This window comes from Epinephelus moara, chromosome 13, assembly GCF_006386435.1.
Source record: "Epinephelus moara isolate mb chromosome 13, YSFRI_EMoa_1.0, whole genome shotgun sequence".
Classification (NCBI taxonomy): domain Eukaryota; kingdom Metazoa; phylum Chordata; class Actinopteri; order Perciformes; family Serranidae; genus Epinephelus; species Epinephelus moara.
The window spans coordinates 7,183,566-7,308,883 of NC_065518.1; the positions used below are offsets into that span (position 1 = coordinate 7,183,566).

A 125,318-nucleotide genomic window follows, 5' to 3' on the forward strand; every position below is an offset into this window, starting at 1 on the left:
GCTCTCAGTCCACTTTCTCCAATAACAGTTTCGGCCTGAGGGACAAGACAGGGAAAGAAAACGTCTACACCACCATAGGTCTCTACCAGGTACCATCTTATTCGGTTTAAAGCCAGCCAATGTAACCTGCTATATACCCTTATACAAGGGAGTGTTCTTTACTTATCAGAGGAACAGGGTGGCTGGGGTGTGACTTCTTTTTTGTTAGCTACAAAAAGTTTTTCCTTGAGCCTCCCTGAGTGACTGGGGAGAAAATGCAATGACCCATCGTCCTCCATAAATTAGCTTTAACAATGTATTTTTAAATATTCACATCAAAGGATCAAATGAAGGATATGGAGCCAATGCAACGAGCAAATTATCAAAACAAACAGCTTATTTCTTTAGCAAAATGCTTATCCACCTTAGAAATCACATCCCCATCACACACCTGTGTATTCACCTCAGCAAAATATGGTTGTATGACAGCAACCCCTCCAGTGCTGCAAAGTTTAGTTGATTCAAAACACTCATTAAACAAACATTAAACATGGCTTAATAGAGACAAATTCAAACACAAGTACACAAATCAGCTTCACTATAACTTGCAGCATTCACAGACAAACACTTGTCTTTATCTGGACACATTTTCCCCACAAATACAACATGCTAACATTATTAGCACAAGCCTATAGCATTTTACATTGTATAAATTCGCCTAGCGGCTAGCAGACTTTTCCTCTACTCATATGAAGCCAGGGACAACAGCAACATTTAACAAAGGTAACGTTACAAAGTTCAGCTCCATTACAACTCACAAGGTTCACTGACAAAACAACTGTCTTATACTAAACATGTTTTCCAAACAAATACACCATGCTAACGTTATTAGCACAAGCCTATGGCATTTTTCATTGTATAAATTAGCCTAGTGACTAGCAGAGATTTCCTCTGCTCATATGAGGCCAGGATAAATCACACACAAGACTTAAAATGCTATTTTTTGTGGAGGCTTTACTGTCTTCACAATTTATTGTTTCTTATATGTGCAATTAAAGTAAATAAAAGCTTTGTTTCCTCTGAGGGAAATGGTTTCAGCTTACAAAATTAGACAGGAGGTCTGCAACGCCAAAACTTGTCGTTACATTTCTGGGGAGGTGCACGTCAGGCTACAGCGTATACAGGAATAAATGCATTTTCCTAATGTTTTGGGGTTTTTTTGTTCCATACAGGGAAATCAAGTGGCCATCAAGTACATCAAGAGCCCTGTTTGCACTAACTTCCATAAACCTTCAATTATTGCAGAGTTCAATATGGTAAAGTTCCTCATGTTGTTCTTGATCAAACATACATTTTGATTTTTTTGTTCTTCTGTTTTTTTGTATTTGTTTAAATAAATGTAAAGGTCTAGATACAGGAAATGTAACTAAAAAGAGGTATATGTAACGTTCATAATGAAGAAGAAACATCTTCAACTTAAAATAAGGCTGCTTTTTTCCCCACAACTATTCAAATCCTAAAGATATTATTCTTTAAGATATAGTAGTGAACATTTTCAGCACTCATGAAATATATACAGTTATTGTGTGCCTGACCATCTCAAACTTTTTAAGACAGATGAAAGAAATGAAACACGAGAACTTGGTGCAATTCTTTGGTGTTTGCATTGAGGCACCAAATGTCTGTGTGGTCACCCAGTACTGCAGGAAAGGCAGTCTGAAGGTCAGTGTCTCAGCCTCTACTGCATATACACACACTTTTACTTCTTACTGTGAAGTATCACTGCAGAACTGACACTTTTACGCTTTGTATTGTAACTCAATACCGTCTCAATACTATATTGACCAGTAATTTTAAGTGTGTAATTACATATTTAACTTGAAGATGCTGCTGTTATTTTTTTCTGCAGGATGTCCTGAAGTCTACAGATGTTGAGCTGGACGCGATGTTCAAGCTCTCCTTTGCTTATGACATTGTCAATGTGAGTCAGTTCATTTAAGCAGCATGTTATAGTTGTTACCGATTTAGTGTTGGGAAAGACAATTTAATCATCATATGCAATCAGTGTTTCACAAATGTACTCAGAGTACGGGCTGAGTTGTTTTTTTTTACATGGTAACGGCCAGCTAGTCTTTAATGTGTTGTGTGTTATGTGTGTTTATTTGTGTTCTAGGGAATGGATTTCATCCACAAAAGTAACTTGAAATTTCACGGGAACCTAAAGCCCAGCACGTGTCTGGTGGACAGTCGACTCCAGATAAAACTCTCTGGCTTTGGACTGTGGGAGTTTAAATACGGCAGCAAAAACAAGATCGTCCCACTGGATAGCCTCAATCATGAAGGTCAGTGGCTGCACTCGAATGTTCACCAAGTGTCGTTTTAATTGTTTATGAATTTATCATAGCAGGAAACAGAACATGTGTGGTGATTTGATTTGTTGTAGTGATGTACTGGACAGCCCCCGAGCTTCTGAGACAAGTTGGACTCCAGGTCAATGGGACGCCCAAAGCAGACGTCTACAGCTTTGCCATCATCATGTGGGAGCTCATGTACAATGCTAAGTCTGGCCCCTATTATGACATCAATCTGGAGCCCAAAGGTAAACATCAAGCAAAGCCTTTTGTTCAGGGCAGGTCATGCCCTGCCATAGCCTTTCTGCATAATAATCAGTGATGTGCTTGTATTTGGGACAGTGCCATTGAAGAAAAGGCGTTCTGAGCAAGGTGTATTTGTTTTTGGGATACTGTGCTGTTGTTGGGGCTCTGAAATTATGAGCTGTTGGAATAATGGCATGGCATCGTCCAATTTACCTGACTGAGATCATTTAAGTCTTCCAAAAACTAGAAATGGCACACAAGAGGCTGGAAATGAAACAAAGTTAAAATTAATTCAACTAAAAATGACAAATAACAAGACAAAGACTGGTCACGCTAACAGTTCTGTGTTAGGCTGCAATAAGCCCAGTTCAGACCAAAGATTTGACCAAAGACAAGCTGAAACAGGTACTTGCAATGCGCCGTTCTGCAACGTTCTAAAAACCTGCCAGTTCAGACCAATAATCATCTCTGTGCAACAACTCTCATGCATCAGTTCTGATTTCCACCTTTTCAGGCTTATTTTGTGGCTGAATATAAATATAAAATATAAATGAGGATGTTAACATGCTCAAAATGACAATGCTTTACCATGTTCACCATCTAAGTTTAGCGTGTTAGCATGCTAGCATTAGCTAATTGGCACTTAACACAGTACAGCTGAGGCTGATGTGAATGTTTTGGATACTGGATTATTCTATGGCAAGAAGTCTTCTTGGGCCTAATGGCATCATGTGATGGATGTAATTCGACTGTTTGGCCAATTTTGTCTGGTTGTGGACAGTCTACCAGTGCCACACTGCTAGCATGGCCAAAAAAAGTCTCAAACTAAATTCCCCCGTTTTCCAACACCATGATGATTCTTGCTTCTTGCTTCAATGTTTTCTCCAGAGATTATCATGCAGTTGCGGACGCCTTACCAAGGGGAATTCCTCCGACCACCTCTGTCTGAGGAACTGTGTGATGAGAACATCAACTTACTGCTGAAGGCCTGCTGGAATGAAAACCCAGACCACCGACCACCGTTTGCTTCTATACGGAGACAGCTGAGGGACACCAGCCCAGACAGGTCAGGCTTCAGACATTTTTCTTGTTCCTTACCCATAACATGCTTTAAAATGCTGTGAGGAAATAAATTGTTCTCCCTGTCTCTAATTTAGGCCTGCAGGTGCAGTATGTAATATGGTTACATGCTTTAATTTTATTTACTTGCTTGTTGTCATAAACTAGACAGCATTCATTGAGCGCATACCTTTGCCGGGGCTCGCTTACATTTGTTATCGGCTTCAGATCGGATACATGTGCATGTTTTCAGTTAAAGGGATAGTGCACCCAAAAATGAAAATTCAGCCATTATCTGTTCACCCTCGTGCCGAGGGAGGCTCTGGTGAAGTTTTAGAGTCCTCACATCACTTGCGGAGATCCAAGGGGGGAGTGGGTAGCAACACAACTGCACACCTAATGGCTGACGGCAACCCAGATTAAACGTCCAAGAACACATAATTGAAACCACAAAATATCTCCATACTGCTCGTCCGTAGTGATCCAAGTGTCCTGAAGCCCCGACATAAAAAGTTGTTTGGGAAAAACGTCATTTAAACTCTGTTTTTAGCCTCATTGTAGCCTGTAGCTCTAAATGCCTCTCTGTACACTGAGCTGACGTGTGTGCGCTTGAGCGAGACCGCAACACATGGGCACCGCCTTCATGTGTGTTCACGTGCTTTCGCTGGTCTTGCGCGCAAGCGCGCACACGTGAGCACAGTCAACAGAGAGACAGTTAGAGCTACAGGCTACAATGAGGCTAAAAACAGAGTTCAAATGACGTTTTTCCAAACAACTTTTTATGTCGGGGCTTCAGGACACTTGGATCGCTACGGACGAGCAGTATGGAGATATTTTGTGGTTTCAATTATGTGTTCTTGGACGTTTTAATCTGGGTCGCCGTCAGCCATTAGGTGTGCAGTTGCGCTGCTACCCACTCCCCCCTCGGATCTCCGCAAGTGATGTGAGGACTCTAAAACTTCACCAGAGCCTCCCTTGGCATGAGAGTGAACAGATAATGGCTGAATTTTCATTTTTGGGTACACTATCCCTTTAAGTTAGTGCAGTAGTTAAGGAGTCAATAGCAAAAATGTTAAAAGGTTCTGTATGTAACTTAGCTTTAATCGTTGTTTTATTGCCCATGGGTGAACGGGTGGTAACGTAATCTAAAAACGGAAACTTTCCCCAACCTTCTCAGTTGCCTCCAGCTATCTGTGGACTGTTTTCTATGTAAAGGACTTGAGCTGGATTTTTCCCAAAAAATCCAAAGGATATGACATGATGCGCATCCTTGAGCTTCTTTTCTCTCTTCAGATCTGCTACAGCTTTAGCAGAGTGCAACAGTAGCTAATGTTAGCTAAGAGTTGGATTCCACTAGCGTGAACGAACAACTGTCACCCACCACAACACACTGCGAGTCCACACATGCTGGACATGCCATTTCCGTTATTTTACAGGTAACATCTCGAATTCAACCAGAACAAGAGCAAGTGCTGGAGGTCTGATCCTGGGCCACCCACCAGATTAGCACACTTTGTTGCTGTTGTTGGCCACTAGCCCGATGTGAACCACAGGGTTGGTCTTTGCACTGGCTAAATTCGAGTTGCTGATGTGTCTAAAGTCCGAGCGACTGTCTGCTTTTGTATTGGGGAAGTAGTGTCCTTGCAGTGGGGAGTCAGGTGGAGGGTCCACAGGCTGCCCTAGCTAGCTAATTCTTATCTAATTTGTGCTCTGATAAACAGTTAATCCATTAAATTCAATTCCCCATGGTGAGGACACAAATTCTAATGTTAGAGGGGCGTCGGTGGCTTAGTGGTAGAGCAGGCGCCCCATGTACAAGGCTGTTGCCGCAGCGGCCTGGTTTCAACTCCAGCCTGTGGCCCTTTAATGCATGTCACTCCCTTTCTCTCTCTCTCTCTCTCTCTCCCTCCCTTTCACACTTGTCTGTCCTATCAAATAAAGTCTAAAAATGCCCCAAAAAATAGCTTTAAAAAAAAATTATAATAATAATTCTAACGTTAGAGAAAAGGCTGACATGTGAAATATATTGTGATATTGTGGTTTTGGCTGGCTAACGTTAACTAACGTTAGCTTGCTTGCTGACATGGACAAATCGCTAGCTAGGTAATATAGCAACATGCTGCTTAAATGATTACTCTCTTTTAATTCATCCAGAATCCAGGGCTGGTAAATTAGCTACCTTGCCGTTTGCACATAACTTTTTCAGCTAATGTTACGAAGCAACCAATGCCAGATAAATGCAGCGTAGCTTAGCTAAGCCTACAGCTAGCTGGCTACCTTAGCGTGCCTGCTCGCTCATGTTATCACTAGCAAAATACAATGTGAGTGGATTTATTGGATGGCTATCTTGCCAAACAACTTCCTAGCTAAAGTGATACAGTACATGATACTAACTTATGTATCACACATTGGTGTTGATGTAACATTACAAAGCACTTCTACAAGCCAAGAACGATGTAGCAGTGAAAGAGCTAACCATAACCTGAGCTATTGTTAGCAAGCTAGCTGTAACTTAGCTATTCTACATGGTTGCTCTCAACAGCAGCGAATGTAATTTGCAAGCGGTTAACTACGTAGTATCATGGAGCCAGTGGTCCAAATTAAATATAGGAAGATTGTAGATGGTAACGTTATGCTAAATATGATTGAAATGTAGTTTTCATCCTTTTACAAACAAGATGGCAGTCAATCACAATCAGTTTCATGTCACTTTTTTAGCCGATGCCCGCTCATGGCTACCGAGTAAAAGCAACAAAACGCTGACTGCAGTTCACTTAATGGCCTCAGAGAGAGGTGTTGCTAATAACAGCGATTTTGTAAAAGTTACATACATAATCTTTAAGGATTTTCAATATTAAAATGAAAATCTGAGAAGTCCTACTGGCTAACAAACGAGCAAACTCAACCGGAAAACTCCTTAAAGGAGGTGATCATGATTTTCTGTACTGTAGTCATGCAAATATACTGGATAATATGGTGGAAAAGTTGGAGAAATATGCAAATCACTTGGAGGAGGTGGTGGAGGAGAGGACCAATCAGCTCACAGCAGAGAAGAGCCGTGCAGACAAGCTTCTCTCCAGCATGTTACCAAGGTACTAAAATTCAAATAGCAATGTATGGTAACCCATTCAAATCACGTGACCACGGTGGCACCGGCTGAATGGGCATCCATGACTACATCCCTCACCTTGTCAGTGCTTCATTGGTTCACAGACCGATTGCAGATCAGCTGATGGCAGGGAAGTCCGTGGAGCCGCAAAGCTACGACATGGTGACCATCTTCTTCTCTGACATCGTGGGCTTCACGTCCATGTGCTCTGTCAGCTCTGCGATGGAGGTGGTGACGTTCCTCAATGACCTCTACAGCCTCTTTGACGACATTATCAAGATGTACGATGTCTATAAAGTAAGTCACACGCAACGATTTTAGTCTGTTTTAATCTTTATGAATTGAGGGTAGTATAATCTGTAATATGTAGGTTAGAAGATTTTGTACACAACATAGGACTGTAGTTTCATACACACCTCACAGACATGACAGTAGTAGCAATCCTGTCACAAACTCTCCAAAATGTGAGACTCTTTTAAATGTCGAGACTTTTTTCAATATAACTGCACTTTGCTTATTGCAGGAAAAAACAGCTTCCCACTGTTACTTTAAAAAACTGGTAGTAAAATTTTGTCATCTTTGTGTCTTAGGTGGAAACAATTGGCGATGCGTACATGGTAGCCAGCGGTCTACCTATCAGCAACGGCTTTCAGCACGCTATAGAGATATCCACGATGGCTCTACATTTCTTGAGTGCAATCAAGATCTTCAGAATCCACCACATGCCTACTGAGAATCTTGCAATCCGCATCGGGATACACTCTGGTTAGAGACAGATTTATTTTATTGTTAATTCTGAAGTATTTGTTTTTTTCAGGTGGCATATTTAGAAGGAACCAGAAACTTAATGAGAGTGGTTATAAACGACCAATAGTTTGCAAGATTTCTGGTTCATTCAAAGTCGTCCTACTCACTTGTCATTGAGAACTTTGCTGAAGTTTGTACATGAAAGATTTGAGACATTTGAGTGGATACACACAGTTTGTCTTTTTGCTTGTGGGTTTCGTAGGTCCAGTGGTTGCTGGAGTGGTCGGCACCACGATGCCTCGCTACTGTCTCTTTGGTGACACGGTGAACATGGCCTCTCGCATGGAAAGTAACAGCTTACGTGAGTCACACCTTTACAGAGGCTGTTTATTCAGACCATCAGTACTTCACTTTCATTAATCAAACCTTCTGGAGAGTGGTTTAAGCAGTTTTAAAATTATACCTTCAAAATGTTTGTCCCTGTCTTCTGTATAACAGCCCTGAAGATTCACATATCTCAGTGCACCGCTGACATTCTGGTCCAGGCTGGATCGTTTGTGCTGGAGGAAAGAGGGGAAATTGAAATGAAGGTGACTTAAGAGTCTGCATGTCTTTTTTTCCCTCCAAATAAGATGTACAGCCAATATTTTTTAACATTTTTAATACCTTCATGTGTTTGTGTCTACGACAGGGTAAAGGGTCTCATAAGACCTACTGGCTGCTGAGCAAAAAAGGATTTAACCCTCCTGTTATTGCTCACAGCTCTCCACCATCTGACAGTCACAGACTACAGGCAGAGGTACAGTTAACACACCACAGTCTCTTCATTTTGATAAAGACCGTATATATCTATGGCAGTAAATGTAGTATTTTATATAAAGCAGTGTTGTATATTGACCTGTGTTTGTGACATCTCTGCTCAAGAAACTAGGAATGGTCCGAGTCACTGAGAAAAGGGCCCAGAAAACGCTGACCAAAGCCATGATGACAACAGTGCACATTTAAAGAACAACTGGATATTCTGACCAGATTAAGCACAATTCGGTGGGTGTCACAGAAACGACTTGTGAAGAGGAGACAAAATGTGGAGACTGGAGTGATGATATAAAACACCGTAGAGCTGAGAGGATCACAACATTTGTGTTTTCAGACTCTTGCTAAAGAAAGCTAAAGATACTTTCTAATCTTAAAGGGACAGTTCACTCAGAAATCAAAAATACATATGTTTCCTCTTATTGCAGAGTGTTGGAGGTATCGGCCGTAGAGATATCTGCCTTCTCTCCAATATAATGGAACTAGATGGCACTCAGCTTGTGGTGCTCAAAGGGCTAAAGAAATACATTTAAAAAAACTCAACAGCAATGTCTCTTTCCAGAAATCCTGACCAGGTTACTTCAAGATACATTTTTCAGGCGCTGTGAGCAAACAAAACTACAGTTAAAGGAGAAGTCCGGTATTTTGCACTCATTTTCAGAGAATTTGGCTTTCCCCCTGCCTGGCTTAACACTGCTGCCAGTAGCCATGTGTGAGCCTGTCCTAAAACCACCCCCTAAACGTAGCAATCATCACTATTTTGGTCTTAACCACTCCATTTCATCATAAACAACCCAGAAATGGTGCTCAAAGTGCAAAATACCGGACTTCTCCTTTAAGAGAAAACGTATGTATTTTTGATTTCAGGTTAACTGTCCCTTAAATTCTGAGTGACACATCCATTCCTTCATTGAGAAGAAGTGGAGTCAATGCTAATATAAAAATACTGATTGTTTAATTCAGACTGTTCTTTGTAGCTCATATTTTAAAGCAAAAGGAAATGGGGATTTTGATGTAAAAATACAAAAATGTATATATTTAGGCATATGTCATATGAGAAGAAATTAATACATTAATATTATAATATATTATATAATTATATTATATAATTAACAGTGATACAGGTTAAGTTTCTTAAGTTTCTTACTGTTTCTTTAAAAAAAAAACAGTTCTTTGTTGCATTTTGTGAGGAAGTCAGACAGCCAACTTTATATATTTTAAAACAAAAATTGTTTCCTTTTAACATACAGAGAAGTCAGACTCAATGATGCTGCATGTAATCAAAATGGTTTGAAAATGTTTTGTTCCAGAGGATTAAATTTGAATGAAATAAATATTAAAGTATGTTTAACCATCTGATTTATGTTTATTATCTGATTTCAATTTCTGGATTAAAGGAAATAGTTTATTTATTCATCAACATTGTGAGGATGCCCAGGATATTTTTTCATGAGAGAATGGGGGCATGATTAAAAACAAAAAGGGACAAAGATCATTTCTTTAAAAATGTCAGTAAATCTTTATTGGAAGAAGCAGTGAAGGAGTGTGTGTGACATTTCAAAAGATTATCCAAAGCATCAATAAACGTGCTAATTACAAATAATGTCTGTGAGATAATGAGAGTGTGGGGGTGACACGAATACAAGTTTTTACTACATTCTTGATCCGGTTGCTAAATCACAGCACATGTTTATGAGGACCAGCAGCAGGATGAATAGTGACGTGCCTGTGAGGGAAACAGGAAAAGAGAATACAAATCGGATCAAATGCAGATGAGAGACAAACAACTTATGTGGATTAGCTGAGACATAGCATGTTTCTCAGAAATGTTTTAAGGTTTAATGACTTTAAGGCCAACAAATAAATGAAGTATTTTCCCACCAGGATTTGATTTCTGGTTATCTACAGAAAACTTTGCAACAGCAACATGTTTGGGAAGAAAATATATGTGACACAGATACAGATTCAGATACATTTTTATCAACAGTAGTCATCACATTTGTTTACCTTTCATGTGTCCATTATTGGAGGAATTAATACCTGTTGATAGATAAAGACATCATAATACAACATAAAAGCAATTACAGTAAAGACAAAAGACAAAAACAGTCAGCTAATGGATCATTTTATTTTGATTGAGGCAAAATTACAATGCTACAAATTGATATTTGTATATTTAAAGTCCCCCAAAACTCAAAACAGTTTTTAACTTACTGTTGCTTCACTTGGATGTTTGACCGGAATGATATATGTCAGAGTGGGATCTAATTTAATCATTTTTACCTCAGTAATTTAACTTTTTTTGTGAAAAAAAAACATCAGACACAAACAAATATTCCAAGCTAAGAATTTTAAATGTCTTCAAACATGTCTGAAGGGGATGTTAAACACTGTGAAAAGTGTAAAACACCTCAGCATGTGAAGACTATATGACGTACTGTACCTTTAATGTGAAACTCAGCTGTAAGGATCCCCCCACTTGGATCCGCCTCTGATGACAGACTTCTAAAAGAGCAGGGACCCTTGAGGGAAGAGAGGAGGAAACATGAGTTCAGTAAGAAGCACATTTTGTCAATTAAACTTAGACCAGACTTGCTTTGACCAGGGGACACTTCTGCAAAATGAGGCCAGGGTTCAGTTAGGGACGTTTCTAGGATTTGAGGACAGTCGAGGCTCAGACCTCTGTAGGGGGGTCCTGGGAACCTTCCTGAGCATTTTTTCATAAAACAAGCTCTATTTTATTTTTTTATGCACTCTTGAATCTTATTTACATTTAAAGTACGAAGAAGTCCCACCCAGTGTGAATCAAACGTCACGTAATAAACATACTTATTATAACCCAAAATATGATTTTTTAAACTTAACAAGCACGACCATTTAATAGAATTAACCACACTAAAGCAGTGGTTCCCAACTGGTGGGCTGCAGTCCAAAAGCGGGTCGAAGGTCATTCTGAATGGACACAAGTGACTCGCAAACATGTTAAGTTTGTAAAAAACACATTTTATCTTTAAGTACAGGGATTTTCTGGCGCAGAGCTTTTATTCTGAAGTGCCATTTCCTGCTGTAGAGTGAGTGACTGACAGATAGCTACTTAACAGAGACAACAAACTAGCTTAACATGGCCAAACACAAGTATGCACTGAATGTATTAAACTGTGTGGACCTTGAACTAATGACTAAGGAGAAATCTGGATCCCGTGGGTGGACCAGTTGGGAACCATTGCGCTAAAGGGTGCCCTGTGCGTCGCTATCAGACGCCGAGGGGGCTGATAAAGTGTTGGTATTTGAAAACCTGGGAATGAGAAGGGGATGGGTCCCTCCAAAGGATCATCAGATAAATCTGAGGGGACATGAGATGAACAAACCCACAAAACTACACAAACTTAAATCCATTCTGTGGACTTTTGACAGGAAATCACTTGATAACGACTTAAACGCCAAAGGGTTGGGAACCACTGGTTTAATCGTTACCAATTAATTGGATTTTATAAGCTTATCATGTATATTCTGAAAAGTAACTCATAACCTCATTTGTACGTTGCTTTGGACAAAGGCATCCAAAAATAAATGTAGTGAAGTATAAAGCAGCAGAGAGTGGAAATACTCAAGTAAAGTACCTCAAAATTGTTCAGTACTTGGCTAAATGTACTTGGCTACTCTGGAAACTGGTGCCTCATAATGACTTAAACTGCATGTGATATTTCAAGGGCAAAAAGAGTTGGAAATGTAACAACAGGGACTGACATTGATAAACAGATGAACTGAAGATATGTTGATATCATGTCTAAGTGTTGCACTCACTGGTTGACAATTGAGCCTCTCTCCATCACAGACTTGGACCTCACAGTGAAGCCAGACAGTGGAAACCTTCTCCAGACGTTGGAAGCGGAAAGAGTTGAACTTGAACATGGAGCGGCTGTCTTTGGCGTTCTCAAAAATCGTCACAGTGTTGTCAGAGGAGCAGCTGGTGGAAGACAGAAACGGGTTTAATCGGAAAATTCATTTAAGTATCAAGTGGCATCCAGAGGTGTTCTTTCACATTCAACTACACTGTAAAACTTATTTGAGGTATCAGGAGCAGATTCTGAACAAATGACTGAAGTACATTTTCAAGATTTTTCACTGTCCCAGACAAACTTCCAATGTCACCCAGCTGGTGCATGCTCCAGTGAGTCTTAAAGGATAACTTCGGTATTTTTCAACCTGGGCCCTATTTCCCCATGTGTATGTGTGCGTATGATTCATAGGTGCAACTTGTTCTAAAATTGGTTCAGTATTGAGGGAGGCGGATGCAGCCGGGAGCCACGAAACGAGTTAAAACGGTAACGGGGGCAAATGCGTCCCGTATAAGTTTGCGCATTAAAAGTGCTTTTTTTCGCCACTGACCGGTTCAGATCGCCAGTGTTATCTCTGTAAATAGCATACTAAACGTTTCCCTGACCCTTCACCTCCTCCCGGCTGTGACGTCATCTCGCGAGAGCTTTGCTTGTTGCCGGAAGAAAACAGAGGAGCCATGCTGAGCGCCGCTCAGAGTGGCGCTGGTTGTCCCGGAGTACAGTTGAGAGTTTTACTGCATCGATTGAAAACAATGGTTCGTGTTTGTGCTTATCCGAATTGCAAGAACAGGATGTCGCGCAACACCCCGTACAGCTTTCATAGGCTGCCTTTGTCGGACGGCGAGATGCTGAAGTTGTGGCTAGTTGTGCTACAAATGGATGCTAACACTCCTGTCCAGACACTGCGCCTTGCAGACCATCGGGTCTGCAGTGCTCACTTCTCCCAAGATGACTACTGCCAGCCGAAGAAGAGAAGACATCCAATCCCGAAACACCTCTTCCTCAAGAAAACGGCTGTCCCACGAGTAGAGAGAGCTACAGACACAGTGGAGCAAAGCTCTCGCGAGATGACATCACACACAGCCCAGAGGTAAGGGAAACGTTTAGTATGCTATTTACAGAGATAGCACTGGCGATCTGAACTGTTCAGTGGCGAAAAAAGCACTTTTACTTTTACAAACTTATACGGGACGCATTTGCCCCCGTTACCGCTCTAGCTCGTTTCGCGGCTGCCGGCTGCATCCGCCTCCCTCGATACTGAACCAATTTTAGAACGAGTTGTACCTATGAATCATACACACACATACACATGGGGAAATAGGGCCCAGGTTGAAAAATACCGAAGTTATCCTTTAAGTCTGTATTTCTCTCATATTGACGTTCCAATAAAATACAGTATGTTTGATGTTATTGTAATTTTTTAGTCTTGGCTCATGCAAATAATGAAGTTCAATGTCATGAACATTGTCAATAACCAACAACTGCACTTTCTCCACTGTCAAACAGGAAACAGCAAAACAGGGTAGACAGTAAACATGTACCCCTTTTCGACAGTCCAGAGCAGGCTTGGCTTGGCTTGGCTTGGCTTGGTTTGGTTTGGGTCATCAGCCCAGTGCAGCAGGGATTTGCATCTCCATTACAACAGGGCCACACACTTGAAGGTGTGTCTTTCACTGATGACTGCTCATCTTGAGTGATGACGTTTAAAAGCAGAGAGCTGATCCACAACTAAAGTCCCCTGTTATTACTGCTGCATGTGTCTTTCCACAGCAGGGCAGGGAAAATAAGTTGACCTGTTGGAGGTGAGCTGTTTGCAGAGGTGCAGTAAGAGCCTGTTGTCTGCAGCTCTTCATCAACATCTCACTGCGGCGGTTTCTGCTGTTATTCTTCCTCCCTGCCGTATTATTAGACTTGTCTTTATTGAAGAAAAGCCACCAACCAAGTTCCACTAATTCAGTGATATACACATTTCATTTTCTATAGATTCTTCGCAATAAAAGTCCACCGTTATTTTGTTATGTAAGAACTTTTATTGTGAAGCAGCAAAATAAGGAAATGTTGATTTTTTTGGGCCGAAACTTCACTTAACTTCTTATACGGCTGATAGCGAACATGAAACCAAGCGAACTCCAAACCACAGAGATTCAGTTAGAAGCTACAGACATACTGAGAGCTGAACACACAGAGACTTTTAAGAACACTTTTCTCTCTGGTCTCCTGCAGGCAAGATGAGATAAGTAGTCTTGCACCACACAAAACTTGTTTGGGGGGTCGTCGGGCGTTGGCTGTGGTCAGAGAGACGTCACCGCTACCTGCTTGTGGGCTGGCAGCCTAGCTTTTGGACCTACTTTAGAGAAGGTCCATCTCTGGCGTAGCTCAGTGTGGCACGGCGCGTCTAAACGGATCATGGAAATGCAAATCGGTGCAGCATGGCATGGCTTGACTCGGCATGGCCAAGTGACAGTGGAAAAGGCCCAATGGGGAGGACTCCAGGAGGGCTACAGGACATAAAAAAGTCTTGGTTCTCTTATAAAGTGGAAAAGGAGGAGACACTGGTGGAGTTCTGGAGTGAACAGAGTCTGTGTTTAATTCAGTGTGTATCTGATCCACCAACTGGCACTTATTTCAATGAGAAATCTTAACTTTTGTAACAGTTCGCCTCTCATTCCCACTGTCTTCTTTGACTTAAATAGCGCAGCAAACCAACAGAGTCTTGTCGCAAGTTGAGGCGACAAAAATGTAAAGTTTGTACACAAATACAGTTTATCTTTATGGATTATACTGACGACGAATTGACAAGAGTGTTGTTGACATATGACGCCTCTTATTTTGTGTTTCTAGAGTTACGTGATTTTTGCACACTTGAGGAATTGTTAATATGTCAAATTTCTAAAAGGGAGTTTCCACCAGGAGCAGGATGGAAAATGATCTCAAAGGGAATCTAGTTGCAGATTTGCAAATAGTGACCCCTGCAAGATACTCAGTCTTTGCAAAATCTTATCGTGTGACTTTAGTCTTCTCAAAATCTTTTTAAAGTCTTCTGGTGTATGGTGGGCACTAGCTGAACCAGTTGAAATGTTTGACTTTGTACCTGTTGATGATGAGACTCCACCGCTTCTTGTCTGTTGAGTATGGAGTAGGAGTGGCCCAGCAGTTGTTTATCACAACTTTGAATCTGAGAGGTGATAATTGAAAGATGTGTTAGACTTTGAGTGGTTGTGGTACTTGTATGAATATAAACATAATCTTTAAACACCTGGAATATTTCAATATATGCTGACATACCTGTTACTTAGTCCTTTGGCCTCGATGCCGATGAAGACTTCAGAGCCGATCTCAGAGGTGTCGATCACATACGGGGCGTCCTTGGCGTACAGGAACTTTGAATTCTACAAAATACATACATATATTTTTATTTGCATCTGAATGTAACAAGTCACACTCGTACATTGAATAACTTCTTATTGGTACTTCTGTTCTGCAGAGGATTTATTAAACACATATAAAAATAGCATGACTGCATGAAACATGTTGCCTCCACTGGAGAAACTGAATCTGCGAGCGTCTACTCACCGTGAACACGTTCATAGACAACTGTGACCTAAAAGTGCCTAAACTCCCGTTGTTGACATAAACTGTAGCCACTCTGGAAAAAGCAGAGGGTTTAGTAAAAACGCTGCAAGTCATTGGGTTAGAATGCACTTATGTTCCACACGGTGACTGTGGTCGCCTCGTGTCTCGTGTCAATGCTTACCTTTGGCTGAACACTGCGTTATTTACCAGGTAGGCTGCTCGGTACATGCAGCTGAAGGTGTAGTTGACCGGCTGGTTTCTGACTGTGAGCGACGTGTCGTTGGACACGATGGAGTTGTAGAAGATGTACTTGGGATCTTTGCCGGGCATGTACTGTCAGAGGGGATGTGAAGACAAGAATATGAATAATATCTTTTTGTACTTTTTGGTTGTTTTCTTCTGTTGCTGAGGCTCTAAAATAAAAATGGCGATGCCTTCACCTGAGAAACAGAGACATTGTTTCTGGTTTTTAATCAATGTAAAATGCTTTAGCACTACAAACTAAACCCCGTTGTCCTACTTTGAACTGGGGTGGTGTCAAAACTATCACAAAGCAGACATGTCAGAAACTGGGCGAATAATCAAAGTCTCCATGGCTGGATACAGTAATTGTGACCCTCACCTCAGACTGCGTGCCGCAATACGAGTGGTTTTTGGGCGTCAGGTCTGGGATGATGAAGCGGTAGTAGCCTGGACTGTGTATTCCAGAGTAGCAAACTCCACCCAGGGACAGCTGGTCGATCTCCCAGCCGTACGGACACTCAGGGACGTTGGCAATGATAGCGTTGGGGAAACATGACACCATAACATAGTCTGGAATAAGATGCAAACTCTCAATAAACCTGGCAAATAATTGCTTGAAATATGTGGGATTTAAAAGACATCCAGCATGAGAACAACCTGATCTCTGTACTGTGTGATGTTACCTGCTTTTTGGGGAGAGCATGTCCATGCAACAGGTAGAAGCATTAACAAAGCACCAACAGAAGCCATGCTGTGATGCTGCGAAGAGATTTTAGTTACCAATGAGAGAATATTCAAGGATAACATAGAATGATGTAAGTATGTCATTAAATAAAAGATTTACCTGTTGGGGAAAAAATCTCTTTATATATTCTGATGTCAGAGGATCCTCATGGCTCTTCAACAAGCCACCAGCACCGGCAACTCTACAACTAACATCTTGACAGCTTGGGGAGGTATTTTATACCATCACAGGTGAGGGAAATCAACTTCTCCCCCATTCTCTCCTCGTCTCCCCTCTGGCAGGTTTAAGAGCTCTATTGTGTCACTGCTCACAAAAGCTCTCTGTGCTGCTCGGACATTCACTTTCAAATGACCAGCGTCTCACGGGACGAGCACTCAGGGTGCTTAAAGTCACCTTATCTGGAGACGGGCTCACAGGGAAATCTGTCAATTTCATACAGTGAATAGAGACAGTTAGGACTTGTTATAACATAGGAGGGCGAATAATTTATTTCACACTTAGCTAGCAGCATCGCTGCGGCAGCGGAGGAGTGATTATTGAAGATTTTCCACCTGTTTTCACCTTGTTACAGTTCATTAAATGTCTCCTGCCTTTCTAAATTTTATTTGTGTCATTCATATATGCTTATGTAAAGCAGAAGTTTGACATTTTGGGAAATAACCTTATTTAGTTTCTGGTGGAGAGTTAAACAAGGAGATTGATACCACACTCATACATGTAGTCAGCAAACTGTTAGCTTAGCTTAGCTTAGCATAACGACTGGAAACGGGGGTAAACAGCTAGCCTAGGTCCAGTCCCCATAGTCACAAAATCTGCCGACACGCTCATCTCTAAAGTTCAGAAATTATCATATTATATCCTGGTTGTTTAAAAGATGAAAAAAATAAAAACAATACAACCAAAGCAAGGATGTCAACGGTTAACCCCCAGTCAGTTAGCAGCTGACAGTATTTTTGACTGGTCATGCATTATAGATCAGTTTTGCTACTCTTCAGTTCACTGCACTGCACAGCACCTAGATCTGGTGTTAGCTAACATTAGCTAACAGCGCTGCTAATTCTGTGATTATCGCTGGTAACGCCGTCCCACCCAAACAATGTTGCTATGGAAAAATTGTGGTATCAGCCCTCTCATGTAACTTTCCACCAGAAAGCAAATAGGCAAACTTCCCCCGCTTTTAACCAATAAATCAATCAAGTGCACCAGCACACATTCACGTTTCGGGAACAGAACTTGAGGTAGACAGAGAAACAGACTGCCCTGTTCCTTCTCTTTGTCCTCTTGGCCAAAAAGGACAAAGTGTTCAGGAACACAAAACCATTTAAGAAGCTAAATAGTGCAAACAGACATGTATAGATACCTTCAAAAAGTGATGGCAGCTCAGATAAGAGCAGGCTCACACTACTAACTAGTGTTCTTAAGTGGAGATGATAGGGCTGTGTTTTGCAGCATTCAGTAATATAAGGTTTCTCAGTTTTGTGCGATCAGATATCACCTTTGTCTTGTCAGCCCTACATGTGTGTGAAACGTGTGTTTCATTGGCCTGTTTACATCATTTTAATTGGTTTATATCGAGTTGCCTGAAGCCTCAGTCGCTTTAGTTTGATATCTATTCAGCTGACAGTTCATCATGTTTAATTATCTGTTCTAATTTTATGTTTTTTAAGAAGTTAAAATGGCTGGAAAACTGAAGATACTCAGGGGAAAGGAAAGGAAAAGGTAGATTTGCCTCCAAGGCATCAATAAAGTTAGAACTCTTTGTTTCTAACGTTCGCTTCCGTTCACACAATCAAAAACCTCCTTGCAAAGACTTAATGATGAGAGCTGTAAAACGATAGCAAAGAGGTTAGACGCTAATGTCCTTCACAGAACAATTCAAGTCACCCAGCAATTGAGGGGGCAAACTGCAGACGATTAGCATCTGAATGGAGCGACGGAGGAGTCTGTGAAGAAGATATCGATCTAAGAACGGGTCAGGAGACAGCTAGCGTTACAGCATCTGGTGACGCTAACAATCAGGAGCCGCAAGACTCCGCCATGTTATGTAACTGCAGCCTGTCATCCAAGAAACGTGCTCACTGTGTCCACTTTGAGCTTTAAAGTGATACTCCACCCCAAAATCTATCTTTTGAGTCTTAAGTATTCATTATTTACTTTAAATTTACTGATATCTAAATTAGAAAAGTGTTTGTAAAATGTTTGTTGTTATTCCTAGGTGAAAAACATGAGGCCACAGTCAGCTTTTCACAGTAGGAAAAGTATCAGAAACCTCTCAAACCACTCATGCAGCACAATTCATTTCTCTATTGTCCATCTGTATGGTTAATTCCAAACATATTGTGTGTGTCCAAATATTTTTGGCAACAGGCTCGCCAGTCAAGCAAAAGTAAATACCACCCCAGATTTACTCTCACTTGGCATTTCATGTTTCTATATTTGAGTTTTGGGGGCTGTGTCTCTTGGACGCTTGCTGTTTCTGGTACGTTTATATAGCCCCGACCTCACCTGAGCGCTGTGGGGGTACACAAAATCTGTTTTTTGACTAAAATGCCTCGAAATCTCTGTCAAAAAACTTAGCTTTTTCTTCTTCTTTTTTAATGTGTAATTATGTATTTAAAGGGGGACTACGCCCATTTTCAAAATTCATACATGTTATGTCTGTGGTCTAAAATATTAGTCAACATGAACAACACTCTCCACAATCCAACAACTAGAGTGCTAAAAATCGAATCTGTGATGTCATCAGGTATCAAGTCTGGAGTTTCTCCATTGGCAATGAATGGTGAAAGATGTTCTAGACCAGTGGTTCCCAACTGGTCCAATCGCGGGGTCAAAATTTCTCCTTAGTCATTGGTTCAAGGTCCACACAGTTTAAAGGGATAGTGCACCCAAAAATGAAAATTCAGCCATTATCTACTCACCCATATGCCGAGGGAGGCTCAGGTGAAGTTTTAGAGTCCTCACAACACTTGCAGAGATCCAAGGGGAGAGGAGGTAGCAACACAACTCCACCTAATGCAGGCTGATGGCGACCCAGATTCAAACGTCTAAAACACATAATTGAAACCACAAAATATCTCCATACTGCTCGTCCGTAGTGATCCAAGTGTCCTGAAGCCCCAACATAAAAAATTGTTTGGAAAAACGTCATTTGGGTTTTTAGCCTCATTGTAGCCTGTAGCTCTGACTGCCTGTCTGTACACCGCGCTCACGTGTGTGTGCTTGCGGGCGAGACCAGGGAAAGCATGTGAACACACATGAAGGAGGTGCCCACATCTCACGGTCTCTCCATTAGGTGGAGTTGTGTTGCTACCCCGTCTCCCCTTGGATCTCCGCAAGTCTAGATAGGTGAGTAGATAATGGGTGAATTTTCATTTTTGGGTGCACTATCCCTTTAATACATTCAACATCATGTGTTTGACCATGCAGTCCAGCCAGTTTGCTGTCTGCCAAGTAGCTATCCGTTAGTCACTCACTCTACAGCAGGAAACAGCACTTCAGAGTAAAGAAATTGTGCCAGAAATGTACTGTACTTCAAAATACAGTCCGTTTTTTACAAACTTGACATGATTGCGAGTCACTTGTAGTTCATTCAGAATGGACCCACAACCCACTTTTGGAGCATGACCACCAGTTGCGAACCACTTCTTGACAACACAGAGCACCCAGGGGAATGCTCTGAGTATACAGGTATATTTTCTGTTTCTGAGGCTAATTTGGGCTTAAAAAGAAAACAGTGTGTAGATCTAAAAAGTAAAATAAAATTAGCCTCCTGTTCATTGTCTATGGAGTAGCTCCAGACTTTATACTTGATGACATCACACATTTGAGACCTACTTCTCTGGTTTCTGGCTTTGAGAGAGAATCGTTCATGTTCACAAATTCCCAGGCCATCAAAACAACATACTGGAATTCTGAATTCCCCTTTAATGGAGGAAATGCATGACACAAAGTTTCATCATCAGAGTAACACTGGAATAAATTCACTGGACAAACAAAATGCTTTACATTTGGGTTTACTGTGTCTACAATGATGATAAACATGGACTACCCAGCTGCACATTAACCACAAGAGGGCAGCAAAACCTTTTCTTCAATACACTCTTGCTGATGTGTATGTATTATTCATTTTGAATGATTTTTGGCAGGTTTAAAATAAAATCATAGCGGTGAATCATTACAGATTCTTTGCTTTTGGAAAACAATCTTTTTATTCTTTAAACTGAAGGGGAATATACATTTATAGATATAATCAGTGATCACTAAATCTACACTAGATTACATACAGTAGTGCTTTTGTCAAAATTTACAAAATGAAATAATAAAAACAACCGTACTGTACAAGTCTAATAAAACATGCAGCTACACAACACATTTGGAAATACCTATGTTTTTTTATATACAAACATATACAACACATTTACACAATAAATAGCTTTAACATTGAGGCTGGCATCAAGATTTGGGGACTTGGCAGGTCCAACTGGTTTGTTCAGGCTGGTAAATAAAATCTCTCCTGAAAGACAAACAAACTGAGGTTAGACAATGAAAACATGCCATTTATTAAACATATTAAAGCATATTTTAAAAACAACTTGGGGTGTGACTGGATTAACACGTTAGGGAGTCTTGCGGCAAAACTTTGTCGTTAGGTTCCCATTGACACCCCTCCACTACCTCACACTCCTTAGGCCTTGCGTACATATCTCCAAGTTACCATCACATACACAGAGAACTAGTGTCAGTTTGATTAAACAGGACCATGACCACTGGACACAGGTCCTCTGATTCCCCTTCACTCCTATCACATTTATTAGCACAAGCTTGTCTTTGTCTTCAAAATAATCAGCTGTTTTAAACAAACAGGAAAGATGCAATACATGTCGTGCCAACACCTGTCAAATAAAACTGTGACGTTGGAACGTCACTGCCAACTTAACTTCACAAATGTCACGAAAATGCTTCTCCAAAGGATTTAATTGGTGTTTTTGGCTTTCTGAGCTGTTCCTGAAGCCGTTTTACCGACACCCATAATTTGTTTTAATTTCTTCCAGCTGTGAGTAGCTCCTCCGTTTCCTTTGTGCAATGCACTAAGGACAATAGTGTGCATCAAGAGCACACACGCACACACACGTATAAAGTTTCTTTAGTGTGCATGGTAACTGTTTTGTGGTGCCATATGAGTTCACTACACACTCAAAACCTGTTTAGATTTAGAGGAAAGATGCACCGAATGATCGACAATGACCAGTGACCTGTCAGTCAGTCTCAGATCCTGTGTCAATCGAATTTACATGCATGTCACGTCACAAACAGCAGCACAGACGGGAGCTCAATAATGTCAGAGTCGCTGCAACCTAATCTCAAAATATGATCTTCATTCCCATGCATGCTGCACATGGTTTCAAAGCTCCTGTGTTACGCTAACTAGCAGACTGGACTACACCACCCAAATCTGTTTTAATCGTGGAGTTGATAAGGAGCTCACAAGTGTAGCATAGCAAAGCTAATGCTAACCATTTCAAGTGGGTGGAAGATGCTAAAACACTGAGACACTCTAAGACCAGGAAGTATAACTCAATAAAAACACAAATTTGGGTGTTCTACCTCAGTCTGGTTGTACCCAGTTTGGGGTACAAAATGTTTACATAGAAAAGCTAATGCTAACCTTTTAGTGTAAGTGAATGGAAAATGCTAAAATGATTAGCGCCATATTCCACGTAATATAGTTAAATAAAAACATGGAGTTGGGTGGTCTAACCGAGTTTGCTTGTTAGTTTAGTGAGCCGTCGAAGTATGGTATGGTCCATTAGACAGATTTGGTAGTTCATTCTGTGGCAATAAAATGTTTTTACTCTAGTAATTGAAAGGAAATAAAATGGTGACGTTACTTGAGCTGAAAGGGAGCTGAGAAATGGTTTGAGCAGCCAAAGGAGCTGTTTTTGAACGATGTTTTCTAAACGTCGTAAATTTATTTTCACTCAGATTTCTGTGCATGCTTAAAGAGACACTCATCTTTAATGTCATGTATGCATTTTTAATATTTAAAGTCAAGTTTTAAAAATATGCTTGTCTATGTTGTTGATTACAGTTCTTAGGAAGAAAGAAAATTTGCAGTTGGCAAGTCAGACTTTTCAAAAATCAGAAACTGGAATTGGCTAAAAGAATGAAATCGATGCATCTCTAATTAAGTGTGCGGAGTCGACTTGGAACACAGTTTGAGTCTTCAAGTAACATTTTAACAAAGGGCTCTAATAAAGCAGGACCTTCCTGACATGACATTATAAGTAACGTAAAAATTCCCTCACAAATCTGCAATTAATCAAATGCTGTACAACAGTTTGACAAACAGTGGCCCTGAGGCTTTTGAGGCTATTGGTAAATCAGCTCTGAGTTGTGGTACTTTAAGTGGATAAAAACACTCTCTTTGCTGTACTCACTCTCTCTGGTGTAATGCAACGTTTTCTCGACACAGCAGCCCCTCATCACAGGGACAAATCTGGTTTATGCTGAACGCCAGACCGCCGTCGGGAACATAGCAGCTCTCGTCGCGGATCAGACGTCTTTTGCACACCTGCTCACCGTGGTGTCGAGCGCAGCACATGGATGCCCCGCAATCCCTGTCGACTTTACATCTGGCACCTGGATGAAGGAAACCCAGGTTGCATCAGGTCCAGTTGTTGTTAATCTCTAAACTTACACTCTTTTAAATTTTAAATAAATGAAAATTAATTGTTTGCTGTTGCACTCTTACCCTCTTGTCCGTTGGGGATGCTGCGGTGGCACTTCCCAAACATGCAGCTGAGACCGCGGACACACTGGACATCCCTCCGACAGTAGTGGCCCTCCCCTCGCAGGGGAACACAAAGACCAAAGTGCCGATCACAGTAGAAACCTCGCCCACAGGCCCTGTCATGGTCGCACACGGCCTGGAAATAAAATGGCGAAATGTTAAACTTGGCCCAAATTTAAGTCCTGTATGTCATAAAAATCCTGAACATGGAGCTATGTGAAGTCTAAAGTATCCTAACAATATTTTCATATAAGTAGGTAGAAGATCCGAGGTGTAACTATTTTCTGAGCTTAAGAGGAAATATTTGACTACACTAGCTGTGATGATTTCTGACAAGATTAAATAAAGGTTGTGCTTAATTCAAATTCATGCGTAGTATCCATATATATCTTACCATGGTTGCTTTCACTACAGGAGCGCTTTCTCTAAGTGCCTTTGCTCCTTCCTTTGGAGGGCTGTGGGGCATGTTGAGCATCCAGGCCCATATCCGAGCTTCGGCCCAGGAGAAGCAGAGACACAGGCAGAGCATCCACAGATTCCCCAACATTTCCACTAACAAACTGATTAAAAATAAATAAATAAGAGCAAACTGAGAGAGGCTGAGAGCGATTAAATCAAGACAGGGTGACTCAAGGAGCAAGAAAAGATGAGTCACTTTTCTCTGAGTCCACACCAAATAAAAATCCAAAGCTTAGAAGTCCCAGTAAAAGTGTAGAAAAGTGTCAGGACAGCAGGGATCCCAGCAGCAACGGTGGCTGTCTGCTCTTCCAGCGGGACATTTATAGGTCACCTGGGCTGGACCCCCCCCCCCCCCCCCACCAGGCTGTTTGTCCAAACATCAGGGTAGGAGGAGACAATTAGTTGTTAATGGATTAACTAAATTGCCTGAGTCACCCCCCTGCAGTCAGAAAATAGTGGCAAAATGACCAGTCGTGGAGAAAGGGAAAGAGGGGAGATGTGGGGGTGGTGGACGTGATGGACTGACAACAAGCCTCACACAATAGAGCCAAGACAAGCACCACCTCCGTGTGGTTATCTCTGCCAGACAAACAAATGAGGACAATAGCAGACAAATGCACAACATGTTTCACTGCTCACTGAGTGACAGGTAAAGTCACCGAGGGGCCCGGCGTCCAAACACTCCTGGCCCCGACCTCGGCTGCCCCGTCGCCCCCTACCCTATCCCACTCCAGACCCCACGCTGAGAGCAATTTGCAGAAGTGCACCCTGCAGACGACCCCATGATCTCATTAAATGTAATTACCATCAGCCATTAGTACTCGGGGGGAGAAGGGGAGGGGAGACAAGTTGCTCGGGGGAAACAAGCAGATTCATTTTTGCACATTTTCTGCAGCAACTTCAGTTTCTTTTTACTTGCCAAAACGGGATCAGACCAAACATTACATAACCTTAAATCCACTGAAATAACAAAAAGTAATCACTTGATAAAGAAACATCAAAGAATCAGGTACCAAAAGTGAAACTTGCAAGACTGACAGTATGTTTCTCTCATGCATGAAGTGTTTTCATACGGTGTATAACCTTCTTCCTGTCTGAATTTCATCTGCGATACAGCTTTTTCTCACAGCAAAGATGACAGCTGTGCTTGTACCTGAAAAGAGTAAAGAAAAGAAAATTGGCCGTAAGTGTGAATGTGGGTGTGAATGGTTGGCTGCCAGATTTCCGGCGAATGTTGGGCCGTTTTGCCGGCAAGCTGCGAGCGTTTAGACACACAGAGCCGGATTGGCGAGTTGATCTGAGGTGCCCAATTTTCCGCCTCGTAGGGTAGACATATTAGCAGAAGCTTTTTGGTTTAAAAAGAACGAGGCTGCCTTCTGCCACGGGAGGAGCTGTTGATGACGCCACACGTCTGACCCACTGGCGGTGGATAAACAGGAAACAGCTGATAGCAGGAATGAGCAGCTAGTAGCAAGAGGGAAACGCAAACCTGGAAGACTGTAGCTATGTTTCCATCCAAAAGTGATTCAAATCATTGGGAAATGCGTATTAAAATAAATATGAATCCTGTGTGTTTCCATTAAATATACGGACTTTGGTGAAAACTACGAACTCGTGCGAGATTTCCGCAGAACCGGAAACAAAACAAGTCTCGCATTCTTCTTCTTCTACGATTTCTGGCTGTTGGCAACCAGCTTGTAAATGCATTACCGCCTTCCCGACCCGGAGTGTGGATATCACCATGGAGAGAGGTGCGCTACGTCAGACTTAATTCGAACATAACTGTTTCCATCCCCCGTTTTGTGAATCAGCATTTTTTCGAATCAACCAAAACCCGGCTAAAGCGAGCGTATTTTAGTTTGTGTGAATCAGGGGATTTGAATTTGAATTTTGGCGTTTCCATCATAATTTTCCGATGCGATACTTCTGGATGCGCATCTAAACAGGCTGATGGAAACATGGCCACTGTAAAGATGAGCAACTGGGGAGACAAGGAATTGTGCGCCCTCCTTGTCCTCACAAACGAAGAGGCCATTAACCATCAGATCACGGAGACGGTGAAGAACGGGCCGACTTATGAGAGAATCGCCAAAGGACTGACTAGTCGCGGCTTCCCTCCCATGTCACTGTTTACATCATACGCTGAGCTACACATTTTGTTACTTGCTCACGCCCCCCATTGCCCCGGAAATTCTGTATGAACAAAAGTAGGTAGGCGGCATTTTGCTGCACTCCCTGATTTTGTTTTTATACTGCCAATGCTGAAAAAAGACTGATTGGGCTTTCCTGCAAATTTGCACAATTCCTATCTAAAAAGGGTTTATATGTCAGCCCTGTGATAGTCAGCTGGGATAGTCTGCAGCCCTCCAGTGACCCCTATCAGAATAATGGCAAATGAATGAATAAATGATTGTTTTTAGGTGGCTAAAATATGTTTTGCTGCTGCCCCCCTCTTGCTTATTCTTATGCTGGTACTCCTGCTGGCTTCTCCAAACTGGGGGCTTGTCGACTGCTATCTACTGTTTGTTATACAGTGACTATGGATAAGTACCTCACATAACCCCACTTCAAAACATCCAGACTATCCCCTTAGGCTATGAGGACACCATTACTCACTTTCGTCAGCCACAAAAATATTCAGCTTTTGTTAAAATGACATCGTCTAATAAGCTCATTGTCATCAATCATTTCCAAAACCTCTCACAGAACACAACAATGTCTTCTGGCAACTCGTAGTCTCTGGAGCTCCGTTACATATCAGCAGATAGAAGCTTGAAAATGCTTTTACTCTAAGGACAAAGAGAAGGACCAAATATGTGTCACTGCAAGAATTACTGGCCAGTTAGGAGTAATTTCCATCTCTGAGACACTTGATAAAACATGCATGAGTCTATGAGCCTGTTTTAGTTATTTAGCACTAAAGTGAGAACTTGCAAATCCTCTTCCTGGCTCTACAGACGGACTCACAGCAGCGTTTATGTTTCAGCTTTTCCCAACACTACAATGAAGACTGTGAGTGTTTTTTATTAGTAGTAGTATTGATTCCTGTTAGTGTAGTATCGAGTGCTAATATTATACATACCCCATGTTTAATGAATTACAGGCCTTTCTGAATTTGTTGTGCCTATGTTATTTCATCTCCTTTGACCACTGCAAGGCTTCACGCTAAACTTTGTCTCATTCAGGTGGGATCACAAGCCTCCAGGCCACCATTAGACCCAGTACCTCACTCACTGGTCTTTATCAAGTATTGGTGATCACACTGAGGATGTTTATTTGCTTTGGAAGGAGTCCAATATGACGACTCTCCCTCCAAATAAGACTGTATGGTGTTGAGGAACTGTATCGTCAGTAATCATAACTTCTGTGTTTGAGCTTTACTTAGCATTAGCATTCATTGTTTCATTAGCATTCAGTATTTTGGCTCAGACTTACGGTACATGCCTGGATAATTGTTTGTCATTTACATGTTCTTAGTGGCAGACAGCACAGATTGGTTACGTAGATACCGCAGGGTCTGCGCTTATCTCAGCTCCAGGTACTTAAGTCCTTATCAAAACAGGCTAACACAGACTAATGATGTAATGGGCGGTCAATTAGTAAACACAATAGCAGCGACTGGATCAATTAGCAATATGTAAACAAGTATTGAATCATGACTATGCAGCCATCGGAGCAGTTTAATGACATGGATTCATGTGTATTGAGCACTTAATGGCTCTGTAAAGGATGTGTCCATGGAAGAATAACAAAACATTGGGGTGAAAATGCGTTTATGTCAAATTTATTTTGTCTGAGTCATGAAGATTTATGAGTTCCAATGTTTGCAGATTAATCATCAGACTAAAACTACTTGGCAACTTAGTCTATGTTTTGTAATTTATGAGCTGAAAATTTGGAGCTGTTCGCTTACAAATAAATTCTCCTCCCTTCCTACTGAGGTGTTTTGGATTTTTTTCCCAAACACTGTTTTGCAGCACAAGAACTACAACTTAAACTACAACTCCCTTTTCTTATGACGCTCCTCCAAACACGTATTCTTGTTCTACATCCGTACTTACAGCAAGATATCCCCCCCTTTTATTTACCCAATGCCAACAGCAGATAACTGTCTCCAAACACTCCTTAACATGCTCCAACAGTGTTAATGACTCTGCTAATGACAGTCGTAATGAATGCCACAATCAACATTGCTGTGGGTCTTGCAATTAGGGGCTAACAAAAACAACGGGCAGGGTGGTTTTTGTCCATTGTAATGGACCTTGACCCCCCACAGGAGCTCTGAATGGTGGAGGCCACGAGGAGTCTGCCTTCCCATCACCACAAAAACATGCTCGGTGCTGGAGTGGATGGACGATTGGCCATCAGTGAATGTGTATTCACAGTACTGGAGAACAATGAGGTACAAGTACTGTTTCTTCGGGATTCAATAAGGAGTTTAAGTATATAGGCAAGTTTACACAAATTGCCAACAACTGCTTCATTCTAACACGGAGTGAAAACAGCCGTCATAGAGACAAAGGAGAGGTGATACTGTTTAAACATGAGGCACATTGTTGGACGACATTCATGGCATTCATTTGTGCACACGAAAAGTGACAGAAATAGTTAATAGGGCCAGAAATGAACAGAGAGCTGGAGAGAGAAGTTCAAACCCTGGCTATTCTCTCAGCATGAAGTAGGTGTGAATGTTGGATTGTCGGTTTCGGAAAGTTACATCCGACGTCAGCAAGGTGTGGGGGGCTGAGCACTTCTGACGTATACTGGCCCCTTAATTCAAGATACTTCATTTGTCCCTTGGGAAATTTGTCTTGGGCATAAAGGCTGCCACATGAAGTACACACAATTACAATGCAGCAACAGACAAGTTCAAACATAATGTGGATTCAAATGCATGCAAAACAGCCCCTCATTTCTTGAGTTTAGGAGATTCAGTAATGGAAGTACTATTCTGGCACCTTCTCCTGTATTTAACTGGGGCTCCTTGATAATCTTCCTAGCCTGTTTAACTACAGTCTTCTTAAAGAGCATCACGACCAGTAAGTTTATGTGTGATTTTAACTTCACTGATATATCACCAAACCAAGCTAAGATTCTGTAACTAAATATCAGAGGTTCCCACATTTTCATGGACAAAAGTTCTTAACTTTCCATGACTTTTTAAGTACCCATAATACTTTTTTGTCTTGTCACACTTACCTGGCGTTTTTCTAATTTACCAAACTTTATTCAAATATAATTTCAGCTAGCAGGCACACAGGAAGGGAGAGACGGAATGCAGGGAGAAAATGGAGAGACACAGGCTACGTGATAGTCAATAAAATGTTGTCATACATCGATATCAGCTCCAGAAAATAAATTTGCCTTTATGTTAAATTACATGGAAGATTACTGTAACAATTTCATTACACAACATAATTCCATGACTTTTCAGTGATTTTTATGAAGTCCATGACTCTTCCAGACGTGGAAAATGTGATGGTGAAATTCCATGACTTTTCCAGGTTTTCCATAACCATGGAAACACTGTAATATACACCTAATAACAGCATGATAAAATAACATCATTACCCTCTGTCCAACCCCAAACACTGTAAGTCTCCACCAAAAGTATGGCGGGGTATTGGTACTTGATACCTTTAAGGTATCGATCTAAATAACCCCATATTAGTAGTATCGAAACGTCTTCGTCTTCAGTCAAAATATACCTGCATTCAGTCCTTTGTGTGTCAGGGATATACAGAGCCTATGGCGTATCCTACGTTGTAGCCTGACGTGCACCTCCCCAGAAATGTAAGTATACATCAGGGAGACGCAGACCTCCTGTCTATTTTTCTAAGTTGAAACCATTTCCCTCAGTGGAAACGAAGCTTTTGTTTACTTTAATTTCACAGATAGGAAACAAATTGTGAAGACAATAAAGCCTCCACAAAAATAGCATTTTAAGTCTTGCGTGTGATTTATCCTGACTTCATATGAGCAGAGGAAATCTCCGCTCATCGCTAGGCTAATTTATACAGAGGAAATCTCCGCTCATCGCTAGGCTAATTTATACAATGTTAAATGCCATGGGCTTGTGCTAATAACGTTAGCATGTTGTATTTGTTTGGAAAACGTGTTTAGTATAAGACAGTTGTTTTGTCAGTGAACCTTGTGAGTTGGAATGGAGCCGGATTTTGTAACGTTACCTTTGTTAATGTTGCTGTTGTCCCTGGTTTCATATGAGTATAGGAAATCTCCACGAGCTGCTAAGCTAAATTATACAATGTAAAATGCCATAGGCTTGTGCTAATAACGTTAGCATGTTGTATTTGTGGGGAAAATGTGTCCAGATAAAGACAAGTGTTTGTCTGTGAATGCTGCGAGTTATAGTGAAGCTGATTTGTGTACTTGTGTTTGAATTTGTCTCTATTAAGCCATGTTTAATGTGTGTTTAATGTGTGTTTTGAATCAACTAAACTTTACAGCACTTCACAGAAACCCCACAGCTGACTAGTGTTTTGAAGGTGTAATGGCAGAGTGACACAGACACATCACTGCACAAGTATAAATGCTCACAATGGCGTAGGCCACATGGATAGCCTGTGCAAAGAGCTAACACACACGTATAAATACACCTTTAGCACAAGCTAATGCAGCAGTGGCTAACATTCAACACCAAGCACAGTAAAGAAAATCTCTTAAACTTGTGTCAACTACAGACCTTATTTCAGACACGTAACAGAAAACCCTTTGCAAAGAAACAAAAGAAAATACTGACCGCAAGACGAGGATACCAGGAGTGCTAAAATGCTAACTCATTTCTGGGTCTTAGGACTCATTCATGCAGCACTCTTTGTGACTGCACACAGTGTTCTCACATTTTAAGTCACATTTTAAATGAGGTGCAAGAAATGCCTCAGAGCTTTTACTGGGCAGACATTCCACAGCGTCCACACACAGGGCAGATTTCAAAGATCATTCTTCATGAAGTGAAGTGAGGGGTGAATGAAGCCAGTAAATGTTAACAGCACATAAACAAAGCATTTCCATTACAAGCTGAATATTATACTCTACAAATCTGACTGTGCCGACAATTTATTTTAAGGAATGTAAAGCTTGTTTGTGATCAATGGAGTGTAGATATACTCATGAAAGAAAAATACTCAGTACCCCTCTGTAGTGTAGAATTATGTTAGTTTTCAGGACAATAATAATAATGATCATTTCTAATAACTTCTCCATTTTGAATAACATCTGCAAAAACTGTTTCACTCACTGTTTTTGTAGTTGAACAATACTGTCAAAACAAAACTGGTCTCAAAGTGACATAAAGGGAGTTATATGTGTTTGTTTTGCTGTAATACCTGATTTATTTCTAACAACCAAGCATTAAAACTTAATGTTGGCCCCATTTAGCATGCTGTTGTTACCCTGACGCACCTGTACAAGAGTCCAGACCAACCGTCACATTCAACACACAAGATTAGCCGCCTGTTCTCCTACAGTGTAAATTTCTAATCAATATAAACTGGTGCAAAGGTGATTCATCTTCCGAAAGCCTTCCTCACTGCCCTCTCACAAGCACCCCTAGTGGGTTGAATATAAAAACACTTGACAAGAACACTTCAGCCAACGACAGCTCCCTTCTAAAATGTAGAAAAACAGAGACAAAACTGAAATCCTGCTTGTCTGCCCTAAAACAAAAAAAAGAATTGCTGCTTAATAATCTTGGGAATTTAACTCCCTGGATTAAATCTGAGGTGACAATCTTGGTGTGATCCTAGATTTAGATCTAAGGTTCAAGTCCCACTTTGACAAGGTGATGAAAACAGAATTTTTCCACCTCAGAAACATCGCCAAGGTACGACCATTTCTAAATGGTCTACTCCACACTACTGAGGAGGCCACCGCGGTCCATGTTGTTGCCGTGGATAACAGTATGACATCAATATGTCATCAACAAGTCAAAATATCGCAAATATCACAATATGAATTTTTCTTATGATATTAAAAATGACAACGGTATTATCGTGAACAAGACGATATGGCACACCCCTAAGTGTACGATCAAACCAACAGCGACCAGAGCTTTCAAAACAGCGGAAGTCATTCATTTTCAATGAGAGCCCGGCACCTTGGGCGACCAAAGTGACCGCAGCGGTCCGGAGGGGAGTTAAAACTCATTTAACTTTATGGTAATGAGCTCTGACGCGGTTCGACGACAACCAATCGGAATGCTGACGTGCTTCGATGAAGCGGGTCCCAGAGAACAAGCCATGTAACTTTGGTTCCTACAACACATTTGTTCTGACAATGGATATCGAGAAGTTTATTACTTGCGTTCGTGCCCACTCAGTCCTTTATAATGTGTCGCTGTTCGGTTACAGAGACCAAAATAAAAAGGCTTGGGAGCGTGTCGCGGAGGTAGTTGGTTGGTCTGGTGAGTTTTAAAGTGTGTAATGTTAATAATAGAAGAGAGAATTGTAGGCTAATGTTGCGACTTGGCATGCAAGTCTTCCTTGCTTGGTTTGAATGGGATGACATACGTTTTCTGTTTTCATTGACCAAACATAACTTTCTGTAGGACAACTATGAGCTTTTTGACTGGACAACAGCAAACAGCAACTACTCTGCTAATACTTTCAAGCCAGTTGTCCGCATTGCGGCTCCTTTAAATTGACAAGCACGATCGAATGTTCAATGATTCACGTGATGAGTGACTAGAGCGACCAAAGCTGCCACAAATATTTTCGTGCTCCTCGGGCGTCCGCGAGAGACTTTGCCTCTTTGGAAGCTTCTGGTTTGAACGTACAGTAATAGGAGCCCTCTACTAACTGTTCATATGCTGCCTAGAAATGCTTAATAGAGTAACCATACAATCCATGATATCTAACCAGGTTTTACATACTGATGGGACAAAATCAGAAAGATAATAATGATAATCATGATTGACTAAAACTATGAAATACAGATCATTATGCCAACTTTAAAACCTTTTCAACCCCCCCGCAGGGTTCTGTCCATGGTTCTTTAGTCTAGTCTACAGATGAAAATAATTATAATATAAGGGATATTCTGATTATTATCTGTGATAATACTGGCAGTAATTGTAAAAGTAGAAAGAAAATAGAGAGTCAATGCAAGTGTGTACTGAGGTGACCTCCCATACTCTATCTGTCTGGAATGATACAGTGACGTCTACTCTAGTCATTAACTGTGTACTGTCTTAAAAGTGAGGTATCTTTATTGTTGGTGAGACAGATGTTAATTAATGACACCTGTGTTCATTGTCAGGTCCTTTATAAGTTAGTCATTGCTGCTTTTGGAAAGATTTGCATATTTCTTTTAAAAACAATACAGTAAAACTGATTTTGTGCAGCATTTTAAAGCAGGAAACAGTAAAAAAAAAGTAAACGACAGAGGTCTTGAATTTGAGTCATTTTGGACAGGATGAGTATACAGTGTGCCCGGCCCAAACGTTCACTGGGAAACCACTACACATAACAGCCCGTCAGTTTATTATAATGGTAATAAGGCGATCTCACTGACTCATAACCAACTCCACATCTGTAATTTATCATTATTCAGACACAGTGGCAATAATCCTCCACAGACACGTTTTGACAAGGGAGAAGAATTAATGATGATAAAATGTGCTCATTGTTTTTGGGGTCCTTGGACAACATAAATTCACTTACCTCATCATTATATATAACCTCATATAAGCCTGTCCTCAGATGACTGAACTGCATTTCTGGTAAAGTTTAAATAATGTTCGCTATAAGCTGTTTCCAATTGGAACAAGGCAGATGAGTGTGACTCCCTCTGTAATGGGAAACAGCCCGGTGTCTTATTTGTGCCAGGTTTAAAAAAAATTGGAAGAACAGGAGAATCTGGAGCAAGGGTCACTATTGGCTAATAATCACAAATCAGGCCGTTATTAGGATTTTAAATAATTAAAACAAAGAAAACAGCGTGTCAGGTAAACAAGATCAAATCAAGTGCATATGGAGGGGTAGTGCACCTGGAATTTGAGGGTGCTTTCACACCTGCCTTGTTTGGTTTGGTTCAACCAACCTCAAGTTCATTTGCCCCCTAAGTGCGGTTTGTTTGGGCAGGTGTGAACACAGCAATTGCATTCGGGTGTGCACCAAAACAGCCGCCTTGAAGAGGTGGTCTTGGTCTGGTTACAAATGAACTAATGTGCGGTTTGTCTGTAGTGAGAACGTGTTCCGACCTCGATCTGAACCAACTGCAGTCATGGCCGATTGGCAAATAAGATGACATTCACCGATGGCGGTAGTCAATGTTTTTCTGTTATGTCACATATATTTTGCACAGGCTAAAAAGCAGGGCTTGAAATGGCCACAAACTTAAATTAACGAGCAGGTACAAGAAGAATACAATGCCTGTTTGGTGACTGGGCTCTGTGATGATCCCACTGTTGTGTAACGAGATGGCTAGAAGCATCCAGCATCTCGTCATCCTGGGGACGATAGAGAGTGTGTTTGTGATGAACAGAGATCCTCCCCTCCAGGACAAAAGACGCAGTAAACTTACTATCATTGTGTCAGAGGAAGCATCTGATAATGCGACATTGTAAATAACCAATCTGTAGCTATGTTTCCATCCAAAAGTGATTCGGATCATTGGGAAATGCGCATTAAAAGAAATACGAATCCTGTGTGTTTCCATTAAATGTACGGACTTTGGCGAAAACTACAAACTCGCGTGAGTTTTCTGCAGAACCAGAAACAAAACAAGTCTCGCATTCTTCTTCTTATACATTTTCTGGCGGTTGGCAACCAGCTTGTAAATGCATTACCGCCTTCCCGACCCGGAGTGTGGCTATCACCATGGAGAGAGGTGCGCTACGTCAGCCTTAATTCGAACATAACTGTTTTTTCATTTTTTCGAATCAACCAAAACCCGGCTAAAGCGAGCGTATTTTAGTTTGTGCAAATCAGGGGATTTTAATTCGAATTTTGGCGTTTCCATCATAATTTTCCGATGCAATACTTCTAGATGTGCATCTAAACAGGCTGATGGAAACATGGCTTGTGTTAAAATCGGCAGGAGGAGAGCTAGTTAACGTTAGCTGTTAGCAGCCGGTGACCACAACTCACAGGTCACAGAGGTTGCATTGAGACGTTATGGTGCGTTCAAGCTCTATTCAGTAAAAATAAGCATTGGGTGAAGGTAAATTATAACATTCTCATGATGCATTCAATGTAATCTTGTGTTTTGTGTGAGAAACTTGAATAAATCCAGATGTTTGAACAGCTGTAATGTTTCGGCACAAAAAGACAACACTGACAGTGCACGGACAGACACGGCAGAACAGTAGCACCATGTAAAACCTGGTCCAGCCACCACTTAGATTTTGATGCACATCTATTCGTGCTGTTACGGTACTGGTACATGGAGCAGCCAAAAAGGAGGAAGAAAGATTTGCCTTACGATATTAATCTACTTCACCTTGTATATAAATGTCTTGTTGAACACTTGACGTCACTCTTAATGTTGCCACACAGTTAACAGCTGAGTTTCCAAACCACATTACTCAGGAGGAAACTGAGATTTGGCACAGCTGTTGGATGTTGTAACAAAATCACTGAATGTACTTTTAATGAACTTCTCACATCAATCACCAAACTAAATAAAGGAAGCGGGAAAAGTCCAGTCATTTGGAACAACTTTACCGGACTCATAAAAACAGTTTCTCTCATTGTGTTTGTGTGTTAAGACGTAGGTAAATAAACATTACACAAGTTTATGAGGAGTCACAGAACAGATCCCAGTCTGCCCACTGGATGGCCTGTGTGTGCTGGATCATGACTTTTAAGAGGGTTTTTCCCCAGCTGATCACAAATGCACTTATTTATCGTATTAGTCAAGACTGCAACTTTGTTTTTTGACCATCAAGCTAAAGACATTTGACCTTACAATAACCTGAGTATCGGTAGCTGTAATGATATTGTAGCTTTTACTTTTGATTTATAAATTTAAGCTAACTTTAATATTTGTTTTTGCAGTTTTCTTCCCTCAGAGTCACTAAACAGAATCTCACATCCAAGATGCTTTAACTAGAGGGCTTTTGAGCCATTTCAAATTGTGCCTTCCAAGTGAACGGTTTGGATTAGTGTTTTCATCAACTCTGATTTATATTCAGTATTTCACATTAAGGGCACTTTCACACCTATATCCTTTTTCCATCGCAGTGACCTGGTTTGGTGTGTCTTTAACTGATGATGGCGTGTCCTGAGTGATGACGTTTAAAAGCAGCAGGCTAATCCAAGGCTAACGTCCCCCATTATTTTGCTGCAAGTGTTTTTCCATCACACAGCAGGGAGGTGAGCCTGTTGTCTGCATCTCTTCATCAACATCTCACTGTGGCTGTTTCTACTTTCACTGTCCTCCCTGTGGCGTTGGTAGACTTGTTTTTATCAAAGAGAGCCACTAACAAAGTTCCACTAATATAGTGATAAACTTATTTAATTTTCTATAGATTCTCCACAGTAAAAGTCCCCCATTATTTTGTTATTTAAAAGCTTTTATTGTGAAGCAGCAAAATAAGGAAATGTTTTGCAGGAACAACACCTTCACAAAACTTCTTATATGGCTGATCTTGAACATGAAACAGTGAAATAAAGCAGATATATAAAGTTCAAAGTTCAAAGCTACAAAAGTACTGAAAGCTGAACACACGGAGACTTATAAAAATGCCCTGCAGACAGAGGTGAGGACAGTCTTGCAACACACACAGCTTGTTTCAGAGGATGGGTTGTCAGGGGTTGGCTGCTGTCGGCCAGACGTCACTGATTCTCAGCTTTTGGACCTACCCCAGAGAAGGTCCATCTGTGGCGCACCTCAGCATAGCGAGTTGCGGCTAAACTGATAATGGAAAAACGAATCGGCCCAGCATGGCACCGCCAAAAGTGGTAATGGAAAGATGGTACTATAGTTGGTTGATTGAGTGTAATTAGGGGGTGAAGTTGCAACATTGCATTTGATTTGGTTAGCGTTCACACGGCACTTTGTCAAGAGCATCTAACATTGTAAACAAACTCGACATCACTTTCTGGTGTCAGAAATAAAGGAGCAACACCATTTTTTTCTGTTTTTTATTTGTGGTAAATGTTTTGAAAGAAGACCGACAGTATGAGCAGCTGATAAGACAGTGAGTTGTCGAGCATTTTATTCTTCAAATGAGACGAGTGAGACAATGCAAACTGAAGAAGACAGCAGGCTCTGATGAGAGATTGATGGGTTCTCATTGTTACAGAGACAACGAGTAACCTATGGTCATAATGTGGGATTTATACTTCTGTGTTGAATCAGTGGCATACCCACAGCATATGCTGTGTTGACAAAGAGCCTACACTGTACGCTATGCCATCGCCTGACAAGCAACTTCCCAGAAATGTAACTATACGTCGTGGAGATGCAGACCTCCTGTCTGTTTCTGAAACCATTTCCCTCAGTGGAAACGAAGCTTTTATTTGCTTTAATTTCACAGATAAGACACAATAAATTGTGAAGACAATAAAGCCTCCACAAAAATAACATTTTAAGTCTTGTGTGTGATTTATCCTGGCTTCATATGAGCAGAGGAAATGTCCACTAGCCACTAGGCTAATTTATACAATGTAAAATGCCATAGGCTTGTGCTAATAACGTTAGCATGTTGTATTTGTGGGGAAAATTTGTTCAGATAAAGACAAGTGTTTGTCTGTGAATGCTGCGAGTTATAGTGAAGCTGATTTGTGCACTAGTGTCTGAAACGGTCACTGTTCAGCCATGTTTAATGTGTGTTTAATGTGTGTTTTGAATGAACTAAACTTTACAGCACTTCACAGAAACCCCACTGCCGACTACTGTTTTGGAGGTGCAACTGCAGAGTGACACATACACACCATGCACAAATATAAATGCTCACAAAGGCATAGGCCATGTGCGTAGGCTCTGCATAGAGCTGATACACAAGTATAAATCCTGCCTCAGTTATGGATAAGCAGTTTTTTGTGTTTGCTTTCTATATTTGTGTCTGATCGCATTCTAACTTAAAGTGAACCAAACTCTACTCTTGGAAGTGAACCAAGGTCCACGTTTTTAGGAGGACCAGAGTTAAATTGTTTGGTCTGCACCAAAGTTTGAATGAACTTACGAACAAACACCCCAAACGAACCGGTCTGGTTAAAAATGACCAAGCAGCTCAGGTGTGCAAGCATCCTAATATGGCTTTCACTGTATCTGGATCTTTCTGACATCAGCCACATGAACAAATCTTTTCAAATGGGAGACAGAACTATTCCAGGAAAATTCATGCATGAGTATGAATTGCAAAAGTCATGCATACTCAAAGTAATGTAATTTGTGTGAACAGGAACAACACTTACAGTAAGCACAGATCTGAAAGAAATAAAACTTAAAATGAGCTTAGTTGTAAGAGAAAATCAAATATTTCCTTAAACAAACCACAGGGGAAACTTTTCAAATGTCAACCATTCAACAATATCACATTTGTTTTGGTTCAACATGCTTCCACATGGGGGAGACATGCTCCTCCCATCTCCAACCCCCTTTTTTGGTGTGGAAGGAAAGAAAAAATGTAGAAATACATAAATATTTCCTCTTTGTGGAAGACTTGCAAAAATCCAGAGCACTGTTAGAGAGAAACACAAGGAAAGATACAAGAGACAGACAGAGAGGAGGGAGTGAAGAATCATTTCAAGGAGCAGAAAATAATGAGACTGGAGCAAAGGAAGGGCAAAGAGAAAACACCTTACTCTGCAACACTTCAACTGTTTGTCAACTCTTTCCCTGACATGGACCTGCCATCCCAGAAGTTACTCTAAAGGGCCAAACAAGGACGCAAAGCAGAGAAGAGTGACGGACAGAGGAGGGAGAAAAGCAGTAAACCTTGGCTGAGGTGAGGAAAAAGCAGTGGTGTGGGAGAGCAGAGAGCAACGAAAGTCAGGGGAGTGGAGGAGTGAGGCGCCCCGTTCCTTCCAGCGAAGTGAGAGGGGGGAAGAAATAAAGAAGTAGAAGAAGAAGAAGAGAGGATCGATAAAGAGTCGGGGAAGGAGGGAGAAGAGTCGGCTGGACATGGGGCTTTGTGCTGTTCTCCTCATCTGTCTCTCCCAGGCTGAGCTGGGGAGAGTCTGGGCTCAGGAGCATGAAGGTAAGCCCCCGTTCTTGGATGCCAATATGCAGGTATTTACAGCTAATATTAACACTTTTTTAAACTGCATTTCTTCAGAACAGACTGTCAAGACAGCTTCCAAAAATTCAGGTTAAAAAAATATTATATGACCTGAATTCTTGCTGCTAACGCTGGCAACAGGCGAGCTTGAAATATTTTATAGGGCACTTTCTTGGGGGAGTGGATTTGCATATGTGTGCACATATGAATGTGTGAAGTTAACAGGTCCCTTGATATTTCTCTGCGTCAGTCACAGGAAGCACATGAAAGACTGAGTGTGTGTGTGTGTGTGTGTGTGTGTGTGTGTGTGTGTGTGTAGGTCTGGATTTTCTGAGGATGCCATTCCAAAACCTCTGTATTTCCGATCTGAAAACACAAATCATATGACTGGAAATCCTACAATTTGGCAGATAAATGTTTGAGGTTAACCAGTAATTTCAATTTGGCTGGTGTTTTCATTCCAGCAGGCGTTTTAGAAAAGTACAAAAAAAGTCAATGAGAGCAGCAGCTGAGCCTAGAGTACTTAAAAATGGAAAGTTTCTTCTCTATGTTGCTTTATCTTAGCTCAAGTTGTGTTTAATGGCCCAAAATACTGTGCTTAATTGTTTCTGTGCATCACCTGTATATATATATGCTGCCTTCCTGTGTGTGTGTGTGTGTGTGTATGAGTGTACGCGCATGTATGTATTTTTGTTCTCCTTGGAGATATATTATTTTTAGCCAGCCCCCGTTCTTCCGCTGCCGCTCCTCCTCCGACAATCAGTGGTGCTCCAGTTTCTCTGGCCTATCCTGTGGTCCCAGTTCCTCTGATCAGGGGCCTAGCTCTGCAGAGGACAACCCGACACACTGTGCAGAGACCAGAGAGACTAATCCCCCCCTAACATAAGACAACTTCAAGTCCGGCAAAATGTCCATGCTCATCTTCACCACTGAAATAACCCAAAGCCCAGGATTCAGTTTAAGTTGTCTGCCTCACCCCTGTACAGCAGGTGTCCCTATTTTAAGCCCTTTTCCCACAGCCTGAAAGCTTCATCTTGCTCACACCAGAAAGTGGAGCAGCTCTTTGCTAAAAAGGCGGTGCTGTAGTGACTACCTGCACTCTCACGTATCTGTACCATCCACTCCTGTCTCATGACTGATTGCAGACCACACCCCGTCTCTTTTGCAGAGCGGTCAGCTCGGTCAGCTTCAGCTGAGAGTGACACAAAATTGATTGCATAGCTGTCCCTGTTTTCTCAGAAGGTCAGCACCGTCAAGACTGTCCGCAACAGAGCAACAGCACAAATTCCAGTGTCAAATTTCACCAAACTCTGTTTAAAAGTTCCATGTGGATTTACTTCACCTGATTGGCTGCAACAGTTTTATTGAAATGAACCAAAATCTTGCCATTACAGAAGCTGGTTACATGTGTCTGCTGCATGTAGGTTGTGTCTTTGATAATATGTATTTATTATGCCATTCATTTGCAAATACAGGTTGGGTTGGAAGGAACTAAAAACAACAGGACTACAGGCACTGACACAACAAGGCAACAGTTGTCTGCTGGTCAGTGTCGGGCAATCTGTGAGCATCTGTCATCCTAGCTTTTGCAATGTGTCCCGCAATGTCGGCACCAGTAATCTTTTGTTGTCCTTTGTTATCCCTTGTCCGCTTTTTTGGCCAATTCGGCACGTTGAATTGGTGCTGGAGACGGCAGAGCACATCAGTGAATAAAATCATTCTGATTGGCAGTTCAGCTCAGCACACAAGAAGAGAAATGGAAGTGAGGAATGTAAACAAACAGCTAAAGTTGAGAGAACATGACATCCAAACAAACTTGTTATATTAGGTGAAATCATGATTTTTAGCCATTGCTCTCTTTGCTCAGAACTGTTAGTGTTATTGTTCGCTAGCACACAGTAAATATCCTTTGTTCTTTAAACATCAGGTTGTGTTGTCAGTATGCTAACTGGCTAACTAGCATCTTGAATTCGTCCTGTCAGCCTCCTGGTTTCCCTTTTTGAATGATGAACACAGACGCCTGCAGCTATGGAGAGATATTTCTTCTCAAACTATTGCAGGACGTACATGCTAGTTAGCCATTGGGTGTAGTCTTTTCGGTGTGTTCAGGTGCAAGGCAAAGACACAGGCAACATGAGGCAACACAGCAGTCGGTCTTCTTTGTCACTAGTTCTTTGATGTCACTTTGGTGCAAGAGTCTACAGCCATGCTAGCAGCTCTGTGAGGCTGCACCAAGGAGCAGTGGTGCCTTGAGCTGAATGCTAACGTCAACATGCTAACAGTTTAGCAGGTGTAACTTTTACCATGTTTACTATTTTAGTTTAGCATATTGGGATGTTAACATTTGCCAATTAGCACGAAACACAAGTAAGGCTGATGGGAATGTTATTAGTTTGCAGGTATTTGGTCATAAACTTAAGTACTGATCAAATTAAAACTTTGATCTGATGATGACACTACATGAATGTGAGGGGATAAAAGCTTTCACAGTTCATTCTGAGGGGGGCATGAATATCTGAACCATATTTCATGCCAGCCCATCCAACAGCTGATGAGACATTTCACTCAAAACCAGAGAAGTAACCTGCTGGTGGCACTATGGAGGAACAGTCGAGGGATGACAAGTCATTCAGATACACTGTCTGGGGACCATGAATGCCTTTACAAAATAAAATGGCAAGCCGTCAAGTGGTTATTGAGATATTTCACTCTGTCTAAAGTGGTGGAGTAAGTTATCTTTCCCACTCAGGTTTTGTCCCTCTTCTCAGTTACGCAGGGGGATAGCTGGAAAATCTGTCACATCTCCCAGTACAGGTTGCATGACCCGCTGTGTGACCTCGACAGTTCAGCAGGTCTCCATAATTCCTATTCACTATATGCAGCTTAGTCAGCATGTCTGGTGATGCCAGAGTTAATGGTCAGATGTGTCCCTATCTTACATAGATTCATAATATTATGCAGTCTGACAATAAAATGAAAGAGAAGATGAGATTCATGTCTTTGAATTGTTTCATCAGGCAGAATAAAACGCATCTGTTCTTTATAAATTACACATCATGTTTCATTTAAGCAGTTTTCAAGTGACAGACAGCAAAGATTAACCATCTGTGTGCAGCTCTTCAATCCGAGTTAATTACATTTACCTGCTGTCCACACAGATTTAAAAACCAGATGCTAACCAGATTATTGCCTGAAAAGTGCACATGAAGACAGCTTGACTCACACTGATGGATTTGATGTGACAGACTGCTCTGATCAGTGGTCACAGTCGGCCTGAGGCTGCAGACAAATGACCTGAATGAGCTAAAAATGCCATAAAACCAATATCTTCTCACACTTTTTCTAGGTTGCCACCAAGAGAATATCTCCAGGATCTTGTTGTTGTAGCCAAAGACAATATAAACTATACTCCAAATTGTACTTCTTTCAGTGCAACATAGAACAAAGATGACAATAGCCCAGTAATCTCAAAGCTGAACCCCAGTTATCAAACCTCACATCTGTTAATCTGACAGATGATACTTAAGTATAATATGCTCACTTTTGAATTGAATAAAAACAGATTTTCCTGATATTCACAAACATATCTGACTGTGAAAAAATGTCCTATTGTAAAAACTATAAATACTGCAACACCGTAGAAACAGACAGTGACCCACAACTGGAACAAAAAACATCTGCGAACTGGAACTACATGTCAGCTGCACTAAAAATGGAAAATCAGTTCCAAATGTAAACAAGAAACAACTCCATGACAGTGAATTAAACATTTTATAAACTCTAAGGCTGTTCCATTTGTCCGTATTTATCTAAACGCCACATTTTTCCTTTTCTCTTCGGGTCCTTATCAGTCCAGCTGCCAGTGTTTGTGATTGTGTGTTATGGTTACTGCTGTTCCACGGAGTAAAAGGTGCCAAATGGCTTACTCCCACGCCATAAGCTCCAGGCTGGTTTTAACACAAATCACCCTTTCAGAATCTTACCACAATAAAACCACTGTGCTAAATTGCAATGACACACGCTGACATACATAGCAGGGACTCTGCGTTGTGATTACTGTTCCACTAATGGTTTGTTTGCCAGAGGACTGCAGGTGCTTTGCTATTCCTTGTCCTGAGACTACAGCACACAACATGGTACAGATACAGGGTCGAGACTTTGTTTGTAGCTAGAGATTTAATCATGTCTCCTCTGTTGTGTTTGGACGGTACATAATGGTTCGCTCTCTTCAGCGTATCTGTCTCTGGAGCAAAGATGTTGGCCTTTTGTTCTCTTTTGTTGGGTCTGTAGATAATTCGCTTTTCCTTTCCAGGACTAAGTACATGCCTTTGTGCCCTCAGCATATCCTCGAGTGTACGTCAACTTGAAAGTGTTGCACATTTATCCAGAAAGAGATTGTTTTCAGAGGAAATTTATTTTTCATCCCTGGACTTCATCCAGCTGAACAGACTGAAAGACCATTTAGCTTTTGTCTCAGTTGAGGAAACGTGGCTTTCTAGTCTAGTCTGTTTGTCCCGTTGCTGTCTAGCCTTCAAAACTCTGCTCAAATACTAAAAATGTGACCTTTTGTTACGTTGGTGTCTGTCAAACAACCATTGATATAGTTTAAATTCTGCTAAAGACATAAAAACAAGTGATGAAAGAAAACCACAGAGCTACTGTACATTACTGAAGAAGACAAAGAGAGCAGGCGATCAGGGGGAATGGGAAACAGGCATGTGGGAGACAATAAAGGGATGAATGAATGCAATGTGTATATCAATAGCACACTGTACATGGTTCAAGATGCTGTGTCCTAGTTTTATGTGACTTCCAACACCCACTAGATTTATAAGGCGGATGCTGCAATGCAGGCACATCTGAGGAGGCAGATATAGTGGATATCACTGCCATCCAGTATTAATTTTGGCAGTTATTTTTGATTTAGTCTTAGGCTCAATCCCAATACAGTCCTTGCCCCTAGCAATTACCCCTCCATTCTGTGCGTTCATGTCTAGGGGTAGAGTGTCCCGATTCTTCTTGGGATAGAGGGGAAGAGTCAAGTGTTAAGGCCCAGACACACCAAACCAACGTTAGAGAACTAGCAGCAACAGGAGTCCCCTGCTGCGTCTCCTCTTGTTGCCATGTCCCACCAAAAAGTTGCACATGGACACACCAAACCAACAACCGTATGTTCTGCTCCTGTGTGAGGGGACTTATCCCTCCATACCAACAGACAGCGGTTGTCTGAGATTGCAGTTCAAAAAAGGGAAACCTGAAGGCCGTCTTGATGCTAGTCAGCCAGTTAGCATATCATCAACACAATCAAATGTTGAAAGACAGAACACTGCTGTGCTCCAGTGAATAACACAAACTATCAGAAACCGTTCTTCAACCTCATATAACATATAAAAAGTTTGTTTCATCCCTCTTGACTTTCGCTTTTTGTTTACATTCCTCACTTCCGTTTCTCTTCCTGTGCGCTGAGCTGAACTACCAATCAGAGTGATTTCATCCACCAACATTCTCCACTGTACCGACACTGATTCAACATGCCGAACCAGTGGAACAAAAGGCCAACTAATGCCAACAAGGGCCAACAGTGCAGGACACACTGCACCGATGAGGGCCACAGACACTCAACAATGGCCCAACTTTGATTGCTGGACGTCGACTTGGTGTGTCAGGGCCTTTAGCACTACATGGCCCTCTAATGGGGCGGGCAATGTGGTCCTGAAATAACATCAGGATATTTCTGGGTATTTTTGCGATAACGATATTCTTGACGATATGACAAAATACTGAAAAATGTTACTATTAATTTCAAGACCACACAAACGCAACAAAATAAGTGTTATAGCTTTATATGTCAGCATAAACGTAACATTTCAAGTTCAAATATTCTGTAAAATCTAAACAAAATGTATCTCTCCATTCTTTAGTTGGTAAACAACAACAGTAACTCAGAGTGAGGTTCTTATCCTGTATAAAATATAAATAGTACAGCAAAATAAGTCTCCGACTTCTGATCTGAATCATGGTTTTTCAGGGGGCAGCCCTACTGTACTTGCATCTCTCTAGCAGTTTGTTTTTTTTTACAGATTCAAAGGATGATTCACAAGCACACACTTACTGATCATCATTTGAAAATTGTGACAACTAGAAAACTAGGATTTGTACAAAGTTTCAGTGTAAACTTTGACCTATCAATCCCAATGTTAAGCAGAAAAATAACTTTATTTCAGCCTGAATTCTTTATAAATCTGTGGCACTGGAGGTTGAAAATGTCTTTTCACAGAGTTGGGTGATTAAAACTTGACTTTGGCTGGTGGCTGCTCGCTCTGCTCTGGTACAGCCACCGCTGCAACTAACAAACTCCACAAATCCATTCAGCAGCTCCACTGTGGATTGTGGAGCACAGCTGCTTATTTACTGCTGAATTATAGCGTACAACTTGCACCAACAGCTGATGCTGCTAAGTGCTTTGCAGGCTTTCTAAACATCCTGGCACTGACTATTTACTGGCATTTACTGACCTGTCAGCATTCCAATCTCATATTGCTCATACAGCATTACATAATAATATTGAAAGCATGTCAGTTCTCGGCATCTTATATAAAACATTCTTTTAACAAGTTTCGTAACATTTACTAGCCCACTGCTAAGTCCCGTCTCGTCTCATCTATGAAAACTACATGTTCATTTGTGATAGTTTTTATAATCAGAACAACTGATGTATATTTGTAAATCATTCAAATTAATTCTGCCTGATTAGATGTTTCAGTCTCACTCAGGGAATCAACACCCCTGGCACTGCACCATATGTTGGATTAAACAGCAGAAAATCGTCTAAATTGACATCATCCTGGCAGTTACCAGGAATATTCTAAATCTAGAGGGCTGTCAGAATCATTTCCATGCATTTCATTCTAATAGAGAGGGCATCATGATATATATTGACTGTTAAGCCACCAGCGATTCACCAGCAAATCTGTCACATCTGTCATGTTGGATTTTTGGGCCCTGTTTCAAATTCGCCATGATGTTTATTCTGCTCCAGTTTGCACATTCCCAGTGCAGGTTCCACATACACATGTGTGTGCCAGACCTGGTGGACGGAGGTCAGCTTAATTCAAGTCCTTATGTAAAGACCTGCCGTCTCTTGAACTTTTTTTAGCCCCCTATTTTGTTAGAAGTCCATCCAGGCACACGTGCAGATAATTAGAGAAGGTTAGAGATGTTCCAGGAAAGAAGATCAACACTTAGGATGTTTGTAAAGCAAAATCTGACAGTGACCTATTAAGTGCAAAGGCTGCAAAAAATGTTTCTACAATGATATACTAATGCAAAGTCCCTAATGTGCCACTTCCAGTGTTCCTCCCCCTCAAAGCTCCTCCTCGTCCCCTGCTGTTTGACGCCTCCTCAGCTGTTTAGTGATGATGAGTGCTGCCAATCTGACCCAATTAGGAGCCTCTTGTTCTGAAGCTGTAGAAACAGCTTCCTCTGCACCATAATCAAACAAAATTCCTCATTAGAGCTGTCTCCCCTGTGTGTGTGATGACCTCTCTATGTTTCTTTCTCTTGTCCTATTTTGTTTAAGTCCTTTTTTTGTCTCTTTGTCTATTTTATGTATCTAACAATAGAAGATTAACTTCATTCAGTCCTTATAAAACAAGAGCAGCCCAGTAGGTATAGCCTTGAATAACTACATTTTGATTCTGATGATAAAATCTTCCAAAACCAAACTTGTTTCTTTTATCAGTGCAAAAATTGGAGTGTAACATGACAAGATATAATGTTTAATCAATAAGATTCATAGGTGTTGCTAGGCAGATTTTGTTACCTTTGGACAGAGCTAAGCCAACCTAACCAGCTGCAGCTTCTTATCAATCATAAAACATGAGCATGGTATCATACTTCACATCTAATTCTCTGCAAAAAAGCAAATCAGTATATTTCCCAAGATGTTGCACTAGTCCTTTAATGGTCAACAACTAAATCGTCTGTATCTAACAAAAAGCAAATGAAGAGAGTCCAGGTGCCAAATACCCAAAACATTTACATTTAGATGTCATATTCCCAATTTTTGTTTCAGCAAAGAAGACTTTTGACCACATAGGTTGAAAGTATGTTTACAACCAAACACCATACCCAGATGTGATAGCTAGCCAAAACCATGGGCGTTATTCTACTGTCATAACAGCCTCAACTGGTCAAGGGAGGCTTTCCTCTAGACTTTGGGACCTGGCTGCAGCGATTAACTCCCATTCAGATAAAAGCAGGGCTTTCATAGTAACTGATAACTGGCAAACAACTGCCACAATTGCTATGTTCATATTTTTTCTTTTTTAATGGAGGCGCCGCGCATTTACACTATGCTACAAATACTTCTACATTTAACAATGAACAAGTATTTAATTCGTTTTAAAAAAAATTTCTTTGTTATTTGAAAAGCAACACTATACCTAACAATACAACAATACAGCCTAACATTAAAGCTTACATACATTTATAAAAAGCTGTATTCCACATATTGCACTTTTGAGCCACCATTATGCAGGATTTACACTTCTGCATCAAATCTACCCCGTACCTAAGCCATAAGCTCTACATCGATGCGGAGCCTACACCGCACCCTACACTGTAGTCTGATCTGCACCTCCCCAGATATGTACTAACTACACGTTGCGGTGACGCAGACCTCCTGTCTGTTTTTGTTAGCTGAAACCATTTCCCTCAGTGGAAACAAAGCTTTTATTTACTTTATTTCACAGATAAGAAACAATCGACGCTAGTATCTAGGCTAATTTATACAATGTAAAATGCCATAGGCTTATGCTAATAATGTTTGCATGTTGTATTTGTTTGGAAAACGTGTTTAGTATAAGACAGTTGTTTTGTCAGTGAACCTTGTGAGCTGTAATGGAGCCAAATTTTGTGATTTTTGTTTGTTAAATGTTGCTGTTGTCTCTGGTTTATATGAGTAGAGGAAACGTCTGCTAGCCACTAGGCTAATTTATACAATGTAAAATGCCATAGGCTTGTGCTAATAACATTAGCATGTTGTATTAGTGGGGAAAATGTGTCCAGATAAAGACAAGTGTTTGTCTGTGAATGCTGCGAGTTATAGTGAAGCTGATTTGTGTACTTGTGTTTGAAACTGTCTCTGTTAAACCATGTTTAATGTGTGTTTAATGTGTGTTTTGAATCAACTGAGCTTTACAGCACTTCACAGAATCCCGCCACCAACTAGTGTTTTGGAGGTGTGGCTGCAGAGTGACACAGACACACCACCGCACAAGTATAAATGCTCACAATGGTTAGGCCATGTGCATAGGCTACGGTGTAGGGTCTGCCGCACAAGTATAAATCCCCCTTTAATCGCCGCATGGGGATTTTCCTTCACCGCGACATCCCAAGGCACAAGAGCATCAGTGGGGTTGAACATTGATGTTGGGTGATCTGGTCTGGACTCTGTGCAGGCCAGTCAAGTTCTTCCATAACAAACTGAGAACAACGTTTCTTTATAGACCTGGCTTTGCACACAGGAGTCATAGTCATGTTGAAACAGGAAGGGCCTACCCCCAAACTGCTACTACAATTTATCATTGATTGCCGGAGCATTCAGATTTTAATTAGAGAAAACAGACAAAGCCAAACCAAGAAAAACAGCTCCAGACCAAAACTAAAAAAAATACAAAAGGACCGGATGCAGGCTGTGCACATACTTCTGGTCATATGCTGTAAACACAAAATAGAAAGACAGAGGCTGAGAGGGAGGTCTGAAGTACCTCAGGCTGGCTCTTGTCTTTTCTTCTCTCAAGATGTTCATAAACACGCTGTTACTTAATAGCTCAGATCAGTAAACTAACAGCTCACATAAATGTAGACAGCAAACTGGATTTATTCCCTCAACTTGTTCTCCAGTAGGAAAACAGCAGGGACCTTCATCCAGCTGAACGATCAGCAAGTTCTGCTGATCTCACAACTCTGTCTGAAAATGTGCACAGGACACTGAGTCATGGATCAGTTTACTGACAAAAAAAAAAACGAAAGGAAAGTTCCAAATGGGAAAAAATACAAACATCCATCTCTGATCTGTTGAGCAGATGACAAGAAGCCCACACAGATGTAGGTGTTCGGCAGAGACCTGTGTGAATAGAGAACACTGGCACCAAATGAAGGTTGTATTATGCTTCACTATTAGTTAATAACCTGCTATGGTCCTGCCAAAACACACACGCCACATTATTAATTTAAAATGCAGAAATTAAAAAGCCATCACGGCACTATTTCTGCATGACAGATGTAAAGAAAACTGACTCGTGATTCTGTTTTTCTGGGTTTTGTGATTTGTTATTTTTCTGTCTTTGTGTGACTTATTGCTCAAAACATGGATTACATTTGCTGTCTGTGTGTTAATGATCCAAATTATGGTAACCAATAATGACCAGCTGTGACCGCAGGGTTTAAAACTGCTCCACTTCCTTTTAAAGACAATATTTTTGCCAAATAATTTCCAAGCTTTCTCACAGATTTCAATGATCATGTTCTTCTCAAAAGGCTGAAATCTAGCAATGCTGCTTTAAATGTTGAGGACCTGACAGTTTGTGTCCATTGGATAGTCAATAACAGGTGAAGGATTAATACAGCATTATGAAAACATGGCAGGAAAAAAAAACATCCTGGCTCTGCAGAGTTTAAGAGACATCTGTGCTGTTCATGGATTCAATCCTCCTGGATGTCTCTGCATGCAGGGCCCACATGTGTGTTCACTGTTCACTCATAATGCCTGTCTTTTTCTAGATGCACTGAGCGGGACTCCTCTGCAGAGAGATGGGGATCTGTCCGGTTTTCACAGAGACAGTAGGAACCAGCAGACCCCACACAAACACAGAGAAGCCCGCAACACTGACGGAGGAGGAGGACTTGATATCAGTACCCTGCCTGACAACGTGACCCGCGTAGTGGTGAGATCCAAATAAGTGCTAAAAGTCTGTTGATAAAGTTTTCCATTTTAGTATGCAATTTGTTAAACACTGCATCCTTGATATCGGACCAAGGTAGACGAGAGCAGCCTATCATTTCTCGCTCGTGATCATAGAGTCTGCTAGGTGAGCGACATCTATAGCTGGCAGATTTAATCAGCTGTAGCTAGCTAATACCCCTTTCAAACTGAGGGCTCAATCAGGGTTGAACCAGCATTGATGTTGTGTTTGAAAGGGTTAACCCACATTGACTGACATGGCTTCGCAACCCAGGTTGAGAGGTGGGTCAGACAGGGGTTGGACAAGGGTTCAATGTGAGTGACACACCACCAGAGTCACTAACACCCAGGGCAGGACAAATTTATCACTGGTTGCAAATGGCAGGAATATTTTCAGCTACAGCTACAACTTCAACATCATGGCGATGTGGCAAGACTTCAAGGTGTGGGAGCACTGACTGTCCATGGTGAGAAGGAAATCGAGCGGCAAATAGCAGGGATGGTGGGGGACAACATAGTGTATGGGAACGTAACGATGCTGCTGAATGAGACAGGCATACATCATTCACAGCAATGGGTCACAGACAAACTGAAATCACTGAAAAAGCAGTACACCTTCAGTAATTACAATATTACAGGCCAAACCAGATACCAGTTAACTACAAAACACTAGCTCCGAATATGACATTTAAAGCCCCAAACGATTTCCAGCATGCAAGGTATGCATTGCTCCCGGGTTGTGACTCAGGCCGTACCTGAATTAACTGTGCTGGCTGGCTTGGTCTGAACTGACAAAATAAGGGTGGAACACAGGTGAGATGACCCTGGTCATTGGTGTGAAAGAGGCATTGGGGCAGTGCACAGCCACTTCTCTGAGCGTTTCTATGGAACCATCTGGCAGTGAACGAAACATGGCTATCCTGAACTCTGAAACAGTGCTGTCCAAACGAATGGGGAGGCCATCGTCCTGGCTGGCCAGCTACCTACCTAGCTGCATCCATGGAAAATAGTGACAGAAATATTGCCACCAAAATGGTGACCAGCTTAGATGAGACTGACACAGCTCTCCAAGTTGTTGTAAGTTAACTTATGCCCAGTTCAGACCAAAGATTCAAATCAAGACGACTTGAAACAGGCAAGTACTTCCAAAGGTCACACCAATGCTACTAGATGAGACGGTGTATCATCTCTAAGCAACAAAGCTTTTTACTTCCATTCTGATTTGCAGCCTTTCAGACTTATTTTAGGGCTGAATATAATTTGTAGCTTCTTGAAATATGAATGAGGATAGTGATAGTGAGATACTGGCTACAGCTGCATTTGTAGTAGTGATGAAACAGCTAAAAACAGAAACAAAACCAGCATTAGATGGACTGTATTCATAATAAATACCCCACAATAAAACACCAGTTAGTTAGTCTATAGCCCTTTTTAGAGTTGTGCAAATTTGCAGGAAAGCCCAATCAGTCTTTTTTCAGCATTGGCAGTATAAAAACAAAATCGGGGAGTGCAGCAAAATGTCACCTACCTACTTTTGTTTACACAGAATGCGCCTTTTTCGGGGCAATGGGGGGCGTGAGCAAGTAACAAAACGTGTAGCTCAGTGTGTGACGTAAACAGTGACGTGGGAGGGAAGCCACGGCTGGTTAGTCCTTCGGCGATTCTCTCGTAAGTCGGCCCGTTCTTCACCGTCCCCGTCATCTGACGGTTAATGGCCTCTTTGTTTGCGAGGGCAAGGAGGGCGCGCAATTCCTTGTCTCCCCAGTTGCTCATCTTTACAGTGTCTGTCAGGGTTGTCTTTCCCTCTTGCTGCTAGCTGCTCACTAACTCCTGCTATCAGCTGTTTCCTGTTTATCCAACGCCAGTGGGTCGCACATGTGGCGTCATCAACAGCTCCTCCCACAAGTCATCAACAGCCCCTCCCGTTGTGGAACGCCGCCTTGGTCTGTTTAAACTAAAAGGGTTCCGCCAATATGACTACCCTACGAGGTGGAAAATTGGGCACCTCGGATCAACTCGCCAATCCGGCTCTGTGTGTCTAAATGCTCGCAGCTTGCCGGCAAAACCGCCCAACATTCGCCGAAAATCTGGCAGTATAAAAGGGGCTAATAAGAATGTGTGTGAGTGTGAGGGGGCAATCTGTTTGAATGAATTCAAATGCACCTCCCCTCCACAAGAATAATGTTGACAATGGTTCATTAACTTCACAATACCAGCTATTTCATTAGCTTAACATAACATTTACTTTATGTTACCAGTTATTTCTCGAGTATGGCGATCAGATACTTCAGAGCATTGTCCGTGGCAACATCTAGAACCACTTAACAGGAGATGTCAAACCCATCATGTCTTTGTTAATGTCAATTTCTTAATCCATCTATGATGTTGATCCCAAAATCCCTCCACACACTACTTCTCAGATGCTTTGGCGTCATTATCATTCACTTACGATGACTTTACTTGTCAGTGTCCTCCATTTTCAAAGTAAACAACATTACTAGCTAAGCTTGTACCAAAGTAGAAGAGTGCACTTTGCTGGATCAGAAGGCAAACTACTTCAAACGGTCTGCTGCACTTATAGACTGTAAACTTCTAATTGGAATAGGCCATTACAGATTGAGAATTGACTACATTCTAACAGTTAAATTTGAAATAAAAAGTGACAGCCCTGAGGTCGGGACGTTATAAAAACTTAGTGACCAAGTACCAGACTGTAAGCAGAACATATCCAAGAGGTAGCTACGAAAAAACATGGACACATGACCAAAAAGCCCCACAAATATAGCAATTTGGCTGGCAATATTGTTGCTGTAGCTTTGGTTTTACCTAAAATCATGGAGGCATGATGGGTAAGTCACTGACTCACGATGCCAGGTTGAATTGATGAGGGGAAGCTAATAGGTTATTATAGGGTTTAAGATAAAAAGCAGGGATTTATTTCCGTGCATTGCAGAAGCTTTAACCTGACTATGGATGTGTTATTGTGATAAAACTGTGCTGAAAGGTCAGTCGGGGTCACAAAGTTTACACTCTGCCAAGCTGGAGAAGCTTTGAGCGGAGGTTATTGTTATTCTGTCAGGTGGACTCGTGCTGTGCCATTTTCCACTCATTACCTTTTACAAATATGTGTGTGTGTCTGTGTGTGTGTGTGTGTGTGTGTGTGTTTGAGTGTGTATGATGAGGTTTTATTTGTGTCTTCTTCTCTCATTGAATCAGCCTCAGTAAAATTCAACCCAAATAAATTGTGTTGTACATTTTTTTTTCTTCCACTCCCTCCAATTCAAATTGAAAACAGACGATAGCCTCGTCCTGCCAACTTACAGTGTTTGTTTAAGCGTGAGCATGTGCGCGTGTGCATGTGCGCGTGTGCGCTCACGAATGACTCACTTGGACAAGATCACATGTAACCCTGCTGTTGCCTTTTTTGGGGGAGGTCTGATCCCAATTTCCCAAACCCCTCCACCTCTCGTCCAATGGGAATCTCTTTAATAAATCAGTCAGCTGTGAGGGAAAAGTGTATGATTGTTCCCTTCTCCTCACCTAGAGCTCCCACACCCCCCTCTAGACAACATTGGCTGGTGTCAGGCAGTGGAGATGGGAGAAAAAAGTGGGTCACTTGCTGTATATGGAGCAGCCGGAGAGGCAGTGAGAGCGCTGCATTTAACTGCTCCACTTTCTGAGCCCACACTAAACCCCAGAACCATTGCTCTCTGTCACCTTGAACTGTGCCATACATTAATAATGCCATCAAGAACACAGATCTGTACGAAGTCAAAGCACCATGTGCAATGTGTAAACAGCTCCCCCAAGTGGAACTGTTTGGACAAAAATAGATAAATCCCAGATGTGTGGTGCGGTGCTTCCCCACCAACCTCTTAACACAAAACATCTCCTCTTATAACCCCGTTCTAACTGGTTGTATGTCTTTAATTTGTAAGCAGATCGATCAGAGGATCAAGCAAAAAGTAGAGCAAAGTCTCCAAAATAATAAATTACTTTATGTAGCACATTTTGTTTCCCTACCTCATGACTCCTTAGAGTGATCCTACGACTCCTCTTAGGGTGCCATTCCCAAGGTTAGGAACCACTTTCCTACTGTGGCATCAACTCTGATCCTCTCTGATTCACCACATCAAGGCTTGATCATGTCATGGAAAAATGGCTGGAAAAAAGCACACAAAATAAAATAAATACATGTTTTAGTGAAGTTATTATTCATGTAAGTCAATGTTTTTTCATCCTGATGATGATATTATCATGAATGACTCTTGACACAAACAGAAATATGCAGGTTTGTGGAGGAAAGAGAGCGACCCATTAGAGGGAAAGGGGTAAATAAGGGTGGACATACTTTCCTCACCAACATTTATTATATCTTTTTTTTATGAAATGTGCATGAAATAAAATGCAGGGCTACGACTTTAACTTCGTTATGGACTGATCTCCTTATCTGCCGACCTCCACTAGCTAGCTGAGAAGAGGTTTTCAAATGTAAACATCAGCAAACATCGAAGGAAGATAGAGAATATGGTCATCAGCTGAACTAGCATCCTGCTAGGCATTGTACGGGCACTGGATAATTGGACGACCTCTGTGCCCACATCAGTTTTTAACAGGTTATCAGAAACTATAATATTCTTTTTTTTTTCACCAAAACTTGGCTATTTCCTGGACGCCGCCATTCAACCAGGAGGCTCTTTTTCTATATGACAATCTGACAGAGCAGAGGACTCTGGTGAGAGAACGAGAGGACACCTGTGATTTAGGGTGAGTGGTGTGAGAGTAGGATTGTAAGGTGCTGTCCCGTTCCTGTTGTTGCGCCACAAAGGGAATGAACACTCTTTATTACTGCTATATGCCGTTTAGAGGTGCCTGCAGAGCGGCGCTGGCTGTGTTCAGAAGAGCGACCATTCAGCCATCTTGTTGAGGTCGAGGTATATGTGAACAAACTACAACGCAAGCCTCCAGTGATTTGAGACATGGAGCCAGTCGGATTCTGGAACTCAGAGTCTTTGGTGGATTTAATTTGTAAAACAACAGAAGCAACTGCACCCAAAACTATAGGTAAATTATTCCACAACCTGAAACCATGGATTACCAGAACCATCCAGGATGCCATGAACACAGACACTGCAGCTTAAAAATTAAGAATGCAGTCTAGGAAGATGCAAATAAGGACTAAATTACAATGTACAAGGAGCTGACAGGATGACATTTAATGGAGTTGTACCTTGGTTGATTCCATGTTGCAAATCATTGATTGATTTTTTGTTTCCCACAAAAAAAAAAAAGCCAGGAAAAAAAAAAAGAAAATGCTCATTAAAATTTCCCACATCCCAAGAACGTACTCAAATTAAATTTCATTTGACCAATGGTCCAAAATCTTGTTAGAAATTCATTTCTTCAATATGCAAATTAAAAACTCAAGTGTGTTGCACTAAAGATCCAATACTCATTTTTGTTTTTCCAAATGGGCAACAAATGGTCTTCTTGTTACAAAATGTGTACAGTGAATTCTAGGGCAGAACAATTGGCCGCGTTCAATCACAATTTTAACGTTTTCACATCACAAGACACTCAATTTTAATAACATTATAAATTTCTTACCAAGCTGTAAAAACAAGTGAGTGCAGTCAATGACTTTCCCAACTGTCAAGATGACTGCTTCCACCAAATTTACTCAGCTGTAGCTGATTACATTTAATACTGTGAGCTGACCAAACTCCAAGAGTCTTGGCTGTCGTCTTGTTAATATCCTCTCTCCATGCCGATGTCTGTACTATATACACATAATATTATGTAGGCCACCAATACAATACAATACAGGCCTGCGGGGTTTAATTTCTAGAAATAATTGCTATTTGAATCACAGTAACAAAACTGGTCAGAGGATTTGTAATTAGATATTTTCCTCACATCATTCAGCCCCAAATAGTCCCACACTGGTTTAAGAACGATATGGCAACATGACATGAGTTTTGAAAAAGTGATATCATAAATAATGCAGGTCAATGGCTGCTGAACCCCCAACTCTGAACTACCTCACCATGAATAATGTTTCACGAAAACCTTCCTAATGAGTGGCATGTTTCTCTAAGGAGGACTCCCAGAGGTACTACACATGGCAGAGTTTTGGTCCAACAGACAGACGGACTGAGGACTTGTGGGTAAATCTGAACACCCTGCACAGGAGCCAAGTCCAGATCCATGGCATACTGTCCAACGCACACCGACAGGCGGCGGTGAGATGAGCACACACACACACACACACACACACAACCATCTGATTTAACACGCAGGCATGTCTGATATGTTTTCTTATCCACAGAGGGTGGCACTGTCCTTTGAGTTCCCTTTTTATGGACACCACCTGAGACAAATCATCGTAGCGACTGGTGGTGAGTTTCTCTTTATGTTACTTGATACCACAGCGGGACTCATCTACTTCCAGTTAGGAGATGGAATGTCTCCCAGTGTGCTGAAGGAGACTCTGTCCTACCCTGGGGGAAATATTCAGGCATACCAGGCTATAATGAATCTGGTTAATTGTAAATGCCTTCATTTTTTAATTATTTTAATCGCTTAAAGACTTGTCCTAAATTTTTAACCCAAAGAAAACAATCATACGAGAGAGAGAGAGAGAGAGACATATTTGTTGATCCAACATTATGCTGTGCTATGCTTATGAATGTGCAGGAGATGGGAATAAAAAAACCAAATTGTACAATATAGCACATTGCCAATGTTTGAATTTCTTTATTGAATGTCTGCCTGGAGCATTTGGTCATCATGTTACACGACATCTCTTATCTCTGTCGTCATACGAACACTATAAGACACTGTTTACATGTAGAGGTTCATGACTGTTAAAACCAGATGATCCCACGGTCACTGATTTGTAGCTTTTATCTTTATTACTATACACCCTGTATACTTTTAATCACTGCTAAGAAATCTTTTAATGCAATCTGCACAGTTATATTTCTTAAGTATTTTTCACTGCTAATGCCAATGTAACACCTGCGTTTCAGTTCTGGTACCAAAATACATTTTCAGGGTTTTCACCACATTAACATTTATTTGTGGCGGTCCGCAACGGTATCATCATTTGCCGCCACATATTGACTTTGTATTTTTAGAGCTAGGCCGTTCATTCAGAGCACTGTTTCAATACATATTTTGTTTGGTTATTCAGAGCACCACACTCTCTGAGCACAGTGTTATTTGAGCACAGATGGAGCAGAACAACGAGGTAAAGGCCAGACTTATCTCTTCATTAATTTGTATAGAAACAGAATGCTCTTTTTCACATAATAACAGTGCTCTCATTTAAGTGTTGTCCATCGTTTTCTCAACCTGCTTTAGATGAAAGCAGCTACGTTCCTATGACAACTACACACCCAGCACCGGGTCTAAAAGTTTGCTTTCATTTGCCTCCGCAGCAGCTGCTTGTCTAATCCATTGATCTGCTCAGATCGATCCAACCACAAACTGATCGACTGATCAATTCTCCGCCCCACGACTCAAACTGCTGCTGAGGATAAGAAAAAACTTATGAAGAGTTTCGTCTGCACTGCCTTCACGGACCAACAAGCACTTCCAAATTCATGTGATACCGAGGCCGTAAGCACCCTTTATGAGGCGCGCCCTTTAGCACCTGTATGAGACGCTCAGCTGTGTCCTGGGTACAACATGTTCTAACACGTGGTTAACATTGTCAAACTGTTGGGGTGAGGTTTAGGCAACAAATCTACTTGCTTAATTTAAGAAAAAACATAATTTTTTGAGTTAAAATAAGTACGTGAAGTGGCGTAAAAACGTCATGTGACGGCACAGAATGATCGCAAAGGGACACAAGCGCCCAACAAAAGAACCCAAAGTTCTCAAATGTTAAATACTGCTCAGATCTGACCAAATATTCTATGCCAGCTTTCAGTTCTTGACAGATTTTGATACTCTCCTCCAAACACATATCTGACAATACATAAATGCATAGGGGTTTTGAATACACTTTAAAATATGAAACTACAGCATGCATTCCAGGGAAACATCCTTTCTATGGTTAAAAACATGCCTCAAGATTTTAACATCTGTTCTTCCCCTCAGGGTTCATCTTCATGGGGGACATCACTCATCGAATGCTGACTGCCACACAGTACATCGCTCCCCTCATGGCCAACTTTGACCCCAGCTTCTCCAAAAACTCCACAGTGAGATACTCGGACAACGGTAAGTGAGGAGCTCCTCTGTGAAGTTGGTAATTTCTGGGAGCTCCAGGTTTTCTTTGACCAGCCTCTGTATCCTGCTCTGCTCAGGGAATCTATTTGTGGTGCAGTGGGACAAAGTGCAGCTGAAGGACCGAGAGGCTGAGGGAGCTTTTACTTTCCAGACAATCCTCCACAGAAATGGAACCATTGTTTTCAACTACAGAAACGTAAGTTCAGCTTAACTGTTTTCTATATCACCTCCACAGTTATACAGTGGGGAAGCGATCCTAAAATTGCACGCCATGTTAAAAAAAAATGCTGCTGTTATTTTTCAGATCCCCATACCAGTGAGTGAAATGAATTCTACTGAGCATCCAGTGAAGGTGGGACTGTCTGATGCTTTCATGGCACTCCTCCCCTCCTCACAGCTCTCAGGTCAGCTCTCAAAACATTTCTCCAAACACACTTTTTAACACAAAAAAATGTAAGGAAATGTATTGCTGCCTCTAACAAAAAAGTGTTTCTGTTTCTTGTTGTTCTTGATGTTTGTATTTTTCTTGTTATTATGAAATGCACCGATCAGCAACAACATTAAAGAGAAACTGATAATTTTTTGCGTCTAAGTGACTAATGGAGACAGCAATTTTTGATTGGTCCTGTTTTAATTGGGACTGCTGCAGCCAGCCAATTTATGACAACTAAAAATGCTTGTTTTTGCCTCTGACAGGCTCAGATCCCTACAGAGATAGACCCTTTTGTTAAAGAGTAAGATAAAAAAAAACAGCCCATAAATGCCATCACCAAACCCACCAGACTCTATTCAAATAAATCGTAATTTAAGCACGCACAGAGTCAGCATATTTTCACATCTAACTGGGTGAATTAACGGTTTATTAGAGTTGGTGATTGTTGGAACAGTGGAAAGACGAACCAAAATGGTTTTTATGGGTTTTGTTTTGTTTCCATTGACTTTAAATTATATGATAGGAAGTTGACTTTAATTGATATGATAAAATTACTGTTATTTAATGACGTCTGGTGGGTTTGGCTATAGAAATTTCAGGGCTGTTTCTGGTTTAACAAAACGAAACACTACTTACTTCTAGAATGAACGAATTTTGTTGAGAGGTGCTCACTAGTCCATAAATGACAGCCTTATTTGTATAAATTGGTTGTTTCGCAAATAAGGAAATTGCAAATCTCCATTTAGGCTTTGACTGTAACTTTACGACATATGAAAGCTCCTAACTTTTCTAGTTATAAAGATAAAGTTTCTTGTTATAAGTGGATGTGTTGGTGTAATTAGATTCTTTTGTTTACTTACATAAATCTTGCAAACATACTAACGTTTTATATTTGTCTTGAAGAAGTGAATCGCCGCACTATCTATGAGTATCATCGTGTTGAGATTAACATCACAAAGATTGTTAGCAAATCTGCTTTTGAGTTCACACCTCTGCCCAGTAAGTATCCTCACACACCAGTATTTATACGAGAGCCGAGCCTCATTACTCACTTCTCTAACTTCAGCACACTGTGTATCCGATTCCTCCAGCTTGTCTTCAGCACACATCCTGCGAACTCTGCCTATCATCCAACTTGACAACTGGCTGCGGCTGGTGCAACACACTTCAACGGTAGGATGAATCTCTGAAAGATTTACCTTGTAATGAAGCTGCGGAGAGCCAGGCTCTTCTCATTTTGTTCTCACTGAGTTTCAGATGTTCCGACGGAATCGACCGGCACAGACAAGAGTGGTTAGATTATAACTGCCCTGAAGAGGTGAGGTACACTTCCCTTTTATACAACAGAGAAATGAGCAGCTGTTAAATGTCTTCTAGAGTCATTCCTTTGGGTATTTTCACAGGCAAAAGGCACATGTGAGGACTACATCCCAATACTACCTGAGGGGTCTATGAGCTCCTTCAACCAGTCTTCTCCAGGTCCAACACCTTCTTCAGCAGAGATCGAAGACCAGCCTGTCACTAAAGGTAAACTTCTCTAAAGCAGAATCTAGGGGGGCACATAGTGAGGTATGTCAGCGAAGGTTCATCTCAATCATCCAGATGTACTGATCCGATACTGATATCGAATATTGGGCTGATACTGACTCAAACAGCTGGACTGGATATTGGTGATAATGGGACCAATCATTTAAATAAATTCTGAATTTACCTCTGATTACACACGTGTGTACTAAGGTTAGGAGAGAGATGTTAAAGTTAAGCCTGATCTTTCCAACACTCTCTTCCCAACACTGATATCGGAATGGTACTCAGTTTTGGCCGATACCCAAAGCCCAGGTATCGATGTCAGGACTGAAAAAGTCAGATTGGAGCATCCATACAACACTGTCTGGACAAAGAATAATCCAGCACCAGACAGGACTTATGTTTAGCTTTTTAGTTGAACCTACCGGGTCCTGCAATATCTCAACTGACATGTCCTCCCTACCCACTGACTATGGATCTCTATCAACACAAGAAAAGAGATAAAAACACAAAGCAAAGTTAGACTTTTTTTTAGTAATTTCTGAGTTATAGTCATGGTTGTAGATTTGGAGATAAAGGTCTTCACATTACAATCTATGATTCTGAGTAACTGTCTCTTCACTTTTGTTTGACAACTGATGCGTGGATTTGATTCAGCTTTCCCTAGAAATAATGAAGACTTCAAGGTTTGCTTTGACAATATCATAATATATGATATATTTATAAAAGTACAATATGAGACTTTTGTCAGGGACAGAACGCTACATGTCCTGGACTTCTTCCATTGTTGTACCTGGTGTTTACACAATCCAAAAACCTTTGTCAAGACAGAGACAGGCATTCAATATCTGACATTAAAGATATATCAGAGAATAAGAATTTAAAATGTAATTGTCTGACCACTAGATATATTTTTTTAGAAAGCAGAGAGGATCTGACAAAACTTAAGAAGCCAAAAAAAGTAACCACATCTTTAAAGACAACAGTTGTGTGACAGAGTTCAAGGTCCAAGATAAATGCCCCTCTGCATAACCAATGCGTAACATTTGATGCACGAAAGAAAGTAAAGAATAATTTCTGTTTTCTTACAACTCGGATCTTATTTTCTTAGTTTTGGCCATTGTTCCAGTGATAATAACTTTGTACTAATCAAGTTAATTGAGATCTGAGAACGTGGCACATCACTTAAGTTAGCTGGGCCAAGAAACACAAATAGTCAATCAGACAGGTTTTAAACAAATTTCCAGGTTAGCCAAAGTTATTTGAGGAGAATGCTATGTTATAAGCAAAATATTACAATTATTACACCCATCAACGTTTATAGACCTGCTTCCTGGTTCAACTTTTATCTATTATACTTACTTTAGTCAGGCACACACAGGTTTCCTGTGCAAAACGAGACTATTTCAGGGAGTTTTACCTCCAAATGCAGCGGTTTAGATGACTTGGTTACACTGCTAGATGGTTTCCAACCTGTTTGACTTTGTGACCACGTTGAACCATTTTTTTTTTTTTTTGCCACGTTGGACATTGATCACAATGTTTCCAGATCTCAGCAACTGTTTGGGTACACTTTTATTATCATCAATAGGAAATGGCTAAAGCTATTAAATTAGTTCCATGTTGTAATAAACCAGAATTATCCCTTTAACCTTCTGAGTAATTGTTTTTATAAGCTGGCTGAGGCCTGTTCCAGGCTTTATTTGTCAATTTATTGGTTGACGGACTGTGCTGCTGTTAAAGTGTCACAAGTTTTCTTTGCACACACATAATGCAACACAGATAAGTTTGTCTTTTGTCCTGGTTTGCTCTTGAATGGGCTATGATGTAATGCTGTGAATGAAGTTGAGCTGAGTGGATGTTTTCAGCAATATATTGTATCTTAAAACAAAATCACATTAGCTGTCAAGTACAACAGATCTCTTGTGGTCAGTTGCTTTGTAAGGATGCCCATAGTGTCCCAGCAAGTCAGACCTACATATTAGCAATGTCTGTAAGGTTACAGCCAACTCTTTAGTCGGCCACTTCTACATAATTCAACAACAATATCTGTTTTCTTTCCTTTTAGATATACAGACGAGTCCTCCAAATAATAAGGGGATAACAGAGAACACGGCCATCATAGCAGGCGTAGTGGCTGCACTGGTTCTGCTTGTAGCTCTGACCTTACTGGCTGTCTACTACATCAACACACACCCCACAGTTGCTCCACCGTTCTACCTCATGCAGGTGAGAAACACAAATTCATACAATCCTATAGAGTGGACAGTTTCTGTTTAAAGATATCCTACATGCATACTCATGTTTGCAGAGGTGGAAAGTACATTTACTTAACTACAAATCTGAGCCACTTGTATTTGAGTCTTTTTCTGTTGATACTAACTTTTATATGTAACATTTTTGCAGGACTTTTGCATGTTAAAGAGTATTTTTTACAGTGTGCTATCAGTACTTTCTCCTAAGTAAAGGATCTGAATACTTCCTCCATCACTGCATGTTTGTCTGCTGCCTGGCCTTTAGCAACTACTGTCTGTTGTTCGTAGCGACGCACCAATAACTACTGGCCCTCCATGAAGTTCCGCAACCAGGGCTGCCACTCCAGTTACGCCGAGGTCGAGCTTGGGGGTCATGAAAAGGAAGGTTTCATTGAAGCTGAGCAGTGCTGCTAAGAGTCCTGGACTGACAGGACTCAGCCAGAAGAAGAAAGGGCACCATCTTGAGGACTGCAAAGGTATTACTAGGGGATGAATATGGACGATCAGGCCGAACATCGACACAGGGTGTCCCGACTCCAACCTTGGCGGCTGGACAGTGTTTACTGTAACTGCTCTTGTAGCTCTTGCCAGCTTTCTCTGTGTCTTTTGCTCTTTGCCATTACACAGGGGATTTGCCATATGATTCAAGGGTTGGAGGGTCTGAGAGGAAGACGACTGTACAGAGATGATGACATGCAAGCGTGTAACTGTACAAAAACCCATCAATGCAAGGGGATGTCAGGGAATGAATCGAACTAGCCTTCATACTGCAAACCAACATACAGCTCAACTTAATGTGTTTCTGTTTTTATTCAGTTTATTTTTGTTTCATGAAACTTCCACGCGACCAATGACTGGTTCATAAAATGTTATATCTCTGTGGACTTCACTATAACAGATATTTAGCTATATAACTGATAGTGACTATAATGGTCATCTTGAGCTTCTCTGGAGAAATTCTGTATGGATGAATTTTAGTGACATCACGTTATGAAAGTTTTCTTTTAACCTTTCTGTTTAAATGTCTTCTAATAAAAGCTGGTGGTGAGTGTTGATATAAATGTCATGCTTGGTGAGGAGTTGAGAACAAATGGTGCAGACCACTTTGCAGACATTTAGACCAGGTAAAGAAGATGCTGGTCAATGTCAGGTGAGTGCTATCGGGAAACATACAGTTTAATTTACATGCCAATATTTAATTCTGATAATTGAATGAATGAGCTCTAAATGCACTCATTCATTTAAACTGATGTAAAGGTACTATTAAATTAGTTCTTATAGTTGTTGCTTACATGCACATTAATACTTGGGACATGGACTGGCATGTAATTTAATATGCCACTAAACCTTTGAACATTTACATCTACTGTCTAGGCTAGGGTTGCAACGTTATGAGATTTTCATGGTACGTTAACCATCCCAGAAAATATTGCAGTGTCACGGAATTACGGTACTGATATTATTGTATTGTGGGGACTCAATTCCAACCCAACCCCTAAATGGTATGCATTGTAATATTATAATTTTGTGATACACATTTTTGATTTCCTTATTTCTACCTAAACAAAGGAATACAAGTATACAATGCATATTTATTTTAAGGGTAATATTTGGCTCTCCTGAAGCTTAACTGTGCCATAACAGGCAAAGATAGACAGATACTAATTATTATCATTTACATCAATTCAGCCCACCACAAAAGTGATTAGTGTAACAATCGACATTTTACATAGAAATAGAGGAATAAAGAAGCAAAATTGAAACTGCTTACTGACTATCTTCAAATACCCCCAAAAGTTTACATTAGATAGGTACGTTCTTGAGAGTAAATGCTTAAGTCCTTATTGTTAACTTGCATTCTCTAAAAACATATCCAAATCTTGAAAGTAAATTGAAAAATGAACTTATAGGGGTATGTTTACATCAAGAATGAGCTTCAATACACAAATAGGAAACTTGATAATAAATGCAACAAGGCCTCCACAATGTCACAGAGTAGGAATTACATCAAAACATACCAGACAATAGTCAAATTACACTCCACCGTACCAAGGCTGTGTCCTATAAACTAAGTGGGTTCTTATCAAAAAATCTTATCAAAAAAATTTAAAAATATAAATGAAGGTCATTAAGGCCTGAAAAAAATTCAATCATTACACAAATAAAGTAATGTCTTGTATGTAGTTTCTACATGAAAACAACATACAAACAGACCCAGCCACCATTAGGGATTGAGGACAATTACAATACACTGCCACAAGATGGAGCCAGAGACAGCCAACAACATATATATTGATTGTATATTGATTGATATATTAATGTTAGTTAGGTCCCACAGACCAACAAAACAGACTCTTTGTAACGTGACGAAGAGTTAGAAGAGCTGAATTAACATACTGATATGTTGACTGCTCTTAGTTAACAAATTAACGTTTCAGAATAGGATTTCCAGTGGCAAATCAACGGCTGAGAGAGGTAATGAACACAACCTCCACACAGGTAAGAAGCTAGCTAACATTGCTGCTAGCTGCTCTAAGTTAATTAGCATGACCAGAGCTAGCTGCTGAAGAGTCCAATTATCTTAACAAATAACGAACAAACAAGTATTAATTATATCAAAATATGACTTACAGTTCGATGTACAGACATTGAAGCGAGGATAGTAACACTTGTGAGATTAATTAACAAGTTTAAAAACTTTAAAAACGTCTCTCCATCCTCAAAGCTGAAGTAGTGCAGGTGGAACGTACCATTCTAAATAGGGGGTGGAAGAGTCCAATTGGTGCTAGCATTAATGCTAACATAAAATGATTTAAAGCATATTGAAACGATAATTGAATTGCTTAAAAAAAGTGAGTAAAACATATTGTTACGTTTGTTATATTTTAGTTGAGGTCTCATGATGCAACGAAATTGGCTTCCAAGGCGGGTAAGGCTTGTACAATAGTCGTTAACCGGCAAATTACGGTGACAGTTGGTCGTAGATTCACCTTCACCGTGTATTTAAACGATAACTCAACAAACACAAGACGTAATGGCGGTTGGAAAAAAAGAGGGGGCACCCGGATTTGAACCGGGGACCTCTTGATCTGCAGTCAAATGCTCTACCACTGAGCTATACCCCCGATGCATTATGAAGGGAAAACACATAGTATTTAACTGTATATGTTACTGTGTTTCTGGGTGTTTTTTGTTGTATGTATCAGACTACGACGTGTGTTAGCACTGATAACCTGTACGGTGTAAACCGTAACGTAACATTTAGCTTTGGCTTTACGTTCACAGTGTAAAGAAAATGGCCGCTACAATGTCCGCTATTCCCCGGCAGAGTGCGCCAAAATAAACTAACTGTTACTCAGGGGTCTTGCTGTGTTATATCTCACCCACAGTTTGTCTGAATTTGTCGTCAATGGTTTAAAGTGTTTTAGTTTCACGGACATTAATATGTTAATTACATCATTATAGTGTTAAAATAGAGCACTGTGGTTACGGTTACGTTGGTATAACAGTCGGTAAGTTGCGGCTCCTTTTAAGGTTATTACAGATGCATTTGAAGCTGCCTTCATGTGCACTCGTAATTCACAGCTTTCCCGTGGGATGATGACAGTTGTTGCTGTGATTTTCCACGCTTTACTTAAAGTTGTGATAAACGTCAGATAAAATCTTATTTGGATCAACATAGAGCTTTTAACATAATGTGTTCAGTGGGTTACTTTGAAGCTTTACATTAGCACAATCTGGTTTCTTATCACCTACACACAACAAGTGAAACTTCCTATATCCGATGGTTATGAAGGCACCGTGATGGCTCCGTGCTTCACGCTTGACTCCTCCTCGCCTTGAGCTCCAGTCCGTATATTAATTGACATGCCTGCAGGCGAAGAAGAGGAGGACGGTTCGTGTCCCAGCTGCTCATCACAGCCTGTACTTTAACTTTTGGATACTTTTCTTTTTTATCAGTAGGTTAATTGTTGTTTTTGTTATTTTGTGGTGTGAGGAATCCCTGCGCCATCATGAATCCGCCCTGTGGAAGATGCAATAAACCAGTTTACCCCACAGAAAAAATAAATTGCCTTGATAAGGTAAGGTGATACAAGCCTGACCTCATTCACTGACAAAATAGAGATTTCACAGGTATTTGTTGAGCTATAGTCTTTAATAATAACCTGTCTGATAGTATGTTTTATATATTTGTAGCAGTCACTCTTACAGGTGGAGGGAATATCAGATCTTGACCTTAAGAAGTGGCAGTGCTATATTAGAAATACTTTGTTACATGTAAAAGTCATGCATTCACATTTCTGCTAAAGAAAAAGTATAAAAGTAGGCTATTGGCATATATAAAAGTACTACTCATTTCATTTCAGAATAATGTATATTAAATGTGTAAATATGTTCATCATTTTTAAGTAGCAGATGGTAAAGGGGCTCATTTAACTACTTTATATACTGTATGAAAGAGATATAAGACTATATATCGTCTTACATTTTGGATATTGTTGTATAGTGATATGGTATAAATGTTTTTTTGCCCTTGTTTTAATGTTTAAATTACAATTAAGTGATGTAAATTTATTAACTTAACACACTTTTTATTTGTTTAAACGCTTGCCTTAACCCAGTTAGTCATTACATCCACATTATTAATGATTATTGAAGACAAAAATAGCCATCCCCACAACTTCTTTGCATCAGAGAGGGTATTTCGTCACAGATATTATGTTTGATTTTGTCTACAAGTCGTAGCATTAATGAAGTGCTTTGAGGACATTTAAATATATCTAGATATATATTGTGTATCGAGATATAGCCTAAAAATATCGTGACATATCACCCAGCCCTACATGGTACCTTGCGAAGGAATCATTAAAGTTCTATCTTAATCTATAATATTATACAATAATTTATTTTTTTGTATTTATTTTTTTTAGACATGTAGAGTGGCAAGAAATGGAGATATTTAGTAAGTTACAAGTACCTCAACACTGCTCTTAAGTACAGTATTTGAGTAAATGTACTTAGTTACTTTCCCCCACTGCCTATAGACCACTATGTATTTTCTTTTCCCTGACTATCACTGTAGCTTTTTGATTTCTTCAGGAAAAATCTGTAGTTGATTTAGCAAAATGAAATTACAGTAAAAGTTGTCACTTGCTTTTAAAAAGTACTTCAATGGTCAGTGCTAGAGGCAGATGTCTCTCTTGATGTTTATTTACTGTCACCAACTGTCTCATTAGATAAGCAGCTATTGTTATCACAGCATATATCTTATTTTAACCCACAATGTTGTACATAAAGCCACCGTATCTGATCTGCAATGCTTTACCACTATATAAAATGGACAGTGTTGTGTAAATTACATTAAAACTGCAAACTGCAAGTTAATTCACAATGAAAACTAGTTAAACTACATCTTAATTACTCTAAAAAAATAGCAGGTCAAAGTAAAACTTGCTTCAGAAAGTAGTTCAACTACACTTTGGGAAATGATCACAATCTGAGTCTGGAGTGTCATATTGTGACGCGGAGGTACAACTGAACTAAGTAAAGTGTAGATGTGTTTGAATAAGGGACTGGGGCCAGCCAGTCGTCACCCAGGCAGCAAGGATGTGTTTTAAGGAAAGGATAAGGAGCAGTTGTTGAGGTGGAATCAGGAAAATGCCACACTTAGCAGACCTGTTGACTGAAAAATGAGCTGATTTTAAACAATGGCAGGTGATGGTCATTAAACAATAATCATGGCCAATAAGCTCTGGCAGTGTGCCACATGTTATGGCAAAAAAATAACATAACATACAATACATAAACACTTATACTGTATGTACACCAAAAAAACACACACTATAAGGGAGTGATGAGGAGGAAAACCACATCCGGTAGATAAACATGAGCCAGAAATCTCTACATGTTGGAAAAAGGACATAGACTCAGTGTGTGTGTGTGTGTGTGTGTGCCTGTGTTTGTCAGTCATCATATCAGCTTGTTTACACATACTCTGATAAAGTGACTGCAGCCAGATAAAGACAAAACTCAGATTACTGCAACAGTCCAGTTTGATTAAGTGAATTTAAGGAGACAATAAAAGCAAAATTGTCTAATTAACTCACTGATTTTTGATTATTTCGTCTGAGTTGGTGCATAAACCCAAAATTCACGGAGTAAACCTTAGGGGAAAGTGTTATTTTTATGCACCTTTTATATAAGGAACTCGCATTAAAGCACTCTTTAAATTTCTCATCACAAAACACCAACAAAGTTTTTCCATTCTGTGGCACTACGATGTGTCAGATAAGTCATGTGAGCAAGTGAATTGAGGAGTTGGAGCACTGTAATCCACACTTTAATCTGGCAACTGACAATACACAGGTTTTTAATATGCACCTAAACCAGTGGCTCTCAAGCAGGGGTCCTTGAGGGAGTTCTAGGGAGTCCCCAGAAAAATGGCGAATATTTTATTTTCACTTTTGAACTCACTGTAGAAGGGAGCCCAGTGTGAGTAAGAGTCATTAGAGTGACTATTCTGTTCATAGGTTTCACTTTCTCGATGGTTATCTCCTCAACTGTAACTGATAATTCTGGTCTCAATGATATCTAACAACCAAAATCTTGTCAAATGGGGGTCCATGACGTAATGTGTATCAATTAAGGGGTCCTTGACACAAAAAAGGTTGAGAACCACTTATCTAAATGATTTATAATCGCTCTCATGTGGTATTTTTTGTAATCATCTCTTATTATTGGCACTTGCTCGGTGCAGAGGAGAAACAGCTGTGCTCCCATGAAGAGCAGTAAAGACATTCTCTCACTCTGTCACTGCAAGTTATATTAAAGTCCTCTTTTTTTTAGCTTAGAACAAATACATAAATCCAAACTGTCACTGAGACTGGATAAGAATTTTAAGTATTTGAAACTTATCTCTGACTTGTTTCTCTCTCCAGTATTGGCACAAGGGTTGTTTCAGCTGCGAGGTGTGCAAGATGGCCCTGAGCATGACCACCTATAAAGGTTTTGAGAAGAAACCTTACTGCAGTATGTGAGTGTTGACACCACACTGATCATCCTCATGGTTAAAGGGACAGTTCACCACAAAATGAAAAATACATATCTTTCCTCGTACCTGTAGTTTATTTATCAGTCTAGATTGTTTTGGTGTGAGTTGCAGAGTGTTGGAGATATCAGCCGTAGAGATGTCTGCCTTCTCCCCAGTATAATGGAACTAGATGGCACTCAGCTTGTGGTGCTCAAAGTGCCAAAAAATACATTTAAAAAACTCCACAGCAATGTCTTTTTCCAGAACTCATGACCTGGATACTCAAGATAATCCACAGACCGCACAGAAGGAAGTGTACATCTCCTGCTAGCTCACCTAGCACCACTGAGCTAGTTAATGTTACAGTTCACCCGAGGAGGACACCATTAATGTTTACATCTTGCACTGTATGGAGCACGAGCCTCTCATCCATGAGGAAGTGCACGCTTCCCTCTATCCCTTGAGAGGAGTTCAGATAGTCCCTTAGGGCCCTGAGACACCAAGCCAACAGACAGCTGTTGGTCGATGTTAGGCCATTGGTGAGAAAAAGAATAGAAATGGAAGTGAGGAAAGTAAACAAAGGGCAAAAGTCAAGAGGCTGTGAGATCAGAAGAAACATGTTATATTAGATTTTTTTTAGTTATTGAGCTCTGTATCAGAAACAATTTGTAATTGTTTGTGTTATTGTTGGCTAGCAGTCTTTAAATATAATTTATTCTTTCAACATCGGGTTGTGTTGTTAACGTGCTAACTGGCATCTTTAATCCATCCTGTCGGTCTTGCGGTTTCCCTTTTTGAATGACAACTACAGACTACCACCTGCTGATATGGAGTTATTTACTCTCACATGGGCGCAGAATATATGTGCTAGTTGGCTGTAGTCTTTGCGGTATGTTCATAGTTACAATATGCAATATTGTAAATCTACATTTCATCTTTTACTTGTTTACAGTGAAAGTCTTTACAGCCAAAGCAGCAGAATTGTCATTTTTGGGAGCTTTTGGTCATGAGACGAGTAGATTTTTAAATTCAAAAACATGTTTGAACATTTGTTATTCTCCTCCTCTTCTTTCAGGCATTACCCCAAAACCTCCTTCACTATAGTGGCCGACACCCCCGAGAATCTGCGTCTCAAACAACAGAGCATGCTCAACAGCCAGGTGAGAGCCACCCACAGATCAGTCCTCTGTCTCAGCTATCACTCCTGCTCCTGCTTTCTGTCACTGGCAGTGATACTCATCCTAATCTTGCTGTCGTCATCATGACTCGCTGTATCTTCCCCTTCTCTATCTGTCTGCTCCACTCAGCTGTCCGTCTGACTCAAAAGAGAAGACGAGGACACATCTCTCAGGACAATTGGATTCCTTTAATTGAATCAATTGAGCCCTTTGACCGTATACTGCAATGAGAGCACGCAAGCCTGACTTTAATGTGAAGCTCTGAGAGTGGACTCTAATAACCTTACCAAAAACTGGAGCTTTATAAGTTGAAATGTTTCTCCTAAGTGATCGTAAACTAGACAGTGGTTTTAAAATACTTAATCTCTTCTTCCGTGTGGCACCGGCTCAACTCAGCCTCCGTGCCTGCCTGTACTGTTCTTAATCTCTAATCTAGTCACACTGTTAAAGCCAGCAAATTAACCCGATCAAAGGATTAAGTCCTCCAAGTCACGCAAAATTAAAGAGAGAGTTCTTTACAGTTTGAATTTCACTTAAGGGATTGTCTTGTCACTCAACGTGTGGAGGCGAAGCTTTCCTTCCCCTGCACTATGTCCACTAGAGTTGCAGCAATATACCAGTTTCAAGTTATATTGTGATATAAAAGTTGACGGTTATCATAAGGTGTATATCATACCCTTCTGTTTTCATTCCTTTAAGGGTCATTTTACTGATAATAATATAAACTGTATAATATTGTGATACTGTGAAACTAGGATATTTTCTGAGACGGTTATGGTACTGTAAAAATTTCATACTGCTACAAACCTAATGTAAGTAAGATTCTTTCTGTTTAGCTAGAAACAGCTCCAAAATAGCCATAGCCAAACCAACCAGACTTCATATTAATAAATAGTAATTTTATCATTGTAAATACACTTCATGTAGAGTTGACAGAATCGAGAAAACCCTCATAAAAACTGTTTTGGTTAATCTTTCCACTGATCCAACAGTCATCAACTCTGGTTTTGTTGGGGGAAAAAACTCAGTCTACCCAGTTAGATGTGAAAATATCCTGGCTCAATACATGCTAAAACTACTATTTTTTTAAATGGAGTCTGGTGTGTTCGTCAATAGCGATTTTGGGTTTGTTTCTAGTTTAACAAAAAAAAATCTTAGTCTTGAACAAAAAGGTCTATCTCTGTAGGAATCCTTTCCATAATGTTGCCAGACACATAATAATAATCTGAACCTGTCAGCGGCAAAAACAGACACCCTTAATGGATGTAAACTGATAGTGCAAAATGCTCCAAGGGGGTTCCGTTGCAGGCTGTGGCAGCGGTCTCACTCAATATTGGACCAGTTTCATAACTCCATTAGTCACTTAGACACAAAAACATGGGAAAATAGGTTCCAGGTTGAAAAATACTAAAGTTAACCTTCACCGTGCAGCTGATGCTTCTTTGTTATGTAATCTTCTTTTGCTTCTAAATTTCTCTTTAAAATCCATCAACATCACCCTATTTTTCAACCGGATGATGTGTCAGCATGCACTAAGATAACAAACCACCTGTTAAATATTAGCATGACTGTTTGGTGGGAACCACAGACTCTTCTTCACAGTGAAAACGAACCAATCTCTTATCTAATGTCACTGAAACTTTTTGAAACAAATTAAACAAAAGGCAAAAAATATATAAATAATTGCATGTGAGGGTGTGGTACACGCTTATATGTAAACCAAACCCAGAACACAAAGAAGTGGTAAATAGGTCAATACATTTTAAACACTAGAATTCAGAAAAAAATCACCATATAGGTATACAGTTAAAGTTTGAATATATAGCAATTGTTATACCAACAGCATGAACAACAGTTCCAATAATCCAATCCAATAAATTAACATTTTCATTCCATAAAACAACTCCATGATATCTGATAGAAAACTGACCACAGGATGTTTTATAGAAAGGAAGATAAAGATTCTGGGCCTCTCTAGTTGTGTATTTATGGGGTTAGTATCAAAATAATATCTAAAACTACACGGTAAATCTGTACTCTCATATTTCACTTTGAAGAAAAATGTACAGATTTGAGGAATATTGATGGAAAAAATAGTCAACAATTGCAATTTAAAAAACAGGGGTGCAAAAGGTCGCTAATCTAACAAACTGTCTCTGCTACAGAAGTAGTTTATACAGATAAGTTTGAAAAGAACTCGTTCATACAATATTGCAATATATTAAATATGCATAGACATCAATAAACAAGTACTGTGTTCAAAAGAATCCCAAGAGATTTAGTGACCTTATTGCAGACAAGACCAACCTCTTCTCTCCATGAGTTTATCATCAATCATAATACCTAAAAAACATGTCGATGAAACTTTATGTCTTCATTATGAATGTTAAGTTTAACATGCTCATTGTCATGCTTCATATTTCCTGCAAACAACATGGAACTAGACTTTTTGACATTGAGTGACAACTTGATTTAGTTGTCTCATGAGACTTGTTAAATCTCTTTTAGAGAGAAAAAGGCTGGTGTCATCTGCAAACAGAACATAGCATTAGATACAGCAGCATCATTAATATGAATAAAGAATAATAAGGGTCCTAATATGGCTCCTTGTGGTACACCATGTTGCATTATATTACTTGTTGACTCATTACCATTAGTAAAAACATATTTAAGAAACCAAATGATTTTCCTTGAAACACAGTGACGGGAACAAGTATGATGTAACCACACACACGAAGTAAGAGTGGGTCAATTTTTGGTTAAAACCCTTTAAAGTATCATGTGACATAATGTTATTTATGCTACATGATTGTTACGATAACAGGGTGATCAAATTTACACTAAAAGCTGTTTCCTCAAATCTTTTTTTCCCTCCTCTCCTCTCCTCTCCTCTCCTCTCTCCTCCTTCCCTCTCCTCAGTTCATTGTTTATAACCATAAAAGTCTCGGTGGTCAAGCACTCTTACTGAGGGAGCATATTCCTCATAGCAAGAACATGACTCACTGTGTGTGTGTGTGTGTGTGTGTGTGTGTGTGTGTGTGTGTGTGTGTGTGTCAGGATCTCAGATTTACTTTCAAGTAAACATTTTGGCTTTGTTTAAGGTTGCAAGTGTTTCCCCCCGCAGGCCTAAATTTACAAAGGAAATCTGACAGATCAAAGCACAGCACGTGTGTGTGTGTGTGTATGTATATTTGTGAATCACATTCCGTAAAAGTGTGCATGCAACGTCAAAATATCTAATCTAGCTTTTGTCATCTTGAGGAATACCACTCTGTTTGGGCTGAGAAGTTAACCTCAGGGGTTTTACACTGAAAGTTTCTTGAATCCTGATGAATAACAAATTTCCAGGCGCTCTATAAGGAGGAGTTTGAAAAGAGCAAGGGAAAAGGTTTCAGCGTGGTGGCCGACACTCCGGAGATGCAGAGAGTGAAGAAGACACAAGACCAGATCAGTCACGTATGTCCGGTTCGCCTCAAAAACCGCAGAGCATCGAACAATCTAATAACAATAAATCTTTATACGTCTCTTTAGTCATAACAGTTAGTCGAAGTTTTAGTTGTGATGTCTTTCCAACCTCTGTGTCTGTGTATAGTATGTATGTGTCTGCATGTCTGCACGCACTTCTATAAAAATCTTTCCTTTTACATGTAAACTTGCTTGTTAAATTATTTCTAAGTGTTCCTTTTTAACCAATGCTGCATTCAGGTTATGATGAATTTATCGTTGTTGACTGACTCAAGACAAAAAAATTACAGCAGCCTTCAAATGCAGTTGTTCACAACCACCCACAAATAATAACATTGTCCTTATTTCAGATTGAATCTCTATTTTTTTTATGTTCTTGTGAAAGTTTTACCTCTTCAGGCCTCTAAAAATTACCAAGAGGAATAATTGTTGTTTAATTGAGCTGCACACAGTTCATATAAATGTACCCTTTAACAAGCGTGTTGAAAATAGACATAACTTCAGATTGAAGGTTCACAAACAAAAAAGTTGGTGGGAATTACAGACAAGAGGATGTGGTACTTTTTTCCCATCATTTGGTGACAGGAAGATGTCATTCAACGAATACCAGTTCACCATGAATGCAGCTCATAACTCCACGTGAAGGACAAAAATGTGCATGAATTCAAAATATAACAAATCTAATGAAACTGTTTCACTCCATTTGTGTCATTAACATGTTTGCCAATAGTAGAATTGTCTGACATTATTTGCTTTCTTATTGAGAGTGAGATGAGAAGATTGATACCACACTCACGTCTGTACATTGACTATGCCAGCAACTGGTTAGCTTAGCATAGCTTGGTATAGGATAAGGCTGTAGCCTAAACCTAGCCTGGCTTTGTCCAAAGGTAACATCTGCCTACCAGCACTCCTAATGCTGTGTTCACAGTATGAGCAACAAAGCAACAGGCCACAAGTCAATTTCAATGAAGGCCGTTGACATGACGCTAAAAACTGACGCCCGACACCATGCTACGTAACGGGCGTGATGTGCTACAAATCAAAGTTGAGCTGGAGTCAACTTTTTTTAGCGTTCCGATGACACACCAAAGCATACATTAAATTAAATGTTTTTGTTTTTAGCTGTGGTCAAACACTTAAGCTAAAAACATGCTGCCACGACAGCGCATCCAGGGCTACAAGTCATTTGCAATGGAAGCCTTCGACATGAAGCTAAAAACTGACACATGACATGTTGCTACGTAACGGGTGTAATGTGCTACAAATCAAAGTTGAGCTGGACTTAACTTTTTCACAGTTCTGAAATGATACGCTAAAACATCAACCTAATTATATGTTTATGTTTCTAGCTGTGGTCAAACACGTAAGCTGAAAACACAGGAGCGCTGTTTTTGTTCCCAACCCATGTAACTACAGCTTCCGGGTTTGTTGCATGATGCCATCAAAAATACTTTTTCCCATAGAGTCAGGCTATGTTGTAAAAGAAACATCAGTAAATCAGTGGATACAGATTTTGAGCACCATAAAATGACTCTGTCACTATCAGGATTTAATCCATTTGATATGTTGAAAGATTAGAAGAGCCACACGATTAAATAACTTTATCCCTGTTCAAGTTAGCGGAGGGCTAACCCAGGAGTTGGCTGCTTGGTTAGCAAAGTCTCTAGTGTGTTTGGCCTCACGATGCAGAAGATCCGAACAATTTTATACCTGGAAGATCTAATTTTTTGTCTTAAAGTGGCACTGAGCAACTTTGATTGGACTTATCGGGGCCCCGCCTCAAACGCTAACTTAGCTAAAGTAGCTGACACAATGCTAGCTCTCTGTGTATTGCGGTGCACACAGGGATGCAATGGGGCTGCGAAATGTGACGTAACAAAGGGGCCCAGATATTGATGAAGAGCACAGATATATTTTGGCCAGATGCTGACTTTAGATGACATTAAATGGAGGTGCTTTTTTGCAAACACAGACACAAAAACCCATGGTAAACGAGCGCTTTAGCAACACTTCAACCTTGACTCTGTAATAATGTAGCTGGTCACGCTGTTGCTTTGTCAGCAGTAGTGTGAACAGAGCATAAAAAGCACAAGCCATATCTAATTTATTTACTTTACAGAAAACATAACAAGTTGCAGTGTTACAGAGGCTAGCTGTTCCCCCGTTTCCAGTCTTTATGCTAGGCTACACTAACCAGCTGCTGGTTGTAGCTTCATATTTAGCGCCCAAACATGAGACAAGTGTTCATCTCCTTATCTACGTTTCTGTAAGGAAGCAAATAAGTGCAGTTCCCAAAATATGAATCTATTCCTCTAACATAACATTGATTAAATTAACTGTAAATTTCAGGCTCTTTACAAGGAGGACTTTGAGAAGAGCAAGGGGAAAGGTTTCAGCGTGGTCGTCGACACTCCGGAGATGCAGAGACTGAAGAAGACGCAGGATCAGATCAGTAATGTAAGAAACACTTGGTTCACACAAAATACTAAACATATTCTCACCAAGACAGTTTTAGACACACTGCAACACAACAAATGTCCGTTTATGTTTTTGTAACGTGGGTAAACCAGTCTTTAAAAACTAGCTATCATAACGAGAAAAAACTCCTCCCTAATTTAACTTCACAGTAAAAACAACTGAGTGTTTTTTCTGTCCGTAAGGGACAAAAAAAAACATGGGCAGATGCAAAGCAGCAAGTCGAGTGATTTCCCCTAAGACCCAACAGGAACACATGACGGTCCAATAACAGGACGGTACATTTCCACACTGGCACAGAGAGACGGAGCAGAACAAACTGCTGCAGTGAAGGATGTCAGAGAGTACAGATCCTGCAAAGGCACATTTCTGACATTTCTCCTCGTCCACTGAGGAGCAGCTGCCCTATATGGTCAAAGTCTCTCAGCTGTGGACACAAAGTGAACGTCCGCTCTCTCCGCACACACAGGCACACAGGCACACATACCACACTGAAACACACTTTCTCTTTTTTGTCTCATGGGAGATCTGGTTGCAGAAAGGAATGACGGGTGATAAGCTGCATGTGAAAAAGGCAAAATCTACTAACTGCTTTTTCCACTGGGCGCTTCCTTCCTTCCTTCTGTCCTTCCTTACTTCCTTCCTTCCTTCCTCCCCTCTGTCCTTCCTCTCTCTTTCTTCCTTTCTTTTTCTTTGTTTCTCTTTTCTATTCTCTTTCTTCCTTCTGTCCTCCCCTCCTCCCTTTCTTCCTTCATTCCTTTCTCAATCCTTTCTTCCTTCTGTCCTTCCATACCTTTTTCCTTGCTCATATCTTTCTTTCTTTTTTCAGTCTTTTTCTTTCATTCCCTTGTTACTTTCTCCCTTCCTCCCTCCCTCCACCACTTCCTTCCTTCCTCATTCCTCTTTCGTTTGCCCTTCCCTCCTTTCTTACACCCTCTCTTCTTTCTTTCTTCCTTTGCTCATCTTTTTTCTTATTGTCTTTCTTTCTTCCACCCTTCCTTCCTTCTACCCTTCCTCACTCCTTCCCTCTGTTCTCCCTTTCTTCATTTCTTTCTTCCTTCTGTCCTCCCCTCCTCTCTTCCTTCCTTCCTTCCTTTCTCACTCCTTTCTTCCATCTGTCCTTTGCTCCTTTCTTTATTTCTTTCCTTTTCTTTCTCTTTATTACCTTTTCTTTCATTCTCTTTCTCATTTCCTCCCTCCCTCCACCTCTTCCCTCCTTTGTCACTCCTTTCTTTCTTTTGCCCTTCCCTCCTTTCTTACACCCTGTCTTACCTTCTTCCTTTGCTCATATTCTTTCTTTCTGTCCTTTCTTTCTCCCTCCTGTCCTCCACCCCTACTTCCTTCCTTCCTTTCTTTCCTTTTCTATATTTTTTTAAGGCCTCACTCTCCTCCAGTCTTTTCCCCATCACATTGTGTCTCTGTTTGCTCCTCCTGAGGTCTGGTGAGGACACATGGAGGCTGCTCCTTCTCTTCTCTTCTTTTCCTTATTAAACATCCAGTTAGGTTTCCTCCCTCAGCGCCTAAAGGCCTGAACTGCAAGTGATTAATGTGACAGAGGTTGTGTCGTCCCCTCTGTGTCTCTCTGTCCCCTGGTGGACTCACTGTGCGCCGCCACGAACATCTCAACACTAGAGTTTATCCTCTGTAAAATGTGGAGCAGTATGATGAAGAAGAAGGACGGTCACAGTCAGTTAGTTTAAGATGCGAAAACAAAGTGCACCATATCTGAAAACTTAAAAGAGAAACTCCTCAGCTGTTTGATGGTAGGAGGTTTCTTCTGCACAGAAATAACTCCCCTCATCATCTCTCAGCACCTCCTAAAATGGTGAGCTGCTCGAGGCTCAACGGTCAGATTTGATGTGGTTTTAACATGCGTGTCTTGCTGCCTGTGTGTGCAGATAAAGTACCACGAAGAATTTGAGAAGAGCAGGATTCGAAGTGACGCGCCTCCTCCTGAGAACAGACAAAGTAAGAGATAGACTCCTCTAAATAACTGCATTAACTGTGTGTATATATATATTTATATGTATTGACTGTGTGTGTGTGTGTGTGTGTGTGTGTGTGTGCGTGTGTGCAGACTATGAGGAACAACCATCCAACCCTGAGAGACACAGTCAGCCGGTGGGACAAATGATGCGCCCTGCTGCTGTGGCACCACCTGGTGGACTGGTAAGACTACTACATAAACATACACTTTGTGGCCAAAAGTATGTGGACACTCACCATCATATATGATTGTTGAACATCTCATTCAAAACAACGGGAATTAATCTGATTTGCTCCCGTTCAGCCAAAACAGCATTCATGAGGTCCAACACTGATGTTGGGTGCTCCAGTCTGGCTCACAGCTGATCTTCCAGTTCATCCTGAAGGTGTTGGATGGGGTTGAGGTCAGGTCTTTGTGCAGGGCACTCAAATTCTTTTACACCAAACTAGGAGAATCATTTCTTTATGGAGCTGTCCCTGGGAAAAGAAAAGGAACAGGACACAGGAAAAGAACTTCCTCCAACTGTTGACACAAAGTTGGAAGCTCAGTATCTAAAATATCACTGTGTGATGCAGCATTAAGATTTCCTGTAATTGGAACTATGAGTCTTAACTCAAGCTATAAAAAACTACTACACAAGTACACAGAAATACAAAAGTATAAGGCGAGGGTGTCCACATATTTTTGGCCATACAGGGTAGCATGTGCAGTATGTGTACGACACAAGGTTATTATTATTGTAATATGGATTTTCAGTTTTGTTCTGTCCTTTATTTACATTCATTTATTTAGCTGCAATGACTTGTAGGGACGGGATTGATTGTAATCAAGCAAGTTTTCATGCACTGTTTGTACATATGCACCACAATTAGTATATAACCCACATTATCGGGAAGGCTATGATCAAGTGATCAGTGTGCTGACGGGAGTAAAGAAGGAAGTATTTTAAAGACAAAGAGTCTGCGCAAGGAGGCAGGTTGGGGTGGTGGTTGGGTCAGACTTTCTCCCAGACGACCTGTGATCAAATCAATGTGAAACGAAGTGAACTTTGAGTTTAACGTACGTCATCATGTTTCCTTTCCTAACCCTAAGCAACCTACATAACTTTACTTGCCTAACCCTAACCAAGGTAACTTTACCTGCCTAGACCTAACCTACATAAATTTGCAATAAGTTCGTAACGTTATGACACCCAACCATGTTTTTTTTTCCGAAACCTAACTTAACTTTATGTTAAGTACATAACGTTATGACACCCAACCATGATGCTTCTCCTGAACCTAACCTACATAACTTTATTTTCCTAAACCTAATCTAAGTAACTTTACTCACCTAAACCTAACCTACATAATTTTACGTTAAGCACGTAACATAACAGGAAGTACAAGACACAATGATGCCATTCATGGGCTGCTAATTCGTCAGATATCATGCTAACTGTTGTACAAGGATACGTTTCCTAATGATTTGTGCTTGATAAAAGTATAGCTAGTTTAAGTTCATACAGAAATTGTGTTCTTTCACAATGTGTGTTGCTGTGCGTGTGTGTTCCATGAGTGTATTTATGTGATCTGAGTGTGTACCAGCTGCCAGTGTAGCTGTGTTTGTACGGTCTGTTATATGAGTGCGTGTGCATGCGTCACTCAGTATGGAAATCCGATGCAAATCATTTTTGACTCTGTATGTTATACGTCAGTGCATCTGTGTGTGAGTGTCTCTGTTTATTCATTCCCTGTGTGTGTGTGTGTGTGTGTGTTTGATTTATCTCCTCAGAGACGTTACCAGGCCATGTACAGCTACACAGCAGCAGAAGCAGATGAAGTTTCCCTGCAAGAAGGCGACCTGCTCTTAGACGTGGAGCCCATAGATGAGGGATGGATGTTCGGGTGCAACCAGCGCACGGGGCAGCGGGGCATGCTGCCTGCTAACTACGTCCGACCCGTGTGAACCAAACAGACAGGAAAGGATCCACCTGCAGCACGAGCTGCTCTGTGAATCTGCCCTCACCTCCAACAACCAGGCTTCTTTTTTAAAATCAACTTCTGCAAATGAAAAAAAATCCCCAAGTAATTCTGCTTTGCCTTTTTTTGTTGACGTATGATTTTCAAATACAAGAGAAGGTGTCATTGAGAGTTCTTGAAAAATGAGACTCAGAGTGTAGTTTCACTTTAGGGAAGAACGATGGTACTAAAAGTTTCGGTGTTTGTAACAGAAACTCATAAAAGAGGAAGTAAGAGAGGAGAGGAGGAGGAATTAATTCACAAAACAGAAGAAATAATGTTAAATATACCCACAGTTTTTACTAAAATACTTCACACATGTAAACTACTCCTGTCTCAGGTAACATTTCCCTTTTTATGTACGTCAGCAGTAAAGTGCAGCCCGGACACAAACAGATGCATTCAAGTGTCATATGATGAACCAAAGATTTGATGACTTCTTGTTTGGTATTATTAAAGACAATCATGATTTAAGCTGAACTGATTAAAAGTGGAATATTTGAATTTGTGAGTGAGGTTTCTTTTTTTAAGTCAAACATGATTATTTTTGCCTAATTCTTTTATCCTAAAGCACACAACTTCTATTACATTGTTAATTGAGGAAATGATAAACACCAGTGATACAATATATCAGTACCTTTATTCAAAAAACAGATTGCACATCATTAAATCACTTTATGGATTAAAATGTAACCAAATCCAAACGTGTTGTTTAAAATAAGGCAAACTTAAGTTAAAACAATGAAACTGTAGCACCTTTTTCTTTTTTTTAAATCATTAAACACAGAAAAATAACACACATTCCCAACACACAGAAACATGAAAACAGTTTTGTAATAATTAATATTTGTAACGGCTCAGATTCTTGTCGCTCTTAAAAACTGAGTGCTTTTCAAGCTGTAAGAACGGGCTCCGTCGGGGAGAAGAAGGCAACTCGCTTGGCCACTTTGTCATATAGTTTTGACGGCAGCCAGTTCAGATGCTTCCTGAACAGCTCTGGGTTGCTTCCTATGAAGTCTTCACACAATCTGGAGAGGACAGAAGAACACACAGCTTGTTCAGGTGCTTTAAAATGACTTCTGTCACATTAAATAATGAATAGCTGTAGCCCTGCTCTGACAGGAAGTGGTACATGTTACATATCTGACAAGCCCTTCTGCACACTGGTGTTTTGTACTGTTCATTTGCATGTTAATGGTCCACCTGTTGGTCTCCTCACTTTCAGGTGTGTTTTTGCCCTCCGGACTGCTTTAAAAAAGACTAGGTCAAACTCTCTTGTTTGCTTGGTGTCCTAATTTCTGGAAGCCCTCGAGACAATTTGCAACATGTTTTGAAGCCTGTCAGTTTTCCCAAAACACCCATAATCTACCTTTGCACTAGTTTCCAACATCTCCTGGACTGATGTTTTGTGAAATTAGGGTTCATCTTCTGTAAAACATGAACGTGTGCACCAAATTTAATGGCAAGTCATGCAATAGTTGTAGAGATATTTCACTCTGGAGAGTCAGACCAACAAATTGGGGCCAACAGTGGGCTAACTGACCAAAATGGCCGCCACAGCACATAAAGAAAACTGCTAATTTTCAAGTGTTTTAAGGTGCATTTAGAGATCGTGATGGACAGTGCACCAATTTGTTCCAGATTAAAATGTCTCAATATCTACTGGATCGATTGTGATTAAAGTTCAGACATTCATGCTCCCCAGAGGATGAATCCAAACGACCTTTGATCCTCTATCGTTTCCTGTAGAGCCATGATGTGGTTTCCATGGTTGGTTTGTAGATAAGTGTCCCTCCAACTGCTGAATGGATCGCCATGAAATGTGGCACACACATTCATCTTCGCCTCAGGATTAATTTGAATACTTTTCATCTCAAAATTTTTCCTCTAGTGCCATCATCAGATTAAACTTCTGCTTGATCCAATTCTATTACCAAGTACAGCCTCAGTTTTACTTTTTTTTACCGCTAATTAGCAAATGTTAGCATGCTAACACGCTAAGCTAAAGTCCTTTTGTCAATGCACAAAAACCCGCTAACACCTGGTAACATCTGGCTTTTGTATTTAATGGAAAAGTTACCATTAGCATTCAGTTGTGGAACAAATAACTCAGCAGCAGTCGTGGGTACTCTTTATCGACTCCAGCTCCAATCAGCAGTGATGACAAAATGATAACCAGGTGGACACCCTAACTTTATCCATTCCTCCGGTGCAATACAGTGATACGCACGCAACCACTAAATACCATTCATCTCCATTCAAGCAACACCCTGACACTGTAAAATAGTCGGCACCGAGTTTGAAAGAGAGACTGAGTAAGTAACAGACATAAAAGTAACCACCATGACATTTTCACTGGCCTCTAAGCTGCTTTCTGCTGTTTACTAACCTGTTTTTCAGCTTGTCTGACATTGAACACAACACAACAGAATAAAAAAAACAAAGAAAAGTCGTACTTGTTTTCTGCAAAACCATGTAACTTTACACACACTCCTTTCCTAGCGGACTTTCATGTTCACAAAAAAAAAACAAAAAAAAACTTTCATGTATGCTCTAATTTTGGTGGGAAAAGTGTACAAGTTGGTGGACATGGTAAACATCACACCAGCTTAGCATCAGCATGTTAGCATTTAGCTCAAAGCACAATCTAGATATACAGAAATGTAGTTCAGTTCATTTGATCAGGTCTGGTTCGGTTCCTGTTCTACCGACTGACAGGTGACTCATTGATTGGACAGTTTGTGTTTACCCGCCTGCATCATCAGGACCCACGTGAGGGAATCAAATCCTGGTGACTGACAGACGATTATGCAGCAGCACGTCAACGCTTCTATAGTGTTTTTATTTATGTTGTTTGGTTTCACAAACGGCTCAAAGAGAAATAACTGATTGTAAGCATTATTAGTGGGCTATTATTAGACTGCAAATTAATTGCATGTCATGAACAATGACTAACAGAGACGGGATGAAAATCGTTCATGGTCACACTTTTTTTAACGGACTTGAGCAGAAAAACTGCAGTTGGATGCAAAGATGGCAGTTTTAACAGCTTTTCAATCAGGGAAAATACCCTCACTAAATTGCATGTGTGTCACCATGGTTACATGTATGCATTAGCCTTTATCAGGATCAATTATGAAATCATGGACAGATTTCATGATCAGCAGATGGATTTATCATTGGTTTAGCAGTTGCTATAAATCACATATCTGCCGTCATGAAATCCTGTGCTTGGTTTGTTTTCTTTAACACCACAAACGAACCGCAACAGAGTCAGTTTGAGACAGCTTGAAAAGGTTGGCCTCAGTCTGCTTTCAGTTTGGTTGTTTGGTCCGCACCAGGGTTTGATTGACAGCTTTCACCCCAGCCCAAAACGAACCGTACCAACCACGCAAATGGACCTGAGTTCATTTTAACCAACCCTTAAACTGTGCATCTGTCCAAAAAATAAACTTAAGAGAAAATTAACTTTCTGAGGGTCAAATGAGCAGGGTACAACTTCAACATTTTAATCTCCAGTGACTCATTTTAATCTACTTCACATTAACATACCAAAGTCTATTGCCTAACTGCACATAATAATGTAAAGCTCATTAGCGTGACACCATGTTTTCCTGCACACAGGTCCAACAGAGAGAGAGTATAAATAGCTCAGAGCATTTAAAGGGTCTCTGTGGACTTTGTTAAAACTGCTTAATCATGTGTGAACGCAGACAACACAAACACGCTCTCACATGCTGCTAATGTATACAACGTGCAGTCGAAACAGGACACGCATGTGACCGGCCACAAACACAACACAAAGTAAGCTATGTTACACAACACCCATGACGAAATATGTATTCAGAGCTGATAACTATTCAGGACAACAGATGTAAGGTTCAACGTACCTGTAGAGGGAGTACGGCTGGGTCTGAAACACGAACACGTCTTTGCAGTGAGTTTGTGTTGGAGACCTCAGAACAGCCACCTGATGAGAGGTTTGACAGTAATCACATGAGGATGGATGACAGATGAAATACTGGTTTTATTTTTTTGACTTAAGAAGTTTTCCGCCTCTTAAAATGGTGAACAAATTTTTTTTGTGTGGAGTGAAAGCAGCAAAATGTGGGCTACAATGTCTCTGTGGACGGAAACGTTGATGGGTCCAAACTGGGTCCACAACTGCTGTACGTATTGGTGCCAGATTTTCTACAAACGGTCATGGTCATCAGAGGATAAAGTCACATGATGGTGACTTTTCCTCTACCGTCACTATCAGGTCCAATTTTTACTTTGTCCAAAACTTTGGTTCATGATTAAATACCGGAAAACTCAGCTGTTTCTTTGTGTGCTGAATGCTAACTAGCAAGTGTTAGCTTCGCCTGGAAGCGTGCTAAGATTGAGAACATTATTAACAGTATACCTGCTTAACATCAGCATGTTTTTCATGCAGCTAGTGGGGCCGGAAACTCTTTCCTACACACTTCCCGAGCAGATTATTCTACGGTTTCCACAAGGTGGCGACACGTTTGCACTATTTGCACATTTTTGTAAATGGAAGAGAGACAAACATTAATGGTGTCCTTCTTGGCTGAGCTGTAACGTTAGCTAGCTCAGTGGTGCTAGGTGAGCTAGCAGTAGATGCACTCTTCCTTCTGCAGTGACACAGTTGGCAGGTGTAGTTTGGTAGAGAGAAAATAGCTCCTACATGAAACTGCTCACAACAAGGTCTGTGGATTATCTTGAGTAACCAGGTCATGATTTCTTGAAAGAGACATTGCTGTTGAGTTTTTGAAATGTATTTTTCGGCGCTTTGAGCACCTCAAGCTGAGTGCCATCTAGTTCCATTATATTTGAGAGAAGGCAGACATCTTTAAGGCTGATATCTCCAACACTCTGCAACTCACACCAAAACAATCTAGACTGATAAACAGCACTACAGGTAAGAGGAAAAATATGCACTTTTTATTTTAGGGGGTGAACTGTCCCTTTAAAGACAAATAGAATACATCACATTTTTCTTATCAGTTCTGTTTTTGTCGGCAACATGTGTGAAATCATTACGACATAATGTAGGTGCACTTCATACTTTGAGTCCTTAAACCACTTAAGCTTTCTTTACGCAACTCCTGTTGAGCTATATTTGGTTCACTCGACAAATTACATCAGTTAAAACAGTACTCCAGAAGGAACGAGGGGTTAAAAGACAAAATGCTGCACATTTTACTCAGTAAGACCTCGCTGTGGAACTAAATATAAAGCTTTCATGGCGGCCTCTAGCGCAGCGAGTAGTGTCCGAGTCCTTTACAGCATCCAAAGTTTGACTCCAACCTGCGGCCCTTTTCTGTGCATCATTCCCATTCTGTCTCCCCTTAACATGTCACTCTCTAGCTGCACTGTACTAACGGCAATAAAAGCCCAAAAATTCATCTTAAAAAATAAATAAAGCTTTTGAATAACTATTAAGAGTTCAGTTTAACTAACTGTATCCTTCACATAATTTGCCCATGAAAGCAGAAATGGCTCCAAAAAAACAAACGAGCAATTAACAAGTTGTCATCACATACCGTGTCCATGAGGATGCACATGTTGCTGCTTCCCCCGAACACGACGATGTCATTGTCATTTCCCAGGCACGCTGTGTGACACACTCTGAGGGAGACCGACATTTGAGTGACCAAACAAGCAAACACACACTGGCTTTCAAAACACTGAGCTTTTCTCTAACAGAACAAAACGTTAATGAACTTAAACTGACAAAACAGTTTACCTGGGCTTGTCCTTGTGTGGGTTCCTCATCTTGGTCCAGTCTCTCTTCTGCGTGTTAAACTGCCAGGTGTCGTCTAACAGAGAGACAAAGAGAGACAAAATGACGACAAAGAGATGCAATTATCATAAAGACACACAAAAGTGTCTGCAGCCGAGACTTACTGAGTGTTTTCCCCTCTACGCTGAGACCTCCGTATACGAAAAGCGTGTGGTCTGATGTGGGCGTCATGGTGAACATAGAGCGCCCCTGAGGTCCAGAGGATGAGGAGATGTCACTGGTGGAGAACAGCAGAATGCAATAGACGTCAGTGCGTCACTGGAAAGAAAAGCTGTCGATAATAATGGTTATAATTAATGTGTGGAGGACGTTTTACAATTGAGTCCAGGTCCAGGTCTTCAGGTCCAAGCAGAACATGTCCAACACTGCTGTTTCCTGAAAACATAAACTTGATTTTACATAAAGAAGTAAAGTTTACTCATCATTAGAACACTATGAATGTGCACAGCTAAAAGGCTGCTACACATTTACATGAGCAGGGTGCACACAACATGGCCACAACACCTGAACTTTTAGAAAACAGTAGGCATTCATCCACTTTTCTGGTTTCAGGCTTTCCACAGATTTTGAGGCCTGGCTGCAGATATTCAGAGTCAGTGAGGTCGAATAGTGACTACGATTACATGCACACAATATTCCAACTGTACAGCAGGTTTCTCTCTCATGTCTTACCTATAAACTTACTAGTTACTGTATTAACTATCGAAGGGCTGTGGGTGTAGTAAGAGCACGGGGACAGCTTCTCTGGGTCACTTGATCCACTTTAATGCCCGAAAAAGAACGTAGGACAACTGAACATCCGACAACAATAGTGGCATCTCACATCACTCAGCCAAACTTAATCATAAGTCTCATTAGCTGCACTTAAGGTGTGTGATATTAAATAGTTCCCTTTTGCCATTTTGCCTCTTTGCATCAAGTGTTTTTTCCCTACTGGTACGAACACAGCCTCCATCTTTCATTCCTTTGACCACCTTCTTGAAAAGGTCTTTCATGATGTTTAAAAGTAGATGTGTTTCTTCTTCTGACCTAAAATGTGGGCTCTCTTTTGGCATGCATCTCTACCCCACAGCCTTGCAAGCTGTTGGCTGGTTGGTTTGTGTATATTGCAAAAAGCCGACAGTAAACAGTGTCTCAAACTGTGGTTAAAAATCCCAATTTAGACATACCAAAAACACTGTACATGTCCAAAGAATGCTCCTATACCCGAATAATATTGGCATATCTTCCATGTATTAGTCGGAAAATGCTACTTCATTATTGTCAATATTCAGAATAGTAGTTGAATATTAGGCCCAATCCCAATACCCCCCCTTGCCCACTACCCCACAGCCCTTGGCCCTCGAAATGAAGCAACGAGGGGTAGGGGTTGAAATCTTTCCCTAGGAATTGGGACACCACTCACTACGTCACCGCGTCGGTTACGTTCACGCATACGTAACTATTTTAACAGGAAGCCGTGAGCCATCTACATTTCCAACCGGCATCTACAATGGAGTCTCCAGTTGAGTTCATCCTACCTATCGCGTTTGCTGTATTCATCATGCTTCGTTTGATGAACGACAAGACGACGAAATGATATGTACAACAGGGGACTTCTGCTAGCTAACATTACGAGGCAGAACAGGACAGATGACAGACGCCAGATAGTGCGAGCTAGCTAGCTAGCTAACAAGCAACCTGACGATGGTAACGTTAGCTAGCTGGCTAGCTTTCTGTCAACTCCAATCTAGACATCGTGAATAGCAAAAAAATTATTATACTGTTTTCTACGCAATATGCCGTTATTCGAAAACATTTTACAAAACTTCCATGTTTATTTGTGAAATTATACGTACATGTATGAACTTTTTTCCCCATCTCTTGCTCGGTGGTAGCCATGACGACGTCTACCCCTTGCTGGCAAGTCAGCATCTGAAATCCCTCGCTCCGAAGGGCTAGTTTCATACACCCACTACCCCTCGTTATGCCCCCTACCCCTACACGCAAAAAGGAATTGGGACACCACTACCCTTTGTGGGAACGTGCAAATCTATGGGTAGGGCTAAGGGGTAGGGCTAAGGGGGGTATTGGGACAGGCCCTTAGTGTGCATGTAAACATAGTCACAGATGTTGGGTCGTAAGTTCTGTCTCAGAGTCAAGGTGAGGTGTTGGATGGGGCTGAGGTCAGGACTCTGTGCAGGACAGTCACGTACCTCCACCCAAAACGCAATGAAATGCAGTTTTTAAAATAGATCTGGCTTTGTACACAGAGGCGATGTCAAGTCACAGTAGTGTCCACATATTTTTGACGATATGTGGTTTATGTCCAGTGAATTAAACTCACCACGCCACCAGAGATGTAACCTTTGTTGCCCAGAAGGGCACTGGCATGGCAGCCTCTGGGCCCAGGAGCAGGACCCTGGACGATACAACAACGTCAAACTATATTCACACCACACACACACAAACAGTAGACTTATATAGTTAAATCAATGTCTAAAAGTAAAACACAACATTCTCAGTTAAAGTCTTACACATGAAATCATGTCTCACTCACCTGAGTCTCCGGCATGCTCCATGTAGCCGTGTGTATGTCAAAAACACAGACTTCATTGTTCCAGCCCCAGCACCTGAACAATGTGTTTCCAATCGTTGACTGAAAGACAAGATCGAAATATGATCATGAGTACCAAATAAGCACTATGCTAAGGTTTGCATAAAGAATCACTGCATACTTTGTTCAGTGCTGGTCGTTGTTTCTTACCCAGGACATCTCCTCCACGACAAAGCTTGATGTGTTTCGTACCTCCCCTATGGTCTTACATCCATATCCACCAAAGTAGATTAATCTGCAGCAAGAAAAGGACAAAACACTCAGTTAATAAAAGTGAAATGACAAAAAAATTAAAGTATTTTTGTAAAAAATCTCAAGAAATCTGATAAAATCCACCTTTTCTCCAACATTTTGTTCATACCAGCTCTTGAGATATCCCTAAACCAGTGGTTCCCAACTGTTGGGTCGCAGGTCCAGTCTGAATGGACGGCAAGTCTAACAGACAGCTACTTGACAGAGACAGCAAACTAGCTTGACGACACGGCCAAACACAAGTATGATGCTGAATATAATAAACTGTGTGGACCTTGAACTGATGACCACGGAAAAATCTGGACCCACTGCACTAAACTAAACTTCACAAACCTTTTGGAGGTGTTAAAGCTGCGTTTCCACCTGTGGAGCAGCCATTTGAAAAATGCAAACTGACCAGTTCTGAGTTAAAAACCTCCCATGTCGAGGATGTGAACAGCTGCTGGAACTCATTTTCAGTCGTATGTATATGTTGGCTAAATTATTCCTCATTGGGCAGTTGGTGTGGTGTGATTTCCTACAGAGGCATCACTGACCTGTCTCGATGTACCCAGCAGGAGTGTTTGTTTCGTGGCGAAGGTGTCGCTCCCTTGGTGTCGGTCAGTTTCTTCCACGAGCAGCTCGGCTCCGTGAGGTCAATGCTGTACATCTGCAAATTAAATTAATCAGATCAATTAAGAGGTCGTCAGATTTATGGAGTGAGACGTATGAAATGACAAATGCGTCATGGCTGCTGAGGCTCTCTAACACTAAAAGAAGCAGTGTGTAGGATTTAGCGGCATCTGGTGGTGAAGACTGGAGTTTGTGACCAGCTGAAATTTCTATGTGCAAAGTCAGAACTCCCAGTTAGAATTTTTCCAGGGTTTATTGTTCAGGAGGTTTTTACTGGGAGCCGAATTGTCTGCTTTGATAACTTAAGATCCAGAGGCCGGCTGCACAAAGCACCTTAACTTTGCTCCTTAGGTATGACACCTAAGGTTTAGCTTTTACTTTACTGAAGGGTGTTGAGAAGAATCTTAAAAAGGTTTCCTTAGTCGAGGAAAGACATTAAGGTATTTACTGCACTGAAGGATTTTACAGTTGTAAAATCTACTGTTTCCATGTTTGCTTGAACGTGTGCTTGTGATGGCCGAGGCTACCTGTTGTCACACCTCGTCTCACAACGTTGGCCTGATAGTAAAAAAAGATGGCCGAAAATAAGAAGACACGAAAACCAAATTGGTCGGAGTAAGAAAAAAACCCTTCTAGAGGAAGTCAATAAAAAAAAGAACTGTAAAGCACATTTGATCCAAAAATAACAGCAAACATGAAGCGACGAATGTGGGAGGAAACTGCAACGTCTGGACGGGAGCTTCAGCAGACAGGTGAGTGTGTTTGAAGTCCAGTGAATGATGCGGCACACCATTGACTTGTGTACATGAAATACCTCGCTAATAACTGATTGGAAAGATCCCGCTGCATAAAATTAAGCAAACTAGTGCACATGTGCCGACCGTGCATGCAGCCCGTTGCAGTTCCTCCTCATACTAGTGTTAAACACATTTTATTTTAATGCACATTTCATTTCTCTTCATTTCATTTAGTGCTCTATATTCATACTGAATCATAAACTGACCTCCTGTCTCATCATTAAGAGTACCATCAGATTCTCCTCAGGATACCTTTATTCTCCTCACTGATCACCATAAACTCAGCCATGCTGCTGTTAAGATGCAGTCAGAGGTGCCTCATCTCTTTCAATATTTTGGTAGCTAAGGTCCTCTGTGCAACGGTTTAATGAAGTGTAAGACCAAGATAAGGAGAAACACTTCAGGAAACCCAAAGGAGAAGACTTAGGAAGTTTTGTGCAGCTGATTTTATTTAAAAGGAAACCTTAACTCGGGTTTAAAAGGAAAATCTCACTTAAGGTGCTTTGCTCTTTTCCAAAACAAACAGCAGCAGAGATTTAAACCAGCAAAACACTGAATAAAGCAGCTCTACAGAAAGAAAACAAGGAATCAGTGTTTTCTGACGCTGCTAAGACCATGGTGGTGAAACATGGTGGATGAGTATAAACAGCTCATTCTAAAAGGTAACAAAACCACAATGATAATACACTTAAGAAAACACACTTGTTATACTCCATTCTGCCAATATATCACCTTAAATCCCACACTGGACCTTAACAAAAGGCCTATAAGACTCAAGCTGTCCTCTTAAACCAAACTGAAAGCTCCAGTAGAAAAAGGATGTAAGGTTTGACCCTGTTTGATCTCCATTTTATATTTATTGTCCTCTTTAAAGCCATTGTTGCAAACTTCCTGTTGACCTCTGGAAAATGCTCTGACCTGTGTCAGACAGCCGTCAGACCTGATGATCGAGCTGAAGTCTGGTATGACCCTGACAATTTCTCTAGCTCCCGCCCTGGGCTTGGCAAAATCTACCAGACAAACTTGATAGCTTACATTCAAGACATGTTTTAAGACTAATTATTTTAAAGTTCTCTCCAGGCATTGATTAAAGCCTTAAAAACCCATCCCTGTTCATCAACACCTTGTGCCTTAAACTCTACTGTGAACTGTTGACATAACTCCCAGTCACCTGAGGTCTGTACTATGAAGCAGGATTTGGAGTTAGCGAGGTAACTTCAGGGTTAACTCTGGGTTTTCAGTACTACGAAGCTGGTTCTCTTTTTAAATCATCATGGCAACTTAGGCTGAAGAGCTAACCTGCTCCGGAAAAGGTTGACTTCAGGGTATCGGATCACAGCCTGTCAACACCCCGATGGATCACTGTAGTATCCATGGACGAAGGTCCGGAGTCTCAGGTAAAAAAGAGGAGGCGATATGTTGTTGATTTGAAGTAGCCTTCATTCATAGTTCTGATGACGTCGCTCGTAATTAACACCCTGCCTCTTTCACATGAACGCGCTCGTGGCTGGATAGGAAAACCCAGAGTTGACCGAACTAGTTGATAACCACATTTGTAGTACCGGTTATCCAGACGGCTGATGTTAGGATTAGTCAAACCAGATAATGAAAAGATATCCTGGTTCGTAGTGCAGGCCTCAGCTCTGACAAGTCGGAGTTAAAATTAGCTTACAAAATACAGTTTCTCCTCTAATGGTGCGTTCGTTTTGTACTCGGAAGTCGGAAATTCCCAAGTCCCAGTCGGAAGTTTAAACTCGTACGCACCCTGAGATCGGATTTCCAACTCGGAAACTCGGAGCAACCCCATCAACCCTGACTTACGAACGACTTCCGACCTCCAAGTACAAAATGAACGCAGCATAATGCCCTACATTCTGCTGAAGCATTGTGGGATTGGTTCCTTATAATGAACATTTGTCAGCAGATTTGTTTCAAATCTTGTGCGTCATTGGCTTTTTACACGTTCTCACCACAAACGAACCGCACCAGAGTTCGTTTGTAACCAGACCGAGACCACCTCTCCGAGAAGGTCTTAGTCCGGTTGTGCAAATCCGAGTGCGACTGCTGTGTTCACACCTGCCCAAATGAACCGCACTTAGGGGGCAAACAAACCTGAGTTCAACTGAACTGAACTGAACCAAACAGAACAGGGCAGGTGTGAAAGCACCCTTAGTTTTGTTACAGAACAAAACCCTGGAAGTCAGGATCCGTGCTTCGAGGCTGTCAGTAGGTGGGTTTCCATTCAAATGTGGTGCAAATTTTAACCAAATTTTTAGAGAACTGCAAAGAAAATAGGGATTTATGTGCTTTTCCATTCACTGCTGTTATACAAATATTGGGGGTCGAGATAAGCAGATGGTGGCGCTTATTCTCAGGTCGGGTGCCAGATGATGGGATTGAAAGAGGCCCAGTCAAATCTTTAAGTATTACAGTATTCTTGCAACTGCTCTGTGTACATAAACGTGTTAAAAGCCATCCAGAGACGACGAAGAAAGCTCGCAGTGGCCTCTGCAGTGATGCTGTATCATGACTGTACTTCAATATTCATCACTGAATCTGTTTCCATTGCACTTCGTCACATTTACCCTAAATTTCATGGCAATCCATCCGATAGTTGTGCAGAAAAACACAACATTTAACAGTTGGTTTGTCGCACAAATTGTGCACCACACGTTTTTCCAGCCACTATCTTTGCTTTGTTTACGAACTTGAGTCTCAAACTTAAGAAACTTAGGAAACAGGGTAAAAATCCTCAGAAGAGAAGAACAAAAGAATGCTGGGTGCTTATCTCTCAGAAAAACAGATGCTCAGGTCTGTGACTCCAGTGTAATGATGATAATGCACGAGGGCCACAAACTGTAAAAGCAGCTCAGAGACAAACAACAAGGTCCGACTTGTTTAGTCCGCAGCAACTCACCTGGTTTGTGTATCCGACGGGGTCGCATCCTGCAAAGATGTAGAGTGTGCCGTTTACATAAGAGCCACAGAAGCCTGATAAGTCTGAGGGTTTGTCTCCAGTGATCTCCCTCCGCTCCCTGTCACGTAAAAACACACACAAATTAAAAAGGGCCAACCTGAACACTTTAAACTCCACTTAGTGGGAGCTTTGGTTTCAACAAACAGCTCCCTTTGACTTTAGCCTTTCACACAGTCGCTGTATCTTGTTTGCACTATTTTTAAAAGAACTAACAAACATGCTGCAGCCCGACATCCGTAGCTTAAATGTCAAGGTGACACAGTGTGCACATCAGCTGATAAACAGGCCTCTTCCTATCTTACCACGTCCCGCTGTCTAAATCACAGAGCCATATCTCATCACTGGGCAGTATGACGTCTTCTCCAGCGACTACCTGTGAGGAAGAGATAAAGTCCTGGATTTAAAAAAACACACTGTGCCATTATCTGCTGCACAAGCCGATAAACACACAGCTTTGGATGTTTAAGTGTGATGTGTGCAAACATCAAATCAGACTGTAAGGCTCGTGTTCATTTGTGTGGTGTAAGTGTAGATAGATATTGTTCTCATGGCAACAACATGATACGGTCCGGGAAATGTTTTTGTCACAACATGTTCACGCAGGTAAAGTTTCATATAATGGAACGTTGAACATGTTCTCTGATCCGTTCCTGCACGTTTGCCAGCTCGACATATTGTCTATATGCAGATATACGCTTAGCTGCCAGTTTATTAGGGACACCTGACTCACACTAACGCAGCCCTGCGATAACTCCTTAATGATTAGTTTAAATTTAACAGAAACACAAACGACAGCCTCAACAAAAACTGAACATTATAACTTCTTGTGTGTGTGTGTGTGTGTGTTAGGGTGAGTTCAGGTAAAGTGGGACAGATAAGCACTGTAATGATTTGACATGTACAAAATCAACAGCCAATCCCAAAAGCTGATGTTGAATTAGTGGTTCCACTACATTTCAGTGTGCCTATACTGCTCAACACGTAACGGCGAGGGCCGGGAAAGCTGAGTGTAATCTGTCAGCTGACAAAACATCAACGTCTGCCTCCAGGAAAAAAGCCACAGTAGCTTTCCTAGTTGGTAAATAATTGCCTGCACTGACAGTAAGATTTTATGTAAGCCTGAATGACATCATCTGGTGTCTCATTTTTAAACAGTACGCACAAAACGAGGCCTGTAAGAGGCGTACGCCACTTCTCACGCACAAGTTGTGATGTATAGAAACAGACTTTGACCCACGCTTATGAATATTTTGGAGACAGGAAATTGGCGATGCAGATGCTGAGGTGGAAGCCTGACTGTCAAATATTTTTGGCACACACCATTTTAGGCTTTTGTCCGTCTTATAAGTCTCCCTTGACTTATTTGTATGGGCCATGTGGTTGTGGCAAAGTCTACGCTGATCTCACTGCACAAGTTCAGCAGTGGATTCGGTTCATCTGCCGGCCACAATACTCGTCAAATTGTGTGCAGACTCCACCTACTCTGCGCACTGCAGACATACGCCAGCTTGGTCATGGTGCGGACCCACTGCTACAACATTTCTTGCCACTAAACAATGGTTAGGATAGGTCTAATGTCATCCGGGTGGGCAAAATATTGAAATGACTGAAATAAAGGTGATAAAATGGAGCATAATTTTGGACGAGAGTGACTGAGACCTTCTTGAAGAGGTGGTCTCAGTCCAGTTACAAATTAACTCTGGTGCGGTTCGTTTGTGTTGAGAACACGTTCCTACGTGGATGTGAAGCAACTGCAGTCACATGACACATTGTTTGGGTTAAACATGAGCATGTTACAGTCCTGGAGGATTATTAATGTGCACCTCCTCCTGTACTGCCTTAATATGCACATTCAGCACATCCAATGCATCAAAACATTGTTTTCTAGTTGGAGCCGCGCCTCGTTTTCAAACTGTATGGTTTGACTAAAATGAACAATGACAGCAATATAGTCCACGATGAGCAGCGCTAAAATCAACCTGCGTAGTTGTCCCTCCATTGTGACATTAGAAAGTGTCACATTTATCTTGCAAGTGTACTCTTCTTCAACGTTTGCTTTACTTCCTGGATTTTTCCCACATGGAAATTCTGACCAATCAAGAGCAGAACATGAACCAACTCTAGGTAATTATGCAGCTTTGTGACAAAATTAGTCCCTGACTCAGACAAAAGGAGATGACTCTAGGTCTGAAAGCAGCCTGAGTTGCAAAGAAACCTGTTTTTGATCTACTGTCCTACATCACCTGAACATCCTGCCTGAGTTACAGAGGGGTCATTGTGTGTTTGAAGGTGTGGATCTTCTAAAAAAAACGTGTATTCCAATTTTACTCCAACATGATAATGTTAAAAGGGCCTTAAATGATTTATAGAAACATTTTTTGTTGGTCTACCAAAGCATACACCAAAGGAAGTGTCTCACATCACCTGTATCCACCTAAGAAATGTGCAGCTGAGTGTCACAGCTGCATCAAAGTGTTAAAAATTTAAGTGGTACGTTCTTAATATCAGCATGCTGTTATACAGAAATGAGCATTAAATTAATATTGGACACACACATTAAGTTCCCACAGGAGCAACAGGTAATGGCGGCTTTAACATGCAGATGTACCTGCACAGGTACAGGCACACATTGATGTTTCCTACCTGGTAACCTCCCCACACATACAGCGTGTTGTTCTCTATGAACGCCGTGTGGCTGCTCCTCTCCAGTCGGCTCACCGGGGCGTCTCTCTCAGCAGCATCCATCCCCAACACCCGGGCTCTGCTCCTCCACACTCACCGCTCAGATAAAAACAAGTAAAATGTTTCCCGGGAGTTGGGAATGCTCTCAGGAATGTTGTGGCGGCTCAGAGAGCAGAGACCCGACCTGCTGCAGGGAGGAGAGCAGACTGGAGTGGAGGCTTTGCGGAACGAGTTTTTCAGGCTTGCTGTCCTGAGTTACTCCTCCCATCAGCACGAGCCTGGTGTTTATGCCACTTTATCTCTGTCGTGTGTTTGAGGAGGAAACCACTTGAACTCATTTAACCACTTTAGGGCTGCACACATCTTTAGATGATCAGATTAAATGTACTGAACAGTTTCATTTGATATCTGGGTGGGACACATGCTTGTTTGTTTGCTTTATAATAAACTTCATGCTTGTTTTTTCTACAGTTTTTTTTAAATAGTTTTTATTGTCTTACAGTTTGCTCATAATTTCTGCAGCTTAATAAAGTGAAATAAATCAGCTCAAAATTAACGGACAGAAATAAACATTTTGCCTCTCAATCACAGGTGTAACTGATTAAATCAATGATGGCTGCGAAACATGTATGTGAGGCACTTTCAAGTCTCTGGTGTTGTGCATGTTGGGTAAAAAAGAAGCAATCATTATGTGATGAGTTGCACCTGTGCTTTGAGACTAGTCCAGCCCAGGGGCGGAGCAGGGGGGTGGGGGTGGCCTCTGGGGCTGCAGCCCCAAATATGTTCTTAAGAGCCCAAAATCTTTTAGGTTATTAACCCTTCAGAATCCAATTATGTTCCAAATAAATAAATATTATAATGGTCGATTTTTATTCTAAATACACTCATAAATCATTAGCAAAAAAAAAAGATAAATAAATAAATATTGTAATGGTGGATTTTTACTCTAAATACACTCATAAATCTTTTGCAAAAAAAGATAAATAAATAAATATTGTAATGGTGGATTTTTTACTCTAAATGCACTCATAAATCATTAGCAAAATAAATAAAAATAAATAAATAATATGGTATTGGTGGATTTTAACTCTAAATGCTCTCATAAATAATTAGCAACAAAAAACATAAATAATTAAATATTGTGATGGTGGATTTTTATTCTAAATGCACTAATAAATCATTAGCAAAATAAATAAATAATATTGTAATGGTGGATTGTTACTCTAAATGCACCCATAAATCATCAGCAAAAAAAATCTATCCTAATCTTTTGATTAGGATACTTTAGTATGTGTTGGGGTTTTTTCTGTCTATTCTAATGAACAAAGAATCTTTATGAAGAAAACACTTTATAGTAAAAATGACGATGAGTCGTCTTAACAGACAGTATTTTCACAAAAAACATCTGAGATTATTTATTTTTCATGAATATTTAACTCAAATCAATGAATAAAGTTGTTTTAAATCACATTAAAGCCAAAATACGCATGTGGTGAACAGTGCGCATCAAAAAATATGCCCCTATCTATTAACGTATAACCCCACACAGGTGGCAGCTAGACGTATCAAATTAAACAATTAAATGCATTTCTCCTGAACTCGTTCTCTGCTTGTACATACCAGCTCCTGTAGCAGCTCTTTTCTTCTGCTCCTGTGGCAGCTCGACTCTTCTCCTCACCATGGATGCATAAAGAGAACTGTGTAGCTGTTGCTGTGTGTCGTGTATGGTGCCTGTATGGTGTGTCCTCCAGCTCTGACCATGGTCGCCTAAAGAAGGACGAAGCATGGGAGGAAATAACTGCAGAGATGCAGCTGCCAGGTGAGCAACCAAGCAGAGTATCTGTGAATGGCTAAATGAGATAAGTTGATGTTGGATTCATCTTAATTTGTGTTTTCAGACATATTTTAATTTAAAAAAACAAAATTATCAGACAATAATGTGGCATACCCCCGCAGTAAGAGTTATTGTTGAAGACCAAGGCTCTACAAGATCATTTTCCCCCTTGGCAACTGTCATGTTGAACAGTCGTGAATCTAGCTGCTGTAAACAAGGGGGGAAGGGGAATCTCCCTGTACAGTCGGCAGACTAGGACTTAAGTTCACCCTGGGACTTTGAGATGGGTGCAGACATTATTTTGGCAGTCATCCATCAGAATGTGATGATGTTGACGACCTTAAAGACCCTACAGGGTGTGTTGTTGACACCTGTCCTCTGTTTGTATAAGCACGTCACCACAGCGCTGAGTCAAAACAAGACCAGGCCAGACAAGCCTCGGTGAACTGGGACACTAAGAAACAGTATACTGCCAACTACTGCTGACTTCTCTTCCAACATGTGTGAAGTCAGTCAATAGAGCGCTGAAATAGTTACAGACGCTCAGATATATGTACAGTTACATAGTGTGTTTAAAAAACTACAATACAGACTATTAACAAAAGAGCAAATAAAGAGGCTGTGTGTAACAAGAAATAAAAACAAGCATCAATCAAATATCTGGAGACAGAAACAACCTCCAAGGTATGCAGACCTTTATCATCTGAAAACCCCAAAACGAATGGAGACTTTCCTTCCTCACATCACCTTCAAGCTTTGGAAAGGGACGGACGGACGGACAGACAGGTATGTAGGTAGGTAGAGCGGTAAATAGGTCAATAGATAGATTGGTAGGTAGGTTGATAGATAGATAGATCAGTAGGTAGGTAGGTAGATCGGTAGGTAGGTAGGTAGATAGATCAGTAGGTAGGTAGGTAGGTAGGTAGATCGGTAGGTAGGTAGGTAGATAGATCAGTAGGTAGGTAGGTAGGTAGATAGATCAGTAGGTAGGTAGGAGATAGATAGATCGGTAGGTAGGTAGGTAGATAGATCAGTAGGTAGGTAGGTAGGTAGGTAGGTAGATCGGTAGGTAGGTAGGTAGATAGATCAGTAGGTAGGTAGGTAGGTAGGTAGATAGATCGGTAGGTAGGTAGGTAGGTAGGTAGATACATCAGTAGGTAGGTAAGTAGGTAGGTAGATAGATCAGTAGGTAGGTAGGTAGGTAGGTAGGTAGATAGATCGGTAGGTAGGTAGATACATCAGTAGGTAGGTAAGTAGGTAGGTAGATAGATCAGTAGGTAGGTAGGTAGGTAGGTAGGTAGGTAGATCGGTAGGTAGATAGGTAGGTAGATAGATCAGTAGGTAGGTAGGAGATAGATAGATCGGTAGGTAGATAGGTAGGTAGGTAGGTAGATAGATCGGTAGGTAGGTAGGTAGGTGGGTAGATAGGTAGGGAGATAGGTAGATCAAGAGATCGGTAGGTAGTAAGGTAAGTAGATAGATAAATCGGTAGGTAGGCAGATAGATCGGTAGGCAGATAGGTAGATAGAGAGATCGGTAGGTAGGTAGGTAGGTAGGAAGGTGGGTAGATAGATCGGTAGGGAGATAGGCAGATAAAGTGATTGGTAGGTAGGTAGGTAGGCAGATAGGTAGATAGAGAGATCGGTACGTAGGTAGGTAGGTGGGTGGGTGGGTAGGTGGATAGGCAGATTGGTAGGTGGGTAAATAGGTAGGGAGATAGGTAGGGAGATAGGTAGATAGAGAGATTGGTAGGTAGGTAGGTAGGTAGGTAGTCGGCCAATATACAACCAAGGACTGTGACTACTGACATCAGAAATCGAAAAATAAAAACTCTACGACCACCAACCAGTTTGGCCTGAAGTGGGCCGGCAGTTTAGGTCTTCCTAAATTTCAGCCTGTTTTTCAACAGGCCTTTTTCACAGCAGACATGTTTAGTTGTCAGAAAAAAAAAAATCACAGGTGTCACTGATGATATTAAAGGACAGGTTCCAGGGTTCGACAGTAAAGGCAGCCATTTTGAGAAAATGATAACCAATTCTTGGCTTTCGGTTACCTTCAGTGGCAGCCACTTTACAACTTACAGAAAACAGAGACTGTTGTAAACAGCAGAATGTGCACCCAAAATAAAGACATTTTAAATATTTGTTGCATTAGTGATATTTAAATACTGCTGTTTAAGTCAGAACTGGGCAACTATTCTATATATTCTTTTACATCATATTTTTAGTATTAAGCTGGTGACACAAGGTGACTAAAAGACCTGGACTCAGTGTGTGTCTGTGGTGTATGAAGTGAAAACCAACTAAATACACACATAAAATTCAATCTATAATGATCCATAGTGTCTGAAACAAAAGAGATTCATAAAGTAACACACCGACATTTATTTATAATGGTCATTTATACATCATACATAATAAATGAGATGACAAATAAAAAATATACAAACCAGGAAAAACAGTACTGCATTATTCTCACGTATGATATGTTCTGCATATTTAAGTAAACCTTCAATGTTCTCTGCAGATTGTTAAAAAAAATCTATGTCTGTGTTACATCTGAGTTCAACTCTTCATCAGAGTCAAATCATCGAAACATGAAAACAAAATGAAGCAAAGTGAGAATAAAGACGCCAGCAGAGCAGGTGTGTTTGTTAGTTTAGGGCGAAGTTCATGTGCTAGAGGATATTACAACTTAAATACAGTTGAAATATCGTTAACAGTCAGAGCGAAGTGCAAATGTGCAAAGTAGGTATGTGAAATCCAATCATTTGTTGATTCTGCCACGCAGTTATATTTATTTATTTCAGATAAACTTGTGGCTCACCACACAAGCAGCAAACGGCCAAATATATTTTTTTAATTAAAATTATAAATTGAGTCTGTGAGTTAATATACGGAGAGAAACATTCCATTGAGTCTTCTTGGTGACTGATTTTTACAGGGTTCCCACAAATTCTCACTAATCAATTTCAAAATATTTTCCATAATATTTTACCCAATTTCAATGATTTTATTTAAGTAGTTTAAAATTGGTGGGCCGACAAAGTAATACATTCATTCACTCATTTTCCATAACTGCTTATACTGTTAGGGGTCGTAGGGGGGCTGGAGAATATCCCAGCTGACATTGGGGGCGGGGTCAGCCAATTTAGAGTCAGCAATTAACCTGCATGTCTTTGGACTGTGGGAGGAAGCCGGAGTACCCGGAGAAAACCCACGCTGACAGGGAGAACATGCAAACTCCCACCCTAGCATTAGCATATAAGCAAACAGCTAGCGCTTGCTAACCTTTCGTGCTCATTAGACATTCCCGCTGCCAACTAGCTACTTGTGTCAGTCGATCAGACCGGCACATACAGGTACTTCACGAAACATCGAGGCCACGCCCCTTTTTGGGGGACAGAAAACTGAAGACACTGTAGATCTCAGTGCAATTTGACGCGTTTAGATTAGAATTTTAATAAGTTTGTCTGCGTTTATTTTTTGTTACAGGCATCTAATAGTTGTTCTTTGACCTTGGCCTGAACCTAAGCTTTCGCATACCTTAATGATCGCTGTCATGACCTTTTAGATGATCTTTCCCTCAAAAGGGCGGCGTGGCCTTGGTGATAAAGCAATGCCAGTCTGGCCTGTGTATCACATGATACTAGTGACGTTTCAACAATCACGCAGCCCGGCACAAGATTTTAAACAAGAAATACGAGGAAGATATTTTGTGTAACATTAGACTTGTTATGAGATTTTTAACAACATATTTTAAACAACAGCCAAAACATTCTGTTAAATTAAAAACATTCCCAGGCCTGGTAAACTTTTTTCGTAACTGTCCAGACATTTCATGACTATAGGAACCCTGTTATTCCTTTTCAGCGTTGCCCACAGAATTAGAAACTATTTGTGGCGGTAGCTGCAGAGGAGGCTAACTTTCCGTTTTTTTTTCCTCGCCTGTGTGTATTAGTCTATGTCCCTTCTCTGAATCCGGAGGTTTTGTAGGTTCCTGAACGCAGCACAGGCGGAACTCTTCATGAGTTCATTTTTTTCCTCGGTAGCAGTTTGTGGAGTTTTAAATCACAGGGTGGATAACTGATCAGATCAGATCGATGGACGAGAGGAGCAGCTGCTGCAGAGGCGAGTGAAAACACACTTTAAGACCAAGTGCAATGAGCGGTCAAGTGTCACTTTCAATGCACCTGGCGTTCTGCTGCTCCGTCTGTGCCCAGAGTACACTCTGCCCTACAACGATGTGGAGAAATGAAAAACCAAATACATACCAGTAGCACTCCTAATGAACAGTGGCAGCAAATGTTTTAATCGTGGCGTGAATGTGTGGGAAACCCTGTTTTTACTTTCACATAAATGTATTTGCAGCAGTGTAACTTCCTCCTCTGGGAGTTGAACAGAAACCAGCTGATGTGATGCTTTTTGGCCCGGTGTTACACACCAAGAGGAAAACAGTGTAAAGCTTAAATTAAAAAGAAGGCACAATCAAAACCTGTTGATTCGAACATTTCAAGTGCTGTTTTTTGATATTTTGCATGTGTAGTACCCAACCTCACTGCTGTATTGTGTTTAAATATGTGCATCTGAAGCAAATGCAGAATGATCCGTGGAGCATTTCTGGTAAACATGATGGTGACAAACTTTGTACAACAAGACAAAGTAAAAAACAAATGTTGGATGCAATTCTTGGCAGCAACCTTCACCGTCATCCTGTCCTTCGTTTGATGCCGTGGCGGAGTCTGAATTCAGAGAGGTATTAGAGTCACTGGTCAGTAACATTTGGCTGCATTATATCAGGCCTCTAAATTAGTGCAAGAGAGTCTAGCTACTGCAGCGCTGTCGCTCATCCTGTTCGGTTTTAAGGTTAGTCACGCAAATCGCACTCATAATTGCACTTGAGGTTACTTCATGTAAAAGCTAGACTTTATGTTATTCTTCTCTTTGCTCCTCTCGCTTCCTGAAGATGTGGCTACATGTCCTGCAGATCTCTCTCCAGGTATTTCTTCATCCGCTGACAGCGAGGACACGAGTCCCCGGCAGCCTTGCAGGCCAAGTGAAACACAGCCTTACAATCTTTACATCTGCGTCAGAGAGAAAAAATAAACATAAAAAAGTGAATGTTAAGGCAGTTTGAAATACAAGCTCCATATCATGTCAACAACTAGAATTACCACCCCACGGTTTACATCCATGTCTGTGAAAACATGGATGCTTCACACACATCTTCCTCCCGACAGCACAGATCTATACAATCAGTACAGTTTCAAGGTGAACACCCAAGATTAGTGTCACTAATTCAGTATCAGACCAAATGTCTCCCCTTCTGCTCCTGAGATATGATGTTGAGAAATGACCAGAAAAGTGTTTTTGCGGAACATTATGATGTCACAGTGAAGCTGACCTTTGACCTGTTGGATATAAAATGTCATCACTTCATCATTTTGTACCATTAGACAGCTGTGTGAAGTTTTCTCATAATTAGTGTAAGAATTCTTGAGTTATGGCCAAAACACCTTGACCTTTGACCACCAAAATCTAATCACTTCTTCATTGAGTCCAAGGGGACGTTTGTGCCAAATATGGAAAAATCCCTTAAGGTGTTCTTGATATATCACGTGACAGATGTGCAGGCGGGCGGACGGACAGACAACCCAAAAACGTAATGCCTCTGGGTTTGAGTATCACTGGCATGGAGGTATGAATACCAAATATAAGGGACTTTAAGTACTTTTCCAAGCACTCATTTTTTACTTTGCGTGATGAAAACGTTTTCTGTTTCAAAAGATTTGTGCAAAAAAAAAAAAAAAGGTGTGCTGCCAGTGACTTAACTTTTTTATTATTTAACTGGTTGTTTTATTCAAGCATGTGATTGGGAAAGGACAAAAAAGCACGAAAATATACAAAGCGCAGAGAACGATGCTAAAAGCTTATTTCTGCCTGATTCTTTTCTAAATCTGACACGTTAGCCTGGAGGCTTGACACTGGATTCCTCAAAGAAAACTGAGAAAGAGTTCAGCCTTCTACCTGTCTGTCAAACCTTATCGAAACAGTACGGATCTGAGTGGAGTCCTGTTAAGCATGGCAGCTGCTTGCTCTGCCTGCAGGCTGCTGCTGCAGTTCAATGGCTGGAAAGCAGAGCTAGCTGCTAACTGCTATCGCTGCAGACACATCCCACAAATCCATTCAAAAGCTTCACCAGTCAAATCAGACACACGGCTGCTTTTTTTACTGACGAATTACAGCTTATAACTAGTGCTGGTCAGTGTAAGTGTTTTTCAGGCTAACGAAACATCCTGGCGCCGTCTATTTACTGGCATTTAGTAACCCAGTTGGCACTCTGATTTCATATCACTCAGATTTCATATCACTGTTCTCTGCTTCCTTATTTAAAACATTTTCCTGATACGTTTTCAAATATTTTAACATTCTGTTCTTTCAATTTTACTTCAGTACTTTTTCAAGGGCCAAGTAAAGAAATGTCGGCTTTTCAAGGTATTCCAGCACTTACATATCTGAACCTGAAGGACCTTGTGTAAACCCTGAATAATATATAATTCTCTGGTTGACATTTTATGTGCATCCAGTGTTGTTTTAAGATACATTAAGGTAATAAAAAATTGGTCAGTGTTTCTTTGACAAAATCAACTTAAACACGATAAAAATTAAGGATTTAAAACACCTCTTCATTTTGTTATTTGATTTTAATGTGGCATGACACAATGAACACAATGTATTCTGTTATTAAAGGCATAAAACCTGAATAATAGGTTTTCATATAATCATGACACAGTAAATACATATATAAAAAGAAATATTTTATGTCATGTTTCTTTCTTCTTTCTAATTCCTATAAAAATCTTGTTTTTTTAATACCAAGCCATAACTATGAAGATCAAACTGTAGTTTGGTCTCAGTATGTAAAAGACAACTTGACTTCTGCTGCAACAGAAGTGAAAATGTTTCAGCACACATTTGTTTTTTTGTCTCTGAGGGTTATTTTTGTCATTTATCAACACCTGACCTCAGTGGGAGGTGCATAAAAATAACCAGAAAAAACTGGAAGTGTTAAATGCAGACGAAGAAGTGAAAGAAAGATGCATCTTTTCCACAAGACAACAAAAACATGGCTTTTTTCCCTCCAATACTGTGTCCACTTTTATAAAATGTTTCCTTTTGACTTTACTCTTGACATGAAACAAATACTGCAAATGAAAAACAGTACTTGTGAGGATGAACTACTCAATATGTGTGTGTGAAGTGGAAGATAACATACCTGGTGGTGGTGTCAAACTGGAAGGGGAAGATGATGTCATTAGCGTGACATATCTGACAGATGAAGCCACGCTGCGTGCACAGGTCACAGTGGAACACATGGTTGGAGGCGTGCTGCAACAGCGTCATCAGGTAGTTTGCATACTGACCCTCTGCTATCTGGGAAAAAAAAACACACACATGAAGATGTTTCAAGGTGGCGGACGACAGGTGCCGTAACATAATGAACACAGCAGGATACCTGTCGCAGGTCCATGACACTGTACAGATGGCTCGACTCCAGCAGGTACGTTCGCTGTTCCATTCTGGCAGAGAATTAGAAACCATACATGTAATAAAATGTCGTAATAAAATACGATAAAATGTAAAATGCATACACACACACACACACCTGGCGTGGAGTTTCTTGCAGGCTCCGCTGCGGCAGGTGAGCAGGTAGTCGCCCAGCAGGCGTAGCCTCTGCCGCAGGTTGTGGGCCTGGGACATGGACTCAGCGTGCCTCACCAGCTCGGGGTTCAGCAGCTCCAGGTTCAGCAGAGGCTCCTGCTCCACCTGAGCCAGCAGGTGCATGGCCTTCTTAGACACCTGGACGGGAACACACAGGTCACACTCACGGAGTCAGAACATGTTGAAGTTGTGTGTGTGGTAACTGAAAGTGAGTGCTAAAAAAAGCACTGAAACTAGACTTGAAAGACACTCTGCTGGAGCAGTACCAGGGTGCCTACGTTACCCACAATGCAACTCAACAGGGCTTTATACAACTTTTATTCCTCAGACCTGTGAACAGACCTTGATGTGTAAAATCAGAGCAGCCGCCCTTTAAATGATTTCACCCTGATATCTGACAACTGCATGTGTACCTGTACTTCGTTATGAAGTCATCTGTACGTGCTGCACCTACCTCTCGCTGCGTCAGGTCCCAGTTGTGCACCATGCGTGAAGGGATGATGGTGGTGTCTCCTTGGTGACAGGAGTCACAGTAGTACTGGCCTGAGAACTCACACAGCCTGGCTCTGCCCCGAGACGGGCCGATCTGCTGAGGACACCCTGCGTACGATACACAGCAGAGAAAAAAATCAGCCTCTGATTCACATCCACTAAACACATACAAACTTTCTTAACAAGCAGAACATGCACATCTCACATCCCCCCTGCCCCTACTGAATGGCACTGGCATGACCCGCTCTGCTCTCCCTCTAATTGGCTAGTACTTGTTACCTTCGTTAGTTAGGATTAGGCGTGAGTAATGGGATTGGTTAGGGTAAGAATATCAGGGTAAGCCAATCAGACTCAATCATCATGCCAACACGCAAGAAATCTGTCTGTACCTGTTTTTTTCGGTACCGTAAGTACCAGATACAACTTAACCCTCGGTGGGCCGTGTCGATTCTTGTCGGAACCGACGGGGGCAGTATATGCGCGCCAGTCTGTGCCGAGGACAAGCGCAGAAGAAGAACGCCTGTTCTCCATTGTCTGTGCTAGAAACAATGGCTTCTACGACTGATAGAGCTCAGATCAGGCCCAAAAAATCCAGCCCAGCCCCCTGAGCCCGTGCATGTTCTGTCTGAGCCCGTCCCGTCCCTCTAACTGTAATTATAAGCCCGAGTTTAAACACAACTTTTTTTTTTTTTTTTAAGGATACAAACTTGGACATTGAAGGCTGACTCTCGTCTTTCTTTTCATGGCAAGCCTTCGTCACGTGCCTCTTAAGTGTCGAGGTCCCCGTCTTTTTGCTGTCATATACCAGCATCGCGCTGCACTTGGTACACTCGACGAAGCCGACACACACGTTGTCACCGTCAACAACTCGCATGTGCGCGGCCAGTGGCACCGTCAAGGAGGGGCAAAAACCAGCGTGCAAACGGTGCCTCCAAAGTTTCCAGACCAAAGGAGGAAACACTTCAAACCTGGCTAAACACTTAAAAGACAGACACCCTGACTTGTTTAAAGAATTCAGGGTGAGTGAGTTTCAATTCTTGTTTTTGATTTTTATCGTGGTATCGAATGAGTATCGAGAATCATGAAAATTCACTGGTATTGGTATCGACTACTGCAATTCTGGTATTGTGACAAGCTTACATGACACTCATCAAAAAGAGGTTGCTGTGTTATTTTATGCTGTGATTGTGTGGAAAAGGGGAAGAAACAAAGGAAAAATACTAAATTTGAATGAGACAGTTGGATGGATGAGGGCATCATGGACTATAAAGTCTAAATAAATGCCGTTAGTTGATCATTTGGAGCTTTACAACTCATTACCTGCACATTTGAAGCTCTGAGTGTCCAGCCCCTTCTCTGAAGGCACAGTGCGGAGATGAACGAGAAGTGCTCCATCTTCTTTTAGTCTGTGCTGCACCAGTCTGTTGAGATTTCCAGTCAACCCCGAACATACTACAGGTGGCTCCCCAGAGCTCCCATCCTCCCCACTCTCCAGGTACGAGTCCAGAGCTCCTCTGATCAAAAACCTCCAAGAGCGAGCCTCCTCTGCGTTCTCCGCCCTGAGTCTCAGCATCTCCCTGACAGTCAGGAGTTTGAAAAAGGCCGGTCCTCCCGAAGAGACGTCAGGCACCACGTCTCGGATCTCCTCAATCAGGTGGGTCTGCCGCAGCAGCTTTCGTCCCTCTTGTACCCGAAAGCCTCTCAAAGCTTCCAGAGAGAGGGAGAAGACCAGAGGTGACCATGTCCGAGCCTCAGGATCTGTGGAGAAGTACAGAACAGATTCTTTGATGGAATCTGTTTCCAGATCAACACTCCGAGTCCAGTCGAATTCCTGTGGTGGAGGAGGTGCCTCCTGCCCTCCACATGTCCCCGTGTCAGATGATGGACCGCGCTCAGGGCTGGAGGGCGCCGAGGACGGGGATGACACATCCACACCGTTCTCACTGGTGGGTTGCAGCACCTCCCACTGCTCATCAGTACGAGATGCTGGTCGGCATTTGTTGACGGCTTCAACTATCCGGTCCACCCAATCCTCGGCTTCGTCACGATTGGCTGCCCGGAGGTAGAGACGCTTCCCAGGAAAGGCCAGCTCGAAGCGGCCCTCGGGTGAGGCGATGCGAGCGTCCTCACACCGCATCAGGGAGCAGTTCTCAGAACATGTCCGCTCCTCTGCGTTGAGATACAGCCGGAACTCGAAGGGCGACAGCTCACAGTAGTAATCACGCCACAATCCCATCGCACCTCGTCGCTCGAGATGCCCGAGCTTCAGCAAGCCACGAAAAGGGTTGGACAGGCCTGACAGACAAGACAGACAGACACAGATAAGATAAGAGTCAGCAGGAGTTATTTTACATGATCTTTGGTCTATTTTTTGTGTGAAGCTGGTTTTGTCAATACTGCTTTTACCTAAATGTTTGATCTTAAAGTCACAAGAAAAACATGATAAATATGAACAACATTTAACCTCTTCCGCTCCGCTAGAACGCCAAAGTCCTCAGAAGCTGTGGTGAGCTGAGTTTTAAAGCTTAAGTGAACATACTGGTATCTTGTGAAACCAGAGGACCTCAGGAATCCTTTGGCACAACCATGTTACGCTAACTTACTGATTAAAAGCGGGGATTAAATAACGATAAATAAGGGGTCCTGCTGCCTCTCACCTCAAGATATCTGAATGAAAATGGGTTCTTCAGGGACCCACAGGTCTCCTCTTTGCAGACATGCCCACTTTATGCCAATCCCATGCAGTTTTTCTCATGCAGTACAAATGTTTTTTTTCTTTCACCTATTGTATTTGAATATTTCTGCACACTGGGGTCCCTAAAAAGTTTTGGAATTGCATAAATTGGACACCACTGGAAACCAGAGCTCCCATAGTAGCCATTTTATGTAGTAAGACTTGACCTCACTGTATAAAATGACCAACTGTGACCTCTACAATAATCACAGCCTCATGAAACTAGCTATTTTCAACAGTTTTTACTACAGAATTGACATTAAAATTTTCATCTTTACCGCAAAGCAACTTTTAGAGAACTTAGGAAAAGAGTGGAGGAGAGTGTTAAGGTGATTTCAGGCCCTGATCACACAGAAAGTGTTTTAGCAGCTGGAGGCGCCTTTTTGTAATTGATTTTAATGAGAATTAAGGTTTTTGCTCGCTGTTTTTGTGTTGCAATGCTCCACACAAACTTCAACTCAGAGCATAAAACCGCACATTGGTCGTCTACGCTTTTTTCCCAGGGGTGGGCCATCTGTGGTGGTCACGACAACAAGTTTACAGTTGGTGAACAATGGAGGAGAAACTGGTGGTAGCAGCTGCTGGATACTCAGAGCTATACGGCCTGACGATAGACAGCAGGTTGTCAAACTGCCCCTGAGTCATCCTGAAATATGCCTGGAAACAGCCATCATGGAGCAGAAGCTCCTGGACCCGCTCGTGGTACTCCCCATGACCCACCCTCTTTTTTAGGGTCTCATGTACCCACACACATCTCTGTTTATCTGCTGACAGCCTCTCACCCTCAACCAGAGCTACAGACAGTACCCTCCGCCTCAACATTTGAGGAACTAGATACTAATTACTGTGATCACACAGGAAGGTTAGTGTAAGGATGTGATGGGGTGGCTGCCTAGCAACAATAAAAAGGCGCAGCAAGTGTTTTTATTATTAGTGGCATTTGATTTTTTGTGGTGCGCCCTGTGTTTTCCAACCTGACGTAAAGTAGTGGTCATTTTCATGATCCAATAGTCTACAGTAAATGCTGTGCTCACTCTCATTGCCTCATTAGATGATGAAATAAAAAGGGTGACTTGTAATGACAAGTGAAATGTAGCAGTGATGACAATGATATGATGTCGTGAAATAATAAAGTACTTCCCCTGGTGATAGTGTGACAACTACAGCTCCATAGTCCATACACTGAGGTGACGTTGTGCAAGAAAGACATAATGTTTATTACATTCCAGTGCAATCTGGCCACGTCCCAGTAAATGATGCAACAACAGCAGGTGTGTTTTCATTTGACAGCTGATGGAAAACACCTGCTGTGATGTCACTGTTCGGGGAGTGATTAGAGCCGCAAAGTTTTCATTCAAGCTTCCGGTGCTGCAGGAATTTTCTGTCCTATGTAAACAGTGTGATTTACTTTTCAATTTCACTTTTTGGCCACCTTGACTGACCAGGTGTGTTCACACTTAAGGCACCTTGGGGATTTTCCTGAAGACGACAGAGGAATGTTTTCACACTATCCCACTGATCTACAGGTGGCAGTCATGCACCAAGTACACAAACATGTTGCAAAACGTTCAGAGGGAGGGAAATGCATTCAACCTCAAGAATACACTGAATGTGTTTTGCTGCGTAACACTGAATGTAAACAGGAACTTTGATTGAATGATTTGACAGATAATTTTAAAGTGCTTATGTAAATACCTGAGGCTGCAACTTTTCATTGTCATTTAATCTGATTATTTATTAATTAATCGACTGGTCAAATGTCTTGCTTTGTTTCACCAAAACTCTGAAAAAAAAAGACTAAAACAATTAATCAATCATCATGGTAGCAGATGATTTTTCTGATAATTGACCAATCAATTTATCGACGTTTCAGCTCTAGATGAGATGTGCAATCTCTGTCTTTTAACTCACAGAGATAGAGTGTATATAGAGAATAAAGTACCTATTTGTCTGCGATGGATGACACTGGGAGGTGACGGGGCGACCTTGGGCTCAGCTGTGGGAGCAGGAGGAGGCACCTCTTCATGGTCTGACTCCTCCTCCTGGTGGGGCTTGTAGATGTCGTCCTCAGAGATCCAGCAACGAGAATGCTGCAATGGAAATGACACAAGTTTCTTAACCTCTCGAGGTAAAACTTTATTTGACTTAATATCTTAACTTAAAATCGGTGTGTTTCATAGTTTATTAAAACTGATTTTATTTTATTTGTGCATTTAACCTCTCTCTGCACGTTTAATCTTGTGCGCTGCTGCAGCGTTTACGTTAATATGACAGCATTCGGTTCAGACACGTGCCATCCTAAAAGTGATATGGAAATTTTACGACATCCGACATACTAAGATTGCTGTTGTGACTGTCATGTAAAAGAAATCAGGGAGCTTATTCAGACGTGAGACTGACACATTCATTGACAACAGATTAACGCAACATCTGTGTGAAAAGGGGCTACAGGGTCCTTTATAGCACACCATGTACGTATGGAAGACGAAATGATGTGTCAGTAAATAAATGAATGAATAAATAAACACAGGAATAAACAAATATGGAAAAAAGCAAATAAATGAAAAAAAATGCTTAAATAAATGAGGAAATAAAAAAATAAATGCTTAAATTAAATTTAACTTCCTGTCTCATTAATGTAAAGACACAGCAATAAATACATTTAATTTTACAAAACTGTTGAAATAAATTAAAGATATTTATATGTATATTTATGTCCTGTTTAATTAGCAACTTTTATTTATTTATGCATTCTATTCAGTTTAACACAGGAATTACAAAATATTGAAAAAAGCAAATAAATGAAAGAAGGAATAAATAAATGCTGAAATAAATAAAAGCATGAATTTAAAAATAAATGCAGGTTAGAAGGTCCTGCCTCACTAACATACAGACACAGTAGAAATATTAAAAATAACTACATATTTTTCTCCTTTCCTGTATTTATTCATGCATTTATCTATATGTTTCCATATTTATTTTAACATTTATTTATGTTTTTTTATTTCTGTATTTATTTTTCCATTTATTTATTATTATTTTCTTATTTATTTATTTCCTATTTTTTTTATCTCTGTATTTTTTCTACACTTTTTTTTAAATTATTGATAAGCAAGTGGTTTTGTGTCCTCCATATATACGGAGAAAATAAAATCACCTGGCACTGACTATTTAGGGCTGCGAGGATTAATGGAGTAGTGGACTGACATAATTAATCGGCAACCACTTTGATAATTAATTAATCAATTGTCTTCAGACCAGAGTGGCAAACATTATCTGCTTTCACCTTCTCAAATGTGAGGTTTTACTGCTTTTCACCGTTTTATTTAATTCTAATACAAATATCTTTGGGTTACAGACTTAAAGGGAAAAAACAAGACACATGAAAATGTCAATTTGGCGACATTACATAAAGCAAACAATTAAGATTAACCTATGATAAATTATTTATGAGTTGCAGCCCTGGTTTCATTGCTTCCCTATAAACACGACTTTTAGATCAGATTAACTTATCAGTTCGCTAGAACACAGATAACACACTCAGTGAACAGACCACAGTTTGAGAAAGTTCCTGTTATCATGTGTCTGTGGGGTTAGTAGTGTGAGAACTGTTAGAATCTATGATGAATGATCTCTTTCTTTGTCACTGTCTAAAATAACCCGTGTGTAGCAACCACTGAAAGTCCTATAATTGGGGGAAATATTGTGACATAGCCTGGAGCAGTCCCTGCTTGGACATCACGTGTAAAGACACAGAATTAAGGTTTTTGTGCTGCAGGAAAATAACTTTAATCTACAACATCCTGCCACTGAAGCGCTTTCATTTCATTCAAGATCATTGTAACACAGCAGGGCTGACGTGACTACTCATGATCCTCTTGGATGGGAAAATATTTTTCATGACACAGTGACTTTCAGTGTGAAGAGTCAGGTGTCTTATTCGTCATTTCCTCATTGGGAATGCAGCAATTTTGGAGCAAGGGCAATTCTGCATTTCCCCTGTTTGTAAAATCCTGAAGTTGTACTCAGGAACCAGAGCACAGTGAAACACAGGAGAGTGTGTAAATACACTTACTGATAGAGAATCTGAGGACAACTTCCTGCTCAGGATGCTGGTAGAGCGACGTGTGCCTTGATGCACTGAAGGCTCCGAGATCTCTGCTTCCTTCTCCACCTTGAGAGGCTCAGGACTCTCCTTAACAACCGTCGTATGAACGTCCTCTACAGGCTCCACAGACTCAACAGGCTCACTGACTGTAGAGAGAACGTCTGTGTCCGAGTGTAACTCAGAAGAGTTGCTAATGCACACTTCAGATGGAGAGAAGTTCGCATGGTTGTCATCAGATGTTGGCGGTGGCTCTGAATCAGACAGCGCTGAGTTTGGAAGCGGGTCCACGAGGTCTTGGGAGGGTGTAGAGGGACCGTGGGTCTCGCTGTCGGAGCCACTGGAAACAGCCGTCTCTGAGTACTGATCTGGACCTGTGCTGGAGACAAAGGAGTCTTCACGCATGGAGTCCTGACTGCAGTGGCCACTCTCTCTGAAGTCTGTCAGAGAGCTGCGGAGAAAAGGACAAGTCATGATATATTTTACTGCACGTGTATTATTATCGCTTTCTAATTTCAAAGGATAGAGCTGACATTATTCTACATTTTTCTTATTGTCAACAAACCTAAAGAAAACCCCCCAAGCCCATTCATTGCAAGTGAATTACAAAAGTTCATCCAATCAAATGAGACATTGGGCAACTAGTTAGCCTAGTCATAGAAATTTGTATTCTACTGTTTGTGAGTCTACTAGCTGAAACTACTAGAAAAACAATGCACACTGTTTTCAGTCTGAATGCGCCCCAAGTGAGGAAGGCGTGTGGACTTTGCTGTAGCTCCGAGTCGTGCTAAACTCTACACTCACCCCCTTTTAACAGTCTAATTAAATGCAAAGGATTTGATTTAAATCAAACATCACTTAAATATTAGGTTTCACACTAAAGATGCTCTAAATTCTGTTTCACTGAGACTTTAAAGACAGCTTCAATATATAAAAAGGCTCAATAATTTACCAGAACAGCTGAGCAGTGTGGTTTTTATCAAACGTTACTCATACAGGAATAAATAGCACATTTGTGGGGGACTATTTTCAGCTGTGGATTAATCCACATTTGGTGCTGTAGTGAGTATTTACAGCAGCAGGATGGTGTATGTGGGATTAACTCAAAATAAACTGCAGTGTGTGTGTTCATGGTAATGAAGGCGAATGATGTGACTCATTGAGGAAACAGATATATCCGGATTATGGGATGAATTCTGTGCTGTTTTTCCATCTTTTCATGTAATCTGTTGACAATTAGATAAATATAGAACATCACCAGCCTAATTCTTCAACACAAATCTGCTCTTGTGCTCCTACATATCCAAAGACACAGCTAGAAGATGCACTTACTCCTTCTGTGCCCCCTTGGTGCTGATGCTGACGTTACTGGGCATGTCCAGGTCACATGAAGACCACTGCTCTCCTGTCGGGCTGCGGGGGTCCTGCCCCTGCAGGAGGCTGTCAGAGCTCAAGCTGGAGGAGAGCTGAGAGGAGCCTGTGGTGTCCAGGCTTAAATTAGACGAGTTGAGCGCAGTCCTGCCTCCCTGTAATACATTTGTCCCTCTCCCCAACATAGTCACAGGGCACCCTCTCTGCATGTCCAGTGCATCTGACGAGCCTGACGACTGGGACACTGTATCCCACGATTCTTTATACGTGGGTTTGGAGGTGGGAAGGTCTCCACCGTTGAGAGGCAGGTCGAGTGAGTCCGCCTGGGCCATGGGACAGAGTCCAGCGAGAGCCAGAGGCGTGGTGGTCCATTCGTTGAGGACAGCTGACTTGTAGGAAAGGCTGAATGTGAGAGACGCCAGACCCTGGAGGTAGCTGAGCAGAACTTCCCGCTCCTCTGTGTTCAGGAGCAAGGCACTGGGCTGGTAGTGGGCCCGCAGCTTGGAGCCCTCACGGAACAGCGATGCGAGGTAGCACTCCAGCAGGCCGTGGTTGAGGGCCAGCCGCAGCCAGGCTCGGCAGCGACCCACATCCGTGCCCACGAAGCTGATCTTCTCCAGCTCTGTGATCACATCACTGGGGATTTAACAGAGAGAGTTATTACACTTCATGAGTTGTCACAGAATAATTTAATGTGTCTATGGCTGCAACTAATGCTTTTTTACCTGACCTCAAGATATCTGAATAAAATGGGTTATATGGTTACCCATGAGTCTCCTCTTTACAAACATGCCCACTTCATGAAAGTCCCATTCAATTTTGGGCACGAAAAACCCATGCAGTTTAAGCATGGAGTACAAATGTGTTATTTTCACCTATCTTATTTGAATATTTCTGCATACTGACGTCCCTAAACAGTTTTGGAATTGCATAAATTGGGTATGACCGGAAAGCTGAGACTTTTGTGGATTCAATGAGCCCAATTTTATCAATGTGTAATGGTGTTAGACTCCATAGTAGCTATTTTATTGTCGTAATTCAATTTTTTTAGTGTTTTTTTTTAACTTTACCTCACTGTATAAAATGACCTATAGTGACCTCGAGAATTATCACAGCCTCATGAAACTTTACAGACACAAACTAGAGATCTGGAGCATTCAGGAGATGGATGTTTTTAATCGGTATGTTGACAATTAGGGGGTTTCTCAGCAGTTTCCAGAGCGGAAGTGCTCACCGTCCAACCACTGAAAAATGCAATTATTACAGAAATTTCAAAATGTCAAAAGTTTTTGATACCAAGTCATACGCGTGGATTTTTCTGTGGTGTTCCACAACTTCTTGGTGTCTTACTGTGGTATTTCAGAGGGATTTTTGACCAATTTTAATCAATTCTCGAATGGTAAAAAATGCTTACATTTAGCATCAAAACTGAGTAAGTAGCAGTGTCAACCCCAAAAATGCTGCGACAACTTATGAGAAACTTATGAGAAACTTATGAGAAATAAGCCACATACTGTTGACCTACTATGTCCTCGTAAAAAGGCAAAAATGGGTCTATTGTTGGAAGTGGTGGAGCAGAAGAGGTTAATCTAATCGCTTCAGTAATGATTTCTTTTTAGTATAAACGTGCTCTTACCGGTGGGTGACGGTCTTGAGGAGGCTCCAGAAGAAAGGCTGAGGGAGGAGTCCTCTGTCTCCCTTCCTACTCCGGCTGCCAGACTCCAAGCGGATGTACTTGCTCTTGATACCGTGGATGAAGATGGCCTCCAGGGCACAGCAGAGGAGGTTCGCATCACTGTCTTCGCTGGTGACCACTGCGTCCGACGTCACATACCGCTTCTGCAGGGCCTTGAGCGACTGCGCCAACTTCTCTTTGATCTACGTGTGACAGAGCGCGAGAGAAGGAAATATTGTCAGCTTCCTCGTTTCTTTGGAAGAGAGATTAAACTGAGGCGTGGTTCTGATTATGAGAAGCAGGTTGGCAAACAACTGCTCAGTTCACCAACACACACATTAAGAGCCACATTTTTATGTGCAGTAAATAAAACAGACGGCACATTTTCTGCATTCCAATCTGCAGTGTGATGAGGACTAGACGGTGAGGTGGCCATGCTGTTATGAAACATAGATTACCTACGGTCACATGACACCTACTCAGCTGACATGGAAAGACAGAGATCTAGGACACTACTGCATGGCTGAAGCTTTTATTGAGGTTTTTAAATTAAGCTTTGAGTGACTGTCAACACATTTCATCACCCTAACAAAAGTCCTTGAATGAAATCCTCAATTTGAATAAAGTTATCCATTGGATTAAATGAGTTTGTCTTTTTTTCTACTAACTAAATCAAATTTCTATATAAAATAAATGTAATTAATGATGCTGTTATAGTGCCCTATTAATAAAGGAGCATGCCGTCTTTTATGTGCAGCAAGTGGGAGAGCAAATCGTTTTTTGAATGTTGCTTTTTACAGGCTTAATGCCAACAAATACGGACTTAAGTACAATTTTGTCAGATAAAAAAATGCCATCAATTGTGGAAATGCCTGCGTCTATCTTCTTCCAATAAATTGTGACTTTTGGACTTTAACACTGTGGAGTTATTGGAAATGTTTGGAACATATCAGTCTGAGACAATCCAACACAGCCACCACTGGAATCTTAGATTGCTTTCAGACCTAGAGTCGTCTCCTTTGGTCTGAATCAGGGACTTATTTTGTCACAAAGTTGTATAATTGCCTAGAGTTGGCTCGTGTTCTCACGGCAGCATTTACAAGCGGACCAGATCAAATGTCTTGCGTGANAATAATCCTCCAGGACTGTAACATGCTCGTGTTTAACCCAAACAATGTGTCATGTGACTGCAGTTGCTTCACATCCAGGTCAGAACATGAACCGCACCAGAGTGTGTTTGTAAGCGGACTGAGACCACCTCTTCAAGAAGGTCTCGGTCCGGTTGTTTTGGTGCAGACCTGAGTGTGATTGCTGTGTCGACACCTGCCCAAACGAACCGCAAACTGAGGGCAAACAAACTTGAGTTCCACTGAACCGAACCAAACAGGGCAGGTGTGAAAGCACCCTTATTCTACAAATAATTCTACTGTTTATAAATCATAGGTTTAAACAGAATTAATAAACATGCACACAAATAAATGAATTAGAATTTCAATGTCGACATTATGAATGAAGCTTCAAGGATTCAAACTCCTCAGCACAGCCCTACAGAGAACACATAACAAGCTTACATTATGCAATATGTTGCAGGGTACAAATTGATCCTTCAGCAACTCTTTGAAAATGATGGTCTCAGTGTTCACGTCACTGAGCACTGAAGCACTCTTCTTTTACTGTGCTTCACTTAGCAGGACTTGAGGAACAACACAGCTAAGAAAACATTCCAGGGGACCAATTCTCTGCCTGCTTCCCCAGCTTCCTGACGCATATACATTAACAGCAAGTCAGCAGTACATTGTACACTGCCATGCTGTTTAATACATCATGTTACAACAGTGTACTCTGCTAACCATTAACTAAGCAAGGCCTGCACTCATTCTCCGCTGCTTTAAGATCTGCTATTGTTTAGCCATTGAGTCTGCATCTTATCTTGTGTCTTTTAAAGACTATATGTTAAACGTTTTTTAACGACACGGCAAGAGAATGGATCACCAAGTTCAGGTCTGAAAGTGTTGTAATGTTGAAGTAGTTACAACAGTTAAATTACAACATGCATTACATAAATGTCACAACCGGACGAGCAAAGATCCTTCCAAGAAGCTAATACAGTCAATCTGACACTGACACTTGAGCTCTCACAGAGACAATGAAAGAGTAAACAATGAGAAGTCTACAAGGAAACAAGATATTTGCACACAAGGGGAAAGCTTGTGGTTTTACCTGTCTGACATCTTTAGCCTCAGGTGGCGAATCTGGCATCTGTGTAGCTAGCATGGCACCTCCAGGGAAGGTTTACTCCCACATGGCACGCTGAAAAACAAAAAGTATTCCTTTGACATGTGCAGAATGCAACAGGCTTACCAAACAGCGTCTCTAACACCAACTACATTGACCCCTGCTCCACTGCTGACATGACTTTTAGCATATAAAATGGATAAACAAGTGGTGCGAGCTTGTGAGCCCTGACAGACAAGCAAAGCATGTGATGATAAGGAAGCTGTGCTTTTTTTTCCTTCCTCACTTCATGCTAGCACATTTGCCACTGAGCATCATTACATTTTCCATCACGAGACTGTGCGCTGTGACATATCTGCTATTTCATGGTTTCAGTAAGTCGACCACGCTGCGACTGAGTCATGTGAGCCGCTGATTAAAGAGGGTGTCTGCAGGGAAGTAGCTACAAACTGCTTCAGGACTGACTTCCCCAATCAAAAAGCACTGTGAAGGTAAATCAGATCTGAACAGGATGACACTTAGAGTCCCTGACATGAGATAAGATAGCTCTAAATACCTCTAATGCCAAGCTACTGACAAAAATAGGATTACTTAACAGCAGATAGACAAGTGGTGTGAAGCAATAGTCTTCCAGTCAGTGCTGAGATAAATGTACTTTGTTATATCACTCAGATCTAAAGTACAAAATCGAGGTAACAGTACTTTGCTTACGTATTCCCATTTTATGCAATGGTATACTTCTACTCAGGGGTAAAGACTGTACGTTTTACTCCACAACATTTGTCTGACAGCCGTATTTTTCATAAACTTCCTGCCCTGTGAAAACCATGTCTTTCCAAAGTTGGTGCAACAGAAGGATGACTTCTTCTTAAGACAGAAAAAACTCTTTAAAACTCATTTTGGAACAGCTGGAAAATACATTGTCGTTTTTTTCTGAGCTCATAAATGGTCGACTTTTTAGAAAGACGTGGTTCTCACAGGACAGCGACACGACAAACATATGACGCAAAGACATTTTTAGAAAACAATGTAGAAATGTCACGTTTTATGAAATGTCATTGTGTTTTCTGACATTTTACGTTGTCGTGTGAGGTGTCATTCTTTCTGCAGGGTGTCCACAGATAAAGCAAACTTGAATTTTAGACTATTTAAGACCTTTTTAATACCACCTTATATGACATTTAAGGCCAAACCTGCAATGGAAATACACATACACACACAAAAAATGTCCTCGCTGTCATTAATGCCATTTATTATTGCAATTATTCGGTCTGTCCAATGATTGTCAACAGTCATTGGGTGTGTCAGGCTGGAGACATTTTCGCAGTAACGTAACTGGAAATATTTAAAATCCATTGAATCTGAATTGAAGACAATGTAAGACTTTTTAAGGAGCTGCAGACACTTCTTCTTCTTTCGGGGGTCGCCACAGCGAATCATCTGCCTCCATCTAACCCTGTCCTCTGCATCCTCCTCTCTCACACCAACTGACTTCTTATCCTCTTTCACTACATCCATAAATCTCCTCTGTGGTCTTCCTCTAGGCCTCTTGCCTGGCAGCAACCTCAACATACTTCTGCCGATATATTCACTGTCCCTCCTCTGAGCATATCCAAACCATCTCAGGCTGCCCTCTCTAACATGAGCTGTGATCCTATCCATCCTCATCACTCCCAGAGAGAACCTCAACATCTTCATCTCTGATACCTCCAGCTCTGCCTCCTAGTGCCTCTGTCTCTAAACCAAACATCACTGGTCTCACCACCGTCTTGCACACCTTTCCTTTTACTCTTGCTTAAGGAGCAGTAGACACCCTGCTCTGAAATGGTGTTGTTTTGTGAAATGATGTTTTCTTGTGTGAAATGTCAGTGTTTTCTGACATGTATTAGTGTTTTCTGACATGTTCTTGAGTTTTATAAATACAGTAAAATGCAACATACAAATAAATGCAGCAGTAATATTACTCCAAAACCATCATATATAATAGTAAACCACTAACAAGAACCATTTTACTGCGCAGTGAGTGCCTACTCTACATACTTTAAATACATTTAGCTGATAATGCTAACATACAGCCACTGTAGTAAGGTTTTAAATGCACTACTTTCACTTTTAGTGGCGTGTTATAACAGTACTTTTAGTATTTTACTTGGCAAAGGATCCAGACACTTCCTCCACTACTGCTCACAGTAATGTAGCGGTCATTTAGTTTGCATACTGATAGTTTACTGCCAAAGGTGACATACATTTGAACATTTTCCTCGAGCTGACTGGCACCAAGTTGCCAAATGTAACATTAGCTTGTGTTTTGGGCGTGTGACGGTATTCAGGCTCGACAGGGAAGGTCGAGACATGTTTACAACACAACAATAGACATTTATGAAAAGCAGCGTTCATGTAGCAGTTAGGTTAAAACAGTGAAACATGACACTGACAGGCAGCGTTAGTCTTAATGTGACATTAGCTACGGATGCTAACGAGCTAGCTTCTTACCGAAACAGGTCGGCTAACTTGGCATTAAGGTCCAAACACACCCGCTGTGTCCGCCGGAAATTATTATTCACTCGGTAAATGTCCGTTAAAGGCTCCTCAGTCCGTGCAGTCGCTCTCCATCGCTCACAAAACACCCAAAATAATAAAACCGCATAGAAATGAGCGTTTACTTGGATTTGTTTCCTCGAGAGACGAGACGCTCTCTTGTCACTATCCGGCTGAGGTGAAATGCATCATGGGAACTTGACTCGGTGGTGCCTTCAGGCTCTGTCAGAAATACGGGGATAATAACAAAAGCTTTACAGGAACTTATATAAACGATATTTTCCTGAAATTAGTTGCTCATATACAGATTAATTTATGTAGGATTGTAACTGAATACACTCAATGATCTCCTGGAATTAAGTAAAACGTTCAGACACTTGTTTTTTACTCTAGTATTTCCTTTTTATAGCACTTTATACTTCTTCTTCACAACAATTCAGAAGGACATATTGTACTTTTTCCTTCACTACAACTGCTTGACAGCTCTGGTTATTAATTTATTTAAAGTCAAGACAGGACAGCTGAAACTAATAAATCGAGTGACATAAAGTTAATGGCAACTACTCTTCAGAAATAATTATTTGATTATTTTTCATGTAAAAAAATATCCCTGTTTCAGCTTCAGAGTTTTTTTTTTTGCTTCTTCTTTTTATTATTACTATTATTATTTATTATCATTATTATTATTTATTTATTCTTATTATTATTATTATTATTATTATTGGACAAAATAAGCATTGTGATCTTGGGCTCTTGTAAAGGCACTTATCAGTACTGTCTGAAACTTTACACACTAAACAATAAATTGATTATGAAAGACAATAATCAGCAGATCAATACGTAATGAAAATGACAATTAGTTGCAGTTCAATACGTAATAGTTTCAATATCTAGAAATAATCTGATAATACAATATATAATAGAAAAACAGCCACAGGGGGCTGTGCAAATGAAGACAGTTGAAACAAATGAATAGACTTACATAAACGTAATGGTGACTATTTTATTTAATAATAATAATTTAAATATTTTTCATACCAAAAAAAATACCTGATTTCAGCTTCACAAATGTGAGGATTTTTTTCCCTCTTCTCTTAATTATTTTGAGGTTCATTATTATCATTATTGTTGTTGTTATTATTTTGATAATAATACTAATTATTATCAAAATAATAACAACAACAATAATGATAATAATAATAATACTAATTATTATTATCATCATTATTATTATTATTAAAATTCTCATTATCATTATTATCATCATTGTTCACAGTATTATTAATATTATTATATTTTCAAAACTGTGTTTATTTATTTATTCATTCATTCACTTATTTATTTTTTATTATGGCTGAAAAAAAAACGTTTTCACTTTGGGCTCTTGTTCAGTATTTTCTGAAACTTTACACACCAAACAATCAATCCGTTAATCCAAAAAATAATCAGCAGATCAACACATAATGAAAACTATCATTAGTTTCAGTCCAATACAAAAAAAGTTTACATAATCTAATGACATAATATATGATGGTAAAACAGCTGTAGGTGGCATTTCTTTACACTGATTACTTTTAATACTTTAAGTACATTTTGGACTTTTACTTGTAGCGTATTTGTAGTTTTATTGAAGTGTGTTTTAGTACTTTTACTTTGGTAAATAATCTGAGTACTTCCTCCACCACCACTGGTGACCGCACTAATGAGTCCGTGGGCTGCCTCCTTATATCCAGCAACACATGTGCAGAAATACCTAGTCTATTAAATATGCTTTATCCAAAAAAACAACAAGCTATAATTGTCACCAGCATTGCCTGATCTGACCCTCAGTGCAGTAGAAGTAGTATGACATTGGCAGTTGTAGTTTCCGAGCAGCACTCGAAGGCAGCAGATCTTTTGAGGCGTGCTGATGTTGTTGTTCTGCTGCTGACATGTGAGGACCGTCAGGACTTCATGTTCCCGGACAGAGTTCCTGTTGGGCCAACAGTGAAGCTCAGACAAGTTTCAATTACACACTCCACAGCCTGGAAACTGTGTAACTCCACCACAGCACCCCACACTTACAGACTGTTTAACAAAGTTTGTGTTTGTGTCAAGTAATTAACAGAATTACCTTCAGTGGCCAAGTACGTAAACCACAGGGGTAAAATATTATTGGTTTCATAATTTCATTGTGTTTGATGTGAAAAGAAGGAACACAAGGACTAACAAAGTTGGGCAAATAAAAGTTAACAAAAGATTGCACTATTATGTGCACAAGTGTGAAAAAAATAGGTGAAAATATAAATATTATACAAACATATAGCCTATAAAAAGCATAAAAATAAAATGTTTATATGCAAGTTAAGTGTCCTCTAAGCTGTAAACTAATTTAAAAAAATCTATACTCTGATGGGAGCAGTGCATGTTGTTGTGTTAAAGGGTTATTGACTGTGTGTGGCTGATTTAACGGATCATCAGAGTGATAATGAGTTGTTTCAGGGGGTGAACAATCCATTTCTTGTGTAACTGTACTGTGGATATACTGTGATTTAATATTAAGTAATCAGATGGTCCAACAGGGGGCGCCATAGTGCAGTTATGGATCTGATTACAGTTAACAGTGAATGTGAATCATACATTTCCTGCATGTGTGCTCACACTGTGTCAACACCCATAAAACACTGTAATTTACTGTATTTTAGACTTAAATTGTCCTTGTATAGTTTATTTTATTTCTATTATCATCTTTATTTTGAATCAGGTTTTCTTCCTTCCCCAGATTTATCTGTAGCCTACTTATTTTTGCCCTGGTGCTGTTGCAACACCAGAATTTCTCACCTTAGGATCAATAAAAGTTTATCTCATCTAACAGTGTTTAAAATGTCCACAAACTCCTCTGAGTGCACATGGACCTGTTTATCCAACTTACATAAGCAATGGAGGATAATGAAGTTAAAACAGTCACATATAGCCTATATTGTTAGAGAAATATTCATACTGAAATAAATAAAGATGACATCTATCGAGCAACAACAATAAACAATAAACGGGCTCATAATGAATCTTAATAATCCCACAGCAGTGGCTTCAATGATGGCTGATCTGTCCTCTGTCTGAAGCCTCCTTCAGAGACGTCATGACGTGTGCTGTGATTTTCATGTTGCAGCGTGACAACGTGACACGTCACGTAACGCAGGCCGCAGTCGTTTCCAATTTCACTTTGGGGGAAGCGCTGTCTCTTCATGGCTTCTTTGGTATGTGAACACACTGCAGTCATTAATCATAAATCATGTATGTGATTATGTGAAGGCAAATAATTTAAAAAAAAAAAAAAAAAAAATTTAACACTTTTTTTTTATCACAGATGGAGGTCATGCAGACAGAATGAAAACTAAATAAAAGAACTTAATAATTATTCATATGTTTAATTTATTTTTCTGCTTTACATACCATCCTTCATGATGCATAATCATTTCTATATATGATATAACATGTAATATGTTGAATTTTGTCGATATATGCTCAAGTTTTACTTTCCCACGACCTCTATCAGCGATACGTTCAACATGTGATTTTATAATTTATTTAATTATTATCATTATTAGTAGTAGTAGTAGTATCATAATTATTATTATTATTATTAGATTTTTATTTTCTTAATTTTTTTCCTCCATGTTACTATTAGAGTACTTGCTTGCTCTCCTTATTATTTATTTATTTATTTATCTATGTCTAATATCTATTACTATATTAATAGATATTATTATATCTATTACTATTGGACTAGTTGCACGCTTTCCTTATTATTGATTTATTTATTCATTTATTTATTTATTTATGTCTAATATCAAGGCCTTGATATTAGACATAAATAAATAAGGAAATTTAGCCTTTACATACAGTCTCTTTCAAAATAAATGCACTACGACACCGCAAATTGACGTTTTTTTTCCTTTAACAACAAACACACGTTTGGGTTTGGGCAACAAAAACACATGGTTAGGATTAGTAAAAAATAACAGGGTCGGTGTTTGTTGGACCCATCCATCACTGCTCCCGCCCAACCCATTTCAACTTTCGCCGCCTTAACATTCATCCGTGTCGTTAGAGGACGCCTTCTTTCGTTGGTTTCTGACGCCACAAGTCACTGCCCAAGTGCCAGATTTCTATGTCTTCGGAGTGAGACCGTGCTCGTGAAAACTGACT

At 40.8% G+C, this 125,318-nt stretch overlaps 7 protein-coding genes and 1 non-coding gene across 12 annotated transcripts in view; 3 read left to right on the plus strand and 5 right to left on the minus strand.

Annotated features, from left to right (window-relative positions):
* Positions 1-9,629, plus strand: part of gucy2g (guanylate cyclase 2g) — a 15,994-nt gene extending 6,365 nt beyond the window's left edge. The window contains exons 9-22 of the mRNA XM_050060958.1: positions 1-89; positions 1,212-1,295; positions 1,597-1,701; positions 1,889-1,960; positions 2,153-2,321; positions 2,423-2,578; positions 3,465-3,642; positions 6,587-6,727; positions 6,849-7,041; positions 7,335-7,509; positions 7,754-7,852; positions 7,990-8,081; positions 8,183-8,290; positions 8,416-9,629. The exon at positions 1-89 is cut by the window's left edge and continues 52 nt beyond it. Of these exons, the coding sequence (XP_049916915.1) occupies positions 1-89; positions 1,212-1,295; positions 1,597-1,701; positions 1,889-1,960; positions 2,153-2,321; positions 2,423-2,578; positions 3,465-3,642; positions 6,587-6,727; positions 6,849-7,041; positions 7,335-7,509; positions 7,754-7,852; positions 7,990-8,081; positions 8,183-8,290; positions 8,416-8,496 (1,742 nt within the window). The 3' untranslated portion in view covers positions 8,497-9,629. The remainder of the gene's footprint in view (positions 90-1,211; positions 1,296-1,596; positions 1,702-1,888; positions 1,961-2,152; positions 2,322-2,422; positions 2,579-3,464; positions 3,643-6,586; positions 6,728-6,848; positions 7,042-7,334; positions 7,510-7,753; positions 7,853-7,989; positions 8,082-8,182; positions 8,291-8,415) is intronic.
* A 197-nt stretch (positions 9,630-9,826) lies between these two features.
* tectb (tectorin beta) lies at positions 9,827-16,887 on the minus strand. Its single transcript, XM_050060978.1, has 11 exons — positions 16,804-16,887; positions 16,643-16,718; positions 16,339-16,529; positions 15,898-16,049; positions 15,717-15,789; positions 15,429-15,532; positions 15,235-15,318; positions 12,109-12,271; positions 10,748-10,826; positions 10,312-10,344; positions 9,827-10,030 (listed from the first exon to the last, which is right to left on the minus strand). The coding sequence occupies exons 2-11, from the start codon at positions 16,707-16,709 to the stop codon at positions 9,957-9,959; spliced, it is 1,020 nt and encodes a 339-aa protein (XP_049916935.1). The 5' UTR covers positions 16,710-16,718; positions 16,804-16,887; the 3' UTR covers positions 9,827-9,956.
* A 3,935-nt stretch (positions 16,888-20,822) lies between these two features.
* Positions 20,823-24,244, minus strand: LOC126400019 (dickkopf-related protein 3-like). Of its 2 annotated transcripts, XM_050060422.1 has the most exons (4): positions 23,892-24,244; positions 23,459-23,633; positions 23,145-23,346; positions 20,823-21,220 (listed from the first exon to the last, which is right to left on the minus strand). In XM_050060422.1, the coding sequence occupies exons 1-4, from the start codon at positions 24,042-24,044 to the stop codon at positions 21,160-21,162; spliced, it is 591 nt and encodes a 196-aa protein (XP_049916379.1). In that variant the 5' UTR covers positions 24,045-24,244; the 3' UTR covers positions 20,823-21,159. The 2 variants fall into 2 exon arrangements, with proteins under 2 accessions (XP_049916379.1, XP_049916380.1); XM_050060423.1 differs by lacking the exon at positions 20,823-21,220 and having other exon boundaries at positions 23,141-23,346.
* Positions 24,245-38,618: 14,374 nt separating this feature from the next.
* LOC126399906 (plexin domain-containing protein 1-like) lies at positions 38,619-63,593 on the plus strand. Of its 2 annotated transcripts, none has more exons than XM_050060238.1 (13): positions 38,619-39,122; positions 49,929-50,092; positions 56,208-56,351; positions 56,438-56,507; positions 58,216-58,338; positions 58,425-58,543; positions 58,652-58,751; positions 59,684-59,779; positions 59,872-59,953; positions 60,038-60,098; positions 60,184-60,307; positions 62,376-62,536; positions 62,851-63,593. In XM_050060238.1, exons 1-13 carry the CDS (start codon positions 39,047-39,049, stop codon positions 62,974-62,976), a joined length of 1,446 nt encoding a protein of 481 aa, XP_049916195.1. In that variant the 5' UTR covers positions 38,619-39,046; the 3' UTR covers positions 62,977-63,593. The 2 variants fall into 2 exon arrangements, with proteins under 2 accessions (XP_049916195.1, XP_049916196.1); XM_050060239.1 differs by having other exon boundaries at positions 56,211-56,351.
* Positions 63,594-65,615: 2,022 nt separating this feature from the next.
* Positions 65,616-65,687, minus strand: trnac-gca (transfer RNA cysteine (anticodon GCA)). The gene has a single exon. It is a non-coding gene; the product is annotated as a tRNA-Cys (tRNA).
* A 733-nt stretch (positions 65,688-66,420) lies between these two features.
* Positions 66,421-81,471, plus strand: LOC126399904 (LIM and SH3 domain protein 1-like). Of its 2 annotated transcripts, XM_050060234.1 has the most exons (8): positions 66,422-66,644; positions 69,501-69,595; positions 70,668-70,752; positions 74,119-74,226; positions 76,588-76,695; positions 78,612-78,681; positions 78,791-78,882; positions 80,474-81,471. In XM_050060234.1, exons 1-8 carry the CDS (start codon positions 66,576-66,578, stop codon positions 80,645-80,647), a joined length of 801 nt encoding a protein of 266 aa, XP_049916191.1. In that variant the 5' UTR covers positions 66,422-66,575; the 3' UTR covers positions 80,648-81,471. The 2 variants fall into 2 exon arrangements, with proteins under 2 accessions (XP_049916192.1, XP_049916191.1); XM_050060235.1 differs by lacking the exon at positions 74,119-74,226 and having other exon boundaries at positions 66,421-66,644.
* Positions 81,323-96,637, minus strand: LOC126399903 (kelch domain-containing protein 1-like). The gene is made up of 13 exons (XM_050060233.1): positions 96,387-96,637; positions 94,046-94,116; positions 93,684-93,801; positions 89,894-90,006; positions 89,256-89,340; positions 89,049-89,147; positions 88,836-88,910; positions 86,826-86,884; positions 86,614-86,726; positions 86,453-86,525; positions 86,250-86,334; positions 84,591-84,670; positions 81,323-81,728 (listed from the first exon to the last, which is right to left on the minus strand). The coding sequence occupies exons 1-13, from the start codon at positions 96,486-96,488 to the stop codon at positions 81,593-81,595; spliced, it is 1,209 nt and encodes a 402-aa protein (XP_049916190.1). The 5' UTR covers positions 96,489-96,637; the 3' UTR covers positions 81,323-81,592.
* A 3,991-nt stretch (positions 96,638-100,628) lies between these two features.
* Positions 100,629-121,298, minus strand: plekhm1 (pleckstrin homology domain containing, family M (with RUN domain) member 1). Of its 2 annotated transcripts, none has more exons than XM_050059933.1 (12): positions 121,086-121,298; positions 118,578-118,667; positions 116,319-116,560; positions 114,644-115,318; positions 113,282-113,762; positions 111,149-111,296; positions 107,793-108,767; positions 106,435-106,580; positions 105,925-106,118; positions 105,775-105,838; positions 105,535-105,692; positions 100,629-103,342 (listed from the first exon to the last, which is right to left on the minus strand). In XM_050059933.1, the coding sequence occupies exons 2-12, from the start codon at positions 118,629-118,631 to the stop codon at positions 103,231-103,233; spliced, it is 3,249 nt and encodes a 1,082-aa protein (XP_049915890.1). In that variant the 5' UTR covers positions 118,632-118,667; positions 121,086-121,298; the 3' UTR covers positions 100,629-103,230. The 2 variants fall into 2 exon arrangements, with proteins under 2 accessions (XP_049915890.1, XP_049915891.1); XM_050059934.1 differs by lacking the exon at positions 121,086-121,298 and adding an exon at positions 118,914-118,960.
* Positions 121,299-125,318: the final 4,020 nt, after the last annotated feature.

Coding starts and splice junctions, on each gene's coding strand:
- LOC126400019 (XM_050060422.1), bottom strand. CDS start 24,044: ATGTTGGGGAATCTGTGGATGCTCTGCCTGTGTCTCTGCTTCTCCTGG. Junction 23,634..23,891: donor CTGTAGTGAAAGCAACCATG/GTAAGATATATA, acceptor TTTTATTTCCAG/GCCGTGTGCGACCATGACAG. Junction 23,347..23,458: donor CATCCCCAACGGACAAGAGG/GTAAGAGTGCAA, acceptor TCCTTCATCCAG/GTGCCAGATGTAAAGTCGAC.
- plekhm1 (XM_050059933.1), bottom strand. CDS start 118,631: ATGCTAGCTACACAGATGCCAGATTCGCCACCTGAGGCTAAAGATGTC. Junction 116,561..118,577: donor AGGCTAAAGATGTCAGACAG/GTAAAACCACAA, acceptor TGTCACACGTAG/ATCAAAGAGAAGTTGGCGCA. Junction 113,763..114,643: donor ACCAAGGGGGCACAGAAGGA/GTAAGTGCATCT, acceptor TTTTCTCCGCAG/CTCTCTGACAGACTTCAGAG.
- LOC126399906 (XM_050060238.1), top strand. CDS start 39,047: ATGGGGCTTTGTGCTGTTCTCCTCATCTGTCTCTCCCAGGCTGAGCTG. Junction 59,780..59,871: donor TGAGTTCACACCTCTGCCCA/GTAAGTATCCTC, acceptor CGATTCCTCCAG/CTTGTCTTCAGCACACATCC. Junction 60,308..62,375: donor AGACCAGCCTGTCACTAAAG/GTAAACTTCTCT, acceptor CTTTCCTTTTAG/ATATACAGACGAGTCCTCCA.
- LOC126399903 (XM_050060233.1), bottom strand. CDS start 96,488: ATGGATGCTGCTGAGAGAGACGCCCCGGTGAGCCGACTGGAGAGGAGC. Junction 88,911..89,048: donor GGAGCATGCCGGAGACTCAG/GTGAGTGAGACA, acceptor TGTATCGTCCAG/GGTCCTGCTCCTGGGCCCAG. Junction 86,526..86,613: donor CGTAGAGGGGAAAACACTCA/GTAAGTCTCGGC, acceptor TCTCTCTGTTAG/ACGACACCTGGCAGTTTAAC.
- LOC126399904 (XM_050060234.1), top strand. CDS start 66,576: ATGAATCCGCCCTGTGGAAGATGCAATAAACCAGTTTACCCCACAGAA. Junction 69,596..70,667: donor AAGAAACCTTACTGCAGTAT/GTGAGTGTTGAC, acceptor CTCTTCTTTCAG/GCATTACCCCAAAACCTCCT. Junction 78,883..80,473: donor TGGCACCACCTGGTGGACTG/GTAAGACTACTA, acceptor TTATCTCCTCAG/AGACGTTACCAGGCCATGTA.
- tectb (XM_050060978.1), bottom strand. CDS start 16,709: ATGGCTTCTGTTGGTGCTTTGTTAATGCTTCTACCTGTTGCATGGACA. Junction 15,533..15,716: donor TGTCTATGAACGTGTTCACG/GTGAGTAGACGC, acceptor TGTATTTTGTAG/AATTCAAAGTTCCTGTACGC. Junction 10,031..10,311: donor CAATAATGGACACATGAAAG/GTAAACAAATGT, acceptor TTTCCCTCACAG/GCACGTCACTATTCATCCTG.